Genomic DNA, 144,179 nt, shown 5'->3' with positions numbered 1-144,179 from the left:
GACAAAATTCGACATAGCAGAAAGTTTTCCCTGCCTACATCCAAATCGGAGATAGCCATTTTGTCCGCCTTGAGCCAAGGATTCCAACGATATAAGACACTTGATCCTGGGACAAACGGTCTAAGAGTTATGAGCGATTTTGAACTTTTGGTTGCTGTAGCACCACCTATGGCCAATCGGGGTCATACTCTGATAGGTTGTCCCCAAATTGAGGCCTACCATCTGGCCAGGTTTCAAGTCTCTAGGCCTTACGGTTTGTCCTGCACGATGCGTTTTACGAATCCTTACAATTACAATAGGGTTTCAGCATTTCATGCTTGAACCCCTAATAAGAATGAAGGCTTTTTGCCAGTTATAGCGCCACCTATGGTCCGAACTCCACGAAACTCAGCATGCTTCCTCACCATGTTCTGACACATATGCTCATCAATTTTTGTGAAGTTCTGAGTTTTCCTTTGGGATCTATAGGCTTTTGAGTGTATTTTGCCACGCCCCTTTTCTAAATGACCCTGTTACAGCCACCCAAATGCCAAAGTTCAACTTTTTTTTGATAATTATTGATCTAGAGAGTCCAGAGAATTGTCCTAGACTGGTTTGGTTCCGATCGGGCGAAAAAGCAGGGAGTAGTTCGCAAAAGTAGGTTTTGGACAAAATTCGACATAGCAGAAAGTTTTCCCTGCCTACATCCAAATCGGAGATAGCCATTTTGGCTTGAGCCAAGGATTCCAACGATATAAGACACTTGATCCTGGGACAAATGGTCTAAGAGTTATGAGCGATTTTGAACTTTTGGTTGCTGTAGCGCCACCTATGGGCCAATCGGGGTCATACTCTGATAGGTTGTCCCCAAATTGAGGCCTACCATCTGGCCAGGTTTCAAGTCTCTAGGCCTTACGGTTTGTCCTGCACGATGCATTTTACGAATCCTTACAATTACAATAGGGTTTCAGCATTTCATGCTTGAACCCCTAAAAAACAACACATTTTTTTAATGGCTCGTCAAGGTTGTTTCAGATCAACACCTGCAAGTGACCACTAGGTGTCACCGTTGAGACGGGTGTCGGATTGATTCAAAGCCTCGAAACAATATGGCACATTTGGTTCAACTGTTTCATTGCTTCACGAGGCCTCGATCTGGCCATCACTAGCTGTTACCCCCAAATTCATTCCGAACCGGTCCAGGACAGAATCTGCCTGACGATGACGACACAGACCCACTTCGCGCATGCGCAATCGGGTGTTGTCTGGAACCGTCAGAGCCAATAGAATCACAGTTGTGTGATGGACAACCGCCGTCCTCCAATCAATCTCTTGTATTGAACGATATTCCAGAATGATCAATCAGACTGGAGTTGCTCTCAAAGTACGCCGGGAGATGTAGAAAGCGTCTCAATTCTCTATTGGCTGATGTGTATTTTTTTTTTTTTTTTTTTTTTATTCCTTATGAAAACGTGAATTGTATCTAAATGATTTTTGTATTACAAGATCAATTTCTTTTTTCGGCAAATTGTAACAAATGTGTTATGCAATAAAAATAATAAAAAAAAATTAAAAAAGATGTAACGTTAGAAAGCGCTTTTATCACGACTCAACAAACGTTTAATTCAGAGTTGATCTTTCAACGTTGTATCATTATTCATGTATCAACACTTTTTCAACAGTTAATTGATCAGCATTGTTTGGATGTTGGAACGTTATTTTTCTACTGATATATTTCAACAAAATGTTTAAAAGTCATGGTTGTAAAACATAATGTTGATTTGACATGCACCTCAAAAAAATTTTTTTATTTCTATGTTGAATCTGTAGTGAGTTAACAACACCACTTCAACCATTTAGTGTTCAACGTTGTTTTGACGTTGAATTAATGTTACTTAACAAACGTTTAATTCAGAGTTGATCTTTCAACGTTGTATCATTATTCATGCATCAACACTTTTTCAACAGTTAATTAATCAGCGTTTGGATGTTGGAACAACGTTATTTTTCTACTGATATATTTCAACAAAATGTTTAAAAGTCATGGTTGTAAAAATAATGTTGATTTGACGTACAACTCAAATTTTATTTATATTTCTATGTTGAATCCATAGTGAGTTAACAACACCATTTCAACCATTTGGTGTTCAACGTTGTTTTGACGTTGAATTAATGTTTTTTCATAAACTGACATTATTTCAACCACATTTAAACGTTTAAGGTCAGTCGAATGCCAGCTGGGTTCTTTGTCCGGTATTGTTTGTGTTTAGCACACTGTCTCGCATTGTTGGCTCTTTTGTTAGTACTTGTTTAATAAACCTTGGATTTATATTCATCTTCGTCTTCTGTGGATCAGCGTCACACATATCATCTGACTGCAAGTCGAAGATTCCAAGGTGAAACCAATAGGAGAGCACAGCGAGGAAGGGGCGATGCGTGAGAGGATGTGCAAGAAATTTTCGCTTTAGCTAGCGTTACAAACAGCCTTTATATTTTCAAATAATGTAATTCAAATAATGTAAATGACTATGTTCAATGAATAGGAAAGCCATTTTCAGATCTTCTTTAATCCACCTCATCAGGAAATTATTTATCAGGAACATTTTACTGGGGCACAGCAAGATGTTACTGGGGCTAGTGCCCTAGTAAAAAATACTCACTGGAGTTATCTGTTTCGCCAGTATGATATTATTAGAGTTTCAACTGAGGGCGCTCTTGCTTTCGTTTGAGGGTGCTAATGTTCAAATTTGAATTTGATGTTTTTTTACCCATGTTTAAATTTTTTAACCAACAATTATGTGTGATCACACATTAATTGGTGGACCCCCTGCAGTACCGCTGCGGCCCCCGGTTGAAGACCCTTAGTCTAGTAATGTAAGTGTGCATGGTTACATGCTTACGTCGCACATGTTCCAGCACCCACTGTCAATAGACACTCGATGATTTGCATATCAACACTGCATAAAGAAAATAAAGCAACACAATCAGTGAATAACAATACTCAGGGAAAGAAAAAGAAAAAAAACACAACTGTGTAGCTACTTTGTGTGTGTCACACTCTCCCTGAAAAAAATAAGAAAAGCTCCAGTGTTCAACCTCTTATCTCCAACATGTGCAATTAACACACAGGCACTGTGAAATGGTAAGGTATGTGAGGAGTGATCCTCAGCCAATATCTTTCCCAGTTACTTTCCTCATCTGAGTCTGTCAAGTCCCAATGTTCTCTTTGTTGGATGTCTGACTTTGCAAGAAGTCTTTCTTTGTTGTTCAGATTTCATCGGTTGTGATGTCGTCATGGGAGCCTCCACAGGTAAGTCATTGACCAGTAGTAGTAGATCATTGTTCACTGTAATTGGTCTGGATCCATATCCTATTAATACCTCCTGTCTTGTCGCTGGTATAGGATGGCCCCTAGGCCCTGTTTGGATGCGTCAGTGTGAAGCATGAAGGGTTAGTTGAAGTCTTGATATGCCAATATAGGTGGGCTTGCTAACATACAATAAGATCTTCCAGGATGGGTTGGTTGTCCCTGGTCCATTCTACTGGCATCCTGGAGGGAACTTGAGGGCCTTCAGCTTTCTTCCTGCTGTGAGGGTCCCGTGCTGTCTCAGGCTTCGCCTGCAGCAACTTCCTCATGTTTAACCCATGTTCTTCTGATCTTGATTTGGGTTCTTTCGTCTGCTCGTCTACATGTTTACTTGTCTGTCTGATTATTCCATCGTCGGTAAGACTACTCTACTCAAGAAATGCTTTTTTCGTTCCTAAGATTTTAAACTCAAATGTTTGTCCAGGCTCGTCTGGATGAGTTCTGACCAATTAGACACTGTCTTTATTTTAGAGGTGGCATTTTCTTCCCCTCTCATCGTAAATCATGCCTTGTCTGTGATCTCACACTCTAGCAGAGAGTACAGTGAGAACAGTTTAGACATAATTCCTATTATAAGTATACAAAACATTTTACACAGATTTCAATCAGGCCATCTTCTGTATTATTAATATACGATCGTACTGATAGTTAACAAGACACACTTTCATTCAAACATCTAATGGTTGTAACAACTGCATGACTTATACGTGATCTAAACATAACAGTCACATATACAGTGGGGGAAATAATTATTTGATCCCCTGCTGATTTTGTAAGTTTGCCCACTTACAAAGAAATGAAGGGTTGATTAGCATTTGATCGAGTGAAATACGTTTTTGATCCCCTACCAACCAGCAAGAATTCTGCCTCCCACAGATTGGTTATGTGCCCATGTGAAACACAGATTATTCCTGTCGCTTTAATAAAGTACTCCTAATGTCAGCTCATAATGTGTATAAAAGAAACCTGTCCACAGAATCTGTATCTTCCATTCCATCCTCTCCACCACCATGGGCAAGACCAAAGAGCTGTCAAAGGACATCAGGGACAAGATTGGAGACCTGCACAAGGCTGGATTGGGCTACAAGACCATCAGCAAGAAGCTTGGCGAGAAGGAGACAACTGTTGGTGACATTATTCGGAAATGGAAGAAATACAAAATAACCATCAATCACCCTCGGTCTGGAGCTCCATGCAATCTCGCCTCAGGCCCGTCTGAAGTTTGCCAATGAACATCTAATGATTCAGAGAAGTCTTGGGAGGAAGTGCTGTGGTCAGATGAGACCAAAATTGAGCTCTTTGGCATCAACTCAACTCGTCGTGTTAAGAAACCTTAATGATTTAGAGAGGATCTGTAAAGAGGAATGGACCAAAATCCCTCCTGAGATGTGTGCAAACCTGATGACCAACTACAAGAAACGTCTTACCTCTGTGCTAGCCAACAAGGGTTTCTCCACCAAGTACTAAATGATGTTTTGCTTGGGGATCAAATACTTATTCCACTCACTGAAATGCAAATCAATTTATAACATATACAGTATATTATGTGTTTTTTCTGGATGTTTTGGTTGATATTCTGTCTCTATCCATTAAAATAAACTTACCATAAAAATTGTAGACCCTTCATTTCTTTGTAAGTGGGTGAACTTACAAAATCAGCAGGGGATCAAATAATTATTTCCCCCACTGTATAGGTCGTAGACATGATATAGAATTATGTAGTTGAACAATGTTTGATTATAAGTCCGTCAAGAATTGTTTTGCGATGATTTTATGTATTTAGATATGTCTCAGTCTCTGTGGTTTTAAGAGATTTCAACCCTGGGGTCGTTCAGAGTTCCTAAAGGAGAAGATCTGTTTTGTGTATCTGTCGTGGGATCAAACAACCTATGCCGTTATCTTGGTCGGGCTCGAGCTGTGCCATCTGAGCCAATCCGTCTTTTCCAAACCATCTAACGTTGACAACGTTCTTCCTTTATCTAGGCTCATCTATTTGAAACTACATGGCCATAAAGTATGGCCGCTGGGGGTTTCGTTGGTTACCTTAGACTGGTTGGAGCCTGGATTTTATGGTCATGGATGGTTGATTTGGGGGTCTGGAGTGTTGAGTTGTGTGTGGAATTATGTTTGAACAAATCATCTGTAAGATTCATTTGTGTTTGGTTCGCCCTTAAATTCTACACTGTGTCACTTGGCAGGGTCCCATCACCCACTGTGCTATTTCCAATGGGTATGGAAAAACAAGGGTCACTTTGGGGTTGTATCTCTAAGAGTCTCTCTCCAATATCCAAGCATCTTAAATGATCACTATTTCCATGAGGCTCGGACAAGACCACAGAGTCAGACTGTGCCATCTTTGAAGGGATTCAGCACTTCACCCAAGCCACCTGCCCTGTCCGGATAACTACTCCTCTCAGACCAACTTTCAAGTGCCCGTCTCGATCATCTTCTTCAGCAGTTTGGACCACCTTGACTAAAGTTTGTGCTTTTTTTGCGAGGGATATCAATGACTCCAGCCAGTAGTGAGGAAAGTACTGTCATCAGTTGCCCTGTATCAGGTCTCTCAATTGGCATCTTATTCATCAGGAATATAATAGATAGACTTGGGTCCTCATTTCCTAGCAGGTTGACTATGATAACTGCCAAGCCTCCAAATGGGATAAGGTCTCCATTTACAGCATAGACTTTCAGATCATCTTGACACCCAAGAAGCTCTCAAAGCGGCCTCACCTCAAGACTTGACAGGTATTTTTCTTGCTCGGTCCACCATACTAACTTGGGCACCTGTGTCGAGCAATGCCCTCACGTCAGGCAGTTCAAGTTGCACTGGGTCAGAGTTTTGCGTCCAATCAGCATAATTATGGTGCTGGACCTTTTAGACCCACTAGTTAATCAATGGGTAATAAGTATCAGTCTTTTCAGATTCAAATTAGACTGACTTGACCAGATATGACCAGCCTTGAAAAAAAATGAATGACTAAGATGTAAGACTAGTCTAAAAAACATATGCAACCAGCCACAAAACTTGTACGCTAGTCAGGCTAGGAGACCAGCCAAGACCAGTAGCCAGTAACTTTGTTTTTGTTAGAAAAACAAAGTTTACAAAATTACTTTTTAGACTGAGGAAGATACATCAGCCTTAAAAAGTTTTTAGCTATATTGTCATTCAAAAGTTTGGGGTCGGTCAAAAAAAAAAAAAAAAACAATTCCCCAAAAATTATAATGTACTCTATATATACTCTGTCTCTTATACTCCCATGGGTTGCATTTATTTGATCAAAATACAGTAAAAATTATAATATTATGAAACATTATTGCAATTTAAATGAACTGTTTTCTATTCTAATATATTTTAAATGTAATTTATTCATGCAAAAACAAAATTGAATTTTCAGCATCATTACTCCAGTCTTAAGTGTCACATGATCCTTCAAAATCATTCTAATATGGTGATTTGGTACACAAGAAACATATCTTATTATCAATGTTGAAAACCGTTGTGCTGCTTAATATTTTTATACATTTTTCCAGATGAACAGCAAGTTCAAAATAACAGTATTTGAAATAGAATTGTTTTGGCAACAATATAGAAAAAAATGCTATTTTTGATTTCCATGCTTATTTAAAAAAAAAAAAAAATCTAATTTCAAATATGCAAACAAGCCTTTATTTCCATCTAAGCCCAGCGAAACATGCCCACACATTTGCTGTCTATTAAAGAAAACGGCACAATATGTATGTATTTGTCTGTGTAATTAAATTTGGAACTGAGTTCTCATTTTCTAGCGTTTAGAGGAGATTCGAAGTCACACTTTGCTGGATTCCTGGATCACAAAGAACTTGTTTGGATCCAGTCTGAACATTCCTGCATTCTTGTGCAATGACTGTCCCATAAGTTAACATTTGGAGAATCAGTTTTCCATTGATAAAACAAAGTTCAATATAAAAGGCTATGGTTCATTTTTCAAAAGCAAGGAAGATGATATATGCCTATTTCTGGTTTTCATCCAATAATATCCTTGTATTTTTCTTTGAAAAAATACTGCTCTGAGAGCAATATTCACTATATATACAGAAATATGCTCTGGTAATCAGATATGCTGAATACAGAGGTGAAAAACATAATATTTCCAGAGGAAGGAGGTAAAGTAAGACGAGCAAATCAGAGGCAGCCTGTTCACTAAAGCACTCTAGCTTCAGAGTCAGATTTATTAATAAAATTACACTCAAAACCTTCTACAGGCCACTCCTGAGGTCCAAGCCTTGGGTCATTCTACTGCACTTCAAAGGAGAGCAGTGAGGACAGTTGTCAGCAGAGCATCAGTCTGAGAAAGAGGCCAGAACAGGGTGCTTGTATTAGTTGGCTTTGGCTCGAAGCTGGGCTCTTTTGCCAGTGACGGCCTGGAAGCCTGTCTTGATGCTGGCTACAGAGCAACGTGAGTGACAGGTTTCACACTGCAGGAAGTAGAGACGTGTGTCCTTCTGCAGAATTGTATCTGGTGAGCGGCAGGTATGACAAGTCACATATTCCTCTGTGAAAAAGAGAAAAGAGAAATGCCTTGTCAAAAATCTATTAGGTTAAACTAAATCAGAGTCCTGCACGTGAGGTAAACCGCTAATTTTGATGTAACGGGTGGAATAATATTTAAATTGCATTGCGGGTGGGGAATCAATAGGCACAGACTACTTTGACTCAATTCGGTACCCACTGATGGGCAGCTGCTTTCAAGTAGTCCTGTGCTTATTTGTGTTCGCACTCTATAGTCTGAAGACCCTAAAATGTTTATAATGTTTCAACGTGGTTTAGCGTTGAGCACAACAGCGTTTGAGAGCTGCCTGCAACTGTAGTGATTTGCCAGCTTCAGTCCATCTGAACATGGTAAATTATGCCATATTTGATGAGAGGTAATGGCACAGTACATACAGGGGTTGAACAATAAAAATAAAATACTGATCAATATAGTGTTACAAGTTCATGTCTATATATGTGCATATATAGGTGGTCAATCTTCCCTGATTTTACATTCCACTAGTAAGAGCAAAGAGTGAAGGTTAAATTAGCAGAGCAAAGCTGTACATAAAATATTGCAATCCACACAACATAATGGGAGACATCAGTTCAAAAGAGAACAAATTGTTGGTGCACGTCTCGCTGGCTGATGTGTGACCAGGACAGCAAGCCTTTGTGGTGTATCAAGAGCCATGGTATCCAGGATAATTAGATGAACCACATCCAACAGGAGTAACTGTAAATGCAGAGAAAGCGGTCCGAAAAGGGATGTCTGGATACTAGCCCGGATTGTATCCAAAAAACATAAAATAGAATTAAATGTGCACCTCGACTCTCCTGTTTCCAATAAAACTGTTCATTGGGAGCACCACAGATAACATTTTCATGGTCGGGCGGCTATAGCCAAACCTTTGGTCACTCGTGCCATTGCCAAATGTTGGTTTCATTGGGTTGTGGACAATGTGAAACATGTATTGTTCTCTGATGAGTCCACCTTCACTGTCTTTTCCACATCGATGGGAGCAGGGATTAAAGTGAAAAAAATTCTTCTGACTGAATTTTTTTTTTAGGCCAAGTCATATTCCTTGAACTTTTTAAATAGTCGAGACCAATAGTGTTTTAAGGGGAGACGTTTTAAACCGCTTTAATATTGCCAGTAGGCGTATTTTAAAAGCTATTTTAATTCATGAAAACCAGGCAGGGAGCATGTGTATCCTACTGTAGAGCACGAATGGCAGCATTGTGATTTTTTTAGTCCACGAACTATAAGGCTTGCCATTCTCCCCCCATTTCGCTAAGCCTTCCCCTTTACTTAAACTTTCGTTAAGTAAAGGGGAAAAGTACTTGTGTGTGTTAAATTTTGTGTAAACGTGTTATAATTTGCCTATATATATATATATTAGGGGTGTGACGAGACGCTTACTCCACGAGACGAGACGAGACACGAGATTGGGTTCACGAGAACGAGACAAGACGAGATTTTTACACAATTTTTAAGAAATCCTCAATGATGAAATATATGAATGGAAAATAGTCTTTTATTCAACTGAAAATCACAAAATGCAAAACAATTTATGTGCATTTTGAAATCAACTTGTACTGAATGTTATTTTACTTCTATTTTAATGAATTATGCAGTAAAGGACATGCAAACACTGCAAAATGTTTTGCTATAAACTCTACTTCTCCCTGTACGATTTCACATGAGAAATCTAACTCCTTTCCACAAATCGAACATAAAAAAATAAAACAGTATAAATAAAATAAATATAAATAACTGAAATAACACTTTAAGTGCAAACAGTAAGTGTGTATCCATAATCAAAGTACTGCTCTCTCAAAACTACAAGTTCAAACAGAAACAATTTTTTTCTTCAAGCATGAAAAAGAGATAAATTAACTAAGATAAGCCTAAGATATGGTCATGTTCTTTTTCAAGAATATAAGCATGTCGACGATTTCTGGCAGCAGTTGAGACCTTTGGGCAGTAACTAGGGCTGCACGATATGAGGAAAAGCTGCGATGTGCGGTAACATTGTTTAATATTGCGATGTCGATATGACTTTAAGCTATACTGTTCCCATGTCTTAGTGCTTTAATAGGTTCTTTGCGTGATAGGTCAAATGTTTATTACCTGCCTGGTTCAGATTACACTATTTTAGCGCGATTTTGGCACGATCCGTTTCGTGGAGACTCGTAAAGGACAACGGGCGTCGGGACGCAAGATTCGATCGTTTCATTTCGTATAGTGTGTCATAGTGGGCGACAACGCGTCTGTGATGCTTCAGGACATCACGACAGAAAGACTAGCATGTTTAATTTTAACGGTCCTCCACGACGGGTTGAGTGTGAGCGAGAGTGAGTGAGAGTGCGGTTACAGTGAGTGTGCGTGCGAGTGAGCGTGTGTGTGTGTGCGCGCGAGTGAGTGAGTGAGCGAGGGACAGTGAGTGTGTGTGTGTGCGGAGTGTGTGTGTGATTGGCCCGGCACACAAATGATTTAAAAGTGGCAGGGGCATCTTCAATACAAATTTCACCCTCACGCTCCATCACGCTTACATCACAACAACTCACAAGACAAAGTTTTTTTTTTTTTTTTATCTCGTAACACGAGATCTCGTCACACCCCTAATATATATATATATATATATATATATATATATATATAATATATAGGCAAATTATAACACATGTACACATTTTTTTAACACACACAAGTACTTTTCCATAAATTAGTACTTTTCCAAACATAAATTGTAAGAATATGACTAATAGTAGTACTAATAAATAAACATTAGGCCTATGCTAAAGCTATTAAATAGCAGTCCCAAACTAGTTTTTGTTAATACAATGTTGGCATGAGCCACTACAGTCATTTAAAAATATAAAAAATAACACAAAGAAAAATAGTGGCATTTTGGGGTTAATATGGAAACGACAGTTACCATGGTGAATACACAATATTAACACTGTTAATGAAACATGGAAACTGCTCCTGGTGAATAGAATGAAAATCATACCTGCATTACTTTTATTTCGTGTAATTTACAACGTAACGGCGTTGCATGCTCGTAGTTTCTTTTGCACTTGATCAGTGAGGCGATACAGCGCGCCGCCGCATTCGCGCGTGCAATTGAGTGTGCGCTACGAGTAACTTTACAGGATAACGATACTTTTATAAACTTAATTTGGGCAACTTAAAAACATGTCCCTACCAGCGTCAAATTGGTCTAACAACCCCACCCAGTGGCCAGAAGTGTCTTACCCGGACATTTACTTGTACCTCATCGAGTCACCAGGTAGCCAGTGAATGATTTTACTTCGGTTTTAAGAAGTAAACATCTTTAAATGTATAATATTATGTCTTTATATTTAGAGTAGCTACTGAGTGCACTTTTCTGTCCAGCCATACAACTAGCCTGATTTAGCTTTCGATAGCATCATCCCCGTAATTCATGATATTTCCATAACAGCAAGATATTGATGATGATGGCAGGCAGAGATGGGCATAAATACATGGAAATGTATTTAAAATAAAATAAAAATACAAAATACTGTGTGGAAAAATTAAATTAAATACAAATACATAATAGAGGTAGCCTACTGTGTGAAAAAAAAAATGTCTAAATACAAATTACATGTTTGTAAGGGTTAGTACACGTCCTCAATCCGATACGGTGTATGGCGCTCGCCGGTTTGTTTTCCCCTAAAAGTGGGCGTGAACCTTTTCAGAGACGTTCTATGACGCTACGCCGGTTGTATGCATATTGCCCAGCCCTACCTGCATTATAAGTGTGTCCATGGTAACTGAAATATAGTTCTCTACCTCAGCGCTCAATTGTAATATAGTTCTACCTCAGCGCTCAACTGTAGCCTGACATGCACTTTCCGTGAGCGTAATTGAAAACCCGGAGTGGACCATGAGCGAAGTGATTACAGAGTGCTTATGCTGCGTTCACACCAAACGCGAATATGCGTCTCTAGTTATACGCGTGACCACTTTGTGACCACTTTGTGTGCATTCGCGCGTCAAGAGCGAAATTGACGCGCGTAAAATCAAAAGTTTGAAGCGAAATTTACGTGCGAAGTCCGGGGGTGAAAGTTTCGAAACCTGTTGGCGGCCATCTTTTTTAGATGTTTATCGAGCATTAGCATTAGCATTAATCGAGAGTCACCGCTCGTATATGCTCTGGAGAGCAGAAACAGCTGCGTAGGGGACATCGTCGCTGTACTCGGGTCCACCAAACCCTCCGGAGGGTTTCAGGAGTTTCACAATTTGCTCCAGGAGGTAGGTTTGGTGGACCTAACGGTGAGGACGCTGACGTGGACAGCGTAGGCCGTATAAAGCCTCGGCCTCGAGTGGTCTCTGCATGACGAGCCCGCGCTGTATAGCCCGGCGCGAGGTTCACCCTCTCCCGCACCTAATCTGTAATTTATTTTTGTTTTGATAATAAATGGAGCCAGCCTCCAAAAGTGAAACCTGTCCTGTGATTTCTTTTGAAAAGTTTTTATACACTTAATTGTGTTTGTTGTCTTTACATTAGATTAATAAAGTTTCATATAATCTAGAATAGATATGGAATAAATAGCATTCAGTACAAATGAGTATCTCTCATATTGAAATTGAATTTTTTATGTGAAAGATTTGCTTTGTTGTGCATTTTAGTCATATTACAAAATATTGAGGCCAAACATAAAATAACATTATAAACTCTCAGTTCACCACGTGACAGCAGCAAGCAGGCTCCTGATTGGTTAACGCGGCGCGAATTGACGCAGAAGTTCAGATTTTTCAACTCGGGCGGCAGACGCGAATTCGCGTCAAACGCGTGAATGCACAAAAACCACAATTTGCGCTTAACGCGCGTAACGCACCAGACGCTCAATTCGCGTCATTCGCGCGAACTAGACGCGCGAATGAGGCGAATTCGCGTCTACCGCGCCGCGCTAAACGCCTCATTCGCGCCGCAAGACCTCCAGACGCGCGTAAACGCGTCTTACCATTGACTTAACATTGAAATCACTCGCGCCAGACGCATATTCGCGTTTGGTGTGAACGCAGCATTAGAGTGGAGAGAGGAACGTGCTTTTGCTCCACTCCAGGCTTTGATCACATCCCCCTCAGCAGGGTGAATAAGCGTCTTTCCTTAATTTAAGACCTGTTCAAACTAAAATTAAGACAATTATTACACTATTTGAGAAATGAAAGCCTATTTACAGCCTTAAAATTATGAAAAGTGAATTTACGACATTAAGGACAGACTGGAACCCTGCAATTGACGGAAATCCGTCATAGACTTGCTGCAATTAACGGAAATCCGTCGTAGCGACGGAGAACTTTAATCCCTGTGGGAGTTACAGTGTGGAGAAGCCCAAAAGAGGCTTAACACCCAAACTGTTGCATGCCCAGAGTGAAGAATGGGGGTTGATCAGTGATGGTTTGAGCTGCATTCCCTACTGTGCTTGATTGGGGGTGCGTCACTGCCAAGGACTACTGAACCATTCTGGATGACCATGTGCACCTAATGGCTCAAAAATACCCTGAAGGGGGTGCCATGTATCAGCATGATAATGCACCAAAACACACATCAAGGCTCAGGGTTTGTACTGATAATGTAAAATGAAATTCCAGGAAGAAATTCCACTAGTTTTTTGGTTTCCAAGGACTACAGTTGGAGGTCTCACTTAACAAACAATATCTTTATTATCTTATAAATTAAAAAAAAGTCATAGCCATGTGAAATGGTATATCTATATCAGATGGGCTGCAGCGTTAATTTTGCGTGAAAAGACTGTATTTGTGTTTTTCACAAATCCACACACACAAAAAAAAAAATCAGTAAAGGTTTTCCTCCACCAGCATCAAATAGTGCCCTCCACTATTTCTGGAGGAGGAATGATTAAAAAAAAAGTACAGGACAAATTGATGCTGTATTGGCCGCAGGAGACCCTACAGCAGGGGTGCCCAATCCTGCTCCTGCCGATCGACTGTCCTGCACAGTTCATCTCCAACCCTAATCAAACACACCTGAAGCAACCAATTAAGGTCTTCAGGATCACTTGAAAAGTAAAGGCAGGTGTGTTTGATTAGGGTTGGAGATGAACTGTGCAGGACAGTCGATCGGCAGGAGCAGGATTGGGCACCCCTGCCCTACAGTAATAATAAATTATTTTGCCCTACACTAATAATAAATTATTGTGGTCTAAAACTAGGTGTTTCAGTTTCATTGTCCAACCCCTGTACATTAGCATGTAGTATTGGTAAACCAGCTACATATTCATACATTCAAAATATTTGACTTACTTATATATCTTCTCAAGACATTCTCTATTTGCTTCTGTTGAAAGCGTCCTTTGATTACAAGCTGGTTATTTCCATCTATGGAGCCACTAGATATAAGAAGACATCTCTTTAGTTACAGGGGAAAAAAAATTCACCTTTTCACATCTGACAATTACTGAAAAGCAATTAATAACTCACCTTGTTCCTAACTCGGCTAACAGGAATGCCAAAAGATGTTTGGGCTGTCGATGCAACCTGAAGATGAAAAAGTAAACATGCTATGGTTTAATAGACAAAATTAGGGCAATATATTAGAATAACTGGTTTGATTAAATTCATATAATGGTCAATGTCAATAAAAGTGTCCAAATTGAAGAAAAGGAAAATACTTATTAGAAAGGTACTGTTCACATCATGTTGGTTTCATAAACTCACAAACTTTTCCATTATTCTCACTCTGAATACATGGTGTACACACTTATTTCACGAAAATTTTAAATATATTATTCAATGTAAAAAAAATATATATATTTTTTTTTTACAAATATCATAAATTATAATTAAATAAATTCATAATTAAATTACCAAAATATTTGAATGTATACGTAATATATTTAAGTTATTTATTAATACAGAAATATAAGATTTGTCATTTTACAACCTGAACTAACCTTGTCCATGAGGGTCATGTTTTTTCTTTTCTTTCTTTTTTTTTTTTTTGCATTTTAGTGCACTTGATTTGTTTGGTAGACAAATATTTTTAAAATATTAATTTGATCATTTTAATGAGGATTTATTTTATTATCATATCAGGACAATTGTATCACCCTGACAAGTCCCTTTAAATTGAATCTTCAGAAATTAAAACATGCTTCAAGAAATTTTAAAAATATGCTTGTATTCAAGTCATTGTTAGTATGATTTTTTTTTTGTGCTGCTCTAATGTACTTTTGAATAAATTAAAAGGTAGGACAAAAATAGCGTAATGTGTGACTGACCCATATATCATCCATTGCACTATTACCTAGAAAATACATTCATTAAAAGTTTTTTTAAAGACCATAAGCATTCCTAGTTTTCTCTAGAACCCAGACTCAGCAGACATGCTAAGTGTTTGCACTCACAGTTTGCAGATGTCAGTGAAGTTTACAAAAGATGTTTTCTTTGTCCCAACTCGGACCACCTGAGGCGGCTTCATCACAAACTTCCTCTTCTCTCCTGCAACCATATCAGGATTTTTCTCCCTCATGATGTTAAACACCCGGCTCAACAACTGTATAGAAGCAGACAAGTAAATAATGTAATAAATTAAAGGAAAACTATGTCACAAACACTGGGTAGAGTGATGTGTGATATAGAAGAAGAGAGAAAGTACTCATCATCATATGAATCAACTTCATACCTCATCATAAGTGTAATCTCTCTCTGAATCTGCCCATGCTGGGCCTGATTGTGAGCTGAATGTGATGCCTTCTGTGCTTTTATCATCCTCGATGACTGTAATAAAATATATTTGAAGACTCAGAAATTCACATTTTTAATCAGCACAAATGAAATCTTTGTCATAACCTCAAAGATTAGAAGATTCATAATTTGAAACAGTACATCATGTAGTGCATTAAACACCTTTAAGAGGAAAAACAAACAAATGATTTTTTCCCTGACATTAATGTCAATGTCACTATTTATACTAGCACAATTTAAAACAACAAGCTGACCAGTGTGCTGTACATAGCATAATATAGAACTCAATAGAGATTGACACAACAAACAATTACCAGTCAAAATAGGCACAACATCATTGATTTAAATCTATAGAAAACAAATAAGATTTAAGTTGATTAAAAATTAGGGATGCACCGATACCGATACTGATCGATACCGATACAGCACACGTGTCATGTGGATTAAAACTAAATTAAAGCATGAACCGTTATCTGATTTATGTATAGCGAGTGGTTCCCTACATTATTCCAGGACGTTTGCAAGTCAAAAAGTTTCATGAAAGTGCATGCCCCGAAAATCAAACAGCACATGAATACTGAATTGAATTGTCTTTCACATCTTGCACTTGTATGGATGAATTCACACAAAATTATGTAAAAACGCCCTTTCTTGGGGAGTATCCTAGTAAACATAGTTGGTTAAGTGAACATAGACAGACTTCTCAAGTGAACGTAGACAGTAGCCTATTCATATTGGACCCGTGCATTTGGTCATAAAGGGACAGCAGTCTAATAAACCTGCTGCTGTTTTAATGTTAATCAAACAAAGGACAAAGAAATCACTCACTGCTCTTAACTAAATACCTTTTGCAACTTTATAAAGATCCATCTATATTTAATTTATAAAGTAATGAATATGCAGTGTTATTTCACATTTGATTACTTTATTCAAATTTCTGTACCTGAAAACTACTGCTAGAGCTACATGAAGAAAAAAAAAACAGAAAAAAAAACAGCTGTTTATTTCATTTGTAGCCTTCCTTTGTTCTATTGTATTTATTTGTGCTATTTGTAATTTGATTATTTTATCTTATTTTATTACTGACCGTTTACTTGTTTTTAATAATGTTTAAAATTTACATTAATTAGGCTAGTAGTTTTGCTGTAGTATCAAAATTGGAATAGAGAATTGTGATATTTCACTGCTGTCTAAACATTTGAACGACTGACCCAATCCTCAGCACTGAGCCGTGCTAAAGCAGCTCTAAATATGCGCTGTATTATTAAATGGAAGATAAAATATAATAGAGCAATAGAATGAACAGTGAAAATAACAGAAGCTCATACAATACATTTTAGCAGGCTTAATTAAGCATGAAAATAACTGAAAAAATATATATATTTGCTGAAAAAATTAAAGCCAACTAATATGATTTATATGATTTTGGATTCTCTAGCTGATACATTTAAAAATTACAAATGCAGTGAAAATACAGGTATTGGTACTCTATATCGGCAAGTACCAAAAATTAAAGTATCGGTATCAGACTCGTTCTGGAAAAAGTGATATTGGTTCATCCCTATTTAAAATGATCTACTGTTGTAGCAGTTCTAATAGTAACAGGCAGACCGTTCCACAGTTTTTGCACTGCTACTACAAATGCCCGGTCACCTCTAAAATTTAATTTTGTCCTTGGAACCTTTTGTCCTTGTTTTAAGATCTCAGAGACCTCCCCGAGCAATGTTACGACAAGAGATCAGTAAGATAAGATGGTGTTAAGGCATATAGAGATTTGTAGACCATTAAAAGAACTTTAAAATCAATTCTGTAGCAGACCAACAACCAGTGTAATGGAATTAGGTATTATATGTTCATGTTTCTTGACAGCAGTCAGGAGCCTAGCAGCTGCATTTTGTACCACTTGTAGCCTAGAAAGAGTAGCTTGACTAATTCCTATAAAGAGTGAATGGCACTGTATTTCAAACTTAAAGGAACACTCCACCCATTTGCATTAAGCTTTGCAATGTTAGAAACCCAGTCATACTATTGAATGGTCGTGCAACATTTTCTCATTTTCCCCTGAGACGAGAGAAATCTGTATTTACCTCTTTACACTTCCTCTTACAATGACACAAAAATCGTCATTTTGCGTCATTGTAGGAGGAAGTGTAAGAGGGGGGGATTTCTGTTAAGACTACAAGCACTAGTTCCCACCCTTTCAAACCCGCCCATAGGGGGTTGGACCTAATGCGCTAACAGACCTATCACAGATCAGTGCCAGTGCGTTTGATTTCACCAGCAGAAACCTGCATGTCCGGCCGTCGAGATCGTCCAAAATGTCCGGGATTCGGCTTTGCTTTCTACAGTCGCCATTCATTGTTTACATGCACACCTTTTGTTTCAATCTAACTGAATTCATTCCGATTGGTGAATCTGAATGTAGTGTTTACATGAACGCTAAACAAGTGATCGGTTGATGTGCGTTTTACCATTGCTAAGAAAATACCCGCTCCTCAATGAGATAGCCCACGAGACCGGCGCGTCTCACAGGCGCCGCTCATCAGTAATCACGCCACCGGCTTTTGCGTTCTACAGTCGCCATTCATCATGTTTACTGTGGCGAGCAGGATGAGGCTAGGGCCGCGGGAGAAAGACACGAGGCCGGTGGCGTGATCGGTTGATGTGCGTTTTACCATTGCTAAGAAAATACCCGCTCCTCCGTGAGAGATACGAGACCAGTGCGTCTCACAGGTGTCGCTCATCAGTAATCACACCACCGGCCTCACGTTGTTCTCCCGCAGCCCTAGTCTCGTCCTGCTCGCCACAGTAAACACAATGAATGGCGACTGTAGAACGCAAAAGCCGAATCCCGGACATTTTGTGCGATATGCGATCTCAAAAACCCGGGGAGACTCACGGAGACTACTACTAGTAACTTAGCTAGGGCTGGGCGGTATGACGGTATATATCGTTACCGCGGTAGAAAATGTCAACTGTAACAGATTTTTTTATTCCGTGATATCTCGACATGTAAATAAGTGGGCGTGGTTAACTCACGTGCAGCGTGCGTGAGACTGAGGCCGGTGACACACTGGCTGCGTGGCGTGAGCAGGGCCGGCTCTAGCCCTTTGGTTGCCCTAGGCAAGATTGAGTTTTTGCGCCCCCCCAAATTATGACCACTAAACTGGTTTAACTATAGGCTACCCTCTACAAACAAATGTGCTATTATGGATAATGTATGTAGCACTACAAAATTAAAAGATTTAAGTTATTTTAGTTCTATCTCAAATAATAAAAGATGAACAGTTGTTTCTGCCATTTCTATTCACCTTCAAAGTAACTATAGCTAGCAAACTATAGCTTAGTGACAGCAATGAAACGTCCAATATTAGGTGATGTAGGCTACAATACTAAGTAAATTTATTTCATTGGACACCTTAATGGCTGAGATGAGAAGACTTACTCTATACTGAGCTTTATTTTTTATCTTCTTCCTTTCTCCGTTTTCGTCCATGTGCAACAGAGGTGCAATGACCGCTTCATTTTCGATCAACGCGCCAGCAGCTGAGCACTTCCCTAACGTACCATAACGCAACCCTCCCGCCCCCCATCCATCCAGAAATGGTCGACAAAAATCATAAATTCAATCTAATAATCAGGTTGACAAGTAATTAAACGTGTGGTTGAGGGGCGCCCTTTGATGATCATGTTTAATAAACATGTTTTATTTCGCGTTTCGTTCTAATTTTATGATTAATATGGGAAGTACGTCTAAGGGCGACACTAGAGTGCGTCCGCGCCCCCAACACATTTGTCGCCCTAGGCAACCGCCTAGTTCGCCTATAGCAATCGCCGGCCCTGGGCGTGAGCATGGCGTTTCTGTTGCGTGTCAGCTGCGTGGCGTTTTCCATGTCTTTGCACACCAGAAGCGTGTCTGACGCGGCGCTGCTGCTGCTAGGTGACATATGATAAGCCTCATTGGTGATATTCGACATATGGGGAGAGAGTTGTGGAAGGCCTATACTTCATTTTAAACATAAATATATAGCAGCAAAGACAACGTCGGCAGTGTTGATGGCAAAATAGGCTACATCGTTCTGTATTGACAGTTGCAGTATTTGAAAATCGATAATATTTTGTAAAATTACATTTATATTTGCATTTATGTCTAAACCTAGACACTTTTAAACATCAAAATGACATTTATTAATATGTATTCGTGTCAAAATGACATATAAACATATTTTCCTATTCAATTTTGCATGGAAACGCTTCCAAGACACTTGCGTGTCGCGTGAAAAATAGGCGTCGGTTCTATTTCTAGCATGCACGCGTTTTCCGCACGTCTCACGCAGGCAGTGTGCAAACTCTAACCTGTTAACATGGGAGCCGAAATAAAAACGGACACGCCACGCAGCTGAGACGCTTACGCCACGCATCCAGTGTGTCACCGGCCTGAGATTTGTCAAAGAAACATGGAGAAAGCAGATCAAGAGCATCCACAAAGGAATTACGTTTTCTAAAGGGTTGTTAACGTGATATTTTCGGGGAGAAAGGCGCAGCAGTCAACTAGAGCAGGGTTCACCAATCTCGGTCCTGGAGGGCCGCTGTCCTGCAGAGTTTAGCTCCAACCCCAATTAAACACACCTGAACCAGCTAATCAAGGTCTCACTAGGCATACTAGAAACTTTCAAACAGGTGTGTTGGAGCTGGTTGGAGCTAAACTCTGCAGGGACAGCGGCCCTCCAGGACCGAGATTGGTGAACCCTGAACTAGAGCAGTGCGGCACCAGTAGGCTACAGTTTAGAGGAGTGCACGATCGCAACGGGAAAAACATAAGCTTACTTGACAACAACAGTTCATATCAATATCTTAACGAATAGAAATAACCTTAAATAATGTATAGTTATCTGCATCTTTCTGTCTCTTATGTGTAGTTACTTTTTAAACACGAAAGCATTCAGTATGACACGCGAGCGGTTGCCGTGGTAATGTACAACATAATTGTTAAAGCAAATGTATAATCCTGTATCTGAGGCAAAATTACTAAATATGCAGCGCGAGTTATATATTTCTAACTACAAACAATTGACCACTGAACCAGCTGATAAAATCTTGCTTCGATTCAATGCGTGATTACAACTTGTCACTCAAATTAACCGATCGCATTTTACCGATGCAAAAGACGCGCGCACACGCACTGAGAGGGAGCGCGGTGTGTCGGTGTACACCGAGCTATGTAAAATAATGGCGCAGTTACAAGGTGTGTATAATTTACACTACTTAGTCAACACTAACAGTAGCTGCTGTTCGGTTTTCATACTGCTGTTCTCCTAGTCACTTATGAACTTGATGAACTTGACACTTCTGAACCTCTCTTTATTAAAGCTTTAGGTGACGGGCAAATATCACAAAAAGAGCAAAACAAGCCCTTTAAAACGCAGTATAATAAGCAGACATGGCAAAAAATATACCGGGAAAACATTTAAACATAACTAGTATTTACTAATATCCTACCAAATTAAAAGGAAGTAACTAATTTATTATGAATAGAATAGTTCAATATAAAATATATATCAGTTCATCTAAAAGTTGATGAGAGTGTTTTGTTTACTGTATTTAGCTATTAAAAATAGTTTACCAAAGAAATAATTTACCAAATAAAAGAAAAAAAAAATTCAAACAAAGTTAAGTACTTTTCATTTCTAAAGTATTTGGGTTTATTTATTAATATACAAAGCCCTTTTTGTAGATTTTTCGAGAATAACTACATGTAGAAATAACTATATCGTGAAATATATCATTACCGTGAAATAAAATTAGTCATACCGTGAAACAGAATTTTGGTCATACCGCCCACCCCTAAACTTAGCTTAGCTTTATTGTTTACAACTGCTCTCTAACCGGTAGGCGTGGCTTGGGAGTGGCCTAATAGAGCAGCAAAGCAAGTGCATTCTGGGAGTTGTTGTCTTTCATCCACATGAGCCAAAAATACATTTTCTGGCTTTTCTCAGTCTAGAAAGCTCCAAATTCAAAAATAATTTCACATTTCTTCTACATAAATGACCCAATTTAAATACACATTCATCTTTCCAGAGGTGGAGTGTCCCTTTAAGAAACTTAAACCTGACATTATAAATCTAAAGTAACACAAACTGGATCCGAATTATTTTTACAGACATATGGAAGAAAACCTATGTAGAATCGAAGTTGACTCTTGCAAAAAAAAAAAAAAAAAAGTAACAGCCAAGATTTTGTAAAAAATCCGTTAAAGCCAGTTGAGTTGAGGCTGATGTGATTTTAGAGTAAAATTTCCTTGTAGATTGCAGTACATGCTAACTGAAAGCTTGATTATATAGTATTTTTCTGTAACTCCTACCTTTTATATTCACATTTTTTAAATAATATTAATAATGCAGCACATTCTAATTAAATAAAGTGTATGTTCATACCATCCTCTTGTTCCACAGTGTCTCTTTCCTCAACAAATTCCACTTTTTTTGCTTTCTTTTTTTTAGCTGGAAGCATCAAGTCCAAATCATCTTCCTCCATTATTTCCTGCTGGTCTCCCTCAATTCTCAGCTCCTGGTCACCAATAAAATGAAAAGAGTCAACAGCCGTTAGATAGAAGAACTATCAAATACAAGAAAATATGCTTACTGGGAATCACATTAGTGATGGGAAGTCCAATTCTTTTTCTGCAAACTGATTCTTTTGGACAGTTTGTTTCAATAAACCAGTTAAAAAAAACAAAGACAATGCACACAATAGGGCTGCATTGTCCCTGTTTCAAATAAAATAATTTCCATTCCATAAGTGCATTGTATCAAATGATTAATTGTAAACGCTAGTACACAGTAGTTAAAGACAGTTAATATTAAAGGGACACTCCACCCATTTGCACTAAGCTTTGCATTGTTAGAAACCCAGTCATACTATTGAATGGTAGTGCAACACTCTCTCATTTTCCCCTGAGACCGTTATTTACCTCTTACACTTCCTCCCACAATGACGCAAAAATCGTCATTTTGCGTCATTGTCGGAGGAAGTGTAAGAGGGGGGATTTCTGTTGAGACTACAGACACTCGTTCCTCATCTTTCCCAGGGGGCAGGACCCGCTCACGCTACAGACCTATTAAAGATCAGTGGGTGGGACTTTACTCTCTGAAACTGAAAGCAATATCCTCCATCTTGTTTGAAGCTAAGCTAACAGGCGCTGTGGAGACAGATGTAAAGTTATGACAATAGCGGAGGGGAGTACTCAATATGATATAGAAGAAGAGGATTTCGGAAGTCTGATGCTTGAATCAGGTGTTTGTGGCTACCTTTACAAGCCGCATTATAGCGAAGAGCAACCGAGGCAGAAGACCTGCCTGCCGCGGATGAGGAGCCCGGACTGGCTCGAGTTAGGGCGGACTGGTGGCGCCGGTGATCTCACTATGCAACTACGAACACAGAGATAGAGTCCGTCTGCGGCAAAGAATTTCAACGATGACAATTTCTCCTGGACGAAATCTCTGAATCAGACGAGGACACGGACGTTTGTGTTGTGAACTATCCTAGTTTCGCACCGCATATGTTCTGACTGAACATCCCGGTACCATGCAATAATTCACCTTTTCGAAAGAAATACAAACGAGGAGTAATGCACTAATGAGTTCGCCAACTAACTAGACATTTTGTGTGAAATGAATTTCAAGCTCTGCTGGTAGCTAGCCTTGTAGACGGAAGAGTGATTTCTCTTATAGGCAGATATGCGCTGTTCTGGATTAGTGGGAGTGGCTTGCAGAGCTGTGCAATGTGGTGCATTGTGGGAGTTGTTGTCTTTCATACAAATGCGTCCTGAAGTTATTTTTTGTCTTTCCTCGGTCACGAAGGCACCAAATTCAAAATTTATTTTACATTTCGACTACATATATGACCCACTTTCAATAAAAAACAATGTTCCTATGGGTGGAATGCCCCTTTAAGTGGGAAGTTGCGAATAAAACAGAAGTTGCAATTGTCTTTTCTTCCCCATTGCATATCAAAGTGAAATGGATACTCAAACGAGAAAAATGTTAATGGTTTTGATTAAAGATTATGAGGCCACATTATTATTTTTTGAAAAAATGATTTTAAATCATTAAAAGTGTTCAAGTAATTAAATCATTTAAGTGTTAGTACATAGTACTTAAAGACACCTAAAAGAGGGTCCCATTTAATTATCCAGCTATGTAGGCTACTGGTCACAGGAAACTCAATTCATATGTATTGCAAAGAGTGAATCATTAAACAATTACCAGACAATTTCCTTATAAACAACTGCTAACCTTTATTCCTTCTTCAATGTCATTTTCAAACACCTTCTTTGGTTTCTTTTTCTTCTTTTTCTGATTAAAGAAGTTCAGATCATCTAAATCATCCGAAGGCTCTGTAAAGAAAGTTGTAGAACAGTGTCATAAAGGTCCCAATCTCAAATAGCACATTTTTTTACAAACTCCTTCACACAACTTTTCAAGGTTCTGGTTTAAATACATTTGTTGAGAAACATGACTAAACCCAATGCCACGGTACAAGAGAAAAGCAAAACACTGCATGGTTTATGGAGAAAAATGGCCTCTCACCCTTTTTCTTTATGTCATCATCTTCAGGGTCGATTTCTCGTTCCTCTCCTGCTTCGGGCTCAACTTCTCTCTGTTCAACCTGTTGGGCTTCCTCTCCAAGCCCATCTCCATCTTCGTCGAGCATGAAGGGCTTCTTCTTCTTCTTTTTCTTCTTTGATGTAGTGGGGTCGAATAAAATCTGAGGACACATAAGGCACCAGAATCATTTGCTAAAGCATGCCTCGCTGTGGTGAAGGAAATAATACTCACCCGTTTTTACTACTCAAGCAATGTTTGAGTGTTCTTTATTAGTTTTTGCATTTTATACAACTAGAAATAATACGTAATAATGCAATAAATTAAAAAAACAGCAAACGCAGCCTAGAGCACGTTATAGACAACACTGTAACTGCTCTCAAATCTATTCCAAAGTCACAACATGATTGAATATTTCCACTAAACTGTGAATATTAACAAAATATAAAAATAGACCACCACAATACCTCGTCTTCTGACATGATGGTTGAATTAAATATCAATGATTTTCGTCCTTGTAAATATCGTTCACACGGTTAACTACTCTCATCCACTGTCTTGCATCAGCACAATCAGCGAGCTTAGCGCGCAAGCGTTCTTCCGACGACAAATGATTACATCATCTCCACGTCCACGACAACACCATGCGACTTTCCATGGCTGCGCCCGAAATTGCATACTCTCGAGTATGAACTTATTTTGAATAAGTATTTACTTAACGAGAATCATGACCGCTAAAAAAAAATATGTCAGTGTGTAAATTAATGTAATCTGGACGTAGCCTAGGCCTACTACATTGTCATGTTGTCATTTTTTTTTAAATCATAAATGGGCTTTATTAATTTGGATTTTGTATTATTATTTATTAAATGCCAGTCACATTACGAATAATAAACATGATAATAGTCCAACATATAATATAAAAATATTGAACAAATATTGAACAAATAAAGACTGCAACAAATAGGAAAAGAAAATATAGTATATTAACAATAATACAAGTAAAAAGAAAGAAAAAATTATATAAACAGAAAAAGGAACAGGTATGAGATCATCATATAAATAGCATAAAAGCTTAATATAGAGACCTAGTGCGTTTTACTTTACTATTTTTCAACCCAAGTAGTAGCCTAACTCAATATAGGTTTTCATATCTATCTGAAATAACAAAATGTGGCTTTAGCCCATTTTTGTTTATGTATTTGGAATTACCCCATAATCAAACAAAGATTAACAATAAAGGCCACACTTGTCGTAATCTTTGTCTATTAAAATAAAAAATAAAAATACATATTTTTCAGAAAAGTAAACTTTCATGACTAAGCATTTACAAAGGAAACATTCCAAATCTATCCAAAACATTTTACTATAAATGCAATTAAAAAATAAGTGGACAACACTTTCTTTCTCAGTCCCACAGAAATCACATTTAACATCTACATCAGTGCAAAACCTATTTTTTAGGCAGCAACCATGCATATATCCAGTCAATGTTCTCAAGTTTGTTCTCAAGTTTAGAATGCCAGTATGTTTTAGAAGATATTGGGCACGTTCTGTTTGTAACTTCATTATAAAGTAATGATTCCATCTTCTATCAGTATAGAAAATCAAAAAAATCAAGCAAATGTAAACCTCCATAACCAATCAAATTAGTTAAGGTACCTTTTTTAATGTAATATTTCTCCAAATGAAATTTCAAATATTTTTATCAACTTCTTTAATGATGTTATTCGGGACTTAGTGAAATAGCAGGACAGAGTAGACGAGATAAACATTCAGCTTTTGATTAAATAATTCTACCGTTCATTGACAAGACTCTCATTAACCATAAATTAAATAAGTTTAACTTTTTGAACAACAGATTGAATATTAAGCTGACCTTCCTTTTCATCTTTACATATTTTGATTCCTAAATATGTAACAACATTCTTTACAAGAAGTTCACTATTTTTAATAACTCACATTTGTTTACATTTAATTTTAACCCTGAAACCGGTGAAAAGTAATTCAAACAATCAATCACACTTTTAATGAATCACTAACAAATATTGTTGTATCATAATTGACTAATTGACTGCATTTTATTTCTCTTTCTAAAATCCTGATTCTGTGAAAATTATATTTGTTATTGTAAAGATTCACTGTCTGAGTTACAAGTAAAAACAAAAAAGGAGATTGGGCATCCCTGCCTAATTTTCTTTCTGAAAGAAATCTGGGGGTAGTGCCATGTGCAAGTTTTACTGACTATACACCCATTACATGAAGTATAAATGGCCCTTTTAAAGAAATTACCAAAGCCAAAAAAAATCCAAAGTCTCAAACATAAATTTGTGATTAACGGTGTTAAATGCTTTATAAAAATCTACAAAAAATATAAAACTTTCACTATCAATATACTCATTATAATCAATTAAATCTAGGACCAAGCGAAAATTATTACTTATACTGTATGTCTGCCCTTCATCAATCCTGATTGGCAATTATCTATAATTTGTTCTAAGCATTTTTTTTAATCTTTCTGCAAAAAAATAATGGCACATACATTTAATATTGTTATTAAGTCATGAAATAGGTCTCCAATTGTCGGTTAGGGTGGCATGTTGTCATTAACATGACCAACCAGGGTCAGTTACGTAGCTTTACTGCCATTCATAAATCCATATCGTGGCCTCATGGGATAATAAAGTGTCCATCATCTGCACAGTGCACACTTCAGAATCTCACCGGAAGAAGTAGGTCATCCGGGACCTAGGTATTTATTTTATTTTATTGAACAATATGTCATGTATAAACAACATTGCAACAAAAATATATCATTACAATATGACAGTAGGATAAGGTGCAAAAGTCCATTACATGAAAATAAAGTAAAAGAAAAAAGGGAGCTAGGGCTTGCTCTTCAAGTCATATTCTTCTATTCTAGCAAAAAGTATTTTTGCATTTTTACTTTTCATCATTTATAGCATTTGTATAGGAAATAAACTCTTTGTGAAATACACAAAACTTAGGTTTTACTTTCTTGCCTACACTTTTACGAGTACTGTGAATTCAGACATGCTTCTATTGTCACGTGGCCTACTGTTTTTTGCCTATGATATAGTATAGAAGTATGCTATGTCGGGTGCTGCCAAAGATGTGTTTCAATTTAGATTTATAGTAATAATTATTATTTTGATTATTATAGTTTGATTTGTAGCTTCTTCGGAAAAAAAAGTATGGCGAACACCATGAGTCAAACATGTTAAACGAATTAGCAACTTTCTTTTCAGAAACAAACAGCCATGTGGTTTATTGAAAATGAATCCACCCAAACCCCTTATCTACATTAAGGTAAAATAAAGGACATCAAAAGGGACTTGGCAAGGAATAAACAAAAAAGACAAGAGAGGAATATACAGTATACACCACACTCTTCCCTATAAATGTTATCGGTCAGCTGAGGCATTTTACACAGTTAGTCATTGGATGACATGCCACTCAAATTGAATCAGCTTGCCATTAAGTAAGGCACATAACACATCAGACACATCGTTGTATGCTTTTGAGTGCAAGAACCAAGGTTACTTTTTTATACATCATTTTAACAAGAGCTAAGATGCCACAGAAAGACTAACACCAAAGAAAAGGAATCCAAAAGTTTAATGATCTCTCAAATAAACGCCATCTGAATTTTTTCAAATATACACATACACCAAATATGCCTCAACCTGAATAGATACAGCATTTTTCAAAAAACTATATGCTCCCATATGAGGAAAAAAAATGTAGTATTGTTTATTTTGTATGTTTTGAATAATTACAGTCATCTACTGCCAGGAGAAAACCCTCAGCATATCAATGAATCAGACCAGAAAAGATATCAATGGGAAAAGTCTGTTATTAAATAGGTAATTTTCTGCAACTAATCAGACACAGCATCAAACAATACATGATGGGCAGTCATATATATATATATATATATATATATATATATATAAAATATGAAGCTAATGTCAGTTAATCCAGGGTTTTTTGTTTGTCACCAAACCATTACGGCATTGTCATCAAGCTGTAAAAATGTTTATGTTGGAAGTACTGAATAACATTCATCTAACAGAACATATTAAGATCAAAGTTTGAAGCAAACAACAGTACCGAACATATTTAATATATCAGACGAGATGAGAGAAAGTTGATGAATATGAAACTTGTGTGTTGGCAAACATGCTAATTTCATGACCAAAAAAAAAAAAAAAAAAAACAGTTTCTGAAGTCAAATAAGAAACAAAAATTAGAAACATCAATGCATTACCTAAATAACAATGGCCATTTAAGGTTCACGTTATATATTATGTCATCAGATTGTATTGTCTTATTTACTTTAAAAACCTGCTTCATATCTATTTTTGTTTGTAACTCTTGTTTTTCTAGACTTATTTTAGCCATACTGCAAGAGACATGGTAACTCAGAAAATTTGTTTTGTAGTGTTAACCCTCTGAAGGTACATGGGTTTGCCTACACAAGCCAACAAGGACAAGCAATGAAAGTCTGTCAGATTGGGTAAATTCACATAGCCCATGCCTTGAGTTCTTCCATGTCATCCTCATCCTCCTCTTCTCTCTTTTTGTGGGCTGGAGAAACACAAAGACAGATGGTTATTGAGGGTTTCCACAGGGGAACCTCTCTGCATGTTAGTATTAAAGACTATTAAAGTGGTATTCCACTTTTCTTTAACTTACCAAAGTCCAACTTCATATGTAAAGTTTACTTTTGATTTAAAATGATGTATTAGTTTGTGAGATACAAAACAAATCATTACCAATCTACAATAGTCAGTCAATAGATTTTTTGGTAACACTTTACAATAAGGTTTATTGAATGAACAATACTTCTTTAGCATTTGTTTAGCAAAGGTTGCATTTGTTAACATTAGTTATTGCACTGTGAACTAACATAAACAATGAACAGTTGTATTTTTATTAACAAACATTAACAGATTAATAAATACAGTAACAAATGTATTGCTCATTGTCAGTTCATATTAGTAAATACATTATCTAATGAACCTTATTGTAAAGTGTTACCGATTTTTTTAATGGACTTAAATCACATGAATTTTGGTACTATGTTGATATGTAATGAACAGCATGAAACGAACCGACAGCTGTTTTTTTGGGTAATGGATTTGAAGGCACACTGGGCAGGGGGACATCCTCTGTGCCACTAATTTCCAGCAGGTTCTTGTCCAGTTCCTCCTGTTCCAACTCCTCCAATTCAGCCAAGAGCTCATCCTAAAAGAAAAAAACAAACAAGAATCTTATTGTTCATTCAACATCTGTAAAAAAAAAAGAAAAAAAAGAAACTGCACTTGAAGAGAATGTTGGAGCAAAAAGCAATGAGGGACACATCTATGTAAAATGTATTAACAACCATTTCACCTTAATCAGAGGTTTAGGTATAACTGTTCACACATACACTGTGCAACAAAAAAGTCCAGTAGTGAAAATGCTTCTATTGCTATTTTTTTTATGTTGAACTGAAAAATTAACAATAGTTAATTTCTAATTTCCTAAGTATCTGCTTCATTTCCCTTTTGCTTTATTGTTAGCAGCATAGAACTCTACAAGTTTGTGTTAATCTTGATGATCATGTTCTCCAGCATGATTTAAGATGACCCTTGTGCTTCAATGTTAGCAAAAACATCTGAGTCACATGTCACAAATGTTCTTAAAATAATGCAGTCATAATGTTTTTTATTCCTAAAACTTTCTGTTGGGGTTGGGCAACACTGCAGACCACATAAAAAAACTAACCTCATCAAAGTCTTCTCCAAAACCTACAGGTCTTGAAATGGCATCAGAAATCTCCTGCGCCAACTCCTGCTGGTCTGTGATGTCTTGCATGAGGTCATCCACTTTGTCTAGATCCCTGAAAACATTCAATAATATGATTATGTGCTGCATTCTGTGCTAAGGAATCAACAAGACATTTGAATCAGGTATCTTACATATTTTCATGGGCTGTCTTCATGGCCTTGGCAGCAAAACCCATGTTTTTAAGCACTTCTGTATTTGTATTGGCATTCTCTAATGCTTCTCGCTGGAACTCAATAGTGGAGAGAGTTCCATCTATCTGAGCTAGTTGCTTTTCATATCGCTTCTTTCTTTTCAGGGCCTGTAAAGCAGCTTGAGAAAGAAAGAGACAGACATGCACACCATAACTTAATGGTAAAAAATATAAGGGTTAATTCAGGCTAATTGGGACATTTTTCCCATTCATCTGAATGTCAATATATATATATATATATATATATATATATATATATATATATATATATATATACATACACATCCCATGAAAAAATTAATTCCCTTCCCACATATGTAACTAACTTTTTCATTCAACCATACCCAAATAAGAAATTCCCCGCATGTGGGATGTTAACAATACACTCGATGCAGTTAACCATGTTCCCTGTTAATGGCGGTTCTTTCACAACAAATCACATGACACTAATCAGACGTAACTAAGTGATATGAAATCCAATCCTTTAAGTCAAAACTATTTTATTCAGTTTCGTGACAGCAGGGATTTTACTGTTCCTATCCACGTTCTTCCATATATATGTAACGTATACGTTCTTCTACCCGACATAGGTTTTATTTTTATAAATCGACTTCATAGTTTCGATTATCACTCAGTTTAGGTCAAGTGACGCATGGGTGTAGCTACCCAACCATACTGAAATCGACGACAGGTAGGGCGAAAGAAGAGGGTAGCTTTCTTTTTAAAGTTATTTAACACACATATGACAAAACGGGACGATTCGTTTTTAATACATACCTCGTTTGTTTTTCGTGCCGTTTTTCTTCGCCGTTAATAGCTCCGCATCAATTTTTTGCTCTAAGTACTCTTGTTTCTTGGTTAACATCTCTTCTGTCTCACGGAGTTTCTGGATTGCTTCTTGTGGATTTGGGCCTTTGCCGCCTTTCCCCCCACCGCCAAACAATTTGCCGAAAACGGACATATTTTTTTATATTATCCGAAACTAAGAAATACCTCTGAGTCTGTTTGTTTCTAGACACTACTGGTAACGTCAATCGCTGTTCCGTGTTCAGTTGTTGATTGTCTTACTTCCGCCTTCAGGCCTGCTGTCGTCATGAAACTCGTCATGGTCAGGCCACCTATCAACGCTGCAGCTGCTGGAAAGTGATTGTCAACATGAACATGCGGGGGGCGGGGGGAGGGGGGAGGGGGGGGTGGGGTTATGCGATAACTAACTGACTGTAAAGGATACTATTTGTTATTACGAGCATGAAGTCAAAAGTATTGACAGTTTAGTAAACTTTATAATTCTGAATGTCAAATTCTTTACCCTCATCCTTCCCTCACACTTTTTTTTTTTCACACATCTTTCCCTCGGGGCTTAAAATGACATACATTTTTTTTTTTTTTTTTTTTTTTTTTTTTTTACTTCACTTCACTTAGCTTATTTTATTTTTTCATTTTGATTATATTTAATCTATTTTTATGCAATTTTGGGGGAGATTTTTTGTTATTGTATTTACCTTTAAATTACTAGATTTGATCGATAAGTATTAAATAAATAGTAATTTACATTCCTCACATTCTTTCAACTAAAATTCAAAATAACTCAATTTCATGCATAACTCTTTTAATTCAGCTCAAAATATCCAGTGTATGATCCATTGTCTGTCTTGGGTTAACTTTTTTCACTCCTCTCCTCCCCTACCCTGCACTATTCTCGTCTAAATTTCAGGCAAGGCAAGGCGCATCTCAAACGAGCCTAACATATTATCAAAGACACAAAATACATAATATGCTATATACAATATGCAAGAAGCACAAATGGCGTGTCAGTGAACAATGTACTGTGATGGAATGCATACATTTGCAAGAAATGCAACATTCAATTCAATTCAAAATTCAATTTCAAATAGCCTATGTCTGTGATTTTAGTAGTGCTGAAATGTTTACATGCCCTGATATTGTTTCAGGCTGCTACGTGTTTTGTTCTTCATAAGAATAATGAAATCTTTTTATTTGTTCTAAATCAATAAGCGTTGGATTGTGGTGTTTGCAGTCTCAAGTTCTTTTTTTTTTCCAAAGTCAAAAATTAGGCAAAATACTCCATGAGCGTGATTATTTATTGCAATGTATAATTTATTGAAGAACTGAAGCCAAGAATATAAACCAAAAGATACAATAAAGATAAAGTATAGCCTACACATTAATACTTACTCAAGTGTTGCTGAAAATTAAAGATGTCTCACACACACTTGGAGAGTTAGGCACTCTTGTATTACTGGTCCAGAAATGTTCCCAAAATAGACAACAGATGATTATTGAATGTAGGCCTACTACAGCACAATAAATTATCAACATCGTTGTTGCCCACATTTTATCTAATTTATCGTAGGCCTACATATGAATTAATTTAAATCATTGTACATTGAGCTCGCACAAGAACTACTTTCACACGCGGAACAAGACGGAAAAAAAGTTCTCACAGATGAGTTTTAATTGGTAGGCTACACAGTGGAGCGCGTTACAAATGACAGGTGTTCCTCAGTAATAATTAAACTGACACTAAAACAGTCACAACGGGGTGGAGCCCTCTTGCAGCTTACACTGAAGGATATGCTTATTTGCTCCACATTACACCAGGTAACTGTAACTAACATTGTTTCTACAGAGGGTTTCTTGTTTTAAAAGTTTTTAAAATAAAACGTTCATTAAGTTTTTGGCCAAAGATACAGTGGCTGGCGAGTGCCCAATTTTAACGATTCACATATAGTAGCCTAGCCTATTCACGTATACAATATAGCCTATGCTATGCAATATCTCATATGCATGTGAAATTTAGCAACATTTTGAAAATGAATAGCAAATCTTATTTTCTTTTTAAGGAACTTTTTCGCGTTTCAGTGAATTTGAAAATGAGCTGTGATTGAAGACGAGGCAGTTGTCCGTTATAAATAAAAGTTAATAAGTAAATGGCAGCATCACTATTCCCAACTCGTCCCGCAGAACAGGTCACAAGATAGTACAGCAGGGCAAGCATTCTCCACTCCGGATCACGTGATAATAAAAGCAAAATTACTTATAATTTTCTGTAAAAGTAGTCCAATTTCCAAACACTGTTATCGCCATTTCTTCTTGCATGCGTCCGCCATGTTAGTTTATTCTAAAGTCGAGATTTCACGTGTCCACAGTCGGGACTCGTTTTACAAACGAGTTGTTTGTAAAAATCAATCTGCCTGTGTAGTGTGTTGTCTTGTATGGAATTCCAAAGCTGCCAAAATAATAAATAAATAAATGCATGAATATACAAGGAAATGTAATAAATAAATAAATAAATACCAAAAAGGTTACACTTTATTTCCATAGTCCACTTTAGGCATTCTACTAACTATAAATAACTTTGCAGCTACATGTCAACTATCCCTCATTAGAGTATTAGTAGACTGTAGTTGACTGTTAGGTTATAGTTAGAGGCCAAGTTACTTCTTAGCCTATAGTAAGTAGAATATCTGTTGGAGGACCAACAAAATAAAGTGTTAGCAAATATTATGCAGACAGTCTACTAATACTCTAATGACAGTTAGTTGACATGTAGTTGCAAAGTTACTCTTGAGACAAAGCAATAGGCCTGACATATTTTAAAGGGGTCCTGTTATGCCCTTTCATGAAGTCTTGATTTTGTTTTTGGGGTGTAATTGGTTAGCTGGCCCAGGGTGTTGTGATTGGCACCGCGTAGCACCTGTTTGGGAAATGTCCCGCCCCTCCATAACTGCAAGTTCATCTCTAATGTAAATATGAATAAATGTCTATTTCAAACCAATTCAAGCCAGATTCAGACCCTGAAAATGTTCAAATTAATTTTAACCACTCCAAGTTCCTCAGCCTTATGAAGGTCAAATAAACATGTTTTGGAAATGTTGTGGAAAAAACAGTGTCTCTTTGACATAGTGACAACACTGTCTTCTGCAGCTCAACCAGGCCAATTTAATCTGGGACTAGGCTTAAACCTAGTCTGTGAATCCGGGAGATTATCTTTATCCCGAACATGGCTGTAAAAAATCGTCAGGTTGGGATTCAGATCTGATAACAGACACGGAAGTATGTGCATGTGAAATTATCCAGTATTAATCACATTTAAAGGTGAACTAAGTAACTTTTTTTTACCTTAACCGAACAGCTTCGGAGTCATTGGAATAGTTATGACTTTTTTCGGGTTGAATGGTGGTCGTCTCGCACCCCCCAAGCGCCTGTGAGCCGAAAAACCACCCTTGCAACTTTGGGCCGGCGGGCCTCAGCGTCAGGAAGTATCGTGTGATATCAGGTCTCGCGATGTAACGAATTGCTTTACGGCAAAAAAATCTGCTAAAATTCTGTCATTATTGCGCTCCCTCACGCTGTTCGAACCCGAATGAAGAAGACGTTTTAAAGAATGTCCCATCTACTTTGATGTCGTTGATCTATAGCCTCTGGTATCTGAAAGTCGCCAACGAGTTTTTCGACAGTGTTGTCAAATATCTATTCCGAAGCTGTAGGGGGAGCTCTATAGAGAAACCTGCGAGCAAAAAGCGAGAATACAGCGAAGAAATTCCCGAAACTGCATAGCCCTGATTTAAATGCACTGGATGGGTCTGATAAGAGCTTGTGTTTATTGTCGTTGAGACCGGCAAACCACCTCAGAACGCCGAGAAGAACCAGCGCCCATTGAACTGAAGTCTATGCAAGCAAATTTAGATTACATTTGTGTTTCCTGATTTTTCATGCACATGTGAAAGTTAAAATGCTTAAACTCAGGGCCTGACCATCATAGACAATGAGAGATGCCCCCCCCTCCACACACCCGAATAATTAGAAATGGCTAAGTCAAGTCAAGTCATCTTCATTTATATAGCGCTTTTAACAATGTAGATTGTTTCAAAGCAGCTTTACAGAGATAAACGTATAATTTAAGGTAACAGAGATTGTTTTGGCTTTATAGCGGTTCTTTAATACAGAGATTTTCCAGCTAAAGTTAGTTTTGATTGATTCGCTTCCGTCGCAATGATCATTTGTTTGTTGTAAATTAGGGGCCGATAAGACGACTCCATTTTCTCTACACAGGCTTTAAACGCGAACCTGTGATAAACGCTGATGGCATTTACATGCGCATTAAGAATTGGTTCTATAGTTATGTGCGTTTGAATATATGTGCGCTGGTTTGTAATTCCCTACAAACCAAGCCTAAACAAAGTACTGGTCTTTCCTTATAAATTTTGATACAGCATTTTATTTTATTTTGTCACTTCGGGGTAGGTACGCGAAAAGAAATTTTCCCGACAACGCTTGATCTGTAGAGTGGGAAAGGGATCCTCCAGGGAGAGACTAGTTGGCACTTCAGCACTGCATTGTCATCGGGTCGAGGCGAAGAAGGTCCTTCATCAGATCTGGATACGGCCTGGATCCGGCAGGCTGAGGGAAATCCTCGGGATAAACAAAGACACTAAAATTAGCGTAGATGCCATTCTTCTTATGATGTAACGAGTACATCAGGATTTATGGGAAGTGTTCCCGGTTCCGGCTGACCTAATCTATGCAGCCTAACATTGAATTATAGAAGTCTATAATGTATTATGTGAATGCTAGGTCAAAGAGATGTGTCTTTAATCTAGCTTTGAACTGACAGAGTGTGTCTGCTTCCCGGACAATGGTAGGAAGACTGTTCCAACTTTTGGTGCTAAATAGGAAAAGGATCTACTGCCAGCAGTCGATTTTGATATTCTAGGTATAATCAATTGGCCGGGATTTTGAGATCGCAATAGACGTGAAGGACTATAATGCGTTAAGAGCTCGCTCAAGTATTGCGGAGCTAAACCATTTAGTGCTTTGTAAGTAATCAGCAATATTTTAAAATTTATGCGATGTTTAATAGGCAGCCAATGCAGTGTTGACAGAACCAGGCTAATATGGTCATACTTCCTGGGGGTTGTTCCATAAAAGACGCTTAGAAAATCGGGGATTAAACTCCAAAACCGGACTTGAATGAGCCTAACAAATAAGTTGGGGCTAAAGTGGTTCCATAAAAGGTAATTGAAGTTCACGCAATCTCACTAATTTGATCCAGGTTTATCAAGTCTAGATAATTGCGTGTGCACGCGTTTCTGAAGCAGCCCTACAGGTCGATCGTGGATCAAATCAATCCACCATCAAACAGCGTATATTTTGTGCTGTTTTATGCGTTTGTGACATGTTTTTTTTTTCCCTCAGTGCAAAACTTACATTTTACAGTTATATTCTCCATCTGTAAATGTTAGAAAGTCATGCAAATGTATCCATTTTGCTGCTAATCTTCATATTGAACGAGCGCTGCTGCGCGCATGCGCGCCAAATAGGAGCGCAATAATTCTTACTAAAATATACATTTTGCTTGGAAAATTAATATGCAATATTTTATAACACTAGAAATATCTTCTAATTATAATAATTTATCTTTAGGATGTTGGATAAGTTGCCGTAAACTTAGAAGTAGCCTAATTCAGGGAAGTTTATTTTAAGAAACTAAATATATAAAGATACAAAATATAGTTTTGGGTATAGGACCTATGCTACTTAATAAAGATGATGTATACTTATTTAGAATGCTGAGAATTACAGCTTTTAATGCAATATTTTTTTTGGAGAAAGCAAGAATCCCCAGTTTTAAATGAGTAGATTTAGTTTCTAAAGTACATTATGGAGAGGATAACATGAAATTAAGAGCAAATGTATACATTTTGAAAAGATATGTGCAACTCTAAAATCAAAAATATTCCATAAAATAAAGGAATATATATTAGCCTACATTAACTACATTTTTATATAACCCTCCCTCCCTTTTATTTCTAGGCTAGTTATTTGTTATTTTATTTATTTGCTTATTTAATATTGAATATTTGATATTCAAATAATATTACTTGAATAACTATTAGGAATTATGTGTCATTATAAGAGTTTGATATAAATATGTGAATGTTAAATTTTTATTAATATTTATTTATTGTTTTTTGTCTTTTCCCCCTTAAATCATGTAAAAGTGTCTAACTATGTACTTTTTGGTTATTGTTCTAATCGTGTGTTGGTGGGTATTATCACAAAAGAAAAAAAGTAGAAGGAAAAATAAGGAATATTTATTGGGGGAAAATATGATGTCTTTAAAGGAACTGTCAATTTGTATAATTGTGTTAAATGTGTTTGAATTGAAAGACATAATAAAGTACATTTTTTATATATAGCGATAACTGTAAAGGGACTATTGTAATGGGGTAAATCAAATGTAGGCTAATATACTGTCAATTACTAAGCTCAGATTCATCTTACCAGTTAAAATTCATACTGTGCTTTTGTAATTATTTATTTTTAATTTTGTGATTTTAACTTCTGCTTTACAAAGCTTTTTTTTTTAGATTGTGTTCTAATGTTCTTCTAATCATAAACATGTACTACAGCTGCCAAACAAAACCAGAGAGAAATGTATTCATAAATCTTTAAAACAATCTAATTAAATCTTGGGCACAAAACATTCAGCCAGTAAAAAAAGAAAACCTGTAGTATATATATTGTATTTAGGCCTATGTCTATATTGTCTAATTTATCATTGTAGCCTTATTTAAGTTGATTTTCTGTATACTGTGTATTTATTTTTGGACTAATAATGGTTAATAAAGTCCAATAATGGTGAGAGAGTGTCAGTGGTAATGTCGGTCAGTGTTAGAGGATCTGTGTAACAACTGAGGCTTAGCCTGACAGTTAGCCTGCCCTGGACCAGGCTAGTTTCCCAGCATAAGTTGCCAGGGTAACTTGAGTTTGAACTATTTTAAGTTTGCTTTATGAAACAGAAATCACCGACAATAAGTCTGACTAACCAAAATAAGCCTGGCTTGTATTCTAATCTTGTTTTATGGAACAACCCTCTGGTTCTGGTAAGAACTCGAGCTGCTGCGTTTTGAACCAGCTGTAGTTTGTTTATTAAGCGTGCAGGGCAACCACCCAGTAGAGCATTACAATTATCTAGCCTTGATGTCATGAACGCATGAACTAATTGTTCCGCATTTGTCAATGAGAGCATATGGCGTAATTTAGATATATTTTTAAGATGGAAAAATGCGGTTTTACAGATACTAGACACGTGACTTTCAAATGAAAGATTGGTATCAAAGAGCACACCCAGGTTCCTAAACGATGACGAAGACTTAACAGAGCAGCCATCAAGTGTTAGACAGTATTCTAGGTTATTATGTGTGGGAGTTTTTTGTCCAATAATTAGAATCTCTGTTTTTTTTTCCAGAATTTAGAAGTAGGAAATTACTAGTTTACCAATTACCAATTTTTTATATCAGCTATGCATCCCATTAATTTTGTGAATTGGTAAGTTTCGTTAGGTTTTGAAGAAATATACAGCTGAGTATCGTCAGCATAACAGTGAAAACTAATGCCATGCTTCCTAATGATATCTCCTAATGGTAGCATGTACAGAGTGAACAGCAGTGGTCCTAGTACTGAGCCTTATGGTACGCCATACTGAACTTGTGATCGATAAGACATCTCTTCATTTACTGCTACAAACTGATAACGGTCAGATAAGTATGATTTAAACCATGCTAGTGCAATTCCACTAATGCCAACATAGTTTTCTAGTCTATTTAAAATAATGTTGTGGTCAATGGTGTCAAATGCAGCACTAAGATCAAGAGATACATATGGTACGGTCTAAATCCTGACTGAAAATCCTTGCAGATATCATTTCTTTCAAGAAAGGAACACAGTTGTGAGGATACTGCTTTTTCTAATATCTTTGACAGAAAAGGCAGATTCGAGATCGGCCTGTAATTGACTAATTCTGTAGGATCAAGTTGCGTTTTTTTAACAAGCGGTTTAATCATGGCCAGCTTGAAGGTTTTTGGTACGTATCCTAGAGACAAAGACGAATTAATGATATTAAGAAGAGGATCTATGACCTCTGGGAGCATCTCTTTCAGTAGCTTAGTCGGTATAGGGTCTAACATACATGTTGTAGATTTAGATGAATTAACGAGTTTGCAAAATTCTTCCTCTCCTATAGCGATAAATGAATCGAATTTTTCCTCAGGGAGACTAAAATGCACTCCCTGATGCGATACTGTAGTAGACGGTTGCATAGTTATAATTTTGTCCCTGATATTATCAATCATATAAGTGAAGAAGTTCATAAAGTCATTACTGCTGTGCTGCTTGGAAACTTCTGGGTTTGAAGCTTTTTTTTTTTATTATCACGTGTGATAATATTAGATCTAGAGTATGATTACGACAATGAGTAGGTCCTGACATGTGTTGTCTAAGTCCAATTGAGTTTACAATGTCTTTAAATGCCAATTCCAATGCATCTTTTTCATTATCTATGTGTATATTAAAATCACCAACAATTAGTACTTTATCTGCAGTCAATATTAATTCTGATAGAAAGTCTGCAAATTCTTTGATAAAATCTTTGTGCCCTGGTGGCCTGTATACAGTAGCCAGCACAAATCTCAAACGTGATTTATCGTTTACATTATATATTTTTACATTATATATTTTTACATTAAGCACCAACACTTCAAAAGAAGTATATTTAAAACTTGATTTCTTAGTGGTTTTGAAAATATTACTATAAATTACAGCAACACCTCCCCCTTTGCATTTCAGACAAGGTTCATGTTTATAACGGTAATCTTGCGGGGTGGACTCATTTAAAGTAATGTAATTGTTTGGTTTTAGCCAGGTTTCTGTCAAACACAACACATCTAGATTATAGTCTGTAATCATATCATTAACAATAAGTGCTTTTGGAGTAAGGGATCAAATATTCAGCAACCCAAGCTTTAGCATTTGCTCATCTGTATTATAGCTGTTTTTTATTTGGTGAACATCAATTAAATTTTTAACCTTAGATGGGTTTGGACGTTTTTTGGATTTCCAAATTCGGGGAACAGACACAGTTTCTATATGATGATAGACATATAGGTATATAACGATTATCGATGCATCTTTTTTTTTTTTTTTGACTACTTGGTACTTTTAAAGGAAAGTATTTATTATGACCCATAATGAATTTACTTCCTATATTAATTTTATTAATAAAACAAATGGAAGTGATTTGGCACGTCAACTGTAAAGTTACATTAGCCAGCATATGTCCCAACATTGCAAAGAACCAACAGGAAAATAAATGTGTCCCTGTACTAGCAGCAAACTTGTAGTAAATGATTACAAACTTCAGCATATTCTGAATCTCTAGCATTTAATAATAGACTTCTAACCAACATCCTCCTGTTATTTCCAATGAGCAATATAATCCTTCAGACAAAAAAACACAAAAAAAAAACATTTTGCTGTAGCAAAATCACAAACAGTTTTCGTTCAAAAATATAGAATTATGTACCAGCAGCTCTCATTCAAACATAATGCTTGTGGACTTACGCATATTCTGAATAATTAGTAACATACAAAGCCGCTTTTATACACAACTAAATAATAAAAAGTTATGACTTGAAATGTTTGCTGTTCAGCCTACCACAATCAAAAACAGCTTATACAAAAAAAGTGAATGAACATCTGCAGAGAGCACAGTCAAAATGTAACTTTTTGTGACTGGCATTGCACTGATACATACTGTGACTGTGGAGGGCAGTATAACATACGTATAACAGATCGGTTAACAGCATATTGATGTGAAAACTAAACAATACAGAAAGCAGCTCTCATACAAAAAATACTAAATAGGTCACAATGAAATTGCCAATTTTCCATACGTTAGCTTTTAACGAAGAGGGTGCCGTTCGAATTTGGCGCTCAACCATCTGTTATGTGCGCGTCTCTGTTATGTGCACGCCACAGACTGTCCGTGCACTGCACGTTCTGTCAATATTACGTTATTAGAAAAGAAAAATCTAATATTTTTTACATTTGTGAATCGATTCAGAATCGTCCACGTCCGCATCGCGATGCATCTAAGAATCGATTTTTTTTTTTCCCCACCTCTCGTCCCGCAGTGGGCCTACTACAAACCACGCCATTACTAATTAGGCTCACAATGGTCAAATTCCAAATGGGGTTTTTGCGCCCTTGAAGGGCACTTCGGCAAGGGGACGCCATTTGTAGGGGTGTTCCAAACAAAAGTGAACAACTGAATCCCTTTGCGAAGGGCCCTTCCACAAGGCCGTTAGCGTAGGGTACATGCGATGATAAATTGACCAGTTTACGTCATGTGACCCAGCGAATACTCGTGATTCATTTTAAAGCTAAGTGGATGGCAGGAGAGTTCGAGTTAATTTACAAACATAGCAATTTAAGTTGTTTTTTGTTTGTAATATATTTCACACATTTGTGTCATGTTTAAATACTGTAAGTTTCATAGGTAAGAAATGTGTTAGGTTAATGCAGGGTCGAAAGATGGGATGGTCGCGCGGACACACACACACACACACACACACACACACACACACACATATATATATATAACACATAATTAAAAAAACTTTTGATATAAAATGTATATTTATTTGCAACTGTTATGTTAACAGCAATAATACAATAATACGAAATTTCTGTTGTGAGAACAGCTTATCAGCTGATGGATACTGTGCTGCGTTGTCATGGGAACATTCCCAGGTGAAGATAATGAGGAAATCGTTGCTCTCTTCAGCAAGTGCATTCTAAACGGCTGCATAATGGCACGCATGTGCCCTGCTACTCCAAAGTACCAACTTCGAGGGAATGGTTTGGAATGCACTTGGCGAAGGGAGCAGCGAAAGACAAAATTTTCTCATTATCTTTACCTGGGTTGTTCCTATGACACCGCAGCACGGTGTCTATCAGCTGAATAGCTGTTTTTTCGACAACAAGTTCTTATTATTGCTGTTAATATAACTGCAAAATAAATATTTTTATACAAAAGAAGTTTTGAAATATACGTTGTATATCTTTGTGTGAGTGTATTTCTCTGCTCTCAAAGATATACAACGCATATTTCAAAACTTCTTTTGTATAAAAAATATTTATTTTGCAACAGTTATGTTAACAACAATAATAATCTTTTATTATATTTTATCTTTTATTTCACGAGGTGAGTGGGTAAAAGTCACATGAAAAATAGTTGTTAAAATTTAAAGGGGTGTGGTTTTATCCGACCCCGCGCCATTCGGTGTCCGCCGAGCAAATATCCATTTGTGAACTTGTGATATTATCAGCAATTCAGTTTCAGATAAAATGTGAATTATCATTAATAATCAACAATGGACATAAGTATATGCAGCGTATTTCAGACCATAAGGAGGACACTGTAAGTGTGATTGAGAGTAAGCCTGACGAAGATGACAGCCATCAAAATACAGCTGCATTTTTTGAAGAGTGCCAACACTCAGAGCCAGCAGCACCCAGCACGAGCGCCGACCTGGACAGCCAGGCCCAAGCGGCAGCCCCGTCTGAACCCCAACCACCTCCGCTGCCTAATGACCTCGGAACAGAGAGCCCCCCAGTCCAGGTCTGCCTGCAATCATACCCAGGTCATATGTTCAATGGCAGGAAACGTTCATTCTGCAGTGGTTGGTTTAAAGGAAGGGAATGGCTAGAATATTCACGTTCCACCGATTCAGCCTTTTGTTTTGCAAAAGATTCTACAGGATAAATTGAACAGAGAAGTGCCATACATTCACTGTTTAAACCATCAGTTACATTTGGTGGTGGTGCGTGCAATGTCATTAGAGAATGTACTTGAGCATTTTTTCAATGTGTGCAACAACCTGTATAAATTTGTGAAGAAACCAACAGTAGCTCCCCAATACGATGGCGAAATGTTGAAAAGACTTCTCGATCAAAGGTGGACAGGTCACCTGGCAACAGCGTCTGTCATAGTAAGAAGCTATGACAACATTGTGAATTTTTTTTGTCTCGCATAGGTTTGCGATGCGCAAGCAGAGTGTACAGCACAGACATAAAGCTGGAGGCTGCAGGCTTGGTGAAGTCGGTATCTGAAGCGGATTTTAAGTTCATTGCTTTGATGGTACACAAGATCCTCCTTCTCCTAGATCCCGCAAACAAGATACTTCAGGCCAAAGAAACCGATCTGTACACTGGCCTAAAACTTGTGCATAGTGTGTGTGTAAATGCATTAAGAATCTCCATTGTGACAGTGAGTTTGAAGCATTGTGGGCACAATGCAATGACGGGCAATAAGCGAATTCTTCCAAACGGTGAAGATACGTGACCAAGGGTCTCGAGCAGTTTGTAGTGGAAAGTTCCTTTGGACAAAGTGATGAAGCAGATGAAACCGAATGCAAAATACTTTTCTTCAGTAATTTGATACTGTCATTGGAGAAATGTCACTGTCATTGGAGAAATGTCACAGCCAATTGGTTAAAGCACTGTGTGCTCTCGACCCTGGAAGCAATGACTTTCTGGACAGTTCAACGGTTAAACCACTCTTGGACCTAACCAAAACAGAAATTGTGGATTCTGAATTCACTGTCGCTCGACAGTTTATACGGACTGAAACTGCTCTTTCTAACAGGGAGAAATGGACCACTCTGGATGTACTGCAAAAGTTTTCTGGGGCTCTAGCTGCAATGCCAACGGTTTACATTGCACTCAGACATGGAATAACTTTTGGGGCATCCACTGCCACCTGTGAAAACTCTTTTTCCACCTTCACTAATGTGTTCACTCCGCACATACGGAGCATGTCACACCAGAGGAAAGCGTAACTTATCCAATTGGCATTTGAACGTGATCTAACTGCAGAATTCAAAGAGAAAGAATGGCATGACAGGTTACTAAGGAAATTCATTGCCAAATCAAGGAGACTGCAGCTCTTCTATAAAGGTAGGACATTATCTATCATCATTACGCCATTTAAACTCGGTTTCTGGTTACCTGCGCAGTTGCATATGGAGTGTTTTTGGAAGCGCTACATTTAAAAATCTGTCGTTCCAAAGTGAGATCTCAGTGTGTATTCATTGATGGTATAAAGTTAAGCCCCCTTAACAATTTTACATACCCCCTCAGTCGTTTCCTCCTGCAGCCGGGACTGGTTGGGGGCATAGGTTTTTAGCTATAATTACCATGAGTGTGTATTCATTTGATAGTACAATTTATTTAATGTTTTACAACTAGGCCTAGCTGTCATTTCATACTTCATAAGATTCGAAAGCAATATAAGCTAATCTTTCAAACATTTCATGCATAAAACAAAATGAAAAACTTTTCGGGGGTGCTTAATAAACTGGTAAACTTTATATCCATAAAACAACTCCTATGAACTGTAATAAAGTGCATGCTCTCCCTTTCATTACTGCTGTGACCAGTATCACTCTGGAGACTAAGCTTGATCATGAACATTTGGTACTGATCCATCCTTGGCTTGAGTAACAACTTTTTAACATAGCCTGTGTTTTGCATTGTCCCTTTGTATTGACCCTCGTGAGACTGCTTTGGTTTAATGGGGATTAAATTGAAGGGAGAGGGTGGATTTTCATCATTGTAGGCTGATTGTTCACACACTGCCAACACGCATTTATGTCCAAACACCATGTAAAAGTGGATTTTGCATAATAGGTGCGCTTTAACATCTGACAGGTGAACTCTCATAGACTCATTGCAGACAAGCAAATTGTCCAGATTAAATTCTTACAGATGAAAACATGCACATCAAATAGATGTCACTGCGATGTATGTGTGCAATCTGGGTATTAAATCGTGCATGTGACTAGCGCATATTTGTTTACCATGATGTTGATGTTAAAATGACTTACTTATATTGATAATGAAGTGTTAAGTTCTTTCAGATTTTCCAACTGTCCAGTTTTAAATGTAAAATCAGGAAACGCGAATATAAACTGAATTTGGGGTCATGTTTCAAACGCATTGATCAATATGCTAGCGTAGACTCTTAGACTTCTGTGAAATGAGTGCTGGTACTTCTCAACGTTCTGAGCTGGTGTGCGAGTCTCAGCGACAATAAACGCAAGCTCCTGTGACTTTCTCACGCCACGTAAAACGTAATAGTCAGTAGTTATATGAAACATGCTGAAAGTCGCTGCAGAAAAAAGGTTGTGTTGTTGGAAAGTTTCGGACAAACGGAATACAACGGAGACATGTTTTGAAACCAGCTGAGACGACAGCACAGAATAAAGCCACGCATACCATCCACCTACGTTTCTGCCACTGCCTCATAACTAAGATGCAGTAGCCCAACACGGCGGCTATACATGGTTGGCGATGTTGTAAATGAGACAAAATATGTATTGTAAACCCCTCCATGTTGTTGTTTTTGGCATTTACCTACCAATGCAACAATACACAATGTCGACAGTTAATAATTTTAAATCCGATTTCAGTCGGATACACAATTGTATTTGTACTGACAGTGAGCGTAGCCTTATGCCATTCATTCCCTGTATAAAAGGCATGTCCGAACACCTCTTGCATTTTGTTTGGTCACACCATGAAGTGTCACTGTGGCCTCAAAGCTTTGCCCTTGACTCCAGCACTCTGAGCTTGATTGATTAAGTCTGAGGTAAAAAAAAATAAAAAATTTAAAAATGTGGGCTCACATTTTGAAAATCCAATAAAATTTAAAAACATCTTTTAGTATGGTCCAAGCCTTTAGTTTGGAACCACTTTACGTTTCAAAAATGCGTTTTGCTGTGTAATAGTGCATGAACAGCTGGATCAGGCAAATGGAAATGGAGAATTGAGAAAATAATTGGAGGTTGTTGTTGTTGTTGTTGTTGTTGTTGTTGTTGTTGTTGTTGTTGTTGTTATTATTATTATTATTATTATTATTATTATTATTATTATTATTATTATTATTATTATTTATTAGTTTGATTAGGGTTATTTTAATGAGATCTAAAGTTTGATACAGCAACAAGTCACAGACAAACTAGCTAGAAAACCATTTAATCGGCTAAATAATGTTAAAATTTGTCAGCCAAAAGGGCCATGATAAGTGTAAAAAAAAAAATCACTTTAAAGTCAAGTTTCTCTGATAATAAAGTACTCTTTTGTGGGGTGCTTTTGAAGGATGAATAGTAGTGGACCAGCATACCCGTTAGCCTCTCTGTACGTCGGTGACCTTCATCCTGACGTCACTGAGGCCATGCTGTACCAGAAGTTTTCTCCTGCTGGTCAGATCATGTCCATTCGTGTGTGTCGTGATGTCATTACACGGAGATCCCTTGGATATGCGTACATCAACTTCCAGCAGCCTGCTGATGGTGAGGACACTCTTAGGGTTTTGAATTCCTTTACACCATTCAGAATTGAATTAAGAATGCTTTTTAATTGCATTTTGGTTCTGGAATTTAGCAAGCAAGAACTCTGATTTGAATTGAGTAATTCAAGTGGAATGAAAAGTATACTTTTTAATAAAAATTAATTACCGAAACTCTAATTACTGCATTTTAACCCCCCCCCCCCATATTTAAGCGGAATGTGCCCTTGACACAATGAACTATGAAGTCATCAAGGGTCGTCCAATCAGGATCATGTGGTCACAGCGAGATCCAGGGCTGAGAAAGTCTGGTGTGGGAAACATCTTCATCAAGAACATGGATGAGTCTATTGATAACAAGGCTCTCTATGACACCTTTTCTGCTTTTGGTAACATCTTGTCATGTAAGGTACATCCTTTTTCATCACAGTGTTTTGTAATTTCTTAAAGGCATTTTTATATGAAAGATGACTGAAATTAATCAAAAAGGAAGTATCATCATTGCAACTAATGCACCAACTTTTCCCCACAGTAAAGGCTCATTCACACCAAAAACGAAAACCATAAAGATAACTATAAATATATTGGCATCCACACCAGCGGATGATAACTTTTGTTTATTATAAGCATGTGCTGCAGTTTTGTCATCTGCTGCTTTTAGATACTAAAGTAGTATGGATCTTGATTAACATGTTTTTAACGCTTATCAACTGGGGGGGGGAAAAATCGTTTTGAAAGTGATTCCAAAGATATTGTTTCACTGTGCAGTTATCTTTATAGTTGTGGTGTGGACTTTGCTATTCTTTTACATTTAGAATGATTTTTTGTCTTTATTATTATTGTTCTAGTTGTCCTTTGTGTGAACGGGCATTAACATTTTAGCCTATTTTTCATTCTAGGTGGTTTGTGATGAGAACGGCTCAAAGGGTTATGGGTTTGTGCACTTTGAGACCCAAGAAGCTGCCAACAGAGCCATTGACACAATGAACGGCATGCTTTTGAATGATCGCAAAGTGTAAGTATTGTCAATGGGGTTTGTGGTACAACATTCCTTTACACCAGTGGTTTTCAACTAGGGGGTCGTAGGATGACTTAGAAGTATAACCCCAATTCCAGAAAAGTTAGGACAATTTTGTAAAATGCATTAAAATTAAAATGCATAAAAAATGCAAGAATCTGTGATATGTTAATTCTATTGAACCTTTATTTAACTGAAAAAAGTACAAAGAAAAAAAGATCAATGTTTTCACTGTTCAAATTAATTTAAATTTGTAAATATAAACAGATTTTGATGGCTGCAACACACTCTAAAAAAAGTTGGGACAGAGGCTAAATAAAAGTGACCAGATTTTAAAATAAACCCTATTAAACTATTTTAAAACCGTCCACAATAAGCAGGTGAATTGGTAATAGGTGAGGGTATCATGATTGGGTATAAAAGGAACATCCACCAAAGGCTCAGTAAAGACTGAGGAATATTATATATGTGGTAGACGGTGAAAGACCTAAATTCCTTGCAATCTTGCATTAAGAAATGTGATTTTTGAATTTGGACAATTCTCATGAAATTTGTCACAAAGAGGTGAGCCATGACCCATGTTTGCTTGCTTGCAAGCAATTTCACATTTCTTAATGCAAGATTACAAGGAATTTAGGTTTCACCATCTACCATATATAATATTGTGAAAAGATCCAGGGAATCCAGAAAAAAAATTCCTGTTGAATGTGCGTGACCTTCGAGCCCTCAGATGGCATTGCATGAAAAACAGTCATGCTACTGTGTTACAATAGCCACATGTTCAGGAGTAATTTGTAAACACGTTGTCACGTAACACAGTCTGCCGCTGCATCAAAAAATGCACCTTGAATCTGTTACGCAAGAAGAAATCTATACATCAATTAAAATCAGAGATGCCACCGAGTACTCTGTCTGTGCCCGAGCTCATCTCAGATGGTCCAAAAGACAGTGGAAAGGTGTGCTGTGGTCAGATGAGTCCATGTTTCAGCTTGTTTTGGGGAAAAACGGATATCGAGTTCTTAGTCACAAAGTCGAAAGGGACCATCTAGACTTTCATCAGCAACAGGTGCAAAAGCAAACATCAGTCATGGAATAGAGGTGCATCAGTGCAAACGGCATGGGTGACATGCATATGTGTGAAGGTACCATTGAGGTGGAGACGTATATTGGGATTAGAGACGTACTGCAATCAAGACATCTTTCACATGGGAAGCAAGACCAGGCCTCATTCTGCACGTGCTACAGAGTGGTTTCTTATACACTACACTCTAGAAGAGATGTGCTTGACTGGCTTGCCTGCAGTCCAGATCTGTCTCTTATTGAAAATGTATGGCACATCATGAAAAGGAGAATCAGACTGCTGTCTTGTATCAGGTGAGATTGGGCAAAAATTACACTTGCAAAACTGCAACAATTAGTATCCTCAATTGCTAAATGATTAAAAAAGTGCAATTAAAAGGAAAGGTGATGTGGTAAACATGCCTCAGTCCCAACTTTTTTGGAGTGTGTTGGAGCCATCAAAATACAATTAAGTTGGTCGATGAAAACAATGAAAACTTTTTTTGTTAAATAAAGGTTAAAGAAATAACAAATCACAGATTCTTGATTTAATGGCATTTTACAATATCCTTTCATTTGTTTTAATTCAATAAAAGACAGCTCGATCATGCAGGTTTGCACTGCACAACATCAGGAAGATCAGGCCTTTCCTAACTGAGCATTCAACACAACTTCTCGTCCAGGCCCTGGTCATATCCAGGCTTGATTACTGCAATGCTCTTCTGGCTGGACTTCCATCATGTGCAACTAAACCTCTACAAATTATTCAGAATTCTACAGCTCGTCTTGTCTTCAATGAGCCAAAAAGGGCCCACATCACTCCTCTGTTCATCTCTCTGCACTGGCTACCACTCTCTGCTCGCATCAAGTTCAAGGCATTGATGTTTGCTTACAGATCTATCACAGGGTCAGCTCCCTCCTACTTTCACTCACTCCTACGAGTCTGCATCCCTACCAGAAGTCTACGATCAGTCAGTGAGCGACAGCTCGTGGTTCCATCACAGAGAGCCACAAAATCACTTTCCAGAACATTCTCATTCACGGTTCCATGCTGGTGGAATGCTCTCCCCACCCTCATCCGGAATGCAGAATCCCTGAAAACTCATCTCTTCCGTGAGCACTTAACCTCATAAAAAAAAAAAAAAAATTCCTTTCCTATAATCCTCCCTTATCGGGCTTATGCTACTCTGATCAATGCCTGAACTTTGTATTTTGAGCACTTCTTGCATTGTTTTTGCCTCTTCACGATGACTCACTTAACTTAGTCCTAAATTGTAAGTTGCTTTGGACAAAAGCGTCTGCTAAATGTAAATGTAAAAAGTTATATATATGCATGCATACATACATCTATACATAAACGCGCATATATATGTATGTATGTGTATATGTATGTATGTGTATATGTATGTATGTGTATATGTATGTATGTATGTATGTGTGTGTGTGTGTGTGTGTGTGTATGTATATGTATATGTAACTCTAAATTTAAATGCTCGAAAACAAAATCAAGATTCAGAACCGAATCATGTATTTTCATTTTTCCTTAACATTTATTTTTTTTACATAGAACATGGAGTTCTCTAATATAGAACATAACTTCTGGAATCACAAAATTAATTGAAGTTTATTAATGATATTAAATTACTTAACCATGTTAATTTAATATATCAATAAGAGGTTTTTAAACCAGCTGCTTTGCCATAATTACTTCTGGGATATCTTGTGGGATATACACAATGTTTTAGACAACAGGGGCTTTTGAGTCAAAAAAGATGAAAACCACTGCTTTTTGTTCAGTTTCATTTGTGCTTTGAGTTTTGTCCATGGTTTCAGTTCATGCATAAACATCACAGCTCAAAATATGAATATACCTTTATTTCAACTGGAGAAATGAATCATATTTGCCAATTTTCTTTGTATGTCTTTTTATGGGTTTTTCTTTTTTTCTTTTCTTTTTTTTTTTTTTTTTAAATCTGCATTTACAGGTTTGTGGGTCATTTTAAATCTCGTAAAGAGCGTGAGGCAGAGTTGGGGGCTAAAGCCATGGAGTTCACCAATGTGTACATTAAGAACTTTGGTGAAGATATTGACACTGAAAAACTGAAGACCATCTTCACTGAATTTGGTAAACAATTTTATAAAGGGATTTTTAATCACTGACTTCATATAGCCACTCAGAGTAAAATGTTAGTCTTTAGTGTCAAAATTCTAAGAATAACATAATTTTTTGTCTTATTTCTAGACTTAAGAATAAGTGTGATTGCATTAAGGTTCCTATGTGTTAAGGTCTCAGCTCCTAAATAGTTTTTTTTTTTTTTTTTTTTAGAAAAATATATTATATAATTGGAGTTATATAATGACAGGGATTTAATAAAATGATACAAGCTTGATTGTCAAGGTATTCTTTTTGTAACTAAATTAGTGATAGATATTATCCGTTAAAGATTTTTAATGTTTTTAAAAGTCTCTTACGCTCACCAAGGCTGCATTTATTTGATTAAAAATACCACAAAAAAAAAACTCCAGTAATATTGTGAAATATTATGACAGTTCAAAATAACTCTTTTTATTATTATTATTATTATTATTATTATTATTATTTGAATTTATTTAAAAATGTAATTCATGCCTGTGATGCAAAGCTGAATTTTCAGCATAATTTCTTCAGTCACATGATCCTTCAGAAATCATTCTAATATGCTGATTTGATGCTCAAAAAGCATTCGTTATTGTCAATCTTAAAATGGTTGTTGCTGTTCTTTTTGAACTTTCTGTTGTAGACTGGAGGAATGATGCTGAAAATTCAGCTTTGTATCATGAATAAATTGCATTTTAAAATTTATTCAAATAGAAAGTTAATTTTAAATTGTAATAATTCACTATAATTATTATTTATTTTTTAATCAAATAAATGCAGCCTTGGTGAGCATAAGAGATATTTAACACATTTAAAAATCGTACCAATCCCAAACTTTTGGAACAGGCTAATTCTGAGATTGAGGGTTGCCATTTTTGGGTTGATATCATTGCAGTCCTTAGGTCCTAACACTTAAGTGTCACCTCAGTTAACCCCAGAATTAGTCTTAGACTTAGCCCTTGCACAAGTCCTACTTTTTACAAGTTTTTTTTTTTTTTAAATTAAAGTCAAAGCTTAAGTCTTTTCTTTAAGAGCATTTTTGAGAATTCATATTTATATATATGACCCCAGATCTATAATACCCAGGCAAGCACTTTTCATAAAGAAAATCAATTCTGCATCTCTTACTTGAAGTTTGATCTGGTTCACAGGTAAGACCCTTAGTGTCTGTGTGATGACTGATGAAAGGGGACGCTCTCGTGGCTTTGGATTTGTCAACTTTGAAAACCACACAGATGCCAGGAGGGTAATCCAACAAATTGTTATATGGTACGTGTTAGTATCCCAGAGATATGGAGACTGAAGTCTTTCCTTCTCTTTGTGGTAGGCAGTAACTGAAATGAATGGCAAAGAGCTGAATGGCAGGGTCCTGTATGTGGGTAGAGCTCAGAAAAGACTGGAGAGGCAGGGAGAACTCAAACGCAAGTTTGAGCAAATAAAGCAGGAGCGCATACAACGCTACCAGGTACAAACACATGCTTACCTGCGTGGTTACTTCTATACATCTGTAAATCTGCCTGAATTAGATGATATCCTAATCATGTGAAAAGGATTTGCTTATGCTTAATTGTATGTTGATATTTAGGGATATGTTTTGATACATGCACTGTTTTTCATTTTAGGGTGTTAATCTCTATGTAAAAAATCTAGATGACGGCATTGATGATGAGAAGTTGAGGAAAGAGTTTGCACCTTATGGAACCATCACTAGTGCAAAAGTAATGTAAAGCACAAAAGATTACATGTCTTTACACAATTTTAACAAATGTAACAGGACAACTACAAAGTATTGTAAAAATGACTTGCAAGTTGAGTAGGAGTCTAATATAAAATTCTTAAAATCTAACATCAAGGTTATTAGTGCATGTAGTGACTCATAATGAAATGACTGCACATAATATAAGTATTACATTATTATTGTAATAAAATTTTCTCAAAACATAAAATCCTGAGCTCATAATGTAATAACAATTTTTACATTATGAGAAATGTATTCCATTATAAACTAATAAAAAAAGTCATATTTTCATAATTGTAATAGCTTTTAAAACATAAAAAAAAATATTAGTATTCCCTTAAATTCAATTTTTAAAAATCTAAATCTTAAACTACCTGTGAAATGCAACCGAATTAAATATTCATGCAGTTATTGTTTATGTGATGTAAATTGTAAAGTCACAATCATTTATTTGGGTAACACATCTGGAATTTCATAATTTGCACAGCTATTTAGGCAATTATATATATTTATTATTATTATTATTATTATTATTATTGTTATTATTATTTTTTTATTTTTTTATTATTTTATTTTTTTAAACTTAAATCATTGGTATTACTATATAGTACAGTAAAACATCTAAATCCAGTCTTAACCTGCCAACAAAATTTACCGGACTTATTATTATTATTATTATTATTATTATTATTATTATTATTATTATTATTATTACTACTACTTCTACTATACATACGGGTATACAAACAGTGTTAAATACCAATATTGTGTAAAAATGTTTTACATTTTTCAATTTTTCATCCACAGTATCAATATAGCAATGAGGTGTGTATGTGATAGATCATCGACAGATTATCTGCTTCAGCCAATGGCAGCACAGAGCGCAAGTTAAGCAAACATTTCTTCACTTTAATAATGAAGAAGTTACAATGAACTTTAGCCTGAATGTACATCAGAGGGCAAATTAGAAAAATACAGTACAACTAACAATCATGTACAGTGGTTAAGAAAAGGTCACCCCACACACCCCTGCTGCTAGTAGTAGTAGTAGTAGTAGTAGTAGTGATATCATCATCCAGCTCAGTTCACTTCTCATAAATTGGTGTCAATGCAGGCAGATCAATAATATTGTTGAATATTAAATTAAATGTAGTTAGATTTAAATGTAACTAGTTGTAGTAGTAATAGTCAGTAATCTGGTGGATTTTGTAGGCAGGTTAAGACTGGATTTTAAAAATGTACTGTAAAGGAATACCAATGCTTTAATAACAATAATGATTGCATTAATGATCACATTAATATTTAAATCTGTTGCATTTTGCAGGTGATATAAGACTGGATTTAGATTAAAAATGTGCTGTAAGGGAATGCAATTTTCTTTTCTTTTTTAAGCTATTACAATTATTAATGACATGTTTTTGGTGAGTTTATAATGTAGTAAATTACTCTATGTAAAAATTATAACATGAGGTCAAGATTTTATGTTTTGAGAATTATTACATTATGAACATTTTATTACAATTGTAATGTAATACTTATTTTTAACATGTGCAGTATGAGTTGCTACAGTGTGTCCTACCAATATGTGATGTAAATTGTAAAGTCACAATAATTTATTTGGGTAACACATCTGGAATTTCATAATTTGCACAGCTATTTAGGCAATTTTATATACATATATACTACATATATACTAGCTTTCAAAAGTTTGGCTGTCAGTAATTTTTTTTAAAATAAGCATCTTCTGCTCACCAAGGCTGCATTTATTTGATAAAAAACAATAAAAAAAAAAACGTAATATTGTGAAATATTATGACAATTTAAAATGACTGTTTTCTATTTTAATATATTTAAAACTAATTTATTATTATTAACAATGTTGAACGGTAGTGTTTAATGTTACAAAGGCTTTAGATTTCAGATAAATGCTGTTCTTTTGAACTTTCTATTCATCATAGCATCATGAAATAAAAATGTAAATAACTGTTTTCAACATTGATAATAATCATAAATGTTTCTTGAGCATCAAATCATCATATTAGAATGATTTCTGAAGAATCATGTGACACTGAAGACTGGAGTAATGATGCTAACATTTCAGCTTTGATCACAGGAATTAATTACAGTTTAAAATATATTAAAATAGAAAAGTCATTTTAAATTGTCATATTTCACAATATTACTGTTTTGTGTGTGTGTGTGTTTTATCAAATAAATGCAGAAGATACTACTTTTAAAAACATTTAAAAAATCTTACTGACCACAAACTTTTGAACATATAATATTATTACATGCAGATGGCAGTGCTTATTGAGAAAAAGGGACATTTTCTCACATTTGTTTATGCGTTTTTACATTGAGATGAATACATTTAAGTCTCATTTATTTGATTGTGTATTTTTGGGATAGGTGATGACAGATGGAGGCCACAGTAGGGGCTTTGGCTTTGTGTGTTTTTCTTCTCCCGAAGAGGCCACAAAGGCAGTGACTGAGATGAATGGCCGTATTGTTAGCACTAAACCACTTTATGTGGCTCTTGCCCAGAGAAAAGAGGAGCGAAAAGCCATCCTCACCAATCAGTACATGCAGAGACTAGCCAGCATTCGAGCCATCCCCAGCCCTGCAATACCCACCACCTACCAGCAGAGCTCTGGTTACTACATGACCTCTGTGCCACAAGTGGGTGGAAGGGTTTACATGCATGTTTGGTTTTGCATGGTGATTGCAGTATCTGCGTTACTTATGCTGTGTGAACTTGCATATATGCTTTTCTAGCATCAGGTTCGCTCTATATACAACACTTTACCAAACCTGCGGCCTGTGCCACGCTGGACAGCTCATGCTCCTAGGGCACCAGGTAAGGTCTATTCACCATCAAAATTAAGTCAGTTACTGAAATGTAATACTTTAAAGGTCCCATTGCATGGATTATTTTAGAATGTTTCCTGGGGTGCCCTTATAATGTTAGTATGTTTTTTAGATCAAAAGATGTTATAATTTAGAAATAAAAGGCATTTTTCCTAGCCTGATTTTAGCCTCTGATTTGAACGCTCTGTTTGAAGGGGCGTGTCTGCTGTGAGACTTCAGTGTAAACGCCCACTACTGTGATTGGCTGACATGCTTGCATATGAAATAGCTGTCATTACATGTGGAACTCTCTTGAATACTTTTACTATTACAGCTATCGAGATTAACAAATCGTGAGAAGTTTAAGTATTTAGATCTATTCCCATCACATAAAAGGTTGCAGTGATGAGCACTGAGCAGATGACAGCCTGTTGATCGCGTGAATGAAGATCTTATCATTGCAACTCAGTTTCTGTACTCTCATTAATGCTTTCACCAATGCAAACATGAGGTAAGTACAGTAAGAGCTTCGTTGTGCAGCGTAACAGCGTCATTGATTTCATAACGAGTTTTGGCAAGTGTCCAGATAAACTCGCGCTGTGTGATTGACAGCTTGGGTGATTGGAAAGGGATTGTTCTTTGATCGTTTTCTGTATATATATTGATCGCTTTCTGTATATTAATCACAGTTTAAGTAAGATTATTTTCATCCTACTAAGAGAAACGACGTGAAGTTGATCATTTAATCACTGGCTTGATTAACTGATGCATAAACAGTATTGAACGACTTTTGCGAGAAAGATCTCAGAACATCAGAAATTCACATAACCCACTGGTTCTTCAGAGGCTCGGATGAAGGAACTAAAAAAATACTTTTGTGTTCATTTGTACATCCAAACAATGAGCAACTGCCATGATTCGCTCGTTTGCAAGCCATAATGTCTCTCGAGGAAAAAACAATATCGCGCTCACGCAGCTCATTTTCTCATGGGCAGGCTAGGGAAACTCATATTAAGGTTAAAAAACCTCAAAAAGTGAAATTTTCATGCAATGGGACCTTTAAAAATGAAACCCATCTGTCAATACAGATTTAATTCAGTTTAATGCACACAACCCATCTGACAATGCAATACAGCACAGGCCATAGCACTACAGATTTCACAATTTAAAGGTTTGAGGTCAGAAAGTGTTTTTTATTTTTATAATTGTTACAAATTAAAAATGCTGGTCTTTTGAACTTTGTATTCATCTAAGAATACTGAAAATATATCTAATATCCCTATATCCCTAATGAAGAAAAATTAAATTTACCTAAATGTATTTGAAATACATTTATTTTATGGCAAGTATTCTACATTTAGATTTTCATAATATATTTTGGTATAGGTTTTTTTTTTTTTTTCACTAGGGGAAAATGTTAAGCAGCACTATCAACGTTGATAATATTACAAAATTGTTTCTTGAGCACCAAATTCTATAGTTACTTCTGAAAGATCATGGGACACTAAAGACTTGAGAAGTGGCCATCACAGGCGTACATTTTAAAATATACTTTTTAATATGTATAAAATGTATATAGAACATTTATTTCTTTTCTTTTGAGCAAACAAAAGCAGCCTTTGTGAACATAAGACTCTATTTTCTAAAAATCGAATGAATAATCCATGGCTAAATGCATTTAATCTTATACAATGCAGTACACACAGTTATTGTTTCTTAAACATGAATCATTTCTCATTCCTAAACACTAAAAAAAAAATTTTATGTCTTAAACATTTACAGTTAGCTTTGTACACAAATTCATTTTCTATGAATACATTTCTTTACAAGTTTATTTTTTAATTGAGTAACATGGTGAAGGAAAACATCTGCTTAATGAACCGAGCTGTTCTGAGACGGGGTTTTTTATTATTATTAAATCGCAGCCTTTGCTATTCGAAAATCGCACTGACTAAGCAATACAGTGATTTCTATTTAACAGTGGTACATTGTGCAACCTTTTTGTGTGCGTGTGTCTTTCATGAAATGTAAATTTAGCTGCAGCCAATAGTGTTGCACAACCCACCTCTTCCCACTCTGCGACCCACAAATTTGCGACCATAGACTGTGGTTGTGACCCACAGATTAAAAACCCCTGGTCTAGTAGAAACATTCAGGGCTGTGCTTTGGTCATGGCTAGGTGCAGGTCCACCATTTGATCTGGTTACGGACCAGATCCAGCTGACTACTGTAACCTCGGGATAAGGATGAGACACAGACTAATATTAGCGTAGATGCTGTGCTCGTAGTGGGCCGGTACGGACTGGTACGCAGTACCGGCACTTTTATATTTTAAGATGTTGTGTACCCTCACTTTTTCTTGCATACCGGCACTTCCCACATGTGGCCGGTACCAGGGGTGTCTCTAGACCTTTTTTCTACTCGGCACCTACGCTAAAAAACTTATTAGCTCTGTAATTTATACTCTTGATTCGTGATTGCCCCAGTCCTCTTTTCACCTCATATGAAAATGGTGACAGTCTTCGGCTCCTCCCTCTCTTTTAGTCAGCGTTATTCAACGTGTTCTTATATCTGCAGTGGCCCAGCCAGCATGAAAAGCTGTGGACAAGGTGTGTTTATTGATAGATTGCCACGATATCTGCATCTGCAGTTCTTTGTCATAAATGTCATTTACACAGTGTGATGCAGGAGCGATTCGAGACATTTTCTCATCCACTGTAAAGTTTTCGGTGTGTTCACTCCTCATCACACTATTGTTTTCCCTTAAGTGAAAATGGAACTTGAAGATGTACTTTAGAAAAAAAAATTCATTTGAAAATGTAATTTTTATGTGGCATTAGATTAACATCATGCAAAGAAATAAGAGACAATAAGTAATGACCCTCCAGCTGATTGACATTTATAGCCTTAGAGTAAAAGGACTTATGTTTTTGATGCCACTTTGAAGACACAAATGAATAATTCATGCTCAATAATTCAATTTTTTAAATAATTTTTTTATAGATAAAAACAAAACAAAAATGGTTTAATATTGGGCAATTAAATATTGCCAATCTAGAATATTAGTAATAGTATTATATTACTATTAGTAATATAGGTATAGAAACAAGGACCTAAGCTACCTTTTCTTGCTTCTATTAGGGGTTGAAGTGTCTGACGCGTCAAAAATACACTAAACCACTTTATGTGGCTCTTGCCCAGAGAAAAGAGGAGCGAAAAGCCATCCTCACCAATCAGTACATGCAGAGACTAGCCAGCATTCGAGCCATCCCCAGCCCTGCAATACCTACCACCTACCAGCAGAGCTCTGGTTACTACATGACCTCTGTGCCACAAGTGGGTGGAAGGGTTTACATGCATGTTTGGTTTTGCATGGTAAATGAAGTGTTGCACATTTATTTTCACAAATACAAAAAAGCAAATACATGAAAAATCCTTAATTCTTTCGGCCAATACTTCCAAACAGCGCTCAAGTTATGGCTTCAATACCTTTAGAATCTTACATTTCTTAAATCTGTATTATGTTCCTTAGATTTCTATTTAGACAACCTCCTCATTTTTAACAGTAAGATAACTGTTTCTCCTTCTCCTCCTTCCCATCCTGAATCCCTCTAGCTAAAACAGCATATACTTGTATGAACAAATAAGGAGGAGTGGCTTTAAAGTTAACTTTAAGTAAATTATACAAAGAAAACTTCAAGGAAAATATACAAGGACAACTTTGAGTAAATGCCATACAGGAAACTTCAAGTAATTTCTATACAAGGAAAACTTTAAGGAAACTCTACACAGGATAACTTCAAGTAAATTCTTAAATACTGCACTGCACATAAAACAGAAATAAGCTGAGAATAATAATAATACAAATTGACAGCATATTAAATTGGCTCTTTGTTTCACAAAACAATTACAAAAATACACATTACTAAGAGCCTAAATGAAACACTCAAATTCAATGTAATAACTTTAGTCTTCTTTCAGAACATTTTTAAATGTGACAGGATTTATCACATGATTACTTTTCAATTAAATCTCAGGGACCAAGCTTAGTAATAGGCCATAAAATAATGTTTGTGCTAGTCTTCACTTGGGCCTGTCTCACAAGTCCCTTATGATCAGAGAACACCTGTAAAATCCTTCCCATAACCCAAGAATTTCTTGGTGCTGAGTCATCAACCACTAGCACAACAAATCTCAAACCTCAAAAAGGTTTGAGATTTCTTTTAGTGGTGTGCCACTTCTGTCTTTCTTGTAAATCTGGCAGGTATTCTTTGACCCAGCGCCTCCAAAATAGGTCTGCCATATACTGGACTTGATGCCACTTACGTTTGGAATACAGATCTGCACCATCAAAGATCCCAGGGGGTATTGAAGGCTTGACCTTAAGCAGCAAGAAATGATTTGGGGTGAGAGCCTCAAAGTCATTTGGGTCATTGGAAACCCCAAGTAATGGGGCGGCTGTTGAGGATTGCTTCTACCTTGCATAACAACAGTTTGCAAACTTTCTTCATCCAGGGACTGTTGTTTCACAACAGAGTTAAGAACATTCCTTATTGTTCTTATCTGACGTCCCCACACACCTCCTTGATGAGATGCGGTTGGTGTATTAAACAACCACTGAATACCCTTTTTGACCAAGGTGCTGTGAATCTTTTCATTATCCAAATCTTGCACAGCCTCACATAGAACTTGACCTCTCCTGGAAATTAATCTTTGTAGGGCATGAATGCACGAGTCTGTGTCTAATGAGCTGGCAACTTCAATATGGGCAGCTCTCAATGTAAGGCAAGTGAAAATCACTTCATATCTTTTAACCAATGTTCTACCCCTTTTTATCTCAAATGGGCCAAAATAGTCTATGCCAACAATTGTGAAGGGGGGTTCATCTGAAATAAGTCTGTTAAGGGATAGGTCAGCCATGAATTGACAACCTGCTTGCTGCCGTTTACAAACTGTGCACTGGGACAAGATCATCCTAATGGCAGTATGGGCTTTAGGTATCCAATATCTTTGCCATAATTTTGATAACATGTGGTTACGGCCACTATGGCCCAGTTCCTCATGAATGGATTTGAGTATGAGGTGTGAGACATGGTCTTTTGCAAGAAGATCTGGGTTTTTGGACTCCTCTGGCAAGGCTGATATACATAGCCTGCCACCTACTCTCAGAATGCGGTCTTGTATAATTGGAGACGACTACGTTGCACAGTTCTTCCTTGTTGGAGCAAACGGATTTCTTCATAGACACATTAAAAATGCAAAAAGATTTGTTTTTCCAAACTGTTTGGAGCAATTTGTTACATTTTTGTAATTTCTGTATATTTGTAATTTTTAAATATAACATTAAATAGTATATTTGATGTGATGAATTGCTCTGTCATTTATCAGATTTACCAATTGTTATAATTTCAATTTGTGCTGGTTAATTATGAACAATGGGTAAAATTGGGGGGCGGGGACAGGTGGGGGCGGGGCTCCATTAGGGCTCCTCCCCTAACCGCATGTGATCTCACTCCAAGCTTTTGATAAAACTTGAGAACCCTGTGGTTAGGTTTTTTTGGCCATTCTGATTCTGGCATTGCGAGGAAGGGTTGACCTGTAATCCATAACTTCTCTCCTCCACTGTGATACATTTGAATGTTCCCTGATCACACTGATTCTATTGGCCACGAAAGTGCGGAACCTGAAGCTCTCATTTGACAGATTCTCTTCAGACAAATTTTGTAAGACACTTTTTGTTTGGAAAGGCATGATCACAAATAATGCTGAGATTCACACCTGAGAAGACAATGACCTGCATAATGAGCCTTTCAGTCAGGTATGTCACTGATTGTATATATAATATCCAAATATAAATTAAAGTCAAAAGCACATTTAGTAGTCATACCTGAAAACAAATCCTGTTCAAATAGTCTGAGTTGGAAACATCTTTTTACACAAATTTTGTATGCATGCAAATTGTATAATTTCCAAGGAAAACATTTCTAGTAACTGTGCAGTTAATTTTCATACTGTATTTTCAGAAAGTTTTGGAATATATCCTCTCCCCAAATGTGTCACTAATAAAAAACAATAATAAATAATTTTATGAGAAGGCTTATATTGACCTATTCAGATTTTGTTTACATCTATCTTGTAAATATATTTTTTGCTATTTTATTAAGTTTTCACATGTAAATCAACAACGATTACAATTTTAACAATTTCAAGTGTAATCTTTCTTTTTTAAAAGTATACATTTTATCATACGTATTTCAAAGTTAAGGATTCATTAGTTTAAATATAGCCTACATTGGAACAAACACTATAATAACATCTTAGTTGATGACTTTATTTTTGACAAAACATACTATATATTCAACATATGAGCAGAAATTGGCAAACAAAAGCTTATTTGATGTGGTAGTAGTCTATTTTACTGTAAAAACTTTATAATCTATCCAAAACTAGTCAACGAAATGTTGTCTTTCATATTTCATCTGTAACATGTCATTTTTATGATATATTAGGGCATATAAATGTTAATTTGCAGTTTAATACATTGCTTATATAAAGACATTTTATTTCAACATATTTAAGTCGATTTTTAATCATCTCAGTATAGTTTGGTAAAAGCTAAACTAGTAGATGTGTTCATGCAAAAATAACATGTTTACTAATGTAAGTGCCTGTAAACAACAGTGTGCATTTGTGCCGTTCAATCATTCACATACTGAAACGCGATTCATATTTAAAGTCTTTTTGCGGTTTACAGACAGTATTCTATATCATGATTAGAACAAAGCACTTAAGAATAAAGAACTTACTATTCACGATCCTCAGCTGGATCCGCTGCTCCTCGAAATGAAACTAAACCAGCACTTCTGAGGTAAATTTTCCAGGATTATTATTACGATAGTATTATTCCTCACAGCATCGCAAGATGACGTAAAGTACATGAATCTGATTAAACTTAATGTGTTTTATCTAGCTGATGTGGGCCTTGACAGGTTTGCATGGATTGTCTCAGATCATTTGCGTTTGAATAGCGTGCGCTCTCCGTAGGCGTGTTCACATTATTAGCAGATAATGAGCTGAAATAAGAACGACTGACATTCTCTCTCTCTCTCTCTCTCTCTCTCTCTCTCTCTCTCTCTCTCTCTCTCTCTCTCTCTCTCTCTCTCTCTCTCTCTCTCTCTCTCTCTCTCTCTCTCTCTCATACAGATTACATAAACTTTTGTTTTGATTTAGACCATGTATTAGTAGACATTTTAATGATTATAAAGATATATTGCTCATCATGGAAATCATACCTCATTTGCTGTTGGATGAGGTCCTCCAAACTCACCAGTTCAATCCTGTTTGCCATCACCTTTGGCCACTCTGTGTATCCACTTTCTTGAATGTGCTCTGTCTGCAAAGTTCCATTCTCAATCCAGCCTAGGATGGTCTTTACAGCATACTGCACTTCACCTCTGCTATTGATGACTTTCCATGGCTCAAGTGCCCTGGGCACGTTTGTTCCTATTAACAAACTAACACCTGCATCAATCTGAAGAATATAAAACTTGTCAAGGTATTTCCATCTTTTAATATCTTCTTGTTGTGGAATATTTTGTCTGTTGACTGGAATGTCCTTTTGAGAGAACACTTGAGGGAGTTCCACAAAATTGTTCTCCTCTAGTCCGCTGATGTCTAGACCAGTGACAACCTGTGTGCTATCAGTCTTTTCTTGTCCCATGGTGCGTAGTACCAACTACTTTCAGGTCCTTCATTAATTCCTCTGTGCAAAAAGACTTCCTGGGTCCAGAAATGCATATGTGGTGACTTCATGACTGCTTTTCTTGGACTTTACTCTACAATAGCCAAAGAGCAAGCTGGTTGACCGGCCCCTATACATCCATGTTTCACTGTTCATAGTACTGCAATTTATGCCAGCTGTGGAGTTGTTTCCATCTGGAGGGCTGTCACTTACATTGTTTTTTTTAATCAGCCATGTGCAGGACAGTTGGGTGCTTAAGTGAGCATTTTGCTCAAGTGAGCCTTTGCTGACACCTGAAGTGTCCTGGTGACAAGCAACCATAACACAAACCCTTAAAAAATCAAGATTTTCTTTATGCGCTTTGTGTTTGCACGCTTCCAGTCCATGTTCTTTATTGCAGCACAGACATGCTTTGCTTTTGCCTAACTTTACTGCCTCCTTTTCCATTGATTTTTGGTATGGACACTAGAACAGGTGCCATACTTGTTGCAAAGGTATTTTTCCTTTCCTTGATTCTTAAGTTGACATATTTGTTTGTCCTAGTTTTTGTACCAACTTTTGCTGAAGTGCTGTCCTGAATATTACAAAAAGAGTGGATGTGAAGCTATCCTTGCCTGTCTGTCCACGAAATTGACCAGGTCAGCGAAATGTGCTCTCACACCTGTCCTTTCTTGATGCTCACAAGCAACACCTCTCCACCTCTCTCTCAATTTGAATGGGAGCTTGGACACAATGACACGCATGTTACTTGGACTGTCCATCTCATCTACGTACTCTACACTGCCTACAGTATTGCAACAACCAGTGAGGAAAATAGCAAAATCAGTTAAGGCTTTATTATCCTCAGACTTGATGGCAGGCCAGTTCCGTGCTTTTTCTGTGTATGCTGTGGCAAATGTGTATTCATTTACCAAAATGTTGGTGCAGAAGTCTTCTAGCCTCACTGTAGCCTTTGTCAGAAGGCATGTGCTGACAGCTACGCACAAGCGCTTTAGCTTGCCCTGAGGTGAACTGCTATAGGAAATTCAACCTATCCTTGTTGCTCTGTGTCTTATTCTCTACCGCATGTCCAAATGCTCTGACAAAGAATGTGTACTGAAGTGGGTCCCCACTAAACACTAGAACAGGGATAGGCAATTCCGGTCCTGGAGGGCCACTGTCCTGCAGAGTTTAGCTTCAGCCCTGATAAAAACTCACCTGCCTGTATCTATCTAGTAATCCTGAAAACACTGATTGCCTTGTTCAGGTGTGTTTAATTGGGGTTGGAGCTAAACTCTGCACAGTGGCCCTCCAGGACCGGAGTTGCCTATCCCTGCACTAGAATATCCATGGGTGGAAGAGATTATAGAGACTGTTGCTTCATCAAAAACTAAGTAATGTCAGTCTGGCACTGCATGATTCTAACCAAGCTTCCAGCATCAACCTAGTGAAATGTGCCCATACCCTGTACCGGTTGCTCTCTAGCTTAACCTGGCTTAACATTTCTAGACCTGCTGTGGTGTCAGTGCTAGGTACCCCAACATCTGCCTGCATTACCACTTTTGGTCTAACAACTTGGTCTGATGTGAGTTTAACATGCTCATGCATAAATGTGCTGGGTTTCTTTCACTATGGCTTCCTCTTTCTCAAGCTCTTTATTTTGCTGTAAAGCACTAGCACGTGCCAGCAGTTCTGCCCCCTCTGTTTCAATTTCCAGTCTAGAAGTAGTGGAAGAAACATTTGATGATACCTGACTGCCCGACCTTTTCTTTAAGAGACCAATTTGTGAGGAAGACACAACCATAGAAGCACTGTCAGAAAACCCAACCTCTATCACATTGTTCTGCCTCTTTGGTCTGAATTTTTACCCTTTCAATCCAGTCTTCCACCTTGTCTAAAAAATGCTTCACTGCTTGCGACTTGGGTTCATACCCGTTTACCTGATCTAAATAAGCCTCATCAGACATTAATTCTTTGGCTGCATCATTGACTTCTTTAAAGGAAGCATGAGCTTGTGTAAAGTCACCAGTTATGTATTCATTCACCATAGCTACATTACCATAGTCCTCCAAGTCTTCAATTTCTCAATCTTTTTCTGGTTAAATTTCCCAACTTGGCTCTCCTCGATCCTATCAATGGGTTAAGCTTGTCCTCTTGAGCTTTAGCAGTCATCCTTGCCACCCATTTGGAGGGACCACCTGTTTCCTCTGGATCCATTTGTAGCTCAATTTATAGCACGGTTTATAGATGTAAATTCCCATTTTGCGATACGCCACAGATGAGAAAATTACTCCAGCTTCAGATAAACAGTAATGCTCAAATGATCAATATCCACATATAAGCTGAAGAAATAAGCTGAGAATAATAATACAAATTGACAGCATATTAAATTGGCTCTTACAATATGCTTAGTCTATATTCTAAATTATAACATTCTAAATTATAAAAATATTCAGGTATTGACTTGATGGGTAGTGCAGAACCAATTGTATGCATTGTTCCTGCCTACTCTTGTAGCCTATACAAACAAAATATTATTATTATTTTTTTTTCAATCATACCATAACCCTTAGTCTAGATTTAAACTGAAAGAGTGTGTCCTCTTCCTGAACAAAGCTAGGAAGACTATTCCTGAGTTTGGGTGCTAAATGGGAAAAGTATTTACTGCCTGCAGTTGATTTTGATATTCTAGGTATTATCAACTGGCCAGAATTTTTAGATCACAATAGACATAAATGCATTAAATGCATTAAGGCAGGGGTGTCCAAACTCAGTCCTGGAGGGCCACTGTCCTGCAGAGTTTAGCTCTAGCCTGCCTCAACACACCTTCCTGGAAGTTTCTAGAATGCCTAAGACTTTGATTATCTGGTTCAGGTGTGTTTAATTGGGGTTGGAGCTAAACTCTGCAGGACAGTGGCCCTCCAGGAGCAGGATTGGACAAAAAAAATTGAATGACTTAATTGGACAGGATTGGACATCCCTGCCAGCAGCCATATCACCCTGTAGCCCAAGACTGGTTGCCCACTGAAGCTAAGCAGGGCTGAGCCTGGTTAGTACCTGGATGGGAGACCACCTGAGAAAATCAGGTTGCTGCTGGAAGAGGTGTTAGTGAGGCCAGCAGGGGGCGCTCACCCTGTTGTCTGTGTGGGTCCTAATGCCCCAGTGTAGTGACGGGGACACTATACTGTCAAAGAGCACCGTCCTTCGGATGAGACGTTAAACTGAGGTCCTGACTCTCTGTGGTCATTTAAAATCCCAGGATGTCTTTCGAAAAAGAGTAGGGGTGTAACCCCGGCATCCTGGCCAAATTTGCCCCTTGGCCTCTGTCCATCATGGCCTCCTAATCATCCCCATATACTGATTGGCTTCATCACTGTCTCCTCTCCACCAGTAAGCTGGTGTGTGGTGGGCATTCTGGCGCAATATGGCTGCCGTCGCATCATCCAAGTGGATGCTGCACATTGGTGGTGGTTGAGGAGATTCCCCCTTCTATGTAAAGCGCTTTGAGGTCTCAGAAAAAGCACTATATAAATGTAACGAATTATCCCTGCGTTAAGAGCATCAAGTACTGAGGAGCTAAACCATTTAGTGCTTTGTAGGTAATTAACAAGATTTTAAAATGCATTGGCTTTCAATTAAACGTTACATACAGTGTTGACAGAACCGGGCTAGTATGGTCATACTTCCTGATTCTATTAAGAACTCTAGCTGCTGCATTTTTGACCAGATGAAGTTTATGAAACATGCAGGGCAACCACCCATTAGATATTAAAATAATCTAACCTTGAGGTCATGAACTCATGAACTAACTTTTCTGCATTTGTCATTGATCGCATATGGTGTAATTTAGATTTTTAGCAGCCATCAAGTGTTAGACAGTATTCTAGATTATTACGAGTGGAGGTTTTTGGTACAATAATTAGAATTTCAGATTTTAGTGGGAAATTAAGTCATTCAATTTTTTTTGTATCAACTATGCATTTTGTTAATTTTGTGAATTGGTATGTTTCGTCAGGACGTAAAGAAATATAGACCTGAGTATTATCAGCGAAACAGTGAAAACTAACACCATGCTTCCTAATGAAATCTCCCAAGGATAGCATGTACAGGACAAAAAGCAACAGTCCAAGTACTTAGTCTTGTGCTACTTCATACTGAACTTGTGATCGATATGACACCTTCACTTACTGCTACAAATTGGTAACGGTCAGATAAGTATGATTTGAACCATGCCAATGCAATTTCACTAATGCCAACGTAATTTGAGTCCATTCAAAAGAATGTTGTGCTTAATATCCAATGCAGCACTAAGATCCTGTAACACTAATAGAGAGATATAACCATGATCGGATGATAAGAGCAAATAATGTATAACTCTGAGAGCAGTCTCAGTACTATGATACGGTCTAAATCCTGACGGGAAATCCTCGGCAATATAATTTCTTTCTAAATGGGAACACAACGAGGGCTGCGTTTCCCAAAAGCATTGTGAGCTAAGTTGATTGTAGAGACCATTGGTGGCAATGGTCTCTAAAATCTACTTGGGCATACAATGCTTTTGGGAAATGCATTCTGTCGTCTGTTCAACTCCCCACTATTTTCCTTCATCATCTTTAAGCGTAAAGGAGTAACCGTATCTAAAATGCTGGAAAAGAGAGTCAGTAGTTTCTGTTGCAACATAGTTCCTTCTAAGCTATCGCGTATGCAGAAGAGTTGAAACTAATCAGAAAGATTATTTATAAAGCAATCTTTAGTGGTAGGGATTGTTCTACCATATTTGTAACAGGAGGTTTGTTTTGCAGCCTTGGCTAAAAGACCTAAAAGTTGGCTAAAAGTATAATTACAACAATGAGTGGGTCCTGACACGTGTTTTCTAACTCCAGTACAGTTTAGAATGTCTGTAAATGCCAATCCCAATGTGTCTTTTTCATTATCTACATCTATATTAAAATCCCCAACTTTTAAGAATTTGTCTGCAGCCAGTTCTAATTCCGATGCAGAAAATCAAATAATTTGCTGGTCTGTATGGTGCCCTGGTGGCCTGTATACAGTAGCCAGTACAAATGTCAAACAGGATTTATCACTTACACTGGATAATGTTACATAAAGCACCATCACTTCAAAAGAATTATAATTGAAACTAGACCTTTGAGTAATACTGAAAATATTACTATAAATTACAATTATAAATTGTCACAACAATCATTCAAATACTTTTTTAAACTATTTAGTCTGCTTATATGTTCTGTGTTCTTTTATTTGGATGAGTTAATTTCTATTATTGGCTGCTTTAGCTCCATTTACAGCTCAGTTTGTGAGGCAAGCAGTGCCACGCAGGCCCTGCACTACCATCAGCACAGTCCGCCAGGCCTCCACCCAGGTTCCTCACATTGTTAACAACACCCAGCGAATGGGTAAGGCTGTATGCGTGTGTGTGTTTAACCTACATTGTGGCATCCAAATGTCCTCAAAAGCTACACAGTGGGGAACAGCCAACGGTCTCCTTGTGTAAAACGGATATGGCATAATGTTTTGTTTTTAAAAAAATCATTAGATCAGTGTATATAAACAATAAGTCAATGTAAAATCCCCACGAAAAATGAAAATACTAAAACAAGCATGTGTATGGGTGTGCACGCGTGTTTTTATAAGTTTGGTGACACTTTATTTTGATGATCCCTTTTGAACATTGTTGACTAAGTAACTCTGCAACTACATGTCAACTAACTCTCAGAGGATTAGTAGACTGCTTAATATCTGGTAACCCTTTATTTTGATGATCCCCCACAAAGTTACTATGAGTAACTTAGCAACTACATGTCAACTCATTTTAACCCTTCTACTCTACTAACACAATACTGAGAGTTAGTAGACATGTAGGTGCAAAGTTACTTATAGTCAACAGAATGGGTTATCCTTTGGACCATCAAAATAAAGTGAAACCATAAGTTCTAAAAAAAATTGGACTTATGCATTGGGTATGGATGCTTGTGAGCCTTGTATCTCTATCACCTTTGGTACATCTATACATTTAATCTAATGAGCTAGAATTGGCGAATGTTAGTGTAATTATGTGTGTCCTGTTGGCAGGAATGTGATGTGTCTTTTCTTGTTGAATGTGCCCGTTTCTCTCTTGGCTTAGCCAATATTGGGACACAGACTGCTGGTGGGAGAACTGGAGCTGTAGTCAGAGGAGTCGGTCAATACAAGTACTCAGCAGGAGTCCGAAATGTGCAGCAGGTCATCAATGCTCCAGCTCCTGTTGTTCACCAGGTAAAATGAAAATGCACACCTGTATTTTTTTGTCATTCCCTATTCGAGCAGAACGCTGTCGTGAAGCAGAGCTTGTCTGGTGCTTGCAAGTATTATTCGAGCCCTGCGCTACCTCTCAATTTGGGGAGAACCTCACAAAATATGACCCCGATTGGCCAATAGGTGGCGCTACAGCGATCAACAACGCGAAACCTCTCATAACTCCTATACCATTTATCGTAGTTTATCGTTATAACTACGCTACCGTTTGTCTGATTGACTTGAAAATGGGCATGCAGTGTCTTTGTCCAGGGTGCCATGCCTTTCTATGAAGACATTGGCGTATCTCGAAAAACATGGCTGCCATTAGCCAGTGAAGCATTTCTAATGCTCAGAGGGCTCACAGTACATTCTATCAAACATTTAAACTGAAGATGAAGCCTTTAATACTACTGTTGTCCACAAGAGGGACAATACATCTTTTTAATCTAATCTTTATCATTATCCAGCATTAGCTGATAAACATGTTTAAAACCATATATTTTTTTTCAAAGAATTAGGTTGCACTGGTATTATATAGATTTATATCATTTGCGTATTCTCCATCATGGATATTTTATGGTTTCAGGCCTACATTTCGGTTCGGCCTAGACCCCAACAGCATAGTTGGCATGAAGGTCTTAAATGCTTGAACCCCATTAATTGCTGCTTGCAGCTATTATTATTAGGGGTTCAAGCACGAAGTGCTGAAACCCTATTGTAATCGTCCTGATTTTTATTATTATTATTTTTCCGCCATAAAACGCATCGTGCAGCCCAAACCGTAAGACCTAGAGACTTGAAACTTTGCCAGATGGTAGTACTATTGCTCGCTACTCAGATACACGGACTCAGCCCAATCGGCCCATAGGTGGCGCTATAGCAATCAAAAGCGCAAAACTGCTCAGAACTCCCAGACCGTAAGGCGTAGCTTCAAGTGTCTTATATCATTGAAATCCAGAGCTCCTGAAGAAAAAAACGTATATCTCCGATTTCATTTCCGCCATGATAGATTTTTCGCCATTTTGAATTTTGTCAAAAACCTACTTTTGCGAACTAGTCCCTGGTTTTTCGCCCGATCGGAACCAAACCAGTGCGGAATTGTTCTCTGGAGTCTGAAGATCAATAATTATCGAAAAAAAGTTGAAATTTCGATTAATGGTCGCTAGGGGGTGCAAAATTAACGTTGTGGGAGGAGCCTATTTTACTAAAATGGCTATAACTCAAGAAGTAATTAAGTAAACTTCACCAAACTTGGAACACATGTGTAAGAGGTCAATCTGAGGTCACAGTAAAAAAATGGCGTCGATTGGCCACATGGTGGCGCTATAAAACAAATAAAAACATATAGACAACTGACCGTTTTTCCGAATGACTTGAAATTTGGTATGCAGTGTCTTGGCCCAAGGGGCCATGTATGTCTAAAAGGATATTGGCGTATCTCGAAAAACATGGCTGCCATTGGCCAATGAGGTTTGAGCATCGTTAACGAAGTCCGATCGGAGCGAAACTCGATGGGCATGTTCGGCTCAAGCCCCTAGAGGTCTGTAAGAATTTTGAAAGAAATCGGCCACTAGTTGGCGCTAACGAGTTTTAAGGCTCTGTAATCACGTGGTGTTACACTTATCATCACAAAATGCATATCATTTGATAGATCTGCTCATGCTGAACAACTTTGCCTCAAGAACCATCACTGTCAATCAAACTGTTCATTAAATATTCATGAATATGTTAAAAACCTACTTTTGCGAACTAGTCCCTGGTTTTTCGCCCGATCAGAACCAGACCAGTCTAGGACAATTCTCTGGACTCTCTAGATCAATAATTATCGAAAAAAAGTTGAACTTTTGCATTTTTCGCATGGGTATAATTGGGTCATAAAGAAAATGGGCGTGGCAAAATGCACTCAAAAGCCTATAAATCCTAAACGAAAACTCAGAACTTCACGAAAATTGGTGAGCATATGTGCCACAACATCATTAACAAGCATGCAAAATATCATGGAGATCGGACTATAGGTGGCGCTATAACTGTTAAAAAGCTTGCCTGTATTGGCTGTAAATGGACTTTTCCATCTATTATTTCAGTGGTTAAAAGCTTTCTAAACAAATCTTAATGTCTTAAATGCTTATGTGCTTAAAGGCCTTAAATGCTTGAACCCCGATAAATGCTGCTTGCAGCTTTAATTATTATTATTATTATTATTATTATTATTATTATTATTATTATGCTAAGGAGATGAAACTGATCAGGAAGATTATTTATAAAGCAATATTTAATGGCAGAAGTTATAGTTATTCATTTATTTGTAACGGGGAGTTGGTTTTGCAGCCTTGGCTAAATGCTGCGAATACATGAGACTAGATAATGATGATGTTGTCGCTCTGCTGCAGAATTTCATTGTGACAATAACATATCTAAAGTATGATGAGACAATGAGTGGGTCCTGACACCTGTTGTCTCCAGTAGAGTTTAGAATGTCTGTAAATGCCAATGAGTCTTTTTCATTATCTATATGGATATTAAAATCACGAATAATTAGGACTTTATCTGCTGCCAGTACTAACTCCGATAGAAAATCAGCAAATTCTTTGATAAAGTCTGTATGGTGCCCTGGTGGCCTGCATAGTAGCCAGCACAAATGTCAAACGTGATTTATCACTTACGCAGTACTGGCTCTTTAGGTTTAGGTTCATTTAAAAAATTAGGTAGGGCATATTCTGGGTCTTAGCGCTAGTTTATGATATACATTTTTGTAAGCTTTATATTCTAATCACTGACACATCAGACACACTTTTGGCAGAATTCTAATGCCCTTGCGCTATTCAGCCTAAGGGTGGTGCTCTAATGATGATTGACATACTTTAGTACGCACGACAAACAAATAGAATGTCATCTTAGAATTGCCTTAATGTATTTATTGTGTCCGAATGTTGTTTTAGAATGTTGTAAGTTAGGAATTGAGGAAAAAAAAAATGTCATGTCTATTCTCAGAACAGAACTACTGTATATAAAAGCTATTAACATGAGCATGTTTAAACTAAAGGGTGTATACTTTCATTAATTTGATATGCTACTCCACATAGGAAGAACAGACATGCCAACTAATTACTGACCTGGGTAGGGTTGCACCAGCAAGTGCAAGTTGCAAAGTAAGTTCTTTCGTAAATTGGAACGTAAAGTCCACACTAGAGGCTTAGTAACTACTAGCTAGTTTGTAACTAACTCTGAACTTTATTCCGTTGCACCATTTGTTCGTAAGGCAGAACATAGCTAGTAGGTCGTAAGCTCTCCGTAAAATAATGCGTAATCGCATAATATGACATTTAGCCTCGATGATCCAATAGCAGCCTTCAAATACGTGAGCAGATGTTGTGAATTTCAGTTTATCCTTCATTCTTTTGCCTCACGTTACTAACGGTAAAAATAAGTTTCCATTAAATACGATACTTGATCATGAATAGCATAAGTGTTTTTATATGTAAATAACATTCAGAAACTGAATTTGAAATGAAATGAATGATCAATAAATAAATATTGATACAAAAAACATAAGAAATTACGTTTATTGATTATGACTGATATTTGACATGCACAACATGGACCGATGCACACAGCGGCGTGCTGTTTAGGATGGGTTCGTGTTAAAGATAGCCGCTAACAATGGGGGTAAGGACAGACGAGGCGAAAGAAAAGGAGATGGAAGCATGAGGAGCAAAAGAGACAAGCTTGAAACTCCTCTGCCTCTTCATCGCCGGTCCGGCAGTAATCTCCCCGTTCCCTCTGTCTGCCTGCTCCTTCCCATCATGGCAGACGGCAGCAGGCCTGGCGCACAGGTGGCGCTCATTAATCACTTGCCTCATGCCGTTCTCTCATGGCTCCCAGCCACACCCTGCTTGCCGCATACGGCACTTGCATACCAGTCTGCCATATGGCTCAAAACAATAGCAAAACATACAAAAAAGATGCAAACAGATGTTTGCTCTTACCTCATCGAATATGTGCAGTTTAAAGTGTAAAACACTGAAAAATTTAAATATCTACAGAAAAGAAACAAATACCTTTTTTCATAAAGTAAAAGTTTAGTTTTAGTCCTCAGCAATGTTAGGATTTGACACTTAGGAGCAGTTAAATGGGGAAATATTTGTGTAAATATTGCAAATATCTAGCAAATAACAAATAACACAGGCTTTCTTTTTCTTTAGGTGGTGCAGAATACAGAGCCGGCAGTTCATGTGAGAGGCCAGGAGCCCCTTACTGCCTCAATGCTGGCAGCTGCACCATTAAAAGAGCAGAAACAACTCCTGGGTATTTTACACACATGGTCAATTAAACATTAGGTTTGAAGATGTGTGCACTTTGAATAATTTTATCTCAACAAAGTGATGGTGACTTGAAATAACAATACTCTTCAGTACAGAGGGTATTACTAGAAATAGTACAGCAGGGCTGTCCAAGGGCCACTGTCCTGCAGAGTTTGTCTATTCCCAATTAAACACCTGCACCAAAGTAATCAAGTCTTTCAGGATTCAGGATATTTTGTGACAAATTGAAGCTAAACTCTGCAGGGATTTTGCCCTCTAGGACCAGGATTGCACACCTGTGTAGTACAGTGAATAAAGTGAATAAATTGAATAAACTACTTTATTCTGTAGTACTGTAATATTTATACATGAAAACAAATACATTCATCCCCTTTAGAACAATACTGCCGGAAAAATGAGTGCCGACACTTTACAGTGTATGACTATTTAGTGGAAAGCGGCAGTTATTGAATGACTTCAAAAGACTTTGAACAAAGCACATAAATTCTACGTACTACATCATATTGTAATTAAAATGACTAAATTGTTTGCATCCCATACAGGTGAGCGGCTGTATCCTCTTATCCAGGCTTTGCATCCTGCACTTGCGGGAAAGATCACAGGCATGCTTCTGGAGATTGACAACTCTGAACTACTGCATATGCTTGAGTCTCCAGAGTCCCTGGACTCTAAGGTTCCACCAGTCAAAACTAATACTCAAGGCCAGTAAAGATGCAGTCTCAGAGATCAGTTTTTGTTTGATCATTGTGACTTTTTTTATTATTATTCTTTAGGTTGAGGAGGCAGTAGCAGTACTTCAGGCTCATCAAGCCAAGGAACTGTTGACTAAGTGAGGAAGCTCTGTAAGGCAGGTAATCTGTTTAGTTTTCTAGCTTAATATTTGGCCTTACTCATGTGCAATTCCAATTAGTAGCACATATGAGTGTCACACAAATGTTGACCATTTTTATTGAATTTTTGCAGGCATGCAACTGAAGGTCTGTGAATGTTGTTACAGAGAATGGGGGAAAGGAAAACCATCGAAAACAGCACTTCAGATTCATGTTATTTAATCCATGGTTTGCACACTGCAAATGTCCTTTTTCTCTCCACAATGTTAAGTTTGTTCTGATTTTGTTTAAAAAAAAAAAAAAAAAGAAGAAAAAAAAGAAAATGACAAGAAAGGCTAAAAAAATATTTTTTGAAATTTCTGTGTGCAATAAAATGGTCCTGGCTTAATAGACATGCAAATGGCGTTCAAACGTGTCTTATTCTATTGTTTTATTATTTATTTATTTATTTTTTATGTGGGAATTTTTTTCTGAGTTTTTTTTTTTTTTTTTTTTTACAAAAATACAAATAAAAGGGAAAAAAAGTAAACAAATTACATGCTGCCAAATACTCAATGTACTCAGTGTACACATTCAAAAATACAGAAATTAATATCTAAAATATAAAGTCATGCCTTAAATGAATTATAGTAGTAGGTATATCTAAATTTCAAATACATAGAAAAATGATATATCTACTGCAATTAAGAAAAATGATATATCTACTGCAGTTAAAAAATATTATTGTATAAAATAAATTATCTAAATCGGGTTTTCACAGATATTAGAATACTCACTCCTCTACTCCAAAAAACATAAAAGGAGACCACACTTCCAAATACTCTAGTGCTCTTTTTGTAGTGTGTTTTTGAAGACAAAATTTTCATCTTTTAATATAATTTCATTATTTAATATGTATCTGTATTATTATTCTTTATTAATATTCATAATCAGTTGTATTATCTAATGAAGTTTAAAATGCATGCGTTAGACTATAGATTGCATGGACGCATGTGTTATGAACATATTTTAGGCACAAGGAGGGTAGCTGGGAGGATTATATATTCTGCTTAAAGGTATGTGTGCAATGCCACGTTCATTGAGCAGAGATGTTCCAATGATGATGATACTTTAAATGTGTACAGTTGGTATGCTCTTTGCAAGGAAAGGAATTTTTCATCTGATGCAAATGTACCATTTGTATACCACTAATATAACACAGAGGGATAGTGGATTGTACCATATGTAAGCATTAGGTATACATTCCATTTTTAAACATAAGCAACATGTTTTTCTACCTTACAAAGAAGTTGTAAGTCGTTCAGTTGTGTATTTAAGATCAATCCTTATTGTACTACAGCAGTGTTAAAAGCGCTATATAAATGAAGATGACAGAGAAACACAGAAACGCATAGACCTGGCATGAATATAACAACTTCTCAGAGTTTCTCTCCTGATATATAAGAATAAAGATTTTTCGGTAACACTTTATAATAATGTTCAGTTGTAAGTAATTTATAAGTGGTTAGTTAATGATGAATCATTTACAAAAAGTTCATAAAAAAAGTTCAGGCATTTGTCTCAATTATTTTAGGTAAGACCTTATTTCATTGTAAAATAATTCTAAGTCTGCCTGATGATTAGACATTGACTGAACCTGCTTAATAGAACCAGTTGTGTTGCCAATGAATATATGTGTCAGAAATAGGAAAATAATAAAAAAATGTTGAATTTGATGTGGCTTATTTAAGTTGATCTGATCAGTAAACCTCTAAAATATTTGAATGATGCTGGGGAAGTTTTTTATTATTATTTATTATTTTATTTTTTTAAAGACTTTAAAAAGTGGATCTTTTTCTTTTTTTTTTAGAAAGAAGACCATTTAGTATAATTTTGGGAGAAATAGCTGTAAGGCGATTTAGCAATTAGCTTGATCATGACTGGGAGGTGGTTGGAATATGGCGAGACTAAAAAAAGCTCTAAAATATTTCCAACACACCGAAGAATCGTTTCAGAAGGAAACGAGGATAGTGTGACAAGCGGTGATTTATAGCGGTTTAGTGGTGGAACTGTGCTCTGAGATAGTGCAGTATAATAACCCTAAAACGCTTAAACACACTTAGGATTGAACCCTTAGAAGAAGGGAATCATTAGAATTTGGAGCTAGAATCGCGTGCATTCTGACTTTGAAAAATGAAGCTGTTCAATATTTGAAGAGGAGACTGATCTGAGATCAAAAAAAGAGAAAAAATAAATAAATGGATAAATACTGATCAGAGAGTGAAGTAGCCCGTCCCTTCGGAATTTGCTTTATACACACACACACATACAGTTGGAGAAGGGAAAGAGAGTGAAGCAGCCCCTCCCTACGGAATTTGCTATACCTCCATACACACACACATACATACATAGCTCTGCTCTTCTGAGCACACAAATAACAAATAATTGACAAATAATTTGCAAGAAAGTAGCTGTAACAGCAGAACAATATCTGCTTGGTACCTGGAAAGGAAAAACGAGAAGCAAGCTAAGCTTTTGAAAAAAGGACTGGATATTAATGCATCTATGGATGTGCAGTTAAGCTGGTTCGAGTCCCAAAAAAGACAAGATCAAATCAAAAGCATTCCCAATACTGGCAGCTCATTGTATTGTGAAACAAGGTGGAATCTGTTGCGGTATTAATGGTTGTCCAGTTCCACTTGTTGAAGCAATGAAGCCTCAAATTGAAGCATATAACAAGTTGAACAAAATTATGTCTATTAAATGTTCAGATGAAGAAAATACAACCAGTGATGATTCATTTGATCCAGATTGGACAAATATAATAACTGAAGCTGAAAGAAGATATTCACAAACACCAGTTAAATCCGCGACAACTGTAACGCCTCCTCCTTACAACCCGATTTATCCAACTTTCCCTGAACAATATACAAGTTCATCTAAACCTTTGACATAGTCTCAAGCTTCAAGATCAAATGGAGGTCCAGTTGACAAAATGTATATTGCATCTGCACAAGCAGCTCCAATAATAACAAGATCTAAATCAGCCCAACCAAAATCAGCCCAGCCAAACAGAGACATGCTGCGATGTACACCAGCTCATAATTATGGATCTGACTGGGGTGATGAGACAAGAGATGATGACATGATCACAGTTGATAAGATCGGTCCTGAATTTTCTTCACCTGCTGTTAAAAGGGAAGACTTACAATCTGAAATGATGACAGAAGAGAGACCATTCACATCAGGAGAACATCAAGCCATTCTCACAGCCTTGTCTCCTCTGAAGAGACAAGATCCAAACACAGAGTTTTGGCGAGAATTAGACTCTCTGGTTGAAGCACATCAAATGACATTAAGAGATATACACACCATTGTGAAAACTAAAATCCCAAAAGACCGATGGGAACACTTGCCAGCGTCGATAACAACAGCCCAATGGGTAGACTTGTGGGTTGACGGCCAGGGAAGACCCCTGGGTCTTTGGCAAGCATTAGATCATTTAGCATTTAGTTCCAAAAAGAAATCCAAGAAATCTTGGGCAGTTGTAAAATTCCATTCACATCAGTACATTAATTAAGCAAAATAATGATGAACAACCTGACAGAGATGATGTACAGTTCACTGTGGATGGATTTAGCACGAAATACCAACAAGCTTTATCACTTGGAGTCAATCCAGGTGAGACATTTGACCAAATTATGCGATGGGGGAATTGAGGGAATTATGTGTCCGCAATAGGAATCAGCGGCCCCCTGTATTAGTAAGAAAAGAGACAATTGTCTTTTCATCAATGCATTAATAGGGGGCACCCTATGTGACATTTTAGTCGACACAGGAGCAGCAATTTCAATAACAGATCTGAACCTACCTACAACAGATGGAGTTGGAGGAGGTATCACTAAATTTCGCAAAAGTATACAAGTCCCTTTGCAAATACATGAAGATGAAGTCTTATGGACATCTTTCTGGATGGGGCTGAATTCTTGGTAGGGGCGTAGAATTTAGTAGGGACACTAGGGACGTGTCCCTACCAATATCCAGTGACACTGATATGTCCCTATCAATAATTTTGATCAAAACTTAAAATATATTTATATATAACAACTGTTGTCCGGTTGTGTCTTGTGTTTTTTATGCATTAGGCTTATTTTATTTAATCAGGAAACATCTTATTTAGATTAAAATCTCTTACAAGAGCGTTCTGAGAAAAATGCGCAATTCATGGTACACAAACGGTTAAAGGAGAACTCCGGTCAATTTTAACATTGAGCTAATTTTTTTATAAATTTGGAGTGCTGTCAGTACAGAAAACAACGACAAAATTCGGTGTTGCCTACACCGTGTTATCCTCTTTTTAAAATTTGCACCCTGTTGACTTAAATGGGGCAAGTTTTAAACCTGCTTTTAGCCTCTTAACATCATTGATGTGTCATTACAAGTGCACAGCCAATGTGAGTGATTCCTTCAGAGTGAACACGGTGAATCTGACTGCAGTAGATGTGAAAGATATGAATAAAAATGATAATAATTCAGCCAGCGCTGATACCTGTATTTATTTCCTGTTTTCGGTCGAAGTCCACAGTAGTCGATTGTCGAGTTCTCCACTGTTGCTTAGTTACCTATGATCACGCGCATGAACTCGACAATCGACTACTGGGGACTTCGACCGAAAACAGGAAATAAATACAGGTATGAGTGAATCACTCACATTGGCTGTGCACTTGTAATGACACATCAAGGATGTTAAGAGGCTAAAAGCAGGTTTAAAACTTGCCCCATTTAAGTCAACAGGGTGAAAATTTTAAAAAGAGGATAACACGGTGTAGGCAACATTGATTTTTGTCGTTGTTCTCTGTACTGACAGCACTCCAAATTTACCAAAAAATGAGCTCAATGTTAAAATTGACCGGAGTTCTCCTTTAATATATCTGAGTCCCGCCTGCTAACACACATCGCTAAACTGATTGGCTTTGTTTTTTCTATCTTACTTGTGAGAGGCTCTGGTGTAAAGCGCCAATGCTCCTCTGAAGGAAACCATGTGGTAAGCTAGGGAGAAATCAACAGTTCTGTGCACAAAAATGCGGGACAAATCAGTTTTTTACTACTGTATTACAATCGCGGGATAAGTGGCGAACAATCGTTAGTTTGACAATCGTTAGAGAGAGAGAGAGAGAGAGAGAGAGAGAGAGATTGTTGCAAGTAATGTAGCTGTGTACTCTGTCCGCCTCTGCTTGAACTGAAGATAAAAGACATGAACTCTCTGAAGATCTGACTAAACAACTCCACAAACAGCATTACCAGCTTCACTTTTTATTGCTAACCAGACTGACTTTATTTACTGTCACAGAGAATGCAGAGAAGATGTAGAGAAGGCTTTTGACTGGGTGGAGTGGAAATACCTCTTTTACACACTAGAGAAATTTGGTTTTGGTGATAAATTTATTTCTGAGCAAGAGTGAAATTTTTCCACTGAATTCTACAGCTAGGGACTACAATTTTCCATTTATGATTGCACACCATAGATTTACTTTATCTTGGAGTCTGCATCATCACAGATAAATTCAAAGATCTTTTTAAATTTAACTTTGCTAATTTGTTACTCCAGATGGAGAAAGATTTTGAGCGCTGGTCTTTGCTTCCCCTATCCTTGGCTGGAAGAATTAATTCAGTTAAAATGAATATTCTTCCCAAATTCTCCTATTATTTTCAGTCTATACCCATTTTCCTGCCTGAACACTTTTTTTCGTAAAATTGATTCCCTGATCCTAGGATTTATCTGGAATAAAAAGATACCCACAATTCTTAAGACATTCCTTCATAGACCCAAAATACTTGGGGGAATGGCTCTACCTACTTTACAATTTTATTATTGGGCTTCAAATCTCAGAGTCATGCAATATTGGTTAAATCAGGATCAGGATCTGGATGGTTTAATATGGAGGCTACTTCATGCATGCCCACTTCACTGACATGCCCCCATTAAATGCTCTTCGTCTCCCTATACTAAAAATGTCATTGTTAAAACTACGCTGAGAATCTGGAGGCAATTCAGACACCACTTTGGATAACAAACCTATTCTAACTTCGCACCTGTAGCAGCAAATGTTGCTTTCCCACCATCATTGATGATAGCACTTTTTCACAGTGGTCAGCACTGGGCATTATAACATTTAACGATCTATATATAGATAATGTCTTTGCATCTTTCCAGCAACTAGCAGAAAAATGTACACTGCCTATGCACCACTTTTTTAGGTATTTGCAGGTTCGTAGCTTCGTTCGAGACATGCACCCTCAATCTCCCTAGCGCTACTCCTATTGACTTTTTTTCAATAAGTCAATAGGAGCCCACCCATATTATGAAGGGTATGATCTCATATCTTTATAATGCCATTTGCACTTTGCCCAGCACTTGCAACTATTAAATCTCAGTGGGAGGAGGACATTGGAGAAAACATGTCAGAAGAACAGTGGAAAGTGTGCACTCTTCATCTTTTTGTGCCAGACATGCTCTGATTCAGTTTCAAATTCTCCACCGTACCCACTGGACCAAAGTTAGACTGTCAAAAATATATCCTGAAGTGGATCCCACATGTGACCGTTGTCACCAGGCCCACGCAACTACTGCACACATCTTTTGGTCCTGTCCCTCCCTACAAAATTAATTTTTTTAAAATTATCTGAAGTTCTAACAAATCATATTGAACCTCTGGCTTTCACTGCTTTATTCGTTACTCTTCCCACTTCTCTTGATATGCCCAAATACAAGTCTGACTTCGTAGCCTTTGTCACACTGCTGGCAAGGCGTTTAATTTTATTAAACTGGAAATCGACTCATTCTTTATGGATTCAAGATATTTTCCATTTTATTAAGCTAGAAAAAATCAGACAGACAATGAAGAGATCCTCGGATAATTTCAATAGAATTTGGGGATCTTTCCTAGGATATGTAGGGAAATGAAAGGCCTTCATTCACCTGACTACACATCTCCTCTGGTAGTAATTATTTCCCTCCCCCAGTATATAGATTGGTACCCTGTTTTAGGCATATGTCGGCTGTGCTCAGGATGTTTAGCACCTTTTTGTACCTGTGAAATTATTCTTTTTTTTAATTATTATTATTTTATTCATTTATTTATAGTTTTGGATGACCAAGCTTTATGTTTTTTTTTTTTTTTTACTATTTGCTTGTCTTACTATCTTGTTGTTATTATTATTATTAATATTATTATTGTTATTTTTTTCTAGTATTAATTTTATTCTTTTGTTATTTGTTGTGTGGATCCTTTTATTAACAATATATACAGTATATATATTGTATATATATATATACTCCCCCGGTATATAGATTGGTACCCTGCTTTAGGGATATGTCGGCTGTGCTCAGTATGTTTAGCACCTTTTTGTACCTGTGATTTTATTTTGTAAAGAATTATTCTTTTTTTTTATTATTATTATTTTATTCATTTATTTATATTATAATATTATAATATAATATAATATTATTATTGTTCTTTTTTTTCTAGTATAAATTTTATTATTTTGTTATTTGTTGTGTGGATCCTTTTATTAACAATATATATATATATATATATATGAAGGTTATATAAGTATATGTTTTGTAAGTGTATGTTATATTTTGTTTAAATAGAAAATTTAAATAAAGTGAGGAAAAAAAAAACATTTGCAAACCAGTAAGTGCAATTCTCCAAACAATTCATACAAACAGCAGAACACAATGCATTATCTGCAAAAGCCTAAAAAACCCTTAGTTCACCTCTCAAAAGTCAGTATTTATGTCAGTGAACTCTGCCATCAGAATGACAAGTCCTTGAGTCATTGTTCACAAACAAGATAAAACAATATTACATTTTAACAACAAAAAAAAAGCACATTTTCCACATTCTTTAATTTAAATACAAAATAACTCATTGCATTGCTTTGGGTGTCTCTGCCGACCTCTTGTGGACAAAAATAGTATAACATGGCATTTCATGACGATTGCCACTAGATGGCGCAAATGAACATTTCTTACTCATGTTAATTTTTCATCTCTGTTTTTTGTGTTTATTTAAAATAAGACAGATCTGATATTATTTTAATCTTACATCTGTTATTTAACAGTTGAGATAGTTGTTTAATGCAGAAACACTCGCTTTTCGTTTTCAACAACGTAATTCTGCAGGGAAAACCAGTCAAGGAAAACATATAAGGGCTCGACATTAACGCTTGTCCTTGTCTTTTTTAATTAAAGAAGCAAATGTTAAATTGTACATAATTGAGACATAAATTTAAAAAAAAAAAAAAAAAAAAAAGTGTTTACAAATAGGGGAGAGCGGGGCACAACCTTACGCTTTTAGACTTTCTCAGTTTGTGTAAATCTACTTAAGGTTCAGAGTATTTATTTTCCCCTTAATTTCACACGTCTAGTAGTGGTTTTGTGTCATTAATACAGCATATACTTTTCTCTTGATTTACCCTGAATGAATGAAGTGAAATGAGACAACATGCCCCATAGGTGGAGTACATTATCACATGATCATATGACAGATTAAAATGTTATCTGATCTAATCAAAAAAATATACAAAAGACAAAATAAAATATTTTGTCAATAAAATAAAATTATTAACTTTTTCATATAAAATAATGGCAATTTTAATCATTAAAAATTTGAATTTGTTCCTCATATAGATGAACAGTTCAAAATGATATGTGATGCAGAATTAACAATCGAAGAGCTTGATTCTGCTATGTGTTTGTCATTGGATAAATCACCTGGCCCAGATGGTATTACGTCTAATTTTTATCGCCATTTTTGGGACTTATTAAGGGAATTTATTTTTGCAGCTTTTCAGGAAATCACTAAAACCGTGGTTTTGCCTAATTCAATGAGACAAGGCCTAATCACGCTTATTCACAAACCAGGAAAAGACTCTAGATTGTTGGACAATTTACGACCTATACCTTTACTAAACAATGACTATAAATAACTAACCCACATATATAATAATCGCTTAAAACTTGGTTTATCAAAAATGATTGGGGAGACACAAACTGGATTCATTAGAGGCCGTTCTATACATAACAATATTCGACTGGTTTTGGACCTGGTGGAGTATAATCAAGAAACAGAGGATGATGGGGTTATTTTATTTTTAGATTTCTATAAAGCCTTTGATATGTTAGAACATTAATTTATTTTTAAATGTTTGAAAATGTATGGGTTTGGTGAACATTTTTGTAATGTTATTCAGTTATTCTACACAAATACCAATAGTTCAGTGGCCCTACCAACAGGTACTTCACCCAGATTTGATATTAAGAGAGGAGTTAAACAAGGATGCCCCGTCTCACGCTCATTGTTTATTCTGGCTACAGAGATGTTGGCTCTCCTAATTAAAAACTCAAATACTGAAAAATTAAATGTGTTTGGACAGGAAATTATACTTAGTCAATTGGCTGACGATACAACATTATTTTTAAAAGGTCTTGACCAGGTTCCTAAAGTAATTGAGATAGTTAACTATTTTTCTAAATTCTCAGAAATTATTACCATACATGAATGCCCTCTTAAAATTTCATATAATATTCCAGTCAAGTCGAATGTCAGATATTTAGGCATAAACATTTCTAAGAATGAGGTCATGATGGAAAAGCAAAATGTCTGGAATAGGTGGAATGAATGCAAAGGCAGGCTTGATGCATGGATGCAAAGGGATTTGTCTATCTTTGGTAGAATTTATTTAACTAAAATGGAAAGTGTGTATCTATCCTGCATCTTGTCTCTCCATTTCTAATAGAGCTATTAAGACCATTAATCAAATTCATTTCAATTATATATGGAGTAAACGTGTGCTATAAAGAGGGCAAATCTTATACAAGATTATGAAAATGGTGCCTTTGACTTCTATTGTATAAATGGTATGTTGAAGGTCAAATGGCTTAAAAAATTTATAACAAATGAAACTAATTTCTGGTTTTGCATTCCCAGAGGTATATTTAGAAAATTGGGTGGAATTGATTTTCTACTGAGATTTGATTTTACTGTTTCCAGACTGCCAATCAAATTATCTTCCTTTCACCAGCAGGTTTTGTTATAAAACCACAACTTTTCTCCACACAGAATCCCTATATGGAACAATAGATTTATTGTATCTAGATACAAGTCTCTATGTGTTCTTGATTGGCTTGAAAAGGGTATTTGATCAGTTCTTCATTTACTGTAATGGATGAAGATGGGAGCTTGTTAACTTTTAGAGACTTTTGTACTAAATACAATTTACAATGTGAACGCAAACAATTTGAGCGTGTCTTAAATGCCATTCCAAAAAGTTTTATAAATTTTGTACAAAACGCTTCTGTCAACATGCCAGATGGATCTTGTGAACTCCCTTCTCTTCAATGACCTCAGGGCAATGCTTCCCAACAAACTTATTCACTCGTTTCAATTCTATATTATATCCGACATTTCTGTATAATAACTGTGTTTTGCAAGCTTATGACATTTGTTAAAGAATTGCGAACACAGTATAGCTTTCCAGTGGCTCCTAAAGCTAAGGAAACCCATTTTAAAATATTCAATGGTCAAGTGAATTTTTAAGACAACGGTTTAATTTTGAAGAAAATGCCTGTACTTTTTGTCAAGTTGACACGATCACCTTTTTTTTCTTGTGTTTTTTCAAATACCTTTTGGGAAAATATGTCTTACTGGTTGGAGACAAAGATTCATTCACTGCCAACTTTTGCTAGGAAGCATATTATGTTTGGAATGTTGTTGGATGAGAAAAAAAATGAATTTTTTATTAATGTAATGTTGATTCTGGGCAAATTCTTTATTCATAAATGCAAATGTATGAAGACGAAACCTTATTTTTCTGTATTTAAAAGAGACTTTATTTGTAATTTCTTTCCATCGTTGCAATGTATGAAAAGTAAAAAGGCCCAGAAATTGGCTAGAATAATAAGAGACCTTGATCTCTTAGAAGAGGAATGAAGAGACCCCTTCTGGTCCGTGTAACGCTTCACAATTCAGTTTTCAGACCATACAATGCAAATGCAAAAATGCAAAATTGAAACCAGACATTCTTTTTTTGTTGTTTTTCCAGTACATTATCAATGGATATTTGCCTTTTTCTCCCCTTTTTCAATTTTACTTTTGCTAAATTGTGACTTCAGAAACAAACATTCGAATAAATGAAATCTAACCGATTTTCTATTTTTCCATTTTTCGTCTTGTAATTTGCGCCGTGGGCGGTACCATTAGCATGGGGGTGTGGCCGTGGACTAACTTTACTATCATTTCATTGATGTAACTGCTTTATTTACACTGCATGCACGTTTGAGGAGAAGTTTAAAAGACGGAACACAGGACAACATTTTTCACCCGAAGTGCCATAACTTTTATTATTAGGCTAATAGTCTACGTGTAGCCTACTAAATTATAAGGCAGTCTCGGACCGGCCATCGGGAGCAGCCGGTAAAAGTGAAATCCCGGTGGCCTGGGTATGATTTGGCACATTGCCCTGTTTGTATTGACCTTATTAATAAAAATACTACCAAGCGAAAATATAGAAAAAAAGCTTTTTTTTTGTTAGGTTTTTAGCTCTCGTTTGTAATAGCCTACAATACAATAAAGATGCAGATGTTTTCACTATAGCGGGCATTGTTCGTTACCACGGCATCCGCTTGAGCTTCTGTGTGCTTTAGCTCTACACCGCTTCTCGTTCCCGTAAAATGCCATTAAATCTAGCACAGTTGTAGAACTCTAGTCTGTTCATTACAATAGAAGCAGTTCGCCAGGATATGAGCATGAGGCGATACTAGGCTATAGTTAACTATGGTGCTGCAAATCAAGAGCAATAATATTTATTTATTTTCAATAAATAAACAGAAATACCTTGCTACGTTTGGCACATTGCCCAGCTTGTTTTTTATTTATTTATTCGAGCACATTAAATTCGCCATTCGATAATGAATCAGCACTATAGACATTAAATATTGTATTAGCCTACAAACGAGAGCTAAAAACCTTTAAAAAAATCGCGGGGGGGGGGGGGGGGGGGGGATATGCTTATTTTTTCTATATTTTTGCTTAGTAGGCTAGCTATAATTTTTATCGTTATTCTAGATTCCCGTGAAGGATCTTGAAAAGCGCTGCCACCCCCGTTCTGCTGCACTGAAAATGAACTGCCTGGGATCTCGTGGTTGTGGCTGCCTAGGCTACTGTACCATGTAAAATGTATATTATATTATATTATATTATATTATATATTAATAAAATAAAGTAAGAATGAATAGGTAAATACAAACAAGGGCAATGTGCCAAATCATACCCAGGCCACCGGGATTTCACTTTTCCCGGCTGCTCCCGATGGTCGGTCCGAGACTGCCTTATAATTTAGCACAGAATAATAATAATGATGGCACTTCGGGTGAAAAATGTCGTCCTGTGTTCCGTCTTTTAAACTTCTCCTCAAACGTGCATGCAGTGTAAATAAAGCAGTTACATCAATGAAATGATAGTAAAGTTAGTCCACGGCCACACCCCCATGCTAATGGTACCGCCCGCGGCGCAAATTACAAGACGAAAAATGGAAAAATAGAAAATCGGTTAGATTTCATTTATTCGAATGTTTGTTTCTGAAGTCACAATTTAGCAAAAGTAAAATTGAAAAAGGGGAGAAAAAGGCAAATATCCATTGATAATGTACTGGAAAAACAAGAAAAATTAATGTCTGGTTTCAATTTTGCATTTTTGCATTTGCATTGTATGGTCTGAAAACTGAATTGTGAAGCGTTACACGGACCCCTTCTTGTTCTTTTTTTTTTTCCTTCAAATATATGTAATGTTCTTTTGTCATTATCCATTTAGGTCCGTGTACGTTTTGATAGTTTGTTTTCCAATTTGAAATGAAATAAGCAGAAACGAGAAAACGGCCCCTTTATTCGTTTTTTCGTTTTTTTCAAAAAAACGAAAAAACGAGATTTCGGCTTGATTTTTCGTTTTTTAGTTCACAGGCAAAAAACGAATCAAGCCCTGCGTCCCAATGTACATACTATCCACCCTATCTGCCCTAAATAGTATTGACAATTACTAATGTCACATACTATTTATTTAGGATGGATAGTATGCACATTGGGACGCAGGCAATGACTTCAAAATTCGTTTTCCACATGTGGGCGGCCTGACACGCCCCCTTCCGCCGATTGGTCAAGCAAATCTGAGCATGTGACGTCATCAGTTGTCGCTCAGGGGTGCGTTTCCCGAAAGCATCGTTGGCCAACTATGGTCGCAAGTTCATCGCAATGTCCATTGAACTCTATTGGTAACGAGGGAACTTGCGACCATAGTTGGCTAACGATGCTTTCGGGAAACGCACCCCAGGTCAGGGTCTGTTTAGTCTCAGCCTCAGACGTCACGCCCACGGAACGTTGGCTAAACGTCTGATGCATATGGTACACTTAACTGGAAACACTTCAGGAATGTCGAAGTCGTCATCTGATTGGTTGAATTTTATCGGATTTCCGGGGGGCGCGAGTGTCGCGTTTATTTTCGGTCCGCCTGGAAACAAAGCGCAGACGTGTAATTGCGTTTCCTACTGATTTACTCGGTGTTTTGATCAGATGTGGTAATGCAGACGCAATTGTTGTTATACGTGCACAAACAGATCAATGACTTACTGCTTGTTTTCTTCTCCTTCTTTGATTTTCTATGCTGACTGACTTGTTGCAGTCTATGGTTGCACGCCGATCTGTTGTTGTGGGGACATTTCCACGCAACGAAACGTGACACTGAACGAAACGAACTGTAATTGGTTGTTTGACATGTCGGTCAAACGGCCTTATGGGCGGGCCTTGGCCAAAGAAAGCTGCTATGAATTCCAGACCTTCAGCCGTCAGTCTGAAGGTCTGGCTACGCGAGACTAGGGTCTGTTCAACAAAATAATAGTCCTTTACTATGGCTACATATTCTTAAACTGTACAGGGCAGGTCCGGGCTTTCTTCTGTGCAACTTTACGCGTTTCACAGAAATCTTTACATCAGAAATATTAATTATTAGTCTGCCACCAGCCTGTTTTATTTAGCTGTGTGTGGTGAAGCTGCGCTTGACAGCGCCGAGTGGGAGAAACTCACTGACCAATGTTCAGTCAGCAGTCAGAACTTTTCTTTTAGACGCTCCGTTTTGCCACGGGATGGTGATTGCAAATACTGTAATGCCAATCGGCTGAGGGTGGGTACCGATGATGGTGAAATACATTTTTACTGAAACTGTAATCATATCCGCGACCCGTGCCGTGAGAATGAGACAGATGATTGACAGGACGATAGCGGAGGCAATTAAAGGCGCAAGATAACTTCTGTTAACAAAAACATAAATAAAAAACTGTTTAATTTAAGTGACTTTGTCTTTGTTTTATTGTTTTTGTTGTTTTTAGTCAAATAATTGTGAACCACAAACTGAGCCTTCGTTTTAAAGGGCAATTTCCAAATATATTTTATTTATTTGTTATAATATGGGTATTTTATAATACAGCAAAAATAAAAACAAGCACACGTAATATGTATGCCTATAGGCTAAACACCACAGTTTTTTGGTTTTGTTTGTGTGAACTTTTATCCCCAACCATATTTCTTCATGGGCTCCACGCCAGGGGTCACGCTCAGCACCCCTATACTTCCCATGGTAATTAACAGTATGCTGACCCAGTTTATATGTAAAATCTTTGGTATATGTAATCTATATGTAATATCTAAAAACACTTTACAGTGTGATGGAAATAAACTTTTCTTAAAGCGTCTTGTATATCACCACAGATTTATTGACACCCTTCTATCTGTGTTATATACTGTATACTGTAATAGACAATTGTCCTGCAGAATGAGCTGAAAACGTGCTGTCAATTTCCACCAAGAAGAGTTCCAAAATGCTTTGAAAATTTTAATTGATCCTGTTTGAGTTCATGCTTAATAGTTTGGCTTACTGTTCTCTGAATTAACACAAAGTAGTTATTAGTAAAAATGGGGGAAACTGGATCAAGTTCCTGTGGATTCAATGAATGTTCTTGATGGCATGCATTGTTTCTCGTTTTTATTGTTTGATTATACAGCCAGGACTGAACTTTCATTTGGGTTCCACCAGTAAGTGATTCTGCCTTTATATGTGTGTATATATATATATATATATATATATATATATATTTATTTTATTTTTTTTATTTATTTTTTTCATGGTATAATTATGTAATCTGCTTATTGTGAGCCTAAATTAGTAAATTGTCAAGTCAAGTCAAGTCAAGTGTATTTGTATAGCGCTTTTCACAACACAGATTGTATCAAAGCAGCTTCACAGTATTAAATTAAAATAATACAACAAGGTTTGTTTCTAATGGAATTTATTGATTGATAAAATTAAAATTAAATATCCCCAAAATATCCCCAACTGAGCAAGCCAAAGGCAACAGTGGCAAGGAACCGAAAAACTCCATCAGGTGACCTAATGTAGAAAAAAAACCTTGGGAGAACCCAGGCTCAGTCGGGGGCCAGTTCTCCTCTGGCGTTTATGAACTAGAGACCGGATTTAACTAAGATTAAAAATATTATATGAATGCCTGGCCGAAAAGATGCGTCTTTAATCTAGTTTTAAACTGGGAGAGCGAGTCCGAGCAACGAACAGTATCAGGAAGACTATTCCAGAGTTTCGGAGCCAAATGTGAAAATGCTCTCCCTCCTTTGGTTGATCTGGATATCCTAGGTATGACCAAAAGCCTCGAATTTATTGATCTTAAAGAGCGCGATGGATTATAGGGCGATAGAAGATCCGTTAAATAGACTGGAGCTAAGCCGTTTAGGGCTTTATAAGTCAGTAGCAATACCTTGTAGTTAATACGGGACTTTATAGGTAACCAATGTAGTGATGATAAAATCGGTGTTATATGTAAGAACACTTTAGAAAGCCAGCATATATTTCAACATTATTATTATTATTATTATTATTATTATTATGAGAAATTGCCTCCGCCTAGAACTTTAATGCTTCACCAAACTCAGCTCAGACCTTTAGACTGGTCTGACTCGCTTATATCTTTTCTAACTGGTCAGACTTACTTTCCCGCTCATCGGGTAATATATGGAAACTAAATAATATACTTTTATCAAATGATGGTTTTTGCAAACAAATAAAATCCCTCTGTCTAAAAGTAAAATGAATGAATATGTCAAATAAAGGGAAGTGGGAATGGTTTAAATTTGAAACAAAGAGGTTGGCAATTGAAACGGGAAAAAGCATGTCAAAAACAAGTAAACTTAAACAGAAAGATATACTGAAAAGGATTAAAGGAGAAGTTCACTTTAAAATGAAAATTCTGTCATCATTTACTCACCCTCATGTTGTTTCAAACCTGTATGAATTTCTTTCTTCTGCTGAACAGAAAGGAAGATATTTAGAAGAATATCAGTAACCAGACAGTTTTTGGGTCCCATTGACTTCCATAGTAGGAAAAAAATATACTATGGAAGTCAATGGGACCCAAAAACTGTCTGGTTGTAAATGATGACAGAATTTTAATTTTAAAGTGAACTTCTCCTTTAACATACTCTGTGGTAAAACTAATGCTTCGGAGGAAGAACTAACGGAGTTGAACTCCCTCCAAAAACAGCTTGATGAAATTTATTTAGAAAAAGCAAGTGGAGCCTTTGTACGATCCAGGGCTAGATGGATCGAAGAAGGTGAGAAGAACACAACATATTTCTATGGCTTAGAAAAGTCTAGGTAGTCTAAAAAAAGAATCTGCAAATTAACAGAAAATGACACAGTCATAGAAGAGCCTATAGCCAAATACAGGAGGAAGTTCAAATCTTTTACTCTGACTTATAGCTCAAATTTCCACAAAGAGGACTGTGAATCCCTTTTACTCTGATTAAGAGCAATATTAAAAGGATTGGGGAGAATGACAAAAAAAAGGTTAGACGGCAAAATAAATCTGCAAGAAATAGAAAATGCCCTGAAAAAAAATGAAACATGGGAAGTCACCTGGAATTGATGGGTTGACCTCGGAATTTTTGACGGTTTTTTTTGGGAAGATATCAAAGAATTGTTATTGAATGCATTTATCGAATGTCTTACTCTTACAATGAAAACTGGTATAATAACCCTACTCCCCAAAACAAAAAATTATTATTAATTATTAAGTTATATTATATAAGTTATTAGCGTTAATATATGCAGAGAGATTGAAAACAGTAATTGGTAAAATAGTAGATGAAACTCAGTCTGCGTTTATAAAAGGTAGAAGTATGTAATAATGTGAGATTAATATTGGACATGTGGACTATCGGTCTATTCTGGAATCGGAAAGCCTGATTTTATTTATAGACTATTTAAAAGCTTTCGATTCTATAGAACACGATTTTTTATGTTCTACTTTACAACATTTTGGATTCGACAAAACAATTTGTTCAGTGATCAAAATGTTCTATACTGATATTTGCAGTTATGTCTCCTTAAACCCAGGACTAACACCAAGAATAAATATAACTTGCGGAATAAGACAAGGATGTCCAATTAGTCCCAAGTTGTTCATTTTATGTTCACAGCATATCTGATATTAAATCATCCAAATTTTCAGGGTAGCCTATACATTTTTTTTATTACGAATTTCGCCTCAGTCAGTTTGCAGACGACACTAGCCGCGTTTCCATTACCCTTCAAATTGCGCAAATTGAAATTGCGAATTGAAAATACGCCCAATGGAAACACGTCAATTTCGCCAAAACTCCCATTTAACGCAAAAAAGTTTTTCCGCTGGTTTTTCAAGCAATTCGAAAAAGAAATATTTCGCAAAACTGCAATGGAAACAGTTTTTGCGCATTTACAGGTCACCTGACCTAGATGACGCGGTGTGTTTGGACAGAATACGAGACAGAGTTCTTTATTAAATTCATAAAAGACAAAATAATGATAGAAATACTGGATTCTAAACCTCAAAGAAATGCCACAATCAAGACCTCGAAGCAGAAATGAGGGAGAAAAACCCAGAAACACCTCATATGTGCCGCTCACAGTATAAGAGTCTTTCCTTGCCATTAATGCTTGGATAACACACCTACGTTTCCTTCCATTAATAATAATAATAATGTCTAGTGCGGTACGTGGCTGTTATATATATAAACTTACCAACGTCCGTTGCCATGATCGTCCGTTGGAATGACTTATCGCGAGAGGAAAAAATGACGTTTCAGTCGCATAACATCGGTTAATGGAAACGCCGTCATTTCGCAATAGTTTTTTATCGATATTTAGAAAAAATCGCAAAAGTTTTGCGCGAATCTTTAATGGGATAAATCTATGGTTAGCAATTCATTGCAAATAATTTAAATTTTTTCCAAAGCTTCAGGTCTTCGTTTAAATATGAAAGCGTGAACTACTTGCGTTATATGACTGTATAGATACAGAAATAATGTCAATCCCTGTTAAAAAAAGAAGTTAAATATCTTGGAGTTAAGATGGTTAAAGATGAAAAACAAAGAGAGGAAATTAATATGAAAGAAAAAATTGATCAAATATCAATTTTCCTTATTCAAATTTTCCTTATTCAAATATCAATTATCCTTAAACCACTGGCTTAGTAGAGATCTTTCCATTTTTGGGCGTTACTTATTGTCCAAGGCTGAGGGTATATCCAAACTGATTTATCCATGCCAATCTCTTTACATTGCTCCAAAAAACGCGAGGAAAATTAACTCCATTATATATAAATTTATATGGAGAAATAAGACCTACTATGTTGGTTAAAGGGGGGGATCAAAACATTGGATTTTGAGGCAATGTTAGGAACATTTAAAATAAAGTGGTTGAAAGAGTTTCTATTGAAGCCGGATTCAATATGGTTTCACATTCCAAAAAGTATTTTCAAAAGGTTCGGTGGGTTAAACTTTCTTTTGAAATGTGACTTTGAAATTTCTAAAATACCTTTTAAATTATCTGAGTTTCATAAACAAGTTTTGCGTCATTGGAAGATGGTATTTACCCATAACTTTACCCCTCATTGTGCCACCTTGTGGAATAATAGAGTAATTGTATCAAACAAAAAGTCTTTGTTCAACCAGCTTTCCCAGCAAACATTGGTCCGACGGCAACGTCGTGTCCCTGGCCAAAAATAGTCGCGGTAGGACGGCATAAATCGGTAAAAATATGTAACACAGAACATTTCCTAAAAATGCATTCAGATACATTTGTACATGTCTACAGTTCTCAGGGATTGCATGTATAATTGTTATTTTGACTTTTAGCTACGTGTAGTTCAATATATAGTGTATTGGGTGAGAGGACGTCACCTGGCGACGTCTTTTACACGTGCATTTATAGTCCATCATGACCCTCTATGAAATCCTTGTGAAATATGCAAAAGCTGTGCTTAATCCTTGCATGGTTAATACTGCAATAATTAATTTAATTGCCCATAGTAGTTTTTAAGAGGTTGTGAAGACGTCCACTGACGTCCTTTACACGTCTAGTCAAGCAAGACAGAAAAAAACAAACAAAAAAAAAAACAGGAATTATCTTTATGAAATACACGATTTGTATACAAAGTAAATATATTTACTTTATCTTGTTTAAATAAATTATAATCACAAAGTGCTCAGTGTGGTTAAGTGAATGCAAGCCACTGCATTTTAGTCATTATTTCAACCTGTTGTACCTGATGTATTCGTTGATATTTATTTATGGAATGTATGCATACATGTAAAACAGAAATATATCCGGTCACCATTTATGTCTGAGTTGGATGTAATTGCCAAAACTGTGCTGCCAAGATGTAACAAAAGATCTTGCGACATTACAAAATCCTGCGATAGGTTAGATTATCTCGCGAGATGTTAACGCGTTCTCCCCATAGACTCACACTTGGGAACATTGAAGTTTGAACAATCACGAGGAGAGGAGGAATATTATTAGAAATCTACTGTTGGGTACGTACATTTTGTATTATTAGATTAACGTGCTAGAGTTTTATTTGTTTGACATGAATGAACCGAAAGAAATGATGCCCACATTGTCAACTGAAATTGGATAACTGAGTTTGGCTAAAATTAGCTAGTAGACTTTGAACTTATACAACGGTATACCATAAAGTATGTTTAATGATAGTCAAAGTTATTACTGTAAATTATTAATGTAGCCTTGTGAGAGTTTCTTTCAGAAAGTAAATTATCTGAAATAGAATGAAATGTTTAGCTGGATTTGAACATGTTTTCAGTAACTGCTTTAAAAATATTTTGTAATTTTAGAATTGCTAAACATGTCTATTCAGGGGACATCACAGCCCACCTGTCTTTATCAGAAATGGCCTGTTCACTTTCTCACAGTTACACACCTAGTTAAGGGTTTTTCTCAAGGGCACCACAGTGGTATTGAAGAGGCAGGGGACAAATGCTGTTACCCCCACCCCCCAACACCAATTTAAAGCAGAACATCTTTTATACAATAAAATGTAATGCATGTTGATTACCTTTTTCTAATGTTTAACTCATGATTCATTCATCTTGTTCCATGGTTTTGCATGTCATTTACCTAAATTTTTTATCTAAATTTTTTTTTTAAAGAAATATATTCTCTTCCCTTAGATGCTGTGAAGAGGTGGAGCCCAAATGCTACAGACTCTGAAATTGATGCAGCAATGGCAGAACACCTGAAACGCACTCCAGGAAGAGCTGGGGGTGGTGGATACAAAAAATGAGCCAAACAATGGGTCTCATTCATGAAACATTCGTAAATATACGAGTAAATATGTGAGTGATTTGCGCGTAAAGAGACATTCCCGAAAATTCTTCTCCTGATTCACAAATACTTCGTAAACGTCAGATTTGATAGTGAAATGTGTGTGTGGGTTAATGAATTCCAATCACTCGTAAATGGGACGCGCGTGCACGCTCATTCTCAATTACCATAAATCCCGCCAATTAAAACCGACTGACAGCTATATATGGGCATCATATTATGACACGAAACGAAGGATTTCAACATGTCTTCTCAAAAGCGAATGCTATTGTATTATTACATGTATAATTTTGAAAAAAAAAAAAAAAAAAAAGCGAATGAAGAGAAATTTCTCAGATGCAGAAATTGAAGTTTTATTATCAGAAGTTCATTCAAAACGCCACATTTTATTTTCAAGCGTACATAGTGGCGTATCAGGTCCTAAAAAAAAGGATTTTTTTAGGTAATAGGCTACATGCTTTAGGTAAAAATGCTTGGCAGCATATTACAGATGCAGTTAATGGAGTTTCATCTTTTAATCGAACAGTCCCAGAAGTGAAAAGAAAATGGTTCGACATGAAGCTTGACTGCAACACTTGTAACTTGCGGACTTGTAAAAAAAAACACAAAAAAAAAACAGCTTGAATATAAAAAAATAAAAAAAACTTGTGGACTTGTGTTCCGTTTGCAGATGCTATTACTGGCTCTCGTAATACAAGTAAAAAGAAAAACCGTATGTAATTACTATATATAATACTTTTTCAAAATTCTGTGTAAATATGTACCCGATTACGTTGAATTAAAATGCAGTTTATTAATGAGCAAAACGTTCGGATGTTAAACGTACTATTTACGCGTGGCTGGGAGCAGGTGTAGATTTCTTTCGTACCAACTAACATTTGGGAAATACGAACATTTTAATGAATCCGAAAATTTACGCCAGAACCACTTTACACACGATTTACACAAAAATTCGTTCTGCTCGTGTTTCATGAATGAGACCCAATGTGTTTAAGGGATAGTTCACCCAAAAATGAAAATTGTCATCATTTACTCAACCTCATGTTTCAAACCTGTATACCATTCTATGTTATGCTAAACACTAAGATGTTTGGAAGAATGTTTGTAACCAAGCAGATGTCGCTTCCCATTAACTACCATAATAATTTTTTCTCCAATAATGGTAGTCAGTGGTTGCTCTATTTGCTTGGTTACAAACATTCTTCAAAATATCTTCTTTTGTGTTCAGCAGAAGAAAGAAACTCATACAGGTTTGGAACATGAGGGTGAGTAAATTACATAATTGTCATTTTTGGGTGAACTATCCCTTTATATAATAATTCAGTATTTTGTTGGTAATTGGTATTTTACTTTGGTTAACAAATCGAGAGCTTGGAATTATAAGGTTCTATCTCCGTTTGGGGTAGTTTATTGAGCATCAAAGTTTTTAAACTCAGTTTATTTTTTTTGAGATGGAACCTTTTTATTTTATTAATAACTGCTAACAAAATATTTTTTTTTTACAAAAATAACACCACACAGGCATTAATAAACACCTAATGGATCAGATTGTCAAAAACTCAATTTCGACCAAAAGTGGAGATAGAACCTTATAATTCTAAGCTCACGAAATGTTAAACATTGAAAAAAATAAAAGAGAAATTTTGTCTGTTCAAGATCAATAAAATGTTGTGCTAAATCAGAACATGCTTCTTTTTTGCTTATGTCCACAAATAATGTGTTCTTGTTTGTGATGTACACGTGATTAACACGTTTTATTGACGTTCAGGTCTGACTGGACCAATTTTGGACCTTTTTCAAGATGTGTAAACCTCAAGACTTGATTGCCTTTCACGATGTTACACAATAGGTGTGTGATTATTTTATATGCAGGCTTATATATACACTTAAATTATGCAGCAACACATTTAAACACACAGATGATGACGCATTTAGACGTCCAGGGATGCGCAGAAAAGACGTGGAATTCACGGCCAGACGACGTCAAAGACGTCGGTTCAACTTCCATTTTGGAACTATTTTTCAACCATGACGGGACGTCTCTGTCGGACGTCTTTTCAACGGTCATTAAACGTCCAAATGTTTGCTGGGTTGGTTTGACCAAGGCATTATCTTTGTACATGACATTTTAGATATAAACGGTGAAATCTTACAGTTACAAGATTTAAAAAACAAATTTAATAATATTCAATGTTCTCTTAAAGAATATAAGAAAATCTGTAAATCTATCGATACAGCTGATTAAAAAACACAATTAGTTTTTAAAGTCCAAATCAAACTTCCAAACTTAACGCTAGGAGAATTAAACATTACGGACAAAAAAAGTAAAAGAAATGCAATTTAAAATTCTTAACAACTACTATCCATCTGCGGAGACACTGAGGGGTAGATTTGGTTTTGAAGTTGACCCTTGCGACTTTTGTCATGAAAACCCAGAACGAACAGAACATTTATTCTTCCTTTGCTCAGTTAGTAGGAAGTTCTGGCAAGATGTCCATAGCTGGTTAAATAATAAAATTTGTGAACTTGAACAATTTACAGTAGAAGATATTCTTATTTATAATTCTAAACTGACGAGGGACATTTCACTTTTGATTAACCTTATCATCATTATGGGTTTGAACATTCACAAAAATAAATGGAAAAAACAATTGCCAAATGTAAACTGTTTTAAAAATGAATTTCGTATGTTATTATCCTCCTTGAACCTTGTAAAAAAAATTCTAAACAAACTGTAGAAGCTATTTGTTATGCTGCTGAAATGTTTTTGGTCCTGTAACACATATTATTTATTTGAGAACAATGCCTTATTTTATTTTATTATTATTATTATTTTTTTTATCTTTTTCATTGTCAAACCTGCATTTTGTTGATACCTTGCCTTTTTCTTTGCTGTTGTCTCCACGAGAGTTTGTAATAAACATTAATAAAAAATAAAAAAATAAAAAAAAGACTTACTTTCCCCAAAAAATCCATTGACTTGCGTTCTCTGAGCAATGAAGGCCGTAATACTCAATGCTGTCCACTAGAGGGGGCGACAGGATAATAAGTGTTTTCTACTCTCTTTCCCTGTTTGCATCAGTTTAAATGACAAATAAATGCATGAATTTCATTCATAAATATGCCATATCTGTGTATCCACTCTCTGGTTTATTTTAAGATATTGTTATTCACACTGGGTTTTGCAGTTAATGTTTGTCCATCTGGAACTTTTATTTGTCATGAGCTCTATATTTAAGAGGTACTAGAAAAAAATATGATTCAACAACACAAACTCTGTTTTTACTAGGAAAATTTGCATTGCATTGCACACCAGAAATAAATCATGCCCATGTTCATTAAAGAGATGATATGTGTGTTGTTGCATTCCATTCCATTGCATTGCATTGCACTAACGATCTAACAATGCAATGCAATGCAACAACACACATATGTCTTGAATGAACATGGGATTGAGTTAGTTCTGGTGTGCAATGCAATGCAATGCGAAAAGTGCATAACTTATATGTTATTCTTCAGTGCACAAAGTTAGATCGTTAGTGCAATGCAATACATATAGTCTGTGCACTACTTGCATTGCATTGCACAACAGAACTAACCCATGTTCATTAAAGAGATAACGTGTGTTGTTGCATTGCATTGGATTACATTGCATTGCACACACGATCTAACGTGTGTCTTCACGATCTTCTTAGTGCATAACCTATGTTATTCTTCAATACACAACGTTAGATCGTGTGTGCAATGCAATGTAATCCAATGCAATGCAACAACACACGTTATCTCTTTAATGAACATGGGTTAGTTCTGTTGTGCAATGCAATGCAAGTAGTGCACAGACTATATGTTATTCTTCAATGCACAATTAGTTCACACAATTCACAATTAGATAGTTTGTGCAAAGCAACAACACATATATTATCTCTCTCTCTAACATGGGATTGAGTTAGTTCTGGTGTGCAATGCAATGCAAAAAGTGCATAACCTATATGTTATTCTTCAGTGCACAACGTTAGTGCAATGCAATGCAATGCAATGTAATGCAATGCAATGCAATGCAATGCAATGCAATGCAATGCAATGCAATGCACCAACACACGTGATCTCTTTAATGAACATGGGAATGATTTAATTCTGGTGAGCAATGCAATGCAATGCGAAAAGTGCATAACCAATATGTTATTCTTCAGTGCACAACGTTAGATCGCTAGTGCAATGCAATGCAATGCAATGCCGTGCAAAGCAAAGCAAATCAATGCAATACAATGCAATGCAATGCAACAACACACGTTATCTCTTTAATGAACATGGGAATGATTTAATTCTGGTGTGCAATGCAATGCGAAAATAACCAATAATAACCAATATGTTAGATGCACAACGTTAGATCGTTAGTGCAATGCAATGCAATGCACCAGCACACGTTATCTCTTTAGTGAACATGGGAATGATTTAGTTCTGGTGTGCAATGCAATGCGAAAAGTGCATAACCTATATGTTATTCTTCAGTGCACAACGTTAGATCGCTAGTGCAATGCAATGCAATGCAATGCAATGCAATGCCGTGCAAAGCAATGCAAATCAATGCAATGCAACAACACACGTTATGTCTTTAATCAACATGGGAATGAAGTAGTTCTGGTGTGCAATGCAATGCAAAAAGTGCATAACATATATGTTATTGTTCAGTGCACAACGTTAGATCGTTAGTGCAATGCAATGCAATGCAATGCACCAACAAACGTTATCTCTTTAATGAACATGGGAATGATTTAGTTCTGGTGTGCAATGCAATGCAATGCAAAAAGTGCATAACCTCTATGTTATTCTTCAGTGCACAACGTTAGATCGTTAGTGCAATGCAATGCAAATCAATGCAATGCAAAAAGTGCATAACCTCTATGTTATTCTTCAGTGCACAACATTAGATCGTTAGTGCAATGCAATGCAATTCAATGCAATGCAATGCAATGCAATGTAATGCAATGCAATGCAACAACACACGTTATTTCTTTAATGAAAATGGGAATTGGGAATGCAATGCAATGCAAAATGTGCATAACCTATATGTTTTTCTTCAGTGCACAACGTTAGATCGTTTGTGCAATGCAATGCAACAACACACGTTATCTTCTATAATGAACATTGGAATGATTTTGTTCTGGTGTGCAATGCAATGCAATGCGAACAGTGCATATGTTATTCTTCAGTGCACAACGTTAGATCGTTAGTGCAATGCAATTCAATGCAATGCAATGCAATGCAATGCAACACACATATCATCTCTATAATGAACATTGGAATGATTTTGTTCTGGTGTGCAATGCAATGCAATGCGAAAAGTGCATAACCTATGTTATTCTTCAGTGCGCAACGTTAGATCGTTTGTGCAATGCAATGCAATACACCAACAAACGTTATCTCTTTAATGAACATGGGAATGATTTAGTTATGGTGTGCAATGCAATGCAATGCAAAAAATGCATAACCTCTTTGTTATTCTTCAGTGCACAACGTTAGATCGTTAGTGCAATGCAATTCAATGCAATGCAATGCAATGCAACAACACATATATCATCTCTATAATGAACTTGGGAATGATTTTGTTCTGGTTTGCAATGCAATGCAATGCAATGCAATGCGAAAAGAGCATAACCTATATGTTATTCTTCAGTGCACAACTTTAGATCGTTTGTGCAATGCAATGCAATGCAACAACACACGTTATCTCTTTAATGAAAATGGGAAATATTTAGTTCTGGTGTGCAATGCAATGCAATGCAAAATGTGCATAACCTATATGTTTTTCTTCAGTGCACAACGTTAGATCGTTTGTGCAATGCAATGCAACAACATCTCTATAATGAACATTGGAATGATTTTGTTCTGGTGTGCAATGCAATGCAATGCGAAAAGTGCATAACCTATATGTTATTCTTTAGTGCACAACGTTAGATCGTTAGTGCAATGCAATGCAAACCAATGCAATGCAATGCAATGCAAAGCAATACAATGCAATGTAACAACACACGTTATGTCGTTAATTAACATGGGAATGAGGTATTTCTGGTGTGCAATGCAATGCAAAAAGTGCATAACCTATATGTTATTCTTCAGAGCACAACGTTAGATCGTTTGTGCAATGCAATGCACCAACAAACGTTATCTCTTTAATGAACATGGGAATGAGGTAGTTCTGGTGTGCAATGCAATGCGAAAAGTGCATAACCTATATGTTATTCTTCAGTGCACAACGTTAGATCATTAGTGCAATGCAATGCAATGCATTGTGACAACACATATGTCATGTCTTTAATGAACATGGGATTGAGTTAGTTCTGGTGTGCAATGCAATGCAGTGCGAAAAGTGCATATGTTATTCTTCAGTGCACAACGTTAGATCGTTAGTGCAATGCAATGCAAAGCAGTGCAAAGCAATGCAGTGCAATGCAATGCAATGCAATGCAACAACACACGTTATGTCTTTAATCAACATGGGAATGAGGTAGTTCTGGTGTGCAATGCAATGCAGTGCAAAAAGTGCATACCTATATGTTATTCTTCAGTGCACAACGTTAGATCGTTTGTGCAATTCAATGCAATGCAATGCAATGCAATGCAATGTAATGCAATGCAATGCAATGTAATGCAATGCAATGCAATGCAATGCAATGCAACAACACACATATCATCTCTATAATGAACATGGGAATAATGTTGTTCTGGTGTGCAATGCAATGCAATGCACCAACACACGTTATCTCTTTAATGAGCATGGGAATGATTTAGTTCTGGTGTGCAATGCAATGCGAAAAGTGCATATGTTATTATTCAGTGCAAAACGTTAGATTGTTTGTGCAATGCAATTGCAACAACACATATGTTATCTCTTTATTGAACATGGGAATGAGTTAGTTTCTGGTGTGCAATGCAATGCAATGCGAAAAGTACAAAACTTATATGTTATTCTTCAGTGCACAAAGTTAGATCGTTAGTGCAATGCAATGCAACAACACACGTTATTTCTTTAATGAACATTGGAATTATTTAGTTATGGTGTGCAATGCAATGCAAGAAGTGCATAGCCTATGTTATTCTTCAATGCACAACTGATTGTGTGTGCAATGCAATGCAATGCAACAACACACGTTATCTCTTTAATGAACATGGGATCGAGTTAGTTCTGTTGTGCAATCCAATGCAAGTAGTGCACAGACTATATGTTATTCTTCAATGCACAACGTTAGACAGTTTGTGCAAAGCAACAACACATGTTATCTCTCTAATGAACATGGGATTGAGTTAGTTCTGGTGTGCAATGCAATGCATGAAGTGCATAGCCTATGTTTCTTTAATGATGCTCAACGTTAGATCGTTTGTGCAAAGCACATAATGTTATAACAATGCTATACATAGGTACGCTTTTGACCTACTGAACATATTTCTGGCCAAAGAGTCCTTAAAGATGTTATATCATCCTGACAAAAGTCCATTTATGTCATACTGAAATTTTTTTCTGGCCAAGGAATACTCGAAACTTGACCGTTCTATATATACTAGTTGACTCTTTCTTATGTTACGTCAGCCATACAGAAGTCCATATTTGACCCAAGGAACATATTTTTGGCCAAAGAGTCCTCGATCTTGGGCTTTCTATACATACTCATAGTCCAACTCCTTCTGATGCTTCATAAGCCATATAGATGTCCATCTTTTGAACTTATTTGTGGTCAAAGTGTCCTCAAAATTTTTCAAACTATATAAAGTTATAGACTCCTTCTGATGATAAATCAGCTATACAGAGGTCCCCTTTGACCTACTGAACATATTTCTGGCCAAAGAGTCCTCGATCTTGGGCTTTCTATACATACTCATAGACTCCTTCTGATGCTTCATAAGCCATATAGATGTCCATATCTGACCTTTTGAACTTATTTGTGGTCAAAGTGTCCTAAAAAAATTTCAAACCAAATAAAGTTATAGACTCCTTTTGATGATAAATCAGCTATAAATAGGTCCCGTTTTGACCTCCTGAACATGTTTCTGGCCAAAGAGTCCTCAATCTTGGGCTTTCTATACATACTCATAGATTCCTTCGGATGCTTCATAAGACATATAGATCTCCATATCTGATCTTTTGAACTTATTTGTGGTCAAAGTGTCCTCAAAAGTTTTCAAACTATAGATAGTTATAGACTCCTTTTGATGATAAATCAGCTATACAGAGGTCCCCTTTTGACCTCCTAAACATGTTTCTGGCCAAAGAGTCCTTGATCTTATGCTTTCTATACATACTCATAGACTCCTTCTGATGCTCCATAAGCCATATAGATGTCCATATCTGACCTTTTGAACTTATTTGTGGTCAAAGTCTCCTAAAAAAAATTCAAACCAAATAAAGTTATAGACTCCTTTTAATGATAAATCAGCTATAAAGAGGTCCCCTTTTGACCTCCTGAACATGTTTCTGGCCAAAGAGTCCTCGATCTTGGGCTTTCTATACATACTCATAGACTCCTTCTGATGCTTCATAAGCTATATAGATTTCAATATCTGACATTTTGAACTTATTTGTGGTCAAAGTGTCCTAACATTTTTTCAAACTATAGAAAGTTATAGACTCCTTTTGATGGATAATCAGCTATACAGAGGTCCCCTTTTGACCTCATGAACATATTTCTGGCCAAAGAGTCCTCGATCTTGGGCTTTCTATACATACTCATAGACTCCTTCTGATGCTTCATAAGCCATATAGATGTCCATATCTGACCTTTTGAACTTATTTGTGGTCAAAGTGTCCTAACATTTTTTCGAACTATAGAAAGTTATAGACTCCTTTTGATGATAAATCAGCTATACAGAAGGCCCCTTTTGACCTCCAGAACATATTTCTGGCCAAAGAGTCCTCGATCTTATGCTTTCTATACATACTCATAGACTCCTTCTGATGCTTCATAAGCCATATAGATGTCCATATCTGTCCTTTTGAACTTATTTCTGGTCAAAGTGTCCTCAAAATTTTTCAAACTATATAAAGTTATAGTCTCCTTCTGATGATAAATCAGCTATACAGAGGTCCCCTTTTGACCTACTGAACATATTTCTGGCCAAAGAGTCCTAAAAGATTAACACTATACAATCAGACTGATATCTTCGGATGTTATATCATCCTGACAAAAGTCCATATTTGACCTACAGAATTTTTTTCTGGCCAAGGAGTGAGTACTCGAAACTTGACCTTTCCATATATACTTGTTGACTCTTTCTGATGTTACGTCATACATACAGAATTCCATATTTGACCCAAGGAACATATTTCTTGCCAAAGAGTCCTCGATCTTGGGCTTTCTATACATACTCATAGACTCCTTCTGATGCTTCATAAGCCATATAGATGTCCATATCTGACCTTTTGAACTTATTTCTGGTCAAAGTGTCCTCAAAATTTTTCAAACTATATAAAGTTATAGACTCCTTCTGATAAAAAAGAGTCCTCAATCTTGAACTTTGCATTCTCACTCCTAGACTCCTTCTGATGGTTCATAAGCCACATATAGAATTCCATATTTGACCTATTGAACTTATTTCTGGTCAAATGGTCCTCAAAGGGTTTCTTATTATGTTAATTCAGCCATACAGAGGTTCCTATTTGAACTACTGAACACATTTTTGGCCAAAGAGTCTTTGAACATGAACTTTCTCTGCTTATTGACTTCTCTTAATAATACATTAGCCATACAAAAGTCCATATTTAACCTACTAACATATTTATGGTCAAAGAGTCCCTGATCTTGACCTTTCTGTACATGCTCATTGACAGCTTCCGATGTTTCATCAGCCTGAAAGATGTCCATACTTGACCCATTAAATATATTTCTGACCATAGAGTCCTCGATCTTGAACTTTCTAAACATACTTGTAGACTTGTTAATTTATGTATTTTCTATCCGATCTGCTATCCAATGTATTTGAACAATAGTTCAAATTTTATATTTTGAACATATTTCTAAACATGAGACCTTGAACTTTAAATTTCTAGACTAATTGCTCTTACAATCCTTCTGGTGTTTCATCAGCCATACAGTATAGTTCAAATTTGACCTATTGAACATTTCTATAACCAAAGTGTCCTCGATCTTGATCGTTCTATACATAATCATAGGCTTGTTCTGATGTTTCATCATTGAGACAGAAGTTAATTATTGACCTACTGAACATATTTCTGGCAAAAGAATCATCAAAGTTTAACTTACTGTTCCTTCTCCTAGACTATTTTTGATTTTACATCCACCATACAGTAGTCCATATTTGACCAAGAGAACATATTTCTGGCCAAAAGAGTCGTCAAAAGGTATGTTTATATGCATTCTCATCGACTACTTTTGATGTTAAATCAACCATATTGTTAGTCCAAATTTGACCCATTGAACATATATCTGGCCAAAGAGACCTAGAACTTTAATTATCTATACATAATTACTATCGCCTTCTGATTTTTCATCACCCAGGCTATTATCCATATTTGACAATTGAACATATTTCTGGCTGGAAGAGTCCTTGATCTTTCTATACATACTCATAGACGCTTTCAGATAGTACTTCAGCCAAAAAATGATCCATAATTGACTACTAAACTCATTTCTGAGCGATGGGTTTATAATCTTGATTTCTCTATACATTGACTCCTTCTGATGTTACAATAGCAAAACATTATTGTATTGTATTGTATCAATATGACCTATTAAACCTATTTCTGACCAATGAGTCTATGAACATTTTTCAATACATACTCAATGACTCCTGATTTTACAACAGCAATATAGTATTTCAAAATTTGATCAATTGAACATATTTCTGGCCAAAGAGACCTTGATCTTATTCTTTCTATACATACTCCTTCTGTTGTTTCATCAGCCAGATAATTGTCCACAATTGACCTACTGAACATTTTTCTGCCCGAAGAGTCTATGAACTTAAACTTTCTATACATAATCATTTACTTCTGATGTTTCTTCAGCCATACAGAAGTCCAGATTTGACATGTTGAACATATTTCTGACCAAAGAGTCTTTGATCTTGAACTTTCTATTCATAATTATAGACTCTTTCAGAAAGTACATCGGACAGACAATTGTCCATATTAATTATTAAACATATTTCTGGCCAACAAGTCCATGAACTTGAACATTCTGTACATGCTAATTGACTCCTTTTAGTGTTTCATCAGCCAGACATTAGTCCATAATTGACCTACTGAACATATTGCTGCCCGAAGAGTCTTGAACTTGAACTTTCTATATAGGCTCATTGACTCCTTCTGATGTTTCACAAGCAGACAATAGTCCATAATTGACCCTCTGAACATATTTATAGTAAAAGAGTCCTCTGTCTTGAACTTTCTATAGATTCTCAGTGACTCCATATAGATAATTGACCATCTTTGAACTTGAACTTTCTATTCATAATCTTCTTCCTCAATCTTCATTGACTTCTGATTCATCAGCCAGACAGCAGTCCATATTTGACCCACTAAACATATTTCTGGCAAAAGAGTCCTCGATCTTGAACCTTTTAAACATACTCATGGACTCTTTCTGGTGTTTCATCAGCCATGCAGTAGTTCTGATTTGACATAATGAACATATTTCTGACCGAAGAGTCCTCGATCTTGAACTTTCTATTCTTGCTTATAGACTCTTTCAGATAGTACATCGGCCAGACAATTGTAGATATTGACTATTGAAGTAAAAGAGTTCTCGATCTTGAACTTTCTATACATTCTCAGTGATGCCTTATTTTGTTTCTTTAGCCATACAGAAGTCCAGATTTGACATGTTGAACATATTTCTGACTTGAAAATTTTGTACATGCTAATTGACTCCTTTTAGTGTTTCATCAGCCAGACAGTAGTCAATAATGGACCTACTGAAAATATTTCTGGTAAAAGAGTCCTCGATCTTGAACTTTCTATACATTCTCAGTGACGCCTTATTTTGTTTCTTTAGCCATAACGTAGTTCAGATTTAACATGTTGAACATATTTCTGACTGAAGAGTCCTTGATCTTGAACTTTCTATTCACACTTATAGACTCCTTCAGATAGTACATCGGCCAGACAACTGTCCATAATGACGTTTTTTTTTTTTTTTCTGGCCAACGAGTCTATGTACTTGAACTTTCTATACATGCTCATTGACTCCTTTTAGTGCTTCATCAGCCAGAGAGTACTCCATAATTTACCTAGTGAAAATATTTCTGGTAAAAGAGTCCTCGATTTTGAACTTTCTTTACAAGCTCATTGACTCCTTCTGATGTTTCATCAGCCAGACAATTGTTCATAACTGACCTACTGAACATATTTCTAGTAAAAGAGTCCTCGATCTTGAACATTCTATACATGCTCATTGACTCCTTATGCTGTTTCTTTCTATACATACTTGTTTACTCCATCTGATGTTACATCAGCCATAAAGAAGTCCATAATTGACCCAAGGGACATATTTGTGGCCAATCTTGAACTTTCTATACATACTCATAGTCTCCTTCTGATTCTTCATAAGTGATATTTATGTCCATATTTATGACCTATTATTATTTATGGTCAAAGGTTCCTTAAAAGTTTTTAAACTATGTAAAATTATAGACTCCATCTGATGATAAATCAGACCAAAAGAGGTCAAATTTTGACTCTTGAGTCAATATGTATAAAGAGTTAATGTTCAATGATTCTTTGGCCAAAAATATATTCAGAGGGTCACATACCTGTTAAAGTGATGTATCATCAGAAGAAGTCTATGAGTATTTAGTAAGTTAACTTGTATATAGAATGGTCAAGTTTAGACTCTTTGACCAGAAAAAATTTCAGTATGTCAAATATGGACTTTTGTCATGATGATATAACATCCGAAGATATCAATCTGAATGTATAGTATTCAGTAATTCAATATTTTTGGTAGGTCAAATATGGACTTCTGTATGATTGATTTAACATCAGAAGGAGTCTATAGATTATGATAGACAAAATCCTTTTGAGAACTCTTTGGTCAAATTTTTTTTCAATCGGTCAAATATGGACTACTGCCTGCCTGGTTTGGCATTGCAAGAAGTCAGTCTATATTGTATAGTGATTTAATGTTCACGGACTCTGGCCAGAAATATTTTCAGTAGGTCAAAAATAGACTACTGGCTGGTTAATATAACATCACAAGAAGTCAATCTGTAGTATAGCAAGATAATGTTCAAGAACTCTTTGGCCAGAAATATGTTCAGAAGGTCAAAAGGTGACCTTTGTATAGCTGATTTATTATCAGAAGGAGTCTATAACTTTATATAGTTTGAAAAAATGTTAGGACACTTTGACCAGAAATAAGTTCAAAAGGTCAGATATGGACATCTATATGGCTTATGAAGCATCAGAAGGAATCTATGAGTATGTATAGAAAGCCCAAGATTGAGGACTCTTTGGCCAAAAATATGTTCAGTAGGTCAAAAGGGGCCCTCTGTATAGCTGACTTATCATCAAAAGGAGTCTATAACTTTATATAGTTTGAAAAAATGTTAGGACACTTTGACCACAAATAAGTTCAAAAGGTCAGATATGGACATCTATATGGCTTATGAAGCATCAGAAGGAATCTATGAGTATGTATAGAAAGCCCAAGATCGAGGACTCTTTGGCCAGAAACATGTTCAGGAGGTCAAAAGGGGACCTCTTTATAGCTGATTTATCATCAAAAGGAGTCTATAACTTTATTTGGTTTGAAAAATTTTTAAGACACTTTGACCACAAATAAGTTCAAAAGGTCAGATATGGACATCTATATGGCTTATGAAGCATCAGAAGGAGTCTATGAGTATGTATAGAAAGCCCAAGATCGAGGACTCTTTGGCCAGAAATATGTTCAGGAGGTCAAAGGGGGCCCTCTGTATAGCTGATTTATCATCAAAAGGAGTCTATAACTTTCTATAGTTTGAAAACTTTTGAGGACACTTTGACCACAAATAAGTTCAAAAGGTCAGATATGGACATCTATATGGCTTATGAAGCATCAGAAGGAATCTATGAGTATGTATAGAAAGCCCAAGATCGAGGACTCTTTGGCCAGAAACATGTTCAGGAGGTCAAAAGGGGACCTCTTTATAGCTGATTTATCATCAAAAGGAGTCTATAACTTTATTTGGTTTGAAAAAATGTTAGGACACTTTGACCACAAATAAGTTCAAAGGGTCAGATATGGACATCTACATGGCTTATGAAGCATCAGAAGGAGTCTATGAGTATGTATAGAAAGCCCAAGATCGAGGACTCTTTGGCCAGAAATATGTTCAGTAGGTCAAAAGGGGCCCTCTGTATAGCTGATTTATCATCAAAAGGAGTCTATAACTTTATATAGTTTGAAAAAATGTTAGGACACTTTGACCACAAATAAGTTCAAAAGGTCAGATATGGACATCTATATGGCTTATGAAGCATCAGAAGGAGTCTATGAGTATGTATAGAAAGCCCAAGATCGAGGACTCTTTGGCCAGAAATATGTTCAGGAGGTCAAAAGGGGACGTCTGTATAGCTGACTTATCATCAAAAGGAGTCTATAACTTTATATAGTTTGAATTTTTTTTAGGACACTTTCACCACAAATAAGTTCAAAAGGTCAGATATGGACATCTATATGGCTTATGAAGCATCAGAAGGAGTCTATGAGTATGTATAGAAAGCCCATGATCGAGGACTCTTTGGCCAGAAATATGTTCAGGAGGTCAAAAGGGGACCTCTGTATAGCTGACTTATCATCAAAAGGAGTCTATAACTTTATATAGTTTGAATTTTTTTTAGGACACTTTAACCACAAATAAGTTCAAAATGTCAGATATGGAAATCTATATGGTTTATGAAGCACCAGAAGGAGTCTATGAGTATGTATAGAAAGCCCAAGATCGAGGACTCTTTGGCCAGAAATATGTTCAGGAGGTCAAAAGGGGACCTCTGTATAGCTGATTTATCATCAAAAGGAGTCTATAACTTTCTATAGTTTGAAAAATTTTGAGGACACTTTGACCACAAATAAGTTCAAAAGGTCAGATATGGACATCTATATGGCTTAAGAAGCATCAGAAGGAGTCTATGAGTATGTATAGAAAGCCCAAGATCGAGGACTCTTTGGCCAGAAATATGTTCAGGAGGTCAAAAGGGGACCTCTGTATAGCTGATTTATCATCAAAAGGAGTCTATAACTTTCTATAGTTTGAAAAAATGTTAGGACACTTTGACCACAAATAAGTTCAAAAGCTCAGATATGGACATCTATATGGCTTATGAAGCATCAGAAGGAGTCTATGAGTATGTATAGAAAGCCCACGATCGAGGACTCTTTGGCCAGAAATATGTTCAGGAGGTCAAAAGGGGACCTCGGTATAGCTGATTTATCATCAAAAGGAGTCTATAACTTTATATAGTTTGAATTTTTTTTAGGACACTTTGACCACAAATAAGTTCAAAAGGGCAGATATGGAAATCTATATGGCATATGAAGCATCAGAAGGAGTCTATGAGTATGTATAGAAAGCCCAAGATCGAGGACTCTTTGGCCAGAAATATGTTCAGGAGGTCAAAAGGGGACCTCTGTATAGCTGATTTATCATCAAAAGGAGTCTATAACTTTCTATAGTTTGAAAAAATGTTAGGACACTTTGACCACAAATAAGTTCAAAAGCTCAGATATGGACATCTATATGGCTTATGAAGCATCAGAAGGAGTCTATGAGTATGTATAGAAAGCCCACGATCGAGGACTCTTTGGCCAGAAATATGTTCAGGAGGTCAAAAGGGGACCTCGGTATAGCTGATTTATCATCAAAAGGAGTCTATAACTTTATATAGTTTGAATTTTTTTTAGGACACTTTGACCACAAATAAGTTCAAAAGGGCAGATATGGAAATCTATATGGCATATGAAGCATCAGAAGGAGTCTATGAGTATGTATAGAAAGCCCAAGATCGAGGACTCTTTGGCCAGAAATATGTTCAGAGGGTCAAAAGGGGACCTCTGTATAGCTGATTTATCATCAAAAGGAGTCTATAACTTTCTATAGTTTGAAAAATTTTGAGGACACTTTGACCACAAATAAGTTCAAAAGGTCAGATATGGACATCTATATGGCTTATGAAGCATCAGAAGGAGTCTATGAGTATGTATAGAAAACGCAAGATCGAGGACTCTTTGGCCAGAATTATGTTCAGTAGGTCAGAAGAGGCCCTCTGTATAGCTGATTTATCATCAAAAGGAGTCTATAACTTTCTATAGTTTGAAAAAATGTTAGGACACTTTGACCACAAATAAGTTCAAAAGGTCAGATATGGACATCTATATGGCTTATGAAGCATCCGAAGGAGTCTATGAGTATGTATAGAAAGCCCAAGATCAAGGACTCTTTGGCCAGAAACATGTTCAGGAGGTCAAAAGGGGACCTCTGTATAGCTGATTTATCATCAAAAGGAGTGTATAACTTTATATAGTTTGAATTTTTTTTAGGACACTTTGACCACAAATAAGTTCAAAAGGTCAGATATGGACATCTATATGGCTTATGAAGCATCAGAAGGAATCTATGAGTATGTATAGAAAGCCCAAGATCGAGGACTCTTTGGCCAGAAATATGTTCAGTAGGTCAAAGGGGCCCTCTGTATAGCTGATTTATCATCAAAAGGAGTCTATAACTTTATATAGTTTGAAAAAATGTTAGGACACTTTGACCACAAATAAGTTCAAAACGTCAGATATGGACATCTATATGGCTTATGAAGCATCAGAAGGAATCTATGAGTATGTATAGAAAGCCCAATATTGAGGACTCTTTGGCCAGAAATATGTTCACGAGGTGAAAAGGGTACCTCTGTATAGCTGACTTATCATCAAAAGGAGTCTATAACTTTATATAGTTTGAATTTTTTTTAGGACACTTTGACCACAAATAAGTTCAAAATGTCAGATATGGAAATCTATATGGTTTATGAAGCATCAGAAGGAGTCTATGGCTGCGTTCCAAACCGCATACTCAATGAGTAGGTACTTAATTTCAATAAGTACTTACTTAACGAGCGCTAAAATAGTAGGTACTTTATAGCCAGATCTCGTTGAGTATGAATGCGAACCGGACATCTGCCATGTTTACGTTATCATGTGACCTACGTTATCACACGCGCAACAACTTAAAAGATTCGAACGGACACGTTTAATTCATCTATCTGTAAATATCTTGATATTGATTAAACTTGCTCATTTTGTGGGTTTTTTGAAGAAACTGCTGCCCATTTATTTTGTGAATACATTTAGGGTTGATTTAAGTTCTTATATTTAACCCTACTAATGTGACCCACCGTCTTATCCTTAACGATATTATTTATTTTTATTACGAAATCCCAAAATTGTCATCTCTTGAATATGTTGTTAATTTTATTTTATTTAATATCCAAACATTTTCATCCACAAGCCAAAGTGGCTCACTGCTTTATGTATTCCTCTTTTTCTTGTTGAATTTAACTCTCGTTTCATCCCTCAGGCCTATAAATAACAAAACAAAAAAAGCTTTTTTTTTAAATGTATTATAATGAATTATTTAAGAATATATATTAAGATATGCAACCTTGTAGGTTCTTTATCCTGTGTAAAAAATCTCATATATGTATGCAAACCCATAATATATATATATATATATATATATATATATATATATATATATATATATATATATATACCTCATAACATCAGTAACTCGACAGCCCTACCTAGAATGGTTTTCCTCAGCGTTTGTAATGTCTGCACAAAGGGCAGCTGTGCGAAGATTCGCCTTTGGAGAAAACTGTTGATTTTGTACTCGAAAAATGTAAGTATCATTAATATTAAAAATTAATATTACCCCAGAATGAATTGCATTGCTATCCCACCCCAAAACATAAAATAATAACAAAGATAAATGCTGACCAATACTTAATTTCAATAAAACAAACAAAATGTAATGTATATCATATGACATAGCTATGCATGATTTAATACACTCTAGATGTGTATATAATGAACATATCTACATTTTCTTTCAAACAATTAAATAAAACATTAATTAAATAATTATATTTTATTTACTGACAACGAGAAATATTAATAAATTAGTAAAAGAATGAATGAAAGTCACCATCACACAATAAACAAATGCATAAGTCAACACATGAAACAAAGCTTTATTCAAACTACAATCATGTATGTAGGCTACAGGCGCTGAACCCCACATCCTTCTGCCATCTCAACACAGCGGCTCCCATTCTGCGGCTTTATTCTGATGACTCAGCTGACCGCCCGAGGTGAGCCGTTCCCTCGTGTCGGAGGTTGTTGCGTGATGTGTTGTGCTTCACAATCTGAGGCAATAAGAGCAGGTGGAGTGATGGAGGGTCTCGTAAGGGCAGGTGGAGTGATGGAGGGTCTCATAAGGGCAGGTGGAGTGATGGAGGGTCTCATCCATGGCACCGTTTCCAGGATTCAGCTCTGGGCTCCTCATCCTCAGTGCTCACACCAGCCTGCTGACATTTCAGATCCTACAAAATGCACAAACATAACACAAAAGCAGTCATTTTAACCGCACAATGTCATTTGATTTCAGTATTATTTAAAAGACAAAAACGTTTTTTTTTCCACAAATGCCGCCATCATCTTTCCTTGCAGGTTCTACTCCACCACAAAAGATCTGCAGCAAATGCACAGAAATCAAGAATCAGAAAGGTGCTGTAATAGCTCTGTTTGAAATTACAATAATTAAAATAAACTACAACTTAAGATTTAAATAGTTGTTATTCATTTCTGTAGTATACTCACTCAAAGCCTTCATGAGCCACTCTCCACCAGATAAACACACATCTGTTCATCTGACCCTGTAACATCCAGACAAGATCCACGTTACCTCTGTGATTTATGAACTCAACACTACATTTACATGTTGAGGTTGTTTTAACTTTTTATCCAATATAAATGTTCCTCAATTTATCAACTACTAATGGACAAATAAAATAGATAACTTATGTTTAACGTTAGTTACTTTATAGATTTGTTCTACATAATAGCACACATTCATCACTCAGATGTCTATTTCATGTTGTGATATTTCAAGATTTTCCTGTCAGATGTAAATAGACATTTAAAATAAGCGTCTTTAAGATGTATATGGCTTATGTAAATCTACTTTAGAGACGTAACTTACGTGTCTTTACTGGAGCTCCCCTGTTAGCTAACGTTATACATAATAAAACGTGTTTTTACAGCAAAATCACAACTATACTATACTGTGTAACGTCTTTACACCTTCAGCAATTCAACAGTTTACTCTACAGTAGTTCAACACATGCAATTTTAACAAAAGGAACCGTGTTTACTCACATTTGAAAGCACCCGCGTCGCTGATCTCTGCGATGTTTGATAATGACGTATCCTCTCGCGTGGCCTCCTGGGATAGAAGAGTATCCATCGGTCGAGCACTCGAAAATCTGGCCGGAAGCAGTAAGCCATCCGGGAACTTCTCGCCTTCTCTTTTATGAATACTGATGTTTCGAACGTACTGCTTCCTTCACGTACTGTTTTCGCCTACTATATAGTAGGAAAGTAGGCATATTCGAACGCACTTAAGTCCGAATCTCGCGATAATTAGTACGTCACCCAGGTAATTCTCGCCTACTCTTTTGGATTCATACATACTTTTTCGCTCGCCTACTCTTTTTCCCATACTAAATAGTAGGGAAGTATGCGGTTTGGAACGCAGCATATGAGTATGTATAGAAAGCCCAAGATCGAGGACTCTTTGGCCAGAAATATGTTCAGGAGGTCAAAAGGGGACCTATGTATTGCTGATTTATCATCAAATGGAGTCTATAACTTTATATAGTTTGAAAAAATGTTAGGACACTTTGACCACAAATAAGTTCAACAGGTCAGATATGGACATCTATATGGCTTATGAAGCATCAGAAGGAGTCTATGAGTATGTATAGAAAGCCCAAGATCGAGGACTCTTTGGCCAGAAATATGTTCAGCAGGTCAAAAGGGGCCCTCTGTATAGCTGACTTATCATCAAAAGGAGTCTATAACTTTATATAGTTTGAATTTTTTTTAGGACACTTTGACCACAAATAAGTTCAAAATGTCAGATATGGAAATCTATATGGTTTATGAAGCACCAGAAGGAGTCTATGAGTATGTATAGAAAGCCCAAGATCGAGGACTCTTTGGCCAGAAACATGTTCAGGAGGTCAAAAGGGGACCTCTGTATAGCTGACTTATCATCAAAAGGAGTCTATAACTTTATATAGTTTGAATTTGTTTTAGGACACTTTGACCACAAATAAGTTCAAAATGTCAGATATGGAAATCTATATGGTTTATGAAGCACCAGAAGGAGTCTATGAGTATGTATAGAAAGCCCAAGATCAAGGACTCTTTGGCCAGAAATATGTTCAGGAGGTCAAAAGGGGACCTCGGTATAGCTGATTTATCATCAGAAGGAGACTATATGCATGGGAATGCATGGGAATGCATCAGAAGGAGTTGGACTATGAGTATGTATAGAAAGCCCAAGATCGAGGACTCTTTGGCCAAAAATATGTTCTTTAGGTCAAATATGGACTTATGTATGGCTGACGTAACATCAGAAAAAGTCAACGAGTATATATGGAAAGGTCAAGTTTCGAGTACTCCTTGGCCAGAAAAAAATTCAGTATGTCAAATATGGACTTTTGTCAGGATGAAATAACATCCGAAGATATCAATCTGAATGTATAGTGTTAATCATTTAGGACTCTTTGGTCAGAAATATGTTCAGTAGGTCAAAAGGGGACCTCTGAATAGCTGATTTATCATCAGAAAGAGTCTATAACTTTATATAGTTTACAAACTTTTGATGACCAGAAATAAGTTCAAAAGGTCAGATATGGATATCTATATTGCTTATGTAACATTAGAAGGAGTCTATGAGTATGTATAGAAAGGTCAAGATCGAGAACTCTGTGGCCATAAATGTATTCCTTGGGTCAAATATGGACTTCTGTATGGCTGATTTGACCTCAGAAGGAGTCTATCAGTTTCTAAGAGTAAAAAACATTTTGAGGATTCTTTGGCCAAAAACATGTTAAATCAGTCAAATATGGGTACAGTCTGGCTGACATAACATCACGAGAAGTCTTTATGGTAGGAGAAATATAAATAGTAAGGTAAATGTTCAAGGTCTCTGGCCAGAAATATGTTCAGAAGGTCAAATATGGACTTCTGTATCGCTGATTTAACATCAGAAGGAGTCTATACATTTATGATAGACAAAATCCTTTTGAGAACTCTTTGGTCAATTTTTTTTTTCAATCAGTCAAATATGGACTACTGTCTGCCTTATTTTACATTACGAGAAGTCAGTCTATATGTATAGTGAGTTGATGTTCACGGACTCTGGCCAGAAATATGTTCAGTAGGTCAAAAATAGACTACTGGCTGGTTAATATAACATCACAAGAAGTCAATCTGTAGTATAGCAAGACAATGTTCAAGAACTCTTTGGTCAGAAATATGTTCAGAAGGTCAAAAGGTGACCTTTGTATAGCTGATTTATTATCAGAAGGAAACTATAACTTTATATAGTTTGAAAAATGTTGAGGACACTGACCAGAAATAAGTTCAAAAGGTCAGATATGGACATCTATATGGCTTATGAAGCATCAGAAGGAGTCGATGAGTATGTATAGATAGCCCAAGATCGAGGACTCTTCGGCAAGAAATATGTTCCTTGGGTCAAATATGGAATTCTGTATGTCTGACGTAACATCAGAAAGAGTCAACAAGTATATATGGAAAGGTCAAGTTTCGAGTACTCACTCCTTGGCCAGAAAAAAATTCGGTAGGTCAAATATGGACTTTTGTCAGGATGATATAACATCCGAAGATATCAGTCTGAATGTATAGTGTTAATCTTTTAGGACTCTTTGGCCAGAAATATGTTCAGGAGGTCAAAAGGGGCCCTCTGTATAGCTGATTTATCATCAGAAGGAGACTATAACTTTATATAGTTTGAAAAATTTTGAGGACACTTTGACCACAAATAAGTTCAAAAGGTCAGATATGGACATCTATATGGCTTATGAAGCATCAGAAGGAGTTGGACTATGAGTATTTATAGAAAGCCCAAGATCGAGGACTCTTTGGCCAAAAATATGTTCCTTGGGTCAAATATGGACTTCTGTATGGCTGACGTAACATCAGAAAAAGTCAACGAGTATATATGGAAAGGTCAAGTTTCGAGTACTCCTTGGCCAGAAAAAAATTCAGTATGTCAAATATGGACTTTTGTCAGGATGATATAACATCCGAAGATATCAATCTGAATGTATAGTGTTAATCATTTAGGACTCTTTGGTCAGAAATATGTTCAGTAGGTCAAAAGGGGACCTCTGAATAGCGGATTTATCATCAGAAAGAGTCTATAACTTTATATAGTTTAAAAACTTTTGATGACCAGAAATAAGTTCAAAAGGTCAGATATGGATATCTATATTGCTTATGTAACATTAGAAGGAGTCTATGAGTATGTATAGAAAGGTCAAGATCGAGAACTCTTTGGCCAGAAACATGTTCAGAAGGACAAAAGAGGACTCTCAAACATCAGAAAGATTCTACGAGAATGTATAGAAAGTTTAAGATCGATTACTCTTGGGTCAGAAATATGTGCAATATGTGAAATATGTTTGCCCAAACATGGACTACTGTCTTGCTAATACAACATCACAAGAAGTCAGTAAGTAAGAAGTCAGTGAGAACTCTTTGGACAGAAAATATGTTCTGTAGGTCAAAGAGGGACCTCTGTAGGCCTGATTTGACACATGACATATGTGCATTGGCATTGCACAATAACTAACTTATTCATTTTTTCTTTTAAGGGAAATTATTGCATTTACCTCTTGCGTTACAATGCATAGAATAAACTACTTCATACCTCATGTGCAATGAAAACATAACATGAGTGTTGCATTGCACAAACGATCTAAGAATTAGCGATGAATAATAATGTATTATTATTATATCTAACTATATCAGTTAGATCTTTTATGCAGTGGAATGTAACTCCAAGAATGGTATCTCTTCAATGCACATCGGAATGAGATAGTTATTGTATGTTTGTGATGCACTCATAGCTTATATGTTATTCTTCAATGCACAAAGTTTGATCTTGTGTGAAATGCAATGCAATAGCACATATTGTATTTCCTCAAAGCAAAATGCAATGGAGTTTGGGAATGAGTTACTTCTGGTGTGTAATGCAATGCAAGAAGTGAATAGCCTATATGTTATTCTTCAATGCACAACGTTAGATCGTTAGTGCAATGCAATGCAATGCAATGCAGTGCAAAGCAATGCAAATCAATGCAATGCAATGCAATACAATGCAATAACACACGTTATGTCTTTAATCAACATGGGAATGAGGTAGTTCTGGTGTGCAATGCAATGCAATGCAAAAAGTGCATAACCTATATGTTATTCTTCAGTTGCACAACGTTAGATCGTTAGTGCAATGCAATTCAATTCAATGCAATGCAATGCAATGCAATGCAATGCAACAACACACATATCATCTCTATAATGAACTTGGGAATGATTTTGTTCTGGTGTGCAATGCAGTGCGAAAAGAGCATAACCTATATGTTATTCTTCAGTGCACAACATTAGATCGTTTGTGCAATGCAATGCAAAGCAATGCACCAACAAAAGTTATCTCTTTAATGAACATGGGAATGATTTAGTTCTGGTGTGCAATGCAGTGAAATGCAAAAAGTGCATAACCTTTATGTTATGCTTCAGTGCACAAAGTTAGATCGTTAGTGCAATGCATTGCAAATCAATGCAATGCAACAACACACGTTATATCTTTAATCAACATGGGAATGAGGTAGTTCTGGTGTGCAATGCAATGCAGTGCAAAAAGTGCATACCTATATGTTATTCTTCAGTGCACAACGTTAGATCGTTAGTGCAATGCAATGCAACAACACACATATCATCTCTTTAATGAACATGGGAATGGTTAAGTTCTAGTGTGCAATGCAATGCAATGCAAAAAGTGCATAACCTATATGTTTTTCTTCAGTACACAACGTTAGATCGTTAGTTCAATGCAGTGCAATGCAATGCAATGCAATGCAGTGCAAAGCAATGCAAATCAATGCAATGCAATGCAATGCAATGCAATGCAATACAATGCAATGCAACAACACACGTTGTCTTTAATCAACATGGGAATGAGGTAGTTCTGGTGTGCAATGCAATGCAATGCAAAAAGTGCAAAACCTATATGTTATTCTTCAGTGCACAACGTTAGATCGTTAGTGCAATGCAATGCAACAACACACATTATCTCTTTAATGAACATGGGAATGATTTAGTTCTGGTGTGCAATGCAATGCAAAAAGTGCATAACCTATATGTTTTTCTTCAGTACACAACGTTAGATCGTTAGTTCAATGCAGTGCAATGCAATGCAATGCAATGCAGTGCAAAGCAATGCAAATCAATGCAATGCAATGCAATGCAATGCAATGCAATGCAATACAATGCAATGCAACAACACACGTTGTCTTTAATCAACATGGGAATGAGGTAGTTCTGGTGTGCAATGCAATGCAATGCAAAAAGTGCAAAACCTATATGTTTTTCTTCAGTGCACAACGTTAGATCGTTTGTGCAATGCAATGCAATGCAATGCAACAACACACGTTATCTCTTTAATGAACATGGGAATGATTTTGTTCTGGTATGCAATGCAATGCGAAAAGTGCATAACCTATATGTTAATCTTCAGTGCACAACGTTAGATCGTTAGTTCAATGCAGTGCAATGCAATGCAATGCAACAACACACATATCATCTCTATAATGTAGTTGGGAATGATTTAGTTCTGGTGTGCAATGCAATGCAGTGCAAAAAGTGCATACCTATATGTTATTCTTCAGTGCACAACGTTAGATCGTTAGTGCAATGCAATGCAATGCAAAGCAGTGCAAAGCAGTGCAAAGCAGTGCAAAAAGCAGTGCAAAGCAGTGCAAAGCAGTGCAAATTAGTGCAAAGCAATGCAGTGCAAAGCAATGCAATGCAATGCAACAACACACATTATCTCTTTAATGAACATGGTAATGATTTAGTTCTGGTGTGCAATGCAATGCAATGCAAAAAGTGCATAACCTATATGTTATTCTTCAGTGCACAACGTTAGATCGTTAGTGCAATGCAATGCAGTGCAAAGCAATGCAATGCAATGCAACAACACACGTTATGTCTTTAATCAACATGGGAATGAGGTAGTTCTGGTGTGCAATGCAATGCAGTGCAAAAAGTGCATACCTATATGTTATTCTTCAGTGCACAACGTTAGATCGTTAGTGCAATGCAATGCAATGCAAAGCAGTGCAAAGCAGTGCAAAGCAGTGCAAAAAGCAGTGCAAAGCAGTGCAAAGCAGTGCAAAGCAGTGCAAATTAGTGCAAAGCAATGCAGTGCAAAGCAATGCAATGCAATGCAACAACACACATTGTCTCTTTAATGAACATGGTAATGATTTAGTTCTGGTGTGCAATGCAATGCAATGCAAAAAGTGCATAACCTATATGTTATTCTTCAGTGCACAACGTTAGATCGTTAGTGCAATGCAATGCAATGCAATGCAGTGCAAAGCAATGCAATGCAATGCAACAACACACGTTATGTCTTTAATCAACATGGGAATGAGGTAGTTCTGGTGTGCAATGCAATGCAGTGCAAAAAGTGCATACCAATATATTATTCTTCAGTGCACAACGTTAGATCGTTAGTGCAATGCAATGCATTGCAAAGCAGTGCAAAGCAGTGCAAAGCTGTGCAAAGCAGTGCAAAGCAGTGCAAAGCAGTGTAAAGCAGTGCAAATTAGTGCAAAGCAATGCAGTGCAAAGCAATGCAATGCAATGCAATGCAACAACACACATTGTCTCCTTAATGAACATGGTAATGATTTAGTTCTGGTGTGCAATGCAATGCAATGCAAAAAGTGCATAACCTATATGTTATTCTTCAGTGCTCAACGTTAGATCGTTAGTTCAATGCAGTGCAATGCAATGCAATGCAATGCAATGCAGTGCAATGCAGTGCAAAGCAATGCAATACAATGCAATGCAATGCAATGCAACAACACACGTTATGTCTTTAATCAACATGGGAATCAGGTAGTTCTGTTGTGCAATGCAATGCAGTGCAAAAAGTGCATACCTATATGTTATTCTTCAGTGCACAACGTTAGATCGTTAGTTCAATGCAATTCAATGCAATGCAATGCAACAACACACATATCATCTCTATAATGTACTTGGGAATGATTTTGTTCTGGTGTGCAATGCAGTGAAATGCAAAAAGTGCATAACCTTTATGTTATTCTTCAGTGCACAAAGTTAGATCGTTAGTGCAATGCAATGCAATGCAATGCATTGCAAATCAATGCAATGCAATGCAATGCAACAACACACGTTATGTCTTTAATCAACATGGGAATGAGGTAGTTCTGGTGTGCAATGCAATGCAGTGCAAAAAGTGCATACCTATATGTTATTCTTCAGTGCACAACGTTAGATCGTTAGTGCAATGCAATGCAATGCAAAGCAGTGCAAAGCAGTGCAAAGCAGTGCAAAGCAGTGCAAAGCAGTGCAAAGCAGTGCAAAGCAGTGCAAAGCAATGCAATGCAATGCAACAACACACATTATCTCTTTAATGAACATGGTAATGATTTAGTTCTGGTGTGCAATGCAATGCAATGCAAAAAGTGCATAACCTATATGTTATTCTTCAGTGCACAACGTTAGATCGTTAGTGCAATGCAATGCAATGCAGTGCAAAGCAATGCAAATCAATGTAATGCAATGCACTGCAATGCAATACAATGCAATGCAACAACAAGTTATGTCTTTAATGAACTTGGGAATGAGGTAGTTCTGGTGTGCAATGCAATGCGAAAAGTGCATAACCTATATGTTATTCTTCAGTGCACAACGTTAGATCGTTAGTGCAGTGCAATGCAATGCAATGCAATGCAATGCAATGCAATGCAGTGCAAAGCAATGCAAATCAATGCAATGCAATGCAATGCAACAACACACATTATCTCTTTAATGAACATGGGAATGATTTAGTTCTGGTGTGCAATGCAATGCAATGCAAAAAGTGCATAACCTATATGTTTTTCTTCAGTGCACAACGTTAGATCGTTTGTGCAATGCAATGCAACAACACACGTTATCTCTTTAATGAACATGAGAATGATTTAGTTCTGGTGTGCAATGCAATGCAATGCAAAAAGTGCATAACCTATATGTTATTCTACAGTGCGCAACGTTAGATCGTTAGTGCAATGCAATGCAAATCAATGCAATGCAATGCAATGCAATGCAATGCAATGCAATGCAATGCAATACAATGCAATACAATGCAATGCAATGCAACAACACACGTTATGTCTTTAATCAACATGGGAATGAGGTACTTCTGGTGTGCAATGCAATGCAATGCAAAAAGTGCATAACCTATATGTTATTCTTCAGTGCACAACGTTAGATCGTTAGTGCAATGCAATGCAATGCAATGCAATGCAACAACACACATATCATCTCTATAATGAACTTGGGAATGATTTTGTTCTGGTGTGCAATGCAATGCGAAAAAAGCATAACCTATATGTTATTCTTCAGTGTACAACGTTAGATCGTTAGTGCAATGCAATGCAATGCAATGCAATGCAATGCAGTGCAAAGCAATGCAAATCAATGCAATGCAATGCAATACAATGCAATGCAATGCAATGCAATGCAACAACACACGTTATGTCTTTAATCAACATGGGAATGAGGTAGTTCTGGTGTGCAATGCAATGCAAAAAGTGCATAACCTATATGTTATTCTTCAGTGCACAACGTTAGATCGTTAGTGCAATGCAATGCAATGCAATGCAACAACACACATATCATCTCTATAATGAACTTGAGAATGATTTTGTTCTGGTGTGCAATGCAATGCGAAAAAAGCATAACCTATATGTTATTCTTCAGTGTACAACGTTAGATCGTTTGTGCAATGCAAATGCACCAACAAACGTTATCTCTTTAATGAACATGGGAATGATTTAGTTCTGGTGTGCAATGCAATGAAATGCAAAAAGTGCATAACCTATATGTTATTCTTCAGTGCACAACGTTAGATTGTTAGTGCAATGCAATGCAATGCAATGCAACAACACACGTTATGTCTTTAATCGACATGGGAATGAGGTAGTTCTGGTGTGCAATGCAATGCAATGCAAAAAGTGCATAACCTATATGTTATTCTTCAGTGCACAACGTTAGATCAGTGCACACATTGTGCACACATTGTTAATGTAATGCAATGCAATGCAATGCATTGCAAATCAATGCAATGCAATGCAACAACACACGTTATGTCTTTAATCAACATGGGAATGAGGTAGTTCTGGTGTAATGCAATGCAGTGCAAAAAGTGCATACCTATATGTTATTCTTCAGTGCACAACGTTAGATCGTTAGTGCAATGCAATGCACAGCAGTGCAAAGCAGTGCAAAGCAGTGCAAAGCAGTGCAAAGCAGTGTAAAGCAGTGCAAATTAGTGCAAAGCAATGCAGTGCAAAGCAATGCAATGCAATGCAACAACACACATTGTCTCCTTAATGAACATGGTAATGATTTAGTTCTGGTGTGCAATGCAATGCAATGCAAAAAGTGCATAACCTATATGTTATTCTTCAGTGCACAATGTTAGATCGTTTGTGCAATGCAATGCACCAACAAACGTTATCTCCTTAATGAACATGGGAATGATTTAGTTCTAGTATGCAATGCAATGCAACAACACGTTATGTCTTTAATGAACTTGGGAATGAGGTAGTTCTGGTGTGCAATGCAATGCGAATAGTGCATAACCTATATGTTATTCTTCAGTGCACAACGTTAGATCGTTAGTGCAGTGCAATGCAATGCAATGCAGAGCAAAGCAAAGCAATGCAAAGCAATGCAATGCAATGCAGTGCAAAGCAATGCAAATCAATGCAATGTAATACAATGCAATGCAACAACACACATTATCTCTTTAATGAACATGGGAATGATTTAGTTCTGGTGTGCAATGCAATGCAATGCAAAAAGTGCATAACCTATATGTTTTTCTTCAGTGCACAACGTTAGATCGTTTGTGCAATGCAATGCAATGCAATGCAACAACACACGTTATCTCTTTAATGAACATGGGAATGATTTTGTTCTGGTATGCAATGCAATGCGAAAAGTGCATAACCTATATGTTAATCTTCAGTGCACAACGTTAGATCGTTAGTTCAATGCAGTGCAATGCAATGCAATGCAACAACACACATATCATCTCTATAATGTAGTTGGGAATGATTTAGTTCTGGTGTGCAATGCAATGCAGTGCAAAAAGTGCATACCTATATGTTATTCTTCAGTGCACAACGTTAGATCGTTAGTGCAATGCAATGCAATGCAAAGCAGTGCAAAGCAGTGCAAAGCAGTGCAAAAAGCAGTGCAAAGCAGTGCAAAGCAGTGCAAATTAGTGCAAAGCAATGCAGTGCAAAGCAATGCAATGCAATGCAACAACACACATTATCTCTTTAATGAACATGGTAATGATTTAGTTCTGGTGTGCAATGCAATGCAATGCAAAAAGTGCATAACCTATATGTTATTCTTCAGTGCACAACGTTAGATCGTTAGTGCAAAGCAATGCAGTGCAAAGCAATGCAATGCAATGCAACAACACACGTTATGTCTTTAATCAACATGGGAATGAGGTAGTTCTGGTGTGCAATGCAATGCAGTGCAAAAAGTGCATACCTATATGTTATTCTTCAGTGCACAACGTTAGATCGTTAGTGCAATGCAATGCAATGCAAAGCAGTGCAAAGCAGTGCAAAGCAGTGCAAAAAGCAGTGCAAAGCAGTGCAAAGCAGTGCAAAGCAGTGCAAATTAGTGCAAAGCAATGCAGTGCAAAGCAATGCAATGCAATGCAACAACACACATTGTCTCTTTAATGAACATGGTAATGATTTAGTTCTGGTGTGCAATGCAATGCAATGCAAAAAGTGCATAACCTATATGTTTTTCTTCAGTGCACAACGTTAGATCGTTAGTGCAATGCAATGCAATGCAATGCAGTGCAAAGCAATGCAATGCAATGCAACAACACACGTTATGTCTTTAATCAACATGGGAATGAGGTAGTTCTGGTGTGCAATGCAATGCAGTGCAAAAAGTGCATACCAATATATTATTCTTCAGTGCACAACGTTAGATCGTTAGTGCAATGCAATGCATTGCAAAGCAGTGCAAAGCAGTGCAAAGCTGTGCAAAGCAGTGCAAAGCAGTGCAAAGCAGTGTAAAGCAGTGCAAATTAGTGCAAAGCAATGCAGTGCAAAGCAATGCAATGCAATGCAATGCAACAACACACATTGTCTCCTTAATGAACATGGTAATGATTTAGTTCTGGTGTGCAATGCAATGCAATGCAAAAAGTGCATAACCTATATGTTATTCTTCAGTGCTCAACGTTAGATCGTTAGTTCAATGCAGTGCAATGCAATGCAATGCAATGCAATGCAGTGCAATGCAGTGCAATGCAGTGCAAAGCAATGCAATACAATGCAATGCAATGCAATGCAACAACACACGTTATGTCTTTAATCAACATGGGAATCAGGTAGTTCTGTTGTGCAATGCAATGCAGTGCAAAAAGTGCATACCTATATGTTATTCTTCAGTGCACAACGTTAGATCGTTAGTTCAATGCAATTCAATGCAATGCAATGCAACAACACACATATCATCTCTATAATGTACTTGGGAATGATTTTGTTCTGGTGTGCAATGCAGTGAAATGCAAAAAGTGCATAACCTTTATGTTATTCTTCAGTGCACAAAGTTAGATCGTTAGTGCAATGCAATGCAATGCAATGCATTGCAAATCAATGCAATGCAATGCAATGCAACAACACACGTTATGTCTTTAATCAACATGGGAATGAGGTAGTTCTGGTGTGCAATGCAATGCAGTGCAAAAAGTGCATACCTATATGTTATTCTTCAGTGCACAACGTTAGATCGTTAGTGCAATGCAATGCAATGCAAAGCAGTGCAAAGCAGTGCAAAGCAGTGCAAAGCAGTGCAAAGCAGTGCAAAGCAGTGCAAAGCAATGCAATGCAATGCAACAACACACATTATCTCTTTAATGAACATGGTAATGATTTAGTTCTGGTGTGCAATGCAATGCAATGCAAAAAGTGCATAACCTATATGTTATTCTTCAGTGCACAACGTTAGATCGTTAGTGCAATGCAATGCAATGCAGTGCAAAGCAATGCAAATCAATGTAATGCAATGCACTGCAATGCAATACAATGCAATGCAACAACAAGTTATGTCTTTAATGAACTTGGGAATGAGGTAGTTCTGGTGTGCAATGCAATGCGAAAAGTGCATAACCTATATGTTATTCTTCAGTGCACAACGTTAGATCGTTAGTGCAGTGCAATGCAATGCAATGCAATGCAATGCAATGCAATGCAATGCAAATCAATGCAATGCAATGCAATGCAACAACACACATTATCTCTTTAATGAACATGGGAATGATTTAGTTCTGGTGTGCAATGCAATGCAATGCAAAAAGTGCATAACCTATATGTTTTTCTTCAGTGCACAACGTTAGATCGTTTGTGCAATGCAATGCAACAACACACGTTATCTCTTTAATGAACATGAGAATGATTTAGTTCTGGTGTGCAATGCAATGCAATGCAAAAAGTGCATAACCTATATGTTATTCTACAGTGCGCAACGTTAGATCGTTAGTGCAATGCAATGCAAATCAATGCAATGCAATGCAATGCAATGCAATGCAATGCAATGCAATACAATGCAATACAATGCAATGCAATGCAACAACACACGTTATGTCTTTAATCAACATGGGAATGAGGTACTTCTGGTGTGCAATGCAATGCAATGCAAAAAGTGCATAACCTATATGTTATTCTTCAGTGCACAACGTTAGATCGTTAGTGCAATGCAATGCAATGCAATGCAATGCAACAACACACATATCATCTCTATAATGAACTTGGGAATGATTTTGTTCTGGTGTGCAATGCAATGCGAAAAAAGCATAACCTATATGTTATTCTTCAGTGTACAACGTTAGATCGTTAGTGCAATGCAATGCAATGCAATGCAATGCAATGCAGTGCAAAGCAATGCAAATCAATGCAATGCAATGCAATACAATGCAATGCAATGCAATGCAATGCAACAACACACGTTATGTCTTTAATCAACATGGGAATGAGGTAGTTCTGGTGTGCAATGCAATGCAAAAAGTGCATAACCTATATGTTATTCTTCAGTGCACAACGTTAGATCGTTAGTGCAATGCAATGCAATGCAATGCAACAACACACATATCATCTCTATAATGAACTTGAGAATGATTTTGTTCTGGTGTGCAATGCAATGCGAAAAAAGCATAACCTATATGTTATTCTTCAGTGTACAACGTTAGATCGTTTGTGCAATGCAAATGCACCAACAAACGTTATCTCTTTAATGAACATGGGAATGATTTAGTTCTGGTGTGCAATGCAATGAAATGCAAAAAGTGCATAACCTATATGTTATTCTTCAGTGCACAACGTTAGATTGTTAGTGCAATGCAATGCAATGCAATGCAACAACACACGTTATGTCTTTAATCGACATGGGAATGAGGTAGTTCTGGTGTGCAATGCAATGCAATGCAAAAAGTGCATAACCTATATGTTATTCTTCAGTGCACAACGTTAGATCAGTGCACACATTGTGCACACATTGTTAATGTAATGCAATGCAATGCAATGCATTGCAAATCAATGCAATGCAATGCAACAACACACGTTATGTCTTTAATCAACATGGGAATGAGGTAGTTCTGGTGTAATGCAATGCAGTGCAAAAAGTGCATACCTATATGTTATTCTTCAGTGCACAACGTTAGATCGTTAGTGCAATGCAATGCACAGCAGTGCAAAGCAGTGAGAAGCAGTGCAAAGCAGTGCAAAGCAGTGTAAAGCAGTGCAAATTAGTGCAAAGCAATGCAGTGCAAAGCAATGCAATGCAATGCAACAACACACATTGTCTCCTTAATGAACATGGTAATGATTTAGTTCTGGTGTGCAATGCAATGCAATGCAAAAAGTGCATAACCTATATGTTATTCTTCAGTGCACAATGTTAGATCGTTTGTGCAATGCAATGCACCAACAAACGTTATCTCCTTAATGAACATGGGAATGATTTAGTTCTAGTATGCAATGCAATGCAACAACACGTTATGTCTTTAATGAACTTGGGAATGAGGTAGTTCTGGTGTGCAATGCAATGCGAATAGTGCATAACCTATATGTTATTCTTCAGTGCACAACGTTAGATCGTTAGTGCAGTGCAATGCAATGCAATGCAGAGCAAAGCAAAGCAATGCAAAGCAATGCAATGCAATGCAGTGCAAAGCAATGCAAATCAATGCAATGTAATACAATGCAATGCAACAACACACATTATCTCTTTAATGAACATGGGAATGATTTAGTTCTGGTGTGCAATGCAATGCAATGCAAAAAGTGCATATCCTATATGTTATTCTTCAGTGCACAACGTTAGATCGTTAGTGCAGTTCAATGCAATGCAACAACACACGTTATCTCTTTAATGAACATGAGAATGATTTAGTTCTGGTGTGCAATGCAATGCAATGCAAAAAATGCATAACCTATATGTTTATTCTACAGTGCACAACGTTAGATCGTTAGTGCAATGCAATGCAATGCAGTGCAATGCAGTGCAATGCAAATCAATGCAATGCAATGCAATACAATGCAACAACACACGTTATGTCTTTAATCAACATGGGAATGAGGTAGTTCTGGTGTGCAATGCAATGCAATGCAAAAAGTGCATAACCTATATGTTATTCTTCAGTGCACAACGTTAGATCGTTAGTGCAATGCAATGCAATACAATGCAATGCAACAACACACATTATCTCTTTAATGAACATGGGAATGATTTTGTTCTGGTGTGCAATGCAATGCAATGCAAAAAGTGCATATCCTATATGTTATTCTTCAGTGCACAACGTTAGATCGTTAGTGCAGTTCAATGCAATGCAATGCAATGCATGCAATGCAAAGCAATGCAAATCAATGCAAATCAATGCAAAGCAATGCAATGCAATGCAGTGCAAAGCAATGCAATGCAATGCAATGCAATGCAATGCAATGCAATGCAGTGCAAAGCAATGCAAATCAATGCAAATCAATGCAATAAAATGCAATGCAACAACACACATTATCTCTTTAATGAACATGGGAATGATTTAGTTCTGGTGTGCAATGCAAATGCAATGCAAAAAGTGCATAACCTATATGTTTTTCTTCAGTGCACAACGTTAGATCGTTTGTGCCAAGGCAATGCAATGCAATGCAACAACACATATATCATCTCTATAATGAACTTGGGAATGATTTTGTTCTGGTGTGCAATGCAATGCGAAAAGAGCATAACCTATATGTTATTCTTCAGTGCACAACGTTAGATCGTTTGTGCAATGCAATGCAAAATGCACCAACAAACGTTATCTCTTTAATGAACATGGGAATGATTTAGTTCTGGAATGCAATACAATGCAATGCGAAAAGTGCATAACCTAAATGTTATTCTTCAGTGCACAACGTTAGATCGTTAGTGCAATGCAATGCAATGCAGTGCAAAGCAATGCAAATTAATGTAATGCAATGCAATGCAACAACACACGTTATGTCTTTAATGAACATGGGAATGATTTAGTTCTGGTGTGCAATGCAATGCAATCCGAAAAGTACATAACCAATATGTTATTCTTCAGTGCAGAACGTTAGAACGTTAGTGCAATGCAATGCAAAATCAATATAATGCAATACAAAGCAATGCAAAAACACTCGTTATGTCTTTAATCAACATGGGAATGAGGTAGTTCTGGTGTGCAATGCAATGCTAAAAGTGCATAACCTATATGTTATTCTTTAGTGCACAACGTTAGATTGTTAGTGCAATGTAATGCAATGCAATGCAGTGCAAAGCAATGCAAATCAATGCAAATCAATGCAATGCAATACAGTGCTATACAACAACACACGTTATGTCTTTCGTGAACATGGGAATGATTTAGTTCTGGTGTGCAATGCAATGCAATGCGAAATATGCATAACCTATAAGTTATTCTTCAGTGCACAACGTTAGATCGTTTGTGCAATGCAATTGCAACAACACATATGTTATCTCTTTAATGACCATGGGAATGAGTTAGTTCTGGTGTGCAATGCAATGCAATGCGAAAAGTGTATAACATATGTTATTCTTCAGTGCACAAAGTTAGATCGTTATTGCAATGCAATGCAATGTAATGCAACCACACGTTATGTCTTTAATCAACATGGGAATGAGGTAGTTCAGTTGTACAATGCAATGCAAAAAGTGCATAACCTATATGTTATTCTTCAGTGCACAACGTTAGATCGTTAGTGCAAATGCAATTCAATGAAATGCAATGCATCAACACACATATCATGGGAACATGGGAATGATTTAGTTCTGGTGTGCAATGCAATGCAATGCAAAAAGTGCATAACCTATATGTTTTTCTTCAGTGCACAACGTTAGATCGTTTGTGCAGTGCTATCTCTTTAATGAACATGGGAAATAATTTCTGTTGTGCAATGCAATGCAAGTAGTGCACAGACTATATGTTATTCTTCAATGCACAAAGTTAGATAGTTTGTGCAAAACAACATCACAGATGTTATCTCTCTAATGAACATGGCATTGAGTTAGTTTTGGTGTGCAATGCAATGCAATGCACGAAGTGCATAACCTATGTTTCTTTAATGATGCTCAACGTTAGATCGTTTGTGCAAAGCACATAATGTTATAACAATGAGCTATACATACGTACGCTTTTGACCTACTGAACATATTTCTGGCCAAAGAGATCTCGATCTTGCGTTTTCTATACATACTCATAGACTACTTCTGATGCTTCATAAGCCATATAGATGTCCATATCTGACCTTTTGAACTTATTTGTGGTCAAAGTGTCCTAAAAAAATTCAAACTATATAAAGTTATAGACTCCTTTTTATGATAAATCAGCTATACAGAGGTTCCCTTCTGACCTACTGAACATATTTCTGGCCAAAGAGTCCTCGATCTTGCGTTTTCTATACATACTCATAGACTACTTCTGATGCTTCATAAGCCATATAGATGTCCATATCTGACCTTTTGAACTTATTTGTGGTCAAAGTGTCCTAAAAAAATTCAAACTATATAAAGTTATAGACTACTTTTGATGATGTCAGCTATACAGAGGTCCCCTTTTGACCTTCTGAACATGTTTCTGGCCAAAGAGTCCTCAATATTGGGCTTTCTATACATACTCATAGACTCCTTCTGATGCTTCATAAGCCATATAGATGTCCATATCTGACCTTTTGAACTTATTTGTGGTCAAAGTGTCCTAACATTTTTTAAAACTATAGAAAGTTATAGACTCCTTTTGATGATAAATCAGCTATACAGAGGTCCCCTTTTGACCTCCAGATCATATTTCTGGCCAAAGAGTCCTCGATCTTGGGCTTTCTATACATACTCATAGACTCCTTCTGATGCTTCATAAGCCATATAGATGTCCATATCTGACATTTTGAACTTATTTGTGGTCAAAGTGTCCTAAAATTTTTCAAACTATATAAAGTTATAGACTCCTTTTAAAGATAAATCAGCTATACAGAGGGCCCCTTTTGACCTACTGAACATATTTCTGGCCAAAGAGACCTCGATCTTGCGTTTTCTATACATACTCATAGACTCCTTCTGATGCTTCATAAGCCATATAGATTTCCATCTCTGACCTTTTGAACTTATTTGTGGTCAAAGTGTCCTAACATTTTTTCAAACCAAATAAAGTTATATACTCCTTTTGATGATATATCAGCTATACAGAGGTCCGCTTTTGACCTCATGAACATAATTCTGGCCAAAGAGTCCTCGATCTTGGGCTTTCTATACATACTCATAGACTCCTTCTGATGCTTCATAAGCCATATAGATGTCCATATATGACCTTTTGAACTTATTTGTGGTCAAAGTGTCCTAACATTTTTTCCAACTATAGAAAGTTATAGACTCCTTTTGATGATAAATCAGCAATACAGAGGTCCCCTTTTGACCTCCAGATCATATTTCTGGCCAAAGAGTCCTCAATCTTGGGCTTTCTATACATACTCATAGATTTCTTCTGATGCTTCATAAGCCATATAGATGTCCATATCTGACCTTTTGAACTTATTTGTGGTCAAAGTGTCCTCAAAATGTTTCAAACTATAGAAAGTTATAGACTCCTTTTGATGATAAATCAGCTATACAGAGGGCCCCTTTTGACCTCATGAACATAATTCTGGCCAAAGAGTCCTCGATCTTGGGCTTTCTATACATACTCATAGACTCCTTCTGATGCTTCATAAGCCATATAGATGTCCATATCTGACCTTTTGAACTTATTTGTGGTCAAAGTGTCCTAACATTTTGTCAAACTATATAAAGTTATAGACTCCTTTTGATGATAAATCAGCTATACAGAGGTCCCCTTTTGACCTCCAGATCATATTTCTGGCCAAAGAGTCCTCGATCTTGGGCTTTCTATACATACTCATAGACTCCTTCTGATGCTTCATAAGCCATATATATTTCCATATCTGACCTTTTGAACTTATTTGTTGTCAAAGTGTCCTAAAAAAATTTCAAACCAAATAAAGTTATAGACTCCTTTTGATGATAAATCAGCTATAAAAAGGTCCTCTTTTGTCCTTCTGAACATGTTTCTGGCCAAAGAGCCCTCAATCTTGGGCTTTCTATACATACTCATAGATTGCTTCTGATGCTTCATAAGCCATATAGATGTCCATATCTGACCTTTTGAACTTATTTGTGGTCAAAGTGTCCTAAAAAAATTTCAAACCAAATAAAGTTATAGACTCCTTTTGATGATAAATCAGCTATAAAAAGGTCCTCTTTTTTCCTTCTGAACATGTTTCTGGCCAAAGAGTCCTCAATCTTGGGCTTTCTATACATACTCATAGATTGCTTCTGATGCTTCATAAGCCATATAGATGTCCATATCTGACCTTTTGAACTTATTTGTGGTCAAAGTGTCCTAAAAAAAATTCTAACTATGTAAAGTTATAGATTCCTTTTGATGATAAGTCAGCTATACAGAGGTCCCCTTTTGACCTCCTGAACATGTTTCTGGCCAAAGAGTCCTTGCCTTTTGACCTCATGAACATAATTCTGGCCAAAGAGTCCTCGATCTTGTGCTTTCTATACATACTCATAGACTCCTTCTGATGCTTCATAAGCCATATAGATGTCCATATCTGACCTTTTGAACTTATTTGTGGTCAAAGTGTCCTAACATTTTTTCAAACTATAGAAAGTTATAGACTCCTTTTGATGATAAATCAGCTATACAGAGGGCCACTTTTGACCTCCAGATCATATTTCTGGCCAAAGAGTCCTCGATCTTGGGCTTTCTATACATACTCATAGACTCCTTCTGATGCTTCATAAGCCATATATATTTCCATATCTGACCTTTTGAACTTTTTTGTGGTCAATGTGTCCTCAAAATTTTTCAAACTATAGAAAGTTATAGACTCCTTTTGATGATAAATCAGCTATACAGAGGTCCCCTTTTGACCTCCTGAACATGTTTCTGGACAAAGAGTCCTCAATCTTGGGCTTTCTATACATACTCATAGATTTCTTCTGATGCTTCATAAGCCATATAGATGTCCATATCTGACCTTTTGAACTTATTTGTGGTCAAAGTGTCCTCAAAATGTTTCAAACTATAGAAAGTTATAGACTCCTTTTGATGATAAATCAGCTATACAGAGGGCCCCTTTTGACCTCATGAACATTATTCTGGCCAAAGAGTCCTCGTTCTTGGGCTTTCTATACATACTCATAGACTCCTTCTGATGCTTCATAAGCCATATAGATGTCCATATCTGACCTTTTGAACTTAATTGTGGTCAAAGTGTCCTAACATTTTTTCAAACTATATAAAGTTATAGACTCCTTTTGATGATAAATCAGCTATACAGAGGTCCCCTTTTGACCTCCAGATCATATTTCTGGCCAAAGAGTCCTCGATCTTGGGCTTTTTATACATACTCATAGACTCCTTCTGATGCTTCATAAGCCATATATATTTCCATATCTGACCTTTTGAACTTATTTGTTGTCAAAGTGTCCTCAAAATTTTTCAAACTATAGAAAGTTATAGACTCCTTTTGATGATAAATCAGCTATACAGAGGTCCCCTTTTGACCTCCTGAACATGTTTCTGGCCAAAGAGTCCTCAATCTTGGGCTTTCTATACATACTCATAGACTCCTTCTGATGCTTCATAAGCCATATAGATGTCCATATCTGACCTTTTGAACTTATTTGTGGTCAAAGTGTCCTACAAAAAATTCAAACTATATAAAGTTATAGACTCCTTTTGATGATAAATCAGCTATAAAAAGGTCCTCTTTTGTCCTTCTGAACATGTTTCTGGCCAAAGAGTGAGTACTCAAAACTTGACCTTTCCATATATACTTGTTGACTCTTTCTGATGTTACGTCAGACATACAGAATTCCATATTTGACCAAAGGAACATATTTCTTGCCAAAGAGTCCTCGATCTTGGGCTTTCTATACATACTCATAGACTCCTTCTGATGCTTCATAAGCCATATAGATGTCCATATCTGACCTTCTGAACTTATTTCTGGTCAAAGTGTCCTCAAAATTTTTCAAACTATATAAAGTTATAGTCTCCTTCTGATAATAAATCAGCTATACAAAGGTCACCTTTTGACCCATGATCTGTAGACTCCTTCTGATGTTAAATCAGTCATACAGAAGTCCATATTTGACCTACCGAAAATATTACTGGCCAAAGAGTCCTTAAAGATTAACACTATACATTCAGATTGATATCTTCGGATGTTATATCATCATGACAAAAGTCCATATTTGACATACTGAAATTTTTTCTGGTCAAAGAGTCTAAACTTGACCATTCTATATATACTCATTGACTCTTTCTGATTCTTCATTAGCTATATAGATGTCCATATCTGGCGAATTGAAAATATTTTTGGCAAAAGGTCCTCACAAGTTAACTTACTAAATACTCATAGACTTCTTCTGATGATACATCACTTTAACAAGTATGTGACCCTCTGAATATATTTTTGGCCAAAGAATCATTGAACATTAACTCTCTATACATATTGACTCGAGTCAAAATTTGACCTCTTTTGGTCTGATTTCTCATCAGATGGAGTCTATAATTTTACATAGTTTAAAAACTTTTTAGGAACCTTTGACCAGAAATAATAATAGGTCATAAATATGGACATAAATATGGCTTATGAAGAATCAGAAGGAGACTATGAGTATGTATAGAAAGTTCAAGATTGGCCACAAATATGTCCCTTGGGTCAATTATGGACTTCTTTATGGCTGATGTAACATCAGATGGAGTAAACGAGTATGTATAGAAAGAAACAGCATAAGGAGTCAATGAGCATGTATAGAATGTTCAAGATCGAGGACTCTTTTACTAGAAATATGTTCAGTAGGTCAGTTATGAACAATTGTCTGGCTGATGAAACATCAGAAGGAGTCAATGAGCTTGTAAAGAAAGTTCAAAATCGAGGACTCTTTTACCAGAAATATTTTCACTAGGTAAATTATGGAGTACTCTCTGGCTGATGAAGCACTAAAAGGAGTCAATGAGGATGTATAGAAAGTTCAAGTACATAGACTCGTTGGCCAGAAAAAAGAAAAAAAAAGTCATTATGGACAGTTGTCTGGCCGATGTACTATCTGAAGGAGTCTATAAGTGTGAATAGAAAGTTCAAGATCAAGGACTCTTCAGTCAGAAATATGTTCAACATGTTAAAGGAACACTCCACCATTTTTTGAAATAGGGCTTATTCACCTTCTTTCCTACATTTAGATAGGTGGGCAAATGCATTTTTGTCTCAGTGCATGCATTGTTTTAGTTTGACAGGGTCGGCGCTAGCTTAGCTTAGCACAATGAATGGAATCCTTTGTTGCCAGCTAGCATGTCCTGAGTAAAAGTGATAAAAAAAATAAAACGATGCTAGCGATGCAGATTAACACTAGGCGATTTCCTAGGCAGATATTGACTTGGGACTATATTAGGGGGAAGCACAGGCGAAGCACTGCTACTTGGGCGCAGAGATATCACGCAACACATGAAATCCCACGACTTACGTCAACATACCGGTGAGAAATAAATGGCTAGCTGCTCTGGATATCTGTACTTCAACGCCTCTCTACAAAATTAAACAGTATCGTGTTTGCGAAGAGCATTTTGCACCGGAGGACTACTTTGAAAAAATGGAATATGGGCCCAGAAAGACGGTACTACGTCTGAAAGATACGGCCGTCCCATCCATTTTCAAAGCACAGACAGAACAAAGTGCACATGTAAGTTGTCTTTTATTACTCTTCCTTAATCTGTGTCTTTATTCGATTGTAAGATAGATGCTGAGAAGCTGTATATAGACTACGGTTCAAATAGCCTCCTCTAGTATAACCTCATGTTGAATTCAACCTGTTTAGCATGAACAACCAAGCTACTATTCACGCCGGTATGTTGACGGAAGTTGTGTTATTTCATGTGTTGTGTGATATCTCTGCGCCCAAGTAGCAGTGCTTCGCCTGTGCTTCCCCCTAATATAGTCCCAAGACAATATCTGCCTAGGAAATCGCCTAGTGTTAATCTGCACCGCTATTTGTACTCGTTGTGAATACGCAGGCCACAAGAAGTAATTAGGTGTTTTTTTTGTTGTTGTTTTTTTAATCACTTTTACTCAGGACATGCTAGCTGGCAACAAAGGATTCCATTCATTGTGCTAAGCTAAGCTAGCACCGACCCTGTCAAACTAAAACAATGCATGCACTGAGACAAAAATGCATTTGCCCACCTATCTAAATGTAGGAAAGAAGGTGAATAAGCCCTATTTCAAAAAATGGTGGAGTGTTCCTTTAAATCTGAACTACTTTATGGCTAAAGAAACAAAATAAGGCGTCACTGAGAATGTATAGAAAGTTCAAAATCGAGGACTCTTTTACCAGAAATATTTTCAGTAGGTCCATTATTGACTACTGTCTGGCTGATGAAACACTAAAAGGAGTCAATTAGCATGTACAAAATTTTCAAGTCAGAAATATGTTCAACATGTCAAATCTGGACTTCTGTATGGCTAAAGAAACAAAATAAGGCATCACTTGAGAATGTATAGAAAGTTCAAGATCGAAAACTCTTTTACTTCAATAGTCAATATCTACAATTGTCTGGCCGATGTACTATCTGAAAGAGTCTATAAGTATGAATAGAAAGTTCAAGATCGAGGACTCTTCGGTCAGAAATATGTTCATTATGTCAAATCAGAACTACTGCATGGCTGATGAAACATCAGAAAGAGTCTATGAGTATGTTTAAAAGGTTCAAGATCGAGGACTCTTTTGCCAGAAATATGTTTAGTGGGTCAAATATGGACTGCTGTCTGGCTGATGAATCAGAAGTCAATGAAGATTGAGGAAGAAGATTATGAATAGAAAGTTCAAGTTCAAAGACGGTCAATTATCTATATGGAGTCACTGCGAATCTATAGAAAGTTCAAGACAGAGGACTCTTTTACTATAAATATGTTCAGAGGGTCAATTATGGACTATTGTCTGGCTGATGAAACACTAAAAGGAGTCAATTAGCATGTACAGAATGTTCAAGTTCATGGACTTGTTGGCCAGAAATATGTTTAATAATTAATATGGACAATTGTCTGTCCGATGTACTTTCTGAAAGAGTCTATAAGTATGAATAGAAAGTTCAAGATCGAGGACTCTTCGGTCAGAAATATGTTCATTATGTCAAATCAGAACTACTGCATGGCTGATGAAACATCAGAAAGAGTCTATGAGTATGTTTAAAAGGTTCAAGATCGAGGACTCTTTTGCCAGAAATATGTTTAGTGGGTCAAATATGGACTGCTGTCTGGCTGATGAATCAGAAGTCAATGAAGATTGAGGAAGAAGATTATGAATAGAAAGTTCAAGTTCAAAGACGGTCAATTATCTATATGGAGTCACTGCGAATCTATAGAAAGTTCAAGACAGAGGACTCTTTTACTATAAATATGTTCAGAGGGTCAATTATGGACTATTGTCTGGCTGATGAAACACTAAAAGGAGTCAATTAGCATGTACAGAATGTTCAAGTTCATGGACTTGTTGGCCAGAAATATGTTTAATAATTAATATGGACAATTGTCTGTCCGATGTACTTTCTGAAAGAGTCTATAATTATGAATAGAAAGTTCAAGATCAAAGACTCTTTGGTCAGAAATATGTTCAACATGTCAAATCTGGACTTCTGTATGGCTGAAGAAACATCAGAAGTAAATGATTATGTATAGAAAGTTTCAGTTCATAGACTCTTCGGGCAGAAAAATGTTCAGTAGGTCAATTGTGGACAATTATCTGGCTGATGAAACAACAGAAGGAGTATGTATAGAAAGAATAAGATCAAGGTCTCTTTGGCCAGAAATAAGTTCAATTGATCAAATTTTGAAATACTATATTGCTGTTGTAAAATCAGGAGTCATTGAGTATGTATTGAAAAATGTTCATAGACTCATTGGTCAGAAATAGGTTTAATAGGTCATATTGATACAATTACAATACAATAATGTTTTGCTATTGTAACATCAGAAGGAGTCAATGTATAGAGAAATCAAGATTATAAACCCATCGCTCGGAAATGAGTTTAGTAGTCAATTATGGATCATTTTTTGGCTGAAGTACTATCTGAAAGCGTCTATGAGTATGTATAGAAAGATCAAGGACTCTTCCAGCCAGAAATTCAATTGTCAAATATGGATAATAGCCTGGGTGATGAAAAATCAGAAGGAGATAGTAATTATGTATAGATAATTAAAGTTCTAGGTCTCTTTGGCCAGATATATGTTCAATGGGTCAAATTTGGACTAACAATATGGTTGATTTAACATCAAAAGTAGTCGATGAGAATGCATATAAACATACCTTTTGACGACTCTTTTGGCCAGAAATATGTTCTCTTGGTCAAATATGGACTACTGTATGGTGGATGTAAAATCAAAAATAGTCTAGGAGAAGGAACAGTAAGTTAAACTTTGATGATTCTTTTGCCAGAAATATGTTCAGTAGGTCAATAATTGACTTCTGTCTCAATGATGAAACATCAGAACAAGCCTATGATTATGTATAGAACGATCAAGATCGAGGACACTTTGGTTATAGAAATGTTCAATAGGTCAAATTTGAACTATGCTGTATGGCTGATGAAACACCAGAAGGATTGTAAGAGCAATTAGTCTAGAAATTTAAAGTTCAAGGTCTCATGTCTAGAAATATGTTCAAAATATAAAATTTGAACTACTGTTCAAATACATTGGATAGCAGATAATTAATTAACAAGTCTACAAGTATGTTTAGAAAGTTCAAGATCGAGGACTCTATGGTCAGAAATATATTCAATGGGTCAAGTATGGACATCTTTCAGGCTGATGAAACATCGGAAGCTGTCAATGAGCATGTACAGAAAGGTCAAGATTTTCTATATACAAGTATGTTTAGAAAGTTCAAGTTTCTATTTTCTATTTTCTGACTCTTTGACCAGAAATATATTAGTAGGTCAAATATGGACTTTTGTATGGCTAATGAAGTCAAGAGAAGTCAATAAGCAGAGAAAGTTAATGTTCAAAGACTCTTTGGCCAAAAATGTGTTCAGTAGTTCAAATAGGAACCTCTGTATGGCTGAATTAACATAATAAGAAACCCTTTGAGGACCATTTGACCACAAATAAGTTCAAAATGTCAGATATGGAATTCTATATGTGGCTTATGAACCATCAGAAGGAGTCTAGGAGTGAGAATGCAAAGTTCAAGATGAGGACTCTTTTTTTATCAGAAGGAGTCTATAACTTTATATAGTTTGAAAAATTTTGAGGACACTTTGACCAGAAATAAGTTAAAAAGGATAGATATGGACATCTATATGGCTTATGAAGCATCAGAAGGAGTCGATGAGTATGTATAGAAAGCCCAAGATCGAGGACTCTTTGGCAAGAAATATGTTCCTTGGGTCAAATATGGAATTCTGTATGTCTGACGTAACATCAGAAAGAGTCAACAAGTATATATGGAAAGGTCAACTTTCGAGTACTCCTTTGGCCAGAAAAAAATTCGGTAGGTCAAATATGGACTTTTGTCAGGATGATATAACATCCGAAGATATCAATCTGAATGTATAGTGTTAATCATTTAGGACTCTTTGGTCAGAAATATGTTCAGTAGGTCAAAAGGGGACCTCTGAATAGCGGATTTATCATCAGAAAGAGTTATATAACTTTATATAGTTTAAAAACTTTTGATGACCAGAAATAAGTTCAAAAGGTCAGATATGGATATCTATATGGCTTATGTAACATTAGAAGGAGTCTATGAGTATGTATAGAAAGGTCAAGATCGAGAACTCTATGGCCATAAATATATTCCTTGGGTCAAATATGGACTTCTGTATGGCTGATTTAACATCAGAAGGAGTCTATGAGTTTCTAAGAGTAAAAAACATTTTGAGGATTCTTTGGCCAAAAACATGTTAAATCAGCCAAATATGGCTACAGTCTGGCTGATATAACATCACGAGAAGTCTTTATGGTAGGAGAAATATAAATAGTAAGGTAAATGTTCAAGGTCTCTGGCCAGAAATATTTTAAAAGATCAAATATGGACTTCTGTATGGCTGATTTAACATCAGAAGGAGTTTATATATTTATGATAGACAAAATCCTTTTGAGAACACTTTGGTCAAATTTTTTTTCAATCAGTCAAATATGGACTACTGTCTGCATGATTTTACATTACGAGAAGTCAGTCTATATGTATAGTGAGTTGATGTTCACTGACTCTGGCCAGAAATATGTTCAGTAGGTCAAAAATAGACTACTGGCTGGTTAATATAACATCACAAGAAGTCAATCTGTAGTATAGCAAGACAATGTTCAAGAACTCTTTGGCCAGAAATATGTTCAGAAGGTCAAAAGGTGACCTTTGTATAGCTGATTTATTATCAGAAGGAGTCTATAACTTTATATAGTTTGAACAATTTTGAGGACATTTGACCAGAAATAAGCTCAAAAGGACAGATATGGACATCTATATTGCTTATGAAGCATCAGAAGGAGTCTATGAGTATGTATAGAAAGCCCAAGATCGAGGACTCTTTGGCCAAAAATATGTTCAGTAGGTCAAAAGGGGCCCTCTGTATAGCTGATTTATCATCAAAAGGAGTCTATAACTTTATATAGTTTGAATTTTTTTTAAGGACACTTTGACCACAAATAAGTTCAAAAGGTCAGATATGGAAATCTATATGGCATATGAAGCATCAGAAGGAGTCTATGAGTATGTATAGAAAGCCCAAGATCGAGGACTCTTTGGCCAGAAATATGTTCTGGAGGTCAAAAGGGGCCCTCTGTTTAGCTGATTTATCATCAAAAGCAGTCTATAACTTTCTATAGTTTGAAAAAATGTTAGGACACTTTGACCACAAATAAGTTCAAAAGGTCAGATATGGACATCTATATGGCTTATGAAGCATCAGAAGGAGTCTATGAGTATGTATAGAAAGCCCAAGATCAAGGACTCTTTGGCCAGAAATATGTTCAGGAGGTCAAAAGGGGACCTCTGTATAGCTGATTTATCATCAAAAGGAGTCTATAACTTTCTATAGTTTGAAAAATTTTGAGGACACTTTGACCACAAATAAGTTCAAAAGGTCAGATATGGACATCTATATGGCTTATGAAGCATCAGAAGGAATCTATGAGTATGTATAGAAAGCCCAATATTGAGGACTCTTTGGCCAGAAACATGTTCAGGAGGTCAAAAGGGGACCTCTGTATAGCTGACTTATCATCAAAAGGAGTCTATAACTTTATATAGTTTGAATTTTTTTGAGGACACTTTGACCACAAATAAGTTCAAAAGGTCAGATATGGACATCTATATGGCTTATGAAGCATCAGAAGGAGTCTATGAGTATGTATAGAAAGCCCAAGATCAAGGACTCTTTGGCCAGAAATATGTTCAGGAGGTCAAAAGGGGACCTCTTTATAGCTGATTTATCATCAAAAGGAGTCTATAACTTTATTTGGTTTGAAAAAATTTTAGGACACTTTGACCACAAATAAGTTCAAAAGGTTGGACATCTATATGGCTTATGAAGCATCAGTAGGAATCTATGAGTATGTTTAGAAAGCCCAAGATCGAGGACTCTTTGGCCAGAAATATGTTCAGTAGGTCAAAGGGGCTTTCTGTACAGCTGATTTATCATCAAAAGGAGTCTATAACTTTATATAGTTTGAATTTTTTTAGGACACTTTGACCACAAATAAGTTCAAAATGTCAGATATGTAAATCAATATGGCATATGAAGCATCAGAAGGAGTCTAAGAGTATGTATCGAAAGCCCAAGATCGAGGACTCTTTGGCCAGAAATATGTTCAGGAGGTCAAAAGGGGACCTCTGTATAGCTGATTTATCATCAAAAGGAGTCTATAACTTTATATAGTTTGAAAAATTTTGAGGACACTTTGACCACAAATAAGTTCAAAAGGTCAGATATGGACATCTATATGGCTTATGAAGCATCAGAAGGAGTCTATGAGTATGTATAGAAAACGCAAGATCGAGGACTCTTTGGCCAGAATTATGTTCAGTAGGTCAGAAGAGGCCCTCTGTATAGCTGATTTATCATCAAAAGGAGTCTATAACTTTCTATAGTTTGAAAAAATGTTAGGACACTTTGACCACAAATAAGTTCAAAAGGTCAGATATGGACATCTATATGGCTTATGAAGCATCAGAAGGAGTCTATGAGTATGTATAGAAATGCAAGATCGAGGACTCTTTGGCCAGAAACATGTTCAGTAGGTCAGAAGAGGCCCTCTGTATAGCTGATTTATCATCAGAAGGAGACTATAACTTTATATAGTTTGAAAAATTTTGAGGACCCTTTGACCAGAAATAAGTTCAATAGGTCAAAGATGCACCTCTATATGGCTGATTTAACATCAGAAGGAGTCTATAAGTTTATAATATACACAAAATACCTTTTGAGGACTCTTTTGCCAAAAATATGTTCAATCAGTCAAATATGGACTACTGTCTGGCTTATATAACATCACAACAAGTCAGTCTTGTATGTTTAGAAGTTAATGTTCAAGGAGTCTTTATCCAGAAATGTGTTCAAAAATGGACTTCTGTATGGCTGATGTAACATCAGAAAGATTCTACGAGAATGTATAGAAAGTTTAAGATCGATTACTCTTGGGTCAGAAATATGTGCAATATGTGAAATATGTTTGCCCAAACATGGACTACTGTCTTGCTAATACAACATCACAAGAAGTCAGTAAGTAAGAAGTCAGTGAGAACTCTTTGGACAGAAAATATGTTCTGTAGGTCAAAGAGGGACCTCTGTAGGCCTGATTTGACACATGACATATGTGCATTGGCATTGCACAATAACTAACTTTTAGTTAGTTAGGAAATTATTGCATTTACCTCTTGCGTTACAATGCATAGAATAAACTACTTCATATCTCATGTGCAATGAAAACATAACATG

The 144,179-nt window shown here is 36.6% G+C and overlaps 3 protein-coding genes and 1 long non-coding RNA gene across 4 annotated transcripts; 1 reads left to right on the top strand and 3 right to left on the bottom strand.

The window, feature by feature from the left end:
- Positions 1-6,694: 6,694 nt before the first annotated feature.
- On the bottom strand, positions 6,695-24,835 carry LOC311066308 (eukaryotic translation initiation factor 2 subunit 2-like). Its single transcript, XM_084087426.1, has 9 exons — positions 24,671-24,835; positions 24,189-24,366; positions 23,895-23,995; positions 22,035-22,167; positions 15,539-15,633; positions 15,261-15,409; positions 14,335-14,391; positions 14,158-14,243; positions 6,695-7,878 (listed from the first exon to the last, which is right to left on the bottom strand). The coding sequence occupies exons 1-9, from the start codon at positions 24,683-24,685 to the stop codon at positions 7,703-7,705; spliced, it is 990 nt and encodes a 329-aa protein (XP_083943552.1). The 5' UTR covers positions 24,686-24,835; the 3' UTR covers positions 6,695-7,702.
- Positions 24,836-28,193: 3,358 nt separating this feature from the next.
- Positions 28,194-31,337, bottom strand: chmp4bb (charged multivesicular body protein 4Bb). The gene is made up of 5 exons (XM_084138351.1): positions 31,027-31,337; positions 30,191-30,368; positions 29,997-30,111; positions 29,342-29,474; positions 28,194-28,814 (listed from the first exon to the last, which is right to left on the bottom strand). The coding sequence occupies exons 1-5, from the start codon at positions 31,208-31,210 to the stop codon at positions 28,750-28,752; spliced, it is 675 nt and encodes a 224-aa protein (XP_083994477.1). The 5' UTR covers positions 31,211-31,337; the 3' UTR covers positions 28,194-28,749.
- Positions 31,338-32,841: 1,504 nt separating this feature from the next.
- Positions 32,842-74,820, top strand: pabpc1l (poly(A) binding protein, cytoplasmic 1-like). Its single transcript, XM_084087425.1, has 16 exons — positions 32,842-32,871; positions 46,276-46,469; positions 46,681-46,874; positions 47,365-47,480; positions 50,528-50,667; positions 51,831-51,925; positions 52,007-52,144; positions 52,302-52,397; positions 54,827-55,096; positions 55,193-55,274; positions 68,279-68,398; positions 69,127-69,257; positions 73,481-73,583; positions 74,143-74,273; positions 74,374-74,451; positions 74,564-74,820. Exons 2-15 carry the CDS (start codon positions 46,277-46,279, stop codon positions 74,431-74,433), a joined length of 1,869 nt encoding a protein of 622 aa, XP_083943551.1. The 5' UTR covers positions 32,842-32,871; position 46,276; the 3' UTR covers positions 74,434-74,451; positions 74,564-74,820.
- Positions 74,821-113,606: 38,786 nt separating this feature from the next.
- On the bottom strand, positions 113,607-114,942 carry LOC311066044. Its single transcript, XR_014603014.1, has 3 exons — positions 114,608-114,942; positions 114,050-114,105; positions 113,607-113,772 (listed from the first exon to the last, which is right to left on the bottom strand). It is a non-coding gene; the product is annotated as an uncharacterized lncRNA (long non-coding RNA).
- Between the last annotated feature and the right edge of the window lie 29,237 nt (positions 114,943-144,179).

Source organism: Abramis brama (genome assembly GCF_963993115.1).
Source record: "Abramis brama genome assembly, chromosome: 16".
NCBI classification, from domain to species: Eukaryota; Metazoa; Chordata; class Actinopteri; order Cypriniformes; family Leuciscidae; genus Abramis; species Abramis brama.
This window is presented reverse-complemented; position numbering and strand designations above follow the sequence as displayed.

What these genes read in the sequence shown, in the direction of transcription:
- LOC311066308 (XM_084087426.1), bottom strand. An exon ending in GAGATTACACTTATGATGAG is followed by an intron (nt 15,410 to 15,538) that starts GTATGAAGTTGA and finishes GCTTCTATACAG; the next exon opens with TTGTTGAGCCGGGTGTTTAA. An exon ending in TTAGCCGAGTTAGGAACAAG is followed by an intron (nt 14,244 to 14,334) that starts GTGAGTTATTAA and finishes TCTTATATCTAG; the next exon opens with TGGCTCCATAGATGGAAATA.
- chmp4bb (XM_084138351.1), bottom strand. Translation starts at nt 31,210, where the DNA reads ATGTCCGTTTTCGGCAAATTGTTTGGCGGTGGGGGGAAAGGCGGCAAA. An exon ending in CGGCACGAAAAACAAACGAG is followed by an intron (nt 30,369 to 31,026) that starts GTATGTATTAAA and finishes TTCTTTCTCAAG; the next exon opens with CTGCTTTACAGGCCCTGAAA. An exon ending in AAGACAGCCCATGAAAATAT is followed by an intron (nt 30,112 to 30,190) that starts GTAAGATACCTG and finishes GAATGTTTTCAG; the next exon opens with GGATCTAGACAAAGTGGATG.
- pabpc1l (XM_084087425.1), top strand. Translation starts at nt 46,277, where the DNA reads ATGAATAGTAGTGGACCAGCATACCCGTTAGCCTCTCTGTACGTCGGT. An exon ending in ACCACACAGATGCCAGGAGG is followed by an intron (nt 51,926 to 52,006) that starts GTAATCCAACAA and finishes TCTTTGTGGTAG; the next exon opens with GCAGTAACTGAAATGAATGG. An exon ending in GAACCATCACTAGTGCAAAA is followed by an intron (nt 52,398 to 54,826) that starts GTAATGTAAAGC and finishes TTTTTGGGATAG; the next exon opens with GTGATGACAGATGGAGGCCA.